At 42.7% G+C, this 121896-nt stretch overlaps 1 protein-coding gene across 1 annotated transcript; it reads right to left on the bottom strand.

Annotated features, from left to right (window-relative positions):
* Positions 1-15488: 15488 nt before the first annotated feature.
* TMEM207 (transmembrane protein 207) lies at positions 15489-56612 on the bottom strand. The gene is made up of 5 exons (XM_082248842.1): positions 56392-56612; positions 33345-33379; positions 33216-33260; positions 16029-16165; positions 15489-15750 (listed from the first exon to the last, which is right to left on the bottom strand). The coding sequence occupies exons 1-5, from the start codon at positions 56461-56463 to the stop codon at positions 15593-15595; spliced, it is 447 nt and encodes a 148-aa protein (XP_082104968.1). The 5' UTR covers positions 56464-56612; the 3' UTR covers positions 15489-15592.
* Between the last annotated feature and the right edge of the window lie 65284 nt (positions 56613-121896).

The following is a 121896-nucleotide window of genomic DNA, read 5'->3' as shown; positions in this document are numbered from 1 at the left end:
ATTCTTTCTGAGAAGCTGTCTGAGGTACCAGTCATTATACGAGCAGTATCAGGGATAAGAATATACAGCGGTGATCGAAAGTTTGGGCACCCCAGGTAAAAATTTGTAATTATGTACATAAAGAAGCCAAGGAAAGATGGAAAAATTTCCAAAAGGCATCAAATTACAGATTAGATAATATGTCAACAAAAGAAAGATTTTATTTCCATCATTTACACTTTCAAAATAACAGAAAAGAAAAAAATGGTGTCTGCAAAAGTTTGGGCACCCTGCAGAGTTAATATCTTGTGCTGCCCCCCTTTGGCAAGTATTACAGCTTGTAAATGCTTTTTGTAGCCAGCCAAGAGTCTTTCAATTCTTGTTTAAGGTATCTTTGCCCATTCTTCCTTACAAAAGTTTTCCAGTTCTTTGAGATTTCTGGGCTGTCTGTCACTCTTTTAAGGTCTATCCATAGATTTTCAATTATGTAGAGGTCAGGAGATTGTGAAGGCCATGGCAAAACCTTCAGTTTACGCCTCTTGATGTAATCCCCCGTGGATTTTGAGGTGTGTTTAGGATCATTATCCATTTGTAGAAGCCATCCTCTCTTTAACTTCAGCTGTTTCACAGATGGCATGAAGTTACCACCCAAAATTTGCTAAAATTTTATTGAATCCATTTTTCCTTCTACTCGTGAGATGTTCCCTGTGCCATTGGCTGCAATATAACCCCAAAGCATGATTTATCCACCCCCATGCTTAACAGTTGGACAGAGGTTCTTTTCATTAAATTCTGTGCCCCTTCTTCTCCAAACGTACCTTTGCTCATTCCAGCCAAAAATTTCAATTTTAACCTCATCGGTTCACAGAACTTGTTTCCAAAATGCATCAGGGTTGTCTATATGTTCATTTGCAAAGTTCAAACGCTGATTTTTGTGGTTAGGACGTAGAAGAGGTTTTCTTCTGATGACTCTTCCATGAAGACCATATTTGTACAAGTATCTCTTTATAGTGGAATAGTGTACCACAACTCCAGTGTCTGCCAGATCTTTCTGGAGGGATCGTGCAGTCAAACATGGGTTTTGAATTGTTTTTCTCACAATCCTGCGAGCTGTTCTGTCTGATATTTTTCTTGGTCTTCCAGATTTTGCTTTAACTTCCACTGTTCCTGATGACTGCCATTTCCTAATTACATTCCGAACAGAGGATGTTGACATCTGAAAACGCTTTGCTATCTTCATATAGCCTTCTCCAGCTTTGTGAGCGTCAACTATTTTCAGTTTCAGTTTTCTAGACAACTGCTTAGAAGATCCCATGGTGCTGATTGTTGGGGCAAGGTCAGATGAGTCTGGGCATTTAAAACCTTTGAGATTGACATCACCTGGTCTTCCCAGATGATGATTGAGAACAATCCATGACACTGGCAGGTCTCAGCCTTGCAAAGGGGGCAGTGCATGCTATAAATTCTGCAGGGTGCCCAAACTTTTGCAGACTCCATTTTTTTGTTTTCTGTAATTTTGAAAGTGTCATATTATAAGAAAGTCGAATCTGTAATTTGATGCCTTTTGGAGATTTTTCCATCTTTCCTTTGCTTCTTTATGCACATTAATACAAATTTTTACCTGGGGTGCCCAAACTTTCGATCACCACTGTATATCAATAACATCTTCCCACGCGCAAGAATAATATTAAAATAATCGATTCATAGTCCCTGTCTTAGGTAAATACAGCGGCATAAAAGGCCTTTTATGTTCGTTGAATGCCTAATTGCTACAGTCTGTCCCTGCTCCACACAGCAACCTCTCCCTACACTGACAAAACAGTTTTGTGGACCTATTAGCTTGCGATTTGTGTCACTATACAGTCTGTCCCTGCTCCACACAGCAACCTCCAGCCACAGAATACAAAGTTCTTTGCTGTCAGTTGAACGCTTGTTGGCTAATTTTTGGGGCCTGTACTGGTCGACACTTACTTCTGTATCCTGTGAATGCCTAATGTACCTCCAGCCACAGAATACAAAGTTCTTTGCTGTCAAGTGAACACCTGTTGGCTAATTTTTGGGGCCTGTACTGGCCGACACTTACTTCTGTATCCTGTGTATGCCTAATGTACCTCCAGCCACAGAATACAAAGTTCTTTGCTGTCAGGTGACCGCCTGTGGGCTAACTTTTGGGGCCTGTACTGGCCGACACTTACTTTTTTATCCTGTGAATGCCTAATTTTTCAGACTGGAATTGAAAATCAATGGGTCTGTAAACGTTCCGCTAAATTGTGGAACGGATGCGGACCCATTTTACAGACATGTGAATGGACCCTATATGTATTTTACATGTATTTACCGGCTACTGCCAGTTCTGGCTGATTTAGAAAAAATATATATTTTTGTTTTGCTGAAAAAAAAATAATATTTTTTTGGCAACTTTTCCAATAGCAATACTTCTGGTATGTCAGTGTCCATGCTGTGGGACTATGTGTGCACAGCTAGTAAGTATTTTGTGGCTGCAAATATGACCTGGAGGTTTTTCATGTTTGCCTGCCTTTAAAATGAACCGTCCCGGCAGATGTTCACCCATCACTATTTGGTAATAATCCCTACTTACCTACCAACCTTCTTACCAGGCAAAAACCCTTGGCTACTAAGGCAATCCTATTTGATAGGTGGTTATCAGGTCTGTGTCCTGATTTCAGGACAATCACCTCCTTAGTTACAAAGTGAAATTACTTTCAGAGGGCTGCACATAGGATGATTTTCATCACACAACTGCTGAATTGTTGCAGAAGGACGATGAGGAGGATAGCTCCATGAACTATGAGCATGAGAGAAAAAGTTTAGCCACGTGGCAGTCCGGGAACATCAGACAGGGAGCAGTAAGAGGCACTGATGTTTTAGCAGCTGCAGTTTACTGCAAAGTGGGCTTCAAAGATGAGCTGCTGATGGCACCCCAGCCTGCAGCATGTCAGCTATGGTAAAAATACCAGCCATTTGGGTACAACATGCATGAAAAAACAGATGAATCTAACACAAAGCTCAGTGGGAGCAGCACCTCAATGAGACAAGTTGGCCGCAAAAGGCCTATACTGCTCCTCGTTTGCTTACTTTCCACATTTCCCCCATCACTTACGACTTTCTCCTGCTGCATCTGCTGAAAGATCTGTATCCTCTAATGACTCACAATGTTTTTAAGAGACTTAGGATATATCACATCAAGTGGGGAAGAGAGTCCTGGGGCCACTCTGAGGAGGGACAAACAAAGGCTTTAAACCTCTGCAGAATTCCCCTGGTGCAATGGTACTAGTCCAAGTGATGATAACACCAGCACAGCATGTTTAGATAAGCAGACAGGTCATTTTAATGTCATCAACAGAAAGCAGTAATATTTTGAGGCTGCTAGGGGCCTCTTCCTGAGGCAGCAGTGAGAAGAAGAAAAAAGGCCCATAGTGACCTTAAAACATCACTGCTATATCTTGGTGATATTAAGGCCCCTTTCACGCTTGTGTGACCTGAAAGTCACCCAACTTTGCTGCAATTTTCTTTTTTTCCACACGCTATTTTGCCACGATTTTGATGTAACTTTGACTGGACTTGAAGCAATGCCTTTGTAATCTTGAGGTTTATGAACCTCAAGTCGCATCAAAGTCAGACCAAAGTAGTGCAGGGACTACTTTGAAGTCTCTGCGACTTGAAGTCGCACAGATATGAACAGACTCATTGAAAATCATGGGGTACGACTTGCAGTCGTACATGTGTGAAAGGGGTCTAAAGTAAACTTATGCTTTGGCAGTGCCATCTGCCATTTTGCTGCTGGTGGGTAATGCTGGCAGGTACTGCTGGTGGGTTCTGCTGGCTGCTACTGCTGGTGGGTACTGCTGGCTGTTGCTGGTGGGTACTGCTGGCTGGAAGTGCTGGCTGATACTGCTGGCCGGTACTGCTGGTAGGTACCGCTGTCTGGTACTGCTGGTGGGTTCTGTTGGCTGGTACTGCTGGTGGTTACTGCTGGCTGGTGCTGGTGGATACTGCTGGCTTGTACTGTTGGCTAGCACTGCTGGTGGGTACTTCTGGCTGGTACTGCTGGTGGGTTCTGCTGGCTGGTACTACTGGTGAGTACTGCTGGCTTGTCCTGATGGGTACTGCTGGCTGGTACTGCTATTGGGTACTGCTGGCTGGTACGGCTGGTTGGTAGTGCTGGCTGGTACTGCTAGTGGGTTCTGCTGGCTGGTACTGCTGGTGAGTACTGCTGGCTGGTGCTGGTTAGTACTGCTGGGGCTGTTGGCCAGTACTGCTAGCTGCTACTGCTGGTGGGTACTTCTGGCTGGTACTGCTAGTGGGTTCTGCTGGCTGGTACTGCTGATGGGTACTGCTAGTGGGTACTGCTGGCTGGTAATGATGGGGGGTTCTCCTGGCTGGTACTCCTGGTTGGTACTGCTGGCTGGTACTACTGGTGGGTAATGCTGGCTGGTACTGTTGGTGGGTACTGCTGGCTGGTACTGCTGGTGGGTACTGTTGATGGGTATTGCTGGCTGGTTCCTGACCCACCATTCCTGGGCATCAGTGTGACAGGAGCCGGTGCTAGAGGAAGCATGTAGCTGCGGTAGAGAGCACAGCCGATGCTTCATGTATCGCTTCTGTCACAGGCGGAGTACATTTGGTATCACTCAGTCTGTAACAGGAGACGGCGCTATACAGGAAGCATCGGCTCTGCTTCCTCTAGTGCCGGCATCATTCTTCACACTGATACTTGTGGATAGCGGGTCGGGAACCTGCAATCTGGGCTTGCCGACCCGCCATCCCAGAGCAGGAGGTGGCGCCGGCATCCTCAAATTTAGAGGCTCTGAGTACATGGGGCAGGCCTAAAGGGGAACCAATTTTTCCTCTCCAACTCAGGATACACAGGCGGATGAGATCATTAAACGTTGTGTCGTCTTCAACAGCAAGGACTTGTGGCTATAGTCTCTTATATAATGCACTCTAAATTTCTGTTTCAAGATAAAACCTGCCTTGTCTTTTCTTATTATATTGTGGCCTAATCAAGCTGCTAATATACTGACAGCCACTGTACAATATTTAAGGCTATTATATCTCAGATAGTACACTAATTTCTATTTCCAAAAAACGCCTGCCTTGTCTACCACTCCTAAATTGTGGCTTAACCACTTGCCGACCAGCCGCCGTACTTATGCTCATCCATCCCACATCTGTGCTCATCCATGCCCTGTCAGTGCTCATCCATGCCACATCCATGCCATGTCAGTGCTCATCCCTGCCACATCAGTGCTCATCCGAGCCACATCAATGCCACGTCAGTGCTCATTCATGCCACATCCATGCCATGTCAGTGCTCATCCATGCCACATCAGTGCTCATCCGTGCCACATCAATGCCACATCAGTGCTCATCCGTGCCACATCAATGCTACGTCAGTGCTCATCCATACCACATACACGCCATGTCAGTGTTCATCCATGCCACATCAGTGCTCATTCGTGCCACATCAATGCCACGTCAGTGCTCATCCGTGCCACATCCATGCCATGTCAGTGCTCATCTGTGCCACATCCATGCCACGTCAGTGCCACATACGTGCCACATCAATGCCATGTCAGTGCTCATCTCTGCCACATCCATGCCACGTCAGTGCTCATCCATGCCACATCAGTGCCACATCCGTGCCACATCAATGTCACATCCGTGCCATGTCAGTGCTCATCTGTGCCACATCCATGCCACGTCAGGGTGCTCATCTGTGCCTCATCCATGCCACGTCAGTGCTCATCCTTGCCACATCCATGCCCCATCAGGGCTAATCCCTGCCACATCAGTGCTCATCAGTGCCACATCCATCCCACGTCAGTGCTCAACAGTGCCACATCCAGGCCACGTCAGTGCTCATCCATGCCACATCAGTGCTCATCAGTGCCACATCAATGCCACGTCAGTGCTCATCAGTGCCACATCCATGCCACATCAGTGCTCATAAGTGCCACATCCATGCCACGTCAGTGCTCATCCGGGCCACATCAGTGCCACTACAATGCTTATCAGTGCCCTACAGTGCCTCACAAAATTGTAATGGGAAGTCAGGAAATGACGATGCTCCCTGCATGTTGGGCCTCTGTATGTGGTCAGGCTGTGGAAAAGTGTCACATATGTGGTATCGCTATACTCAGAAGGAGTAGCAGAATGTTTTTTGGGGTGTCATTTTTGCCATGTATATGCTATGTGTTAGAAATATCTTAGAAATGGACAACTTTGTGTAAAAAAAAAAAAAAATGCGTTTTGGCTTTCTTTCCACATTTTCCAAAAACTTGTGGAAAAAAATGACATGTTCAAAAGACTCATTATGCCTCCTAGATTATGTGTTGGGGTGTTTCCTTTCCATAATGGGGTCATTATGTGGGCGTTTCCATTGTCCTCAGGTCCTGGTGCTCCAGGACCTTCAAAAGTGTGATAGGTCGTCAGAAAATTCTATGTGTAATATTTGCTCCTAGAACACCTGACGATGCTCCTTGGATGTTGCGCCTCTGTATGTGGTCAGGCTGTGGAAAAGTCTCACACATGTGGTATCGCTATACTCAGGAGGAGTAGCAGAATGTATTTTGGGGTGTAGTTGCAAGTATTCCTGTACAGTGTGTGAGAAATAACTTTGTAATATGACCATTTTGTGAAAAATACATTTCTTTTTTAAAAAATCTTCATTTTGCAAAGAATTGTGGGAAAAAATTACAACTTCAAGAAACTCACCATGCCTCTTACTAAATACCTTTGAATTTCTACTTTCCAAAAAGGGGTCATTTGGGGGGTATTTGTACTGTCCTTACTTGTTAGGGTCTCAAGAAATGAGATAGGCCGTCTGTACATCAGGTGTGATCAATTTTCAATGATTGGTACCATAGCTTGTAGACTCTATAACCTTCACAAAGACCAAAAAATGTATACTTATTTGGGTTATTTTTACTAAAGATATGTAGCAGCATAAATTGTGGCCAAAATGTATGAAGATAAATGACTAAATTTGCAAAATGTAAAACCGAAACGAAGAAAAGTGCATTTTTTTCACAAAATTTTCGGTCTTTTTTCATTTATAGCGCAAAAAATGAAAAACCCAATTATGATTAAATACCACCAAAAGAAAGCTCTGTTTGTGTGAAAAAAAGGATGAAAATTTCATATGGGGACAGTGTTGCGTGACTGAGTAATTGTCATTCAAAATGTGAGAGCACTGAAAGCTGAAAATTGGTCTGGTTAGGAAGGGGGTTTAAGTGCCCAGTGGGTAAGTGGTTAACTGTTAGTTAGGACTGTTTAAATCAAGTTTACAACTGGTAATAAAATCAACTAGCACAGTAGAGGTAGGGTTAATTATGGCAAACATAGTCCCACAGACCCCTCATAAACAATGACAACTAGGATTTTTCACTGCTGGAGTTATGTGAAAAGGTCATTTAAAGTGGTAGGCAGCATTTTAAAAATATGTTTCTATAAATTAGGTGTTATCCTAAAAAGAGTGCAAAAGAGGAAAATGCATTTCAAAGTATCATCCTTTAAATTTACCCTAGTTTCTGCTTTACAGTAAATTACTTTTTTTGCTTTGTTAAATGTCCCCCATGTCAGAGTCCAGCTACCCATGCCCTTTTTTGACAATAGTCTGCCTATTAGTTAAAAAAATGCCACAATTTAACAGCAGAATTCCCCTCTCATAGATTCAAGTGGGATTTGCCACAACACTGTAATCGCCAAATGGATTTGTGGAACTATGGGCAAACCGAACTTAAGCAATGTGGTCAGGATGACCAATGCAGGACCAGCAGCGAAAAGCACCAGCTCCCAAAGGAGTAAAGATTAAAGAGGAAGTAAAGTCTGCTATTTTTTCTTTTCTATTTTTTACCTGCAAAGTAAAGGCATAATGTGCTAGTACGCATCGCATACTCAGGACCGGTGCTAGACTATTTTGCGCCCTAGGCAAGACCAGCTACTTGCGCCCCCCCCCCCGAAAAAAAAAAAGGCATACAGGTACGGTACGTGATTTCGTGCTAAAGGGCCGCCCTGCTGCAGTATATGTGCGTTGGGTGGTCCAGAAGCGAATATATACAAAAGCAGCAGTCTTTTATTAAAATAATAATATTATATTATATATAATATTATATTTTCCTGCTCATATAATTTTTGGGAATGGCACACAAGACTGCTGCTTATATAATTTACTTCTGATATCACACACTGGTCCACCATCCATCCCAATTTCTTTTCTCATCTAGATTATCAATCCAGTAACCAATTTGACCCTACTATAATAAATATGTACATGATGCCATAATACTGTACACAGGGAATTCCGAAAAAGATTGCTGCAGCCTTTGTTAATTCTGTTTGTCTACAGCTTGAGCCAGGCAGAAATTATTACAGCGAACACTATCTGACTGCCACATTGTACCTTCTCTTCCAATTTTTTTCTTTGTTTGAGCCACACCATGTGGCGCAGACAGCCCGGGACTGTGCAGACTCCTCTAGTCTGCTGTGGGTGAGACTGGAATGGAGGAGGAAATTTTGTTAAATTAAGGTGGGAGGCGTGCCCGTGCTCAGCACCTCATTTGTTGGCACGACACCTGTCCTGGGCACACAGTGAGAGCCATGCTGCAGGGATTGGCAGGCAGCGGCGTTACTACCACCAATCCTATATGCACAGACATACAGATTGTGAGGCCTACACACTGCACAGGCTCAGCAGCAAAGCACAAAGTGAGTGACACTCAGAGACTCAGCACAGACACAGGACAAATTGACAGCACTATTCCGGCGAAGCCGCCACTGCCGCTAAGTATTTTGCTTATTCCAAATTCCCCTAGACAGAGCAAACATTTAATCCTTGCAGCGTGTGGGGTTAAGTTTACTTCCACAATGGATATTGTAAATACTTAAGGAAAGTAAGACTGTGCCTTGTCTTTGTAAAGCTGTAACTTATGGCAATGATCACTTAGATTTGCTAAGGAACTTTCAATGAGAGGTGCTACAGAAGCTATCCAAACACTTTGTAATTGTCAGACATTACATTACAATTATTGTCTATAGCACAGTTATCTAGTTATTTCTATGCATACTGCAATTTATTCTCTTTCCATAAGCTTCAGGCCACAGCCTATTCAATGAACTTTAATAGGGACAGAAGATTAGTCACTCTGTGCAAAAGATCAACTCAAATAGCACTCATTAGAAAGGATAATGTTTTAGTTGAGGCAATATCTCATGAAATCACATACTGGGTAATGTACCGAGTTAGTTCAGAGCTTGTACCCTTCCCATTAACTTGATAAAGCCAGGTAAATTATTTTGTCAGAGATGAGAGATAAATTGAAATTAAATTATTTGTCATAGGAGAAAGATGAATGATCATCATCATTTTTTCTCCAAACTTTTATACAACGTAGGTAATCCAGCTGAGTTTTTAAAAGAGAAACTTATAATTTTTGGGTTAACACTGTTGCACTGTGGTAATTCACAAAGAGTACCCTTTAAAGGGAACAGTGCATAAAATATTTACATTTGCTGTATGTGTAAATATTTTAAATTGGACTCACCAGTCCTGCCGCACGATTCTGTTTGAAACAGCAATCCAATCTTCACTCATCATGGTGAGCTTTGTCTTGGCGACCTTCAAGGTCTGGATCCCCTTGTTTTTAGAGGGGCCACAGCCTTGGACCTGTGCACGGAGTGCCTTTGGTATTACCAAGGGTCCAGATTCCAGGGTCCTGCGCCTAAAAAGGACCACATTACAGGCAAAACCTCGTAACTGCTTTCCGAGGCTCAGGTACCATCTTTTCAGTCTACTGACTTTTTTAGATGAAATAAACAATTGATAAATATGCATATATGCAAAAATACTATGCATTCCCTTTAAATGTAGACTATATACACTGTACAGTGTATTTTTTCAGTAGCACATGCTTTTGAAATACATTATATTTTGTCATTGCATTAAATATAGGAATTTGTAGTTAGGTACTAGAAATAACTCTCAGCAATATAGGCCACTCTCCACCATATAGACCACATAGGGAACGCATGCCAATGTCACACAGCTTCTCTGCACAGTTTTCCCAGTTCTGAACCTCATCACCCAAATACATGTGGCTCAAAATTGATTGGATCAAGGTCAGCAGGGTCCGGGACACTTGGCGGAGGGTGGGCAGGACTGAAGCATTCATTTCAATAAGTATATTATATGAAAGTGATAAGTGCATTCAAACCACACTTACCCTTTAAGAAACCAGCAAGAAAAGATGGACCTCACAGACTTGTGAAATCACAGCTCGCAGATCAGGTGATTCAGGCCGCACAGCGTGAGGTGAGCGGCGACCGCGGCCTGGACAGGGTTAACACAGGGCGCGGCCGCCGCTTACCTCCCGCTGTGCGGCTGTGCCTCCGTCACCCGTACTGATGCAGTGAGGCGAGCTGTGTATCACACACAGCTCAGCCTCGGCTCCGATCCTTCCACGCTGACGATCTCTCCTCCCTCCCTGCACTGACGCCAGAGGAGAGATTGTCAGCTCCTCCTCGCCCCGCCCCTTCTCCTCCTCCCGTCCCGAAGTTTAAAGAAAAAAAAAAAAGCTGCAGAGAGCGGAAGGTGAGGACTCTCTCCTTTAAAGAAAATGTAAGGGGGGGCTTTTTGTGGGGAGCTCTGTGTGAGGGGGTGTCTATGATGTAAGGAGGGGCTCTCTGATGTGGGGGGCTCCATGGGTGGTCTGATGTAAGGGGGGTCTGTGATGTAAGGGGGGCTCTCTGATGTGGGGGGCACCATGGGGGGTCTGATGTAAGGGGGGTCTGTGATGTAAGGGGGGCTCTCTGATGTGGGGGGCTCCATGGGGGGGTCTGATGTAAGGGGGGTCTGTGATGTAAGGGGGGGCTCTCTGATGTGGGGTGCTCCATGGGGGGTCTGATGTAAGGGGGGTCTGTGATGTAAGGGGGGCTCTCTGATGTGGGGGGCTCCATGGGGGGGTCTGATGTAAGGGGGGTCTGTGATGTAAGGGGGGCTCTCTGATGTGGGGGGCTCCATGGGGGGTCTGATGTAAGGGGGGTCTGTGATGTAAGGGGGGCTCTCTGATGTGGGGGGCTCCATGGGGGGGTCTGATGTAAGGGGGGTCTGTGATGTAAGGGGGGCTCTCTGATGTGGGGGGCTCCATGGGGGGGTCTGATGTAAGGGGGGTCTGTGATGTAAGGGGGGCTCTCTGATGTGGGGGGCACCATGGGGGGGTCTGATGTAAGGGGGGTCTGTGATGTAAGGAGGCTCTCTGATGTGGGGGGCTCCATGGGGGGGTCTGATGTAAGGGGGGTCTGTGATGTAAGGGGGGCTCTCTGATGTGGGGGGCTCCATGGGGGGGTCTGATGTAAGGGGGGTCTGTGATGTAAGGGGGGCTCTCTGATGTGGGGGGCTCCATGGGGGGGTCTGATGTAAGGGGGGTCTGTGATGTAAGGGGGGCTCTCTGATGTGGGGGGTTCCATGGGGGGTCTGATGTAAGGGGGCATTGTGTGGGGGGTCTGTGATGTAAGGGGGGGCTCTCTGATGTGGGAGGCTCTGTGTGGAGGGGGGGGCTCTGATGTAAGGGGGCTTTGTGTGGGGGGTCTGTGATGTAAGGGGGGGCTCTCTGATGTGGGGGGCTCCATGGGGGGGTCTGATGTAAGGGGGCTTTGTGTGGGGGTCTGTGATGTAAGGGGGGCTCTCTGATGTGGGGGGCTCTGTGTGGAGGGGGAACTCTGATGTAAGGGGGCTTTGTGTGGGGGTCTGTGATGTAAGGGGGGATCTCTGATGTGGGGGGCTCCACAGGGGGGGGGGTCTGATGTAAGGGGGCTTTGTGTGGTGGGTCTGTGATGTAAGGAGGGCTCTCTGATGTGGGGGTCTCTGATGTGTGTGTGGGGTCTCTGATGCGAGGGGGGCTTTGTGTGGGGGTCTTTGATGTGAGGGGGTCTCTGTGTGGGGGGGGTCTCTGATGTGTGTGTGGGGTCTCTGATGTGAGGGGGGCTTTGTGTGGAGGGGTCTCTGAAGTGAGGGGGGCTTTGTGAGGGGGGGGCTCTGTGTGGGGGGGCTCTCTGATGTAGGGGGCCTCTAAATTAAGGGGGGCTTTGTGTGGGGGTCTCTGATGTAAAAGGGGCACTGTGTGGGGGGGGTCTCTGATGTAAGGGGGGCTAAGTTATTAGTGATCATAAAAAAGGTGCAAGAAAATGCCACAGGATTAGCTCGCACAGGGCGCCTGAACACCTAAGGCCGGCCCTGATAGCAGTATATATATATATATATATATATATATATATACTTTAAAACAAATTGCTCATTTTTTGGCTGGGTAGCTTATATGAATGCTCAGATTATTATTTTTTTTTTCATGTGCACCTTATTTTTTGAAAAGGTAGTTTGAAACAGTTGCCAATATTTGTTTTGATCGTTAACCACTTGCCGACCGCCGCAAGTACATATACTGCGGCGGTCAGCCCCTCACAGGCAAAGTGACGTATGGGTACATCACTAGCCTGTGAGGCTCTGGGGAACGAGCGCGCGCGCCGCCGGAGGCGCGCTCCTGCTCGGTCACGGACCCCCCTGCGCGTGTGCCCGGCGGACCCGATGTCCGACGGGCACTCGCGGTCGTCCGTTAGAGCGGGAGAAAGGCAGGCGGCTGATGTAAACAAGCCGCCTGTCATTCTCCCCTGTGTAAGAACAGTGATCATACGGTTCTACTATGTAGGACCGTTGATCACTCTTCCTACACCTCAAGCCACAGCCAATCACAGTTAGAATCACGCCCCCAGGAACACACACAGCCCCTCCCTCTCAAATAAAGTTAACCCCTTCACTGCCAGTGTCATTTTACAGTAACAGTGCATATGTATAGCACTGATTACTGTAGTAATGTCACTGGTAACCCCAAAAGTGTCAAAAATGTCAGTCAAGGGTTCGATCTGTCCGCCGCAACATCGCAGTCCCGCAAAAAAATCGCAGTTTGCGACCATTACGCGTTAAAAAAAAAAAAACAACAAAAATTACAAAAATCTTTCCCTTAGTAAGTAAACACAATAACTTTTGCGCAAACCAATCAAAATACGCTTTTTGCGATTTTTTTTACCAAAAATATTTAGCATAAAACAAATTGGCCTAAAATGTTAAAAAATTGTGATTTTTACTTTTTTTGGGGGAATTTCATATAAAACAATGTGAAAAATATTGTTATTTTTGCAAAATTGACGCTCTTTTTTTGTTTATAGCGCATGATCAAAAAATCGCACAGGTGATCAAGTACCACCAAAAGAAAGCTCTGTTTGTGGGAAAAAAAGGACGTCAAATTTGTTTAGGTACAGCGTTGCACGACCGCGCAATTGTCCATTAAAGCAACGCAGTGCCGAATCGCAAAATAGGTCCTGGTCAGGAAGGGGGTAAAATCTTCCGGGGCTTAAGTGGTTAATAGCATCTAATACGGTCTAGCTCATTCATAATATTTGAAGAACAGCAAATCCATTAACCAACTTAGTCAAAAGGCAACTCTGATAGGTAAAATGTTATTATACCCAAAACCCAAGAACATAATACAATATATTGCAGCTGACCACTCCTTAGATGTGGTGACTACATTGAAGGGGTTCTAAAGGCTGAAGGTTATTTACCTTTATGCATTCTATGCATAAGAGTAAAAAACCTTCTCTGTACAGCAGCCCCCCAGCCCCCCTAAAACTTACCTGAGCTCCCTCTCGATCCAGCGATGTGCACGAGAGCATCAGCTCTCAAGGGACTCTCCCTCCTCAATGACTGAGACAGCAGCAAAAGGTATTGGCTTCCGCTGCCGTTAACCACCTCCAGTGAGCCAATGAGGAGAGTTAGAGGGTTGGGCTGAGCCACGACTCCATGTCTGAATGGGCATGTATAGCAGCAGCTTGGGAGTGTGCCTGCTTTGGGTGCCCCCATTGCAAGCTGCTTGCTCTGGGGGCACTCAACAGGAGGGAGCGGCAAGGAGCGCCAGCGGGGATCCGAGAAGAGGAAGATCAGAGCTGTTCTGTGCAAAACCGCTCTGTGCAAAAAAGTATAATATGTTTGTCATAAATATATAATTTTTTTTTAATTTTAGCCTTTAATATTACTTTCATTTTCTTTTTTCTGCCTTACTTTCCACTTGAAAATCATACCATTAGCACACTGCCTGTCCTAGGGTGACAACACGCACTGTACTATATCTATGGAGGTACAGCGTTATTAACCTAGGACAAGAAGTGTGTTAGGACTACAAAACAACATCCCCTTTCCTCATCTCTATAACATATCGGGAAGATGTTTTGTAGTCCACACAAGTAAACTGGACAGGACTGGCAGTGATTGAGAGAGCACAGCATAGATCAAAGGTCAGGGAGTTAGGACCACACTGAATCTTGTATGTTTCTACACTTTAGAAACAAAGCTTAGGGAATGTACTGAACATGTTTTTTATTTGCTCTGACATAAACTTCAAGATGTTTTTTTTTTCTCCGTAAAATTTGTTTTTTTACTGCCATACCTAACCATATAGCATAAACACTACCAACTTGTGTACTAGTACTTTATATTTTAATATTATGAGAAACCCGGTGCTATGGAGAGGCATGACTTTGTTTTCTTTGGGCACTTTCTCCTTCACAAATTATAGCTAACGCATTTCTAATTGCTTCATTACTTACACCTAAGTGATAATGGTGTAGATTGCACACCACAGTGTCATATCTTTTAAAATAATCAATATTAATAGTCAAGCTATGCTCATTAGTATGCAAGAATTAACCAATGACATTTATTACCATGCTTAGTTTTGACAATCTCATATAAAGAGCGGGAAGTTTTCGTGTGTGTGTGCGTGTGTGTTTAGATTGATAAACAGAAAGGAACAATCTGGTGCAGTGCAGCAAAATAGATTTTCTGTGTTTAAAATTACAATACACCAAGTAAGGACGATCAAAACTTTTATTCACGTTTACAGTTTGGCTAACAGCTAACTGTTTAAGTTTATTAATATCTTCTTACAGTTTATACTAAAATGTATTAATTATTTAATGCACAAATAAAATTCTCACCAACATTTCTGATATAATGCATGAAGGAGTATAAATGCTGAGATGATGTAATTACAAGTATAGAAATCATTTCTAAACCCTTTCCTAGTCTAAAGTGCAAGTGGGCCTTTTTCATAAAGGCAAAAGCTATGTGCAATGTGCAGAAACACAGAAGCCAAAATTTCTTGGCTGGCTAAAATCGAAGTTCTCTATCTGATGCTTGACTGAACAATCATTATTTAGATGATTTAAATGAGATGCCCAAAAAGTAAGGTCTGGTTGAGTAAAGTGAGGCAGTCAGTGAGCATTTAGCTGTTTCTCAATTAATTTGATATCCAAAATTAAATATCTGATATTAGCATTTTTTTACGCTCAACTTCCTGGGCCAACCTTTGCCTTTACTAACCCAGTTCCATTGAAAAAGATAAAAAAAAAAATCTGCGACCCTAGGGAAGGTGGAGACATGGGCTGACATCTCATCAAAGGTACGAGTCTTCTCATCCAGCTTCATTATTCCCTGCTTAGTGAACTTCTCCTTAGCTTCAGAAAGGTAATAAACTAGTTGTAGTCATAATTCCAGCTGGCCTTTATTTGTTGAAAACAGTTCTTCATAGGAAGGAGGGGCTCCAGACTCTAGCCCCCCAAGATTTACAGCACAAAATGTGGTCTCTGAAGTTTCATGTGAAGTCCATGCCTTAAAATTAGAATGCTGTGAAATTTCTTTTCCTACAAAAAAAAAAAAAAAGCTGCTTTTATTTTACTTTTAAACACATGATATGTAAAAGAATGTGTGCACCACCTACTGTACGTCAAGTGTAGTATTCATGGACTTTAACTGTGTTCTCATTAAATGTACTAGTTAATGCAATAATATACTCACTGCTGTAGTAAATATCATTTAAATATTTTCTTTGTCTCCAAAGCTTTTGTATAAAGATGTCTACCACCTTATAATACATTTGTTGGACACTTAAGGTCAATGTACAACTGTTGTTCATTATTACCCTGTAAGCAATCCAAGCCGCTTAATGTGACAACAGTAACCATGTTTCTGGAGAGTCTTCTTCTCTTTGTCTGACACTGGAGGCAACAGTCCACCAAACAACGGACCAACACAATCAGAAGCACAATCAGGAATACCCTGCAACATATACCACATACATATGAAACATACAAATATATGGACCATAAATCAGTTGTATGACTATATATGGATAACTTTCAAAGGCTTTCAAAAGTATTTAAAAAAGTAAAAGTAAAAAAAAGATATTTAAAACATTGGGCTTCAGAGGTATAACTAAATCAAATCGTTTGCAGTTTAATAATTCATTTTTGATGTTTTTCAGTGCTATAAAATTGTGACAATTGTATTATGAACACATCCAGAAATAAAAGGTTTGTCCTGGATAATCTTCACTTTTATAGATTTAGTTTTACTGTAGCCTGCAGTAAAATGACTTTATTGAACTAATTCGGTAAGCCAAATAAAAAAAGTGTAAATGCTAATAACCTAAAGCAGTGATGGCGAACCTTGGCACCCCAGATGTTTTGTAACTACATTTCCCATAATGCTCATGCACTCTGCAGTGTAGCTGAGCATCATGGGGAAATATAGTTCTAAAACATCTGGAGTGCCAAGGTTCGCCATCACTGACCTAAAGCAACCTAACCCTATAGCCTCTAATCAGAATGTTCCTTTCATTTCATTATTGCAAAATAAAATCAGATAATTTTGGTAAATATAACTACTGTTAAACTGCATACATCGTTACCATTCTGTTTTGCTGTGCTATGTGGAAGCAGAGTTACTAGACCAGCCATTCTCAACCAGGGTTCCATGGAATCCTTGGGTTCCTTCAGGAGTTACTAGGGATTCCTTGAGCTGTGACTTACCTCCCATCTCCTATGGTGCCTGAATAGTTCCATGCCAACACTACTTGACAGAGTCAGCAGCATGGCATCATTTTTTTTTCTTAGCCATCTGTTGGGCTGGGTTCACACTATTGCAAATTGGATGCAGGTTTCACATGTCTGGAGATTGTGACCGGCTCTTTATGGTGCCGGTTCACATTTCTCCGGAGCAGCTCTGGTACAAATTGCACAGGAGTCCTGTGTGTCTTCTGGTCTGTTTCAGGTTCGAATTCAGCCAAAAATTCTGATTGAAATCGGACCTGAAATGGTTAACAGGGACGCTCTGGACCCTTGATGCAAGCCGCTTCGTGCTGCAGTTTGAACCCAGCCTAAGGGTGGCATGCTGACCAACACTGAAAGGAGGCCATTCTTCCCGCTGATTACCAATTTAAGGGGCATTTTTCCACTGACCCCAAATAAATTTGTATTTTGCAGGAATTCCCTGAGGCCTGAAAATAAAGGTCATGGCTCTTCTGTGGTAAAGAGGTTGAGAAAGGCTGCCCTAGGCTGTGCTATATCTGCAAAGAAATGTTTGTACTCTCCACAGACATATGAAAGATATGACTCAGCTTGAAGACCCCTGAGAAATGTATTCAAGAATGCTGTACAGATCTTGGTGGAATAATCAGTTAGGTCAGTCATATAACAATAGGTAAGTCCTCAGAGGAAGAGCCAAGACAGGTAGCTAATCAGCCATTTTCCTAAGGAATTCAAAGAATGGGCTAATAAACCAGTTATATTTCAAAAGTACGGAAGTGAGAGGGAATCAATGTTTTAAAATAACTATACGTCAGTAAAATGTCAGATGATAAAAAGTAATGACAGCAAAAACTAATTGTGGGCTCCAGCATTGTAACATTTAGAGCCAGAATATAGAACAATTATTACTGAATGTAACTCCTGGGCTGATTGATTTGTGTATAGCTGTCACTTATTAAGCTGCTGGACACAATGATATCACGGTCACTTTGAAGATTAAAATATTCAGATAGCACACATAAAAGTATTTAATTTGTCTGGTAAAATTCCATGTTAGTTTACATGAAATTGTATGTCTAAGTATAACTCTTAGAATGTGGAAAGAAACACATATCATCTCAAATTCATTTAATTACATTTTAAATTGGTTCCCTTGGCCAATGGGTTACCTAGGGTAATCAATACCAATACCGGGATAAGTGTAATTTTTTCCAAAATCCAGTAAAATAGGAAAAAATTGTGTCAGCGCTTAATGGTATATATAGCTGCTAGCAATTAGTTCAGATATACAAAACACTATAGTAATAGTAACAAAGAAAAAATGCAGCGTTCAACGCAACATAAAGTAACTCAAAATGCCTGAAGTGCAATAATAGTGAGTGCAAATTTGAAAATATTCAAAAAGTCAGACATATAGAAAGTTCAAAATAAATCTTGTGAAAAAGTATCAGGTAATGTATATTAGGTGATCTCCCTCCTTTAGTGTTTCAATCACCCAATGCCATCTCCACCAATGCCAGAAAAACGCACCCACCAGATTTAGTTGCTGTCTAAATATTAAAACAGCAAAAATCGCATATGGCAAGATCCAGGTCATCAGAGGTTCGTAGTCATCACTAACTCCCACTTTCCACCTCTTTCCAAATCCAAGGACCTTCTTTTGGAATGTATCAGGGTATATGGATTATGATCAATTTTGGACTCACTGGTATTGCACTTCAGGTGTTTTGAGCTCTTTTATGTTGTGTTGTGTCGTTACAAATATTTTCACAAAATTACGAAATTCTCTGTGTGTGAAATGTCCCTGAAGTGGCGTGTCACGGCTATAGGGGATCCTTCGTGTCACCAGATGAATGTAGGCTATAAAGCAGGCTCAGGTGCTGAATCAATTGCCTAATGTTCAGGGTTGCCAACCATTTGTATTTCCATGAACAGATTTAAAGAAAAGGAAACTTATTTCTCCCGTCTGTAAAAGTCTGTGAAAATACAGAGGCTGTCAGTGCAAAATTGCATCCTCTCCAAGTGACCAAATGTGTCCAGGCATGAAGAAGACAGATGCTGCATGATCTGCTCTGCCTCCTGTCCTATCATCTGTGTCCACTCAGCCCTATACTAAATCCCCAGCATGCAATGGGATAGCACTGTACCTGTGAAAGAGGTTCTGTGGGAGCTGGGAGGAAGATTTGAAACAGTGGGCACAGCTGATCCTGGCTGCTAGCTGCTGCAGTCTGAGCCTTATGGGGACCAGGATGGGAGGGGCATAATTGGTGAGTGAGTGTTTTGTACACTGGGCACTCCCCGCTCTCTATTCTTCCCTTCCCCAGCCCACCCATTTCCTCTCTTTCTCCCCCCACCTCCCCTCTTTCTCTCCCGTCTCTCTCCTTTCTCTCCTCGCCCACCCTCTCTATTTCTCATTCCTCTCTCTCCTCTCCTCCCCATCCTTTCTCTCTCTCTCCTTCACCCCTCCCCTCTTACTCTCACTCCCCTCTGCACTCCCCCCCCCCCCCACACACACTCTCTTTCTTGCCCCATTATTTTTTTTTCTCCCTTAGCCCCCTCTCTCTCTCACCCTCCATTCTCTCCCCTACCACTCTATCTCTCTCCCTTACCCCTTTTCTCTCTCTCTCTCACACCCCCTCTCCTTTCACTCTCTCCCTCCCCTCTCTTTCTCTCCCAATCCTCTCTCTTCTCTCTCCTCTTATTTTCTCACTTAATTTATCCCCCCCCCTCTCTCCCCTTTCTCCCTCCCCCTCCTCTCTCTCCCACCTTCTCTCTCTATCTCTCCCACCCCCACCCCCCCCTTTATCATCCTGGCTTCTGCACTCTACCCACTGTGTTGTATGTTTCTTGCTCCTTACCCCTGCACGCTGTACATATTGTATGTTACATAGTGCTGACCAATATGTTCATTGTTTCAACTGTTGCTTGTTTTATTGTTCTTCTGTAGGATAGTCTCAGTCAGACAAAGTGATATTTTTTGGATGCAGAAAAGCATACAGTATATAATATAATTTATTTTTTCTTTTTCTTTGACCTGAGGTTTTTATGTATCCGTGAGAATGACAAAAACATTAAGGGTGCAAGGACTGTGGCATTTGTGTGCAATTTATACAGTGACTAGTTTGATGTCTTGTTTATTTATTCGTCTTTAAGGCTCTCCGAATGTTAGGCTCAACCTGACCATGACCACCATTTCCCACAGCGTGCTATACTAATACTATGTGCACTGCAGAACTTGTTTTCCTTCTCCATTCCAAGGTTCCCCAGGTCTTTCATAATCCTAGTCATGCTTGCATTTTGTCACGCTATTTTTGCTTTTTAACCACTTAAAAGGATAGTTTACTTTTTTTTTTTTTTAATCTTTTTATTGGTTTGTTTAAAACACAAACAACGAGAAAAAAAAAAAAAAAAAACCAACACGAACAGTTACAGGTGCATATGGTTCACCATACAGCGGATGCCTAAATATATAAATGAGAAGTGTCACCCACGCAGGGGTCGAATCAGGAAGCATCCCAATACATGGCAGAGTAATAAATGGATACCTGTGTCAGTATATGAGCCAGGGGGCTCTGATCAATGCCCAGGGGGTCCCCGGGACAGAACAGGAAACTTACAACTCAGAAAGGCCGCACTCACACAAGGCATTGGGGAGACGGCCACAAGGACTTTTCCAATCACTCATCGCAGTGGAGGAGTCGGATAGCCATTTAGCCCAAACCCTATCATGTTTTTTAGGGCAGCCCCTATGAGCGTAAGTATCCTGATAAAGAGGTATCACCAATTTTTTCCAGTGCAACACAGTGTTGGCCCACTGCTTCCAATGAAGTACTATTGTCTTTCAAGCATAAAACAATAGCAGGCCCAGAAGAGTGCGTTCAGCCACCCTTGGCACCAGGTCATCCAACAACCAGTGGCGGCCGGTCTATAGGGGGCGCAGGTGCGCCGCCCCCCCCCCCCCCCCAATCTGTGGCCCAATAAAAAAAAAAGAAGGAAAAAAAATAAAATACAATTTTCAGCCCACTAGGGGCGCCGGACTAACTGGTGGCTATGGGGGGGGGGTGAGGTTTTGCACCCCACTTGTGTGCAGCAGAGTCGCCGATTGGCGGCCTTCTGGGGGTCATCGGGGCGCAGAGCAATGCGCCCCCGACACTCCCCACTTTGCTGATGTCCTGGCTGTGATTGGTCCAGTCTCCAGCCTGGACCAATCACAGGAGGACATCCCGGGGGCGTGGCTAGCCGTCTGAGCAGATGGAAGCCTGAAACCGCAGCTCCGGTCCGGACCGTGACATCTAACAGCAGCTCTGCTCTAACCGAGTCCGACGGCACCGAAGGCACAAGTGTCCCTCCCTACACCGACCCAGGAGACCCACACTGCCCTCCGGGATAATGTCCAGGCGCAGGAAGCTCCACAAAGGGCCCCAGAAGCTCACCAGCTTCTTCCCCTTCAGACTCGAGCCTAGGGCAAGATGGCGCTGACGGCTCCCTCACACAGATAGATCGGCTCCTTTCCTCACAAGCAGGATGTCTTCAGTCAGCAGCAGCAGCACTCCTCCTTCAGCTGGATGGTGACTCCTCCTTTCCCCCTGCTACACCTACCACAGCCAGCCCAGCCCTGCTAAATCTAAACCCCGCAGAGAGGACACAGACCTCGGTCAGCATATTAACCTCCTCACTGCCACCTCAAACTCAACCTCCCCACATCCTTCAACACTTGACTCATTCCCTGCCACAGACCAGCCGCTATCTGAAATCACCATGTATGCTGGTCACTACATTGAAGGGGCATGTATGCTGGTCAGTGGCCACTGTGCATTGAATGGGGACATGCTGGACACTCTGCATTGGGGACATGTACACTGGTCACTGTCTGCATTGGAGGCACGCACGCTGATCTCTGCATTGGGGACATGTATCACTGCATTGGAGGCACGCACGCTGATCTCTGCATTGGGGACATGTATCGCTACATTGGAGGCACGCACGCTGATCTCTGCATTGGGGACATGTATCACTGCATTGGAGGCATGCACGCTGATCTCTGCATTGGGGACATGTATCACTGCATTGGAGGCACGCATGCTGATCTCTGCATTGGGGACATGTATCACTGCATTGGAGGCATGCACGCTGATCTCTGCATTGGGGACATGTATACTGGTCACTGCATTAGGGGCATGTATACTGGTCACTGTATTGGGGGCATGTACGCTGATCTCTGCATTGGGGGCAATGAACTGGTCACAACATTGGGGGCACGCACGCACGCTGATCTCTGCATTGGGGGCATCATGTATGCTGGTCACTGCGTTGAAATGGGGTCTGTACTGTGGGATTAGTGCTAGGGGGCCTGTACTGTGGGGTTTGTGCTAGGGGGTCTGTACTGTGGGGTTTGTGCTAGGGGGTCTGTACTGTGGGGTTTGTGCTAGGGGGTCTGTGCTGTTGGATTAGTGCTAGGGGGGTCTGTACTGTAGGGTTTGTGCTAGGGGGCCTGTACTGTGGGGTTTGTGCTAGGGGGGCTGTACTGTGGGGTTTGTGCTTGGGGGTCTGTACTGTGGTATTAGTGCTAGGGGCCTGTACTGTGGGGTTTGCGCTAGGGGGCCTGTACTGTGGGGTTTGTGCTAGGGGGCCTGCACTGTGGAGTTTGTGCTAGGGGGTCTGTACTGTGGGGTTTGTGCTAAGGGGCCTGTACTGTGGAGTTTTTGCTAGGGGGTCTGTACTGTGGGGTTTGTGCTAGGGGGCCTGTACTCTGGGGTTAGTGCTAGGGGGTCTGTACTGTGGGGTTTGTGCTAGGGTGTCTGTACTGTGGGATTAGTGCTAGGGGGCCTGTACTGTGGGGTTTGTGCTAGGGGGTCTGTACTGTGAGGTTTGTGCTAGGGGGTCTGTGCTGTTGGATTAGTGCTAGGGTGTCTGTACTGTGGGGTTTGTGCTAGGGGGCCTGTACTGTGGAGTTTGTGCTAGGGGGCCTGTACTGTGGGGTTTGTGCTAGGGGGTTTGCGCTTGAGGGGTTTGTGTGGGGTTTGTGCTAGGGGGTCTGTATTGTGGGGTTTGTGCCACTCTCAGTCAGTGTATCCCATAATAGGGTGTCTCTCACAGTATATCCCATAATAGGGCCCCTGCTCCCTATTATGGGATATACTAGTACTGATGGACCCCTTAATATGTGATATATTGGGAGAATTTGTTCACGCAAGCAAAATACAGGGGGCAAAATGGGTGGAGTCTATAAGGGGTGTGGCTTCTGAGAAATGGGATGGGTCAAAATGGAAGGGCGGGGTCTTGCGCCCCCCCCATCCTAAAACTTCACCAGCCGCCACTGCCAACAGCCCCAGAAGACACAACCTGGGGGATGGATCGACTGCAACCTGTGACACCTCAGTAATCACCCGGAGCACTGACGACCAGAACACGGAGAGATGTGGACAGGACCAGAAGATGTGTAGGAAATTGGCTCCCGACCACAGCTCCAGCACTTCGGGGAGAGAGAAGCATGAATCTTATAAAGACGATACTGGGTGAGGTAAGCATGGTGAGCTATCTTATACTGGATGAGTCTATCCTTGAGGGAAACAAGGATTTTAAAGGGAAGCTCCCACATATTTATCCAATTCTTCGAGTCCAAATCCGGAACATCCCGGACCCAGCGAGCACGCAGGCCAGAGAGCTCCGGAGAGGAGACCCGAAGGAGATGCGCATATAACACAGAAACAGCCCGCTCCGAACAGTCATAGAGCAGGACCCGTTCCAGATCCGGCTGTACCACCTGTGATCCCCCAGGGGAACTCAGACCTGAAGGCATGAGAGAACTGGAGATACCGAAACACATGGGTAGAGGGGACGTTGCAATTGGTGACAAAGTGCTCAAAGGAGGGACAGGAGAGATCTGTTGTTACATCAGAGATCTTTTTTACACTATACTTGGTCCAAGTCACAGGATCAGTGTGTCAAGGTGGGGTTATTCCACAAGGGTGTATTAGGGGAGATCGTGGTGCTCGGTTATTCCTCAAGCTGTAGGCCAAGTTTCCAAGCTCGGAGTACTGTTTGCATGGAGGTGGTCAATGCGTATGAAGCCCTAGGGCCCCGGAAAAGTAAGTGGGATAGCACTTCCACAGACCCGAGCACCGCAGCCTCCAACACCACCATGGAATTGGAGGTATCAGGTGCAAGCCACCAAACCGCAGCAACCAATTGAGATGCGAGAAAGTATTTGTGGCAATCTGGGAATGCTAGCCCCCCCCTGTGAAAGGGGGCGCATAAGGGTGGAAAATTTGTACCAAGGGGGATGCGGGCCCCACAAAAAGGAGGAGAACAATTTATTTAGAGCGGGAAAAAAATGTTTGCGGTATCCATTGGGGTGAGTTACGGAGCAGATACGTAAGTTTAGGTAACACTTTCATCTTAATGAGGTAAATACGACCCAAAAGAGAGAGTGGTAGGTTCTCCCATGCCTTTAGCCGAGCCCGGATCTGCGTGACCACCGGGTCTAGATTCAGCGAAATAAAGTCTGAGGCCTCCCCGGAGACACAAACCCCCAGGTACACAAAGCTGTCGGCCCACTGTAGCGAGACATCTGACAAGGCTGCTTGCCTGGCCCCCCAGTCGATCGCCAACAGTTGTGACTTAGTCCAGTTAACCCTCAGGCCCGTCACCCACGAGAAGGCCTCTAGGACTTGCAGGGCACCCCTAAGAGAGGAGTCAGCATCATTCAGAAATAGTAGGAGATCATCTGCATACAGGGCTACCCTCTCCTCCAGCCAGGCCACCCGCAACCCCTTAATGAGCGGGGAGACGCGAATCGCCTCCGCCACCGGTTCCATGGTGATGGCGAAGAGGGCTGGGGAGAGAGGGCAGCCCTGCCGCGTACCTCGAGACAACGCAAACCAGAGCGACAATCTCCCACCGAGAGGGACAGCGGCCACTGGTGACCTGTATATCATCTGCAACCACATGATAAAGAGCAGGGGAAAGACCATTCTCCAGAGGGTCTCCCACAGGAAGGGCCATTCAACTGAATCAAACGCCTTCTCAATATCAAGAGAGGCGACGACCCTAGTGCCCACGTTACTGTGTTGGGCCTGCAAATTTGTATACAGCCTGCGAAGATTAACGTCCGTAGACCTATGAGCCATGAAACCAGTTTGGTCTCGGTCAATCACAGAGGGGAGTAAGGGCTGGAGTCTGGAGGCAAGAAGCTTGGTGAGGATTTTAAGGTCATTGTTGAGAAGTGCTATATGTCTGTAGGAGGTGCATAGTTTTGGATCCTTACGGGATTTATGGATAAGGATAATGTGGGCTTCCACCATTGAAGGGGGAAGGGTGCCATCCTCAAGGCATTGAGTGTAGAGGGAGGCCAGCAGGGGGGCCAGGAGACCAGTAAGGGCCTTATAGAATTCCATAGGCAGGCCGTCTGGACCCGGAGCCTTACCCCCCAGGTATAGAGGCGATCACAGCAGAAACCTCCTCTGTAGTGATTTTGTGGACCAACCAGTCCCAGAGCTACCGGGTCCAGGAGGGAGTGCAAATCATCAGGGCAGAGGTCAGGGGGAACAGTAGTAGTATAGAGGCCACCATAATAATCCCGGAAGGTCTCCAGTATCGCCTCAGGGGAGGTTATGGCCCCCCCAGAGGGAGAGGTGAGCTCCGGAACCAGGGTCAGGGGTGCATCATGTTGTGACAGGAGAGCTAGAAGTCTGCCATTTTTGTCGCCCTGTTAAAAAAAATGTTGTCTCATCTGGTATAAGCACAGTCGTGTAACCTCAGATATGTGCAAGTGTAGATCCCGTTTGGCCGCCTGAAGCCCCTCAAAATTAGAAGTAGAGGGGTCAAGCGCATTGGAGACCGAGACACGGAGCTTGCTGGGGTAGAGAAGGCTGTACTTGATCCCTGAGCCGCTTGCGGATCTCTGTGAACTGACGGCACTTCCGCTGAACCTGTGGCGAATAGTCGGGGAAGAGCATGATCTTAGCATTCTCATAGCGGAGATCTTGCTTCGTCCGGGCCATCACCAGGATGCGGTCCCGGTCCCTGTAGTTGAGAAGACAGAGCAAGAAAGGCCGGGGAGGCGCCCCAGGGATCAGAGGGGCTTGGGGAACCCGATGGGCTTGTTCCACCACGAATGTAGGAGGCATTACCAGGAAGTCCAGCAATCCAGTCAGGAAGGTTTTCGCAAATTCGGCGGGTCTCCACATGCTCCGGCAGTCCCAGGATGCAGATGTTGTTACGCGGTTTTTGGTATCAAGCGCCTTGTCTTGGAGCGCTTTAACCTGCACCTGGAGGGCATGAAGCTCCCTGGAATCCACGCTGGTGGAATCCTCCAGTCAGGAAATACGGTCCTCCGCCTCCGAAACCCACGACCTAAATTTGTCCAGATCGTGCCTAATAAGGCTGATATCCATGGCCAGATAGTCAATTTTTACAGTTAGGGTGTCTCTGCAGGCCTTAATCGCTGCCAGCATGTCAGATTGAGATGGATCCTGACGACCCGCTCGGGCCCGCATCCATCTGGGTGCCTGCATACATGGTATGCTGACAAGGCCTCGTGTCCAAGATGGCTGCTGGTGTACCCGAAGGATGGAGAGAGGCGGCGGAGGAATTGGAGGAGCAGAACTTTCCGGGTGACAGCGGGAGAGCCCGCTGAGTGACGCCGTCTTCTTAGGACCCAGGGTGATGCAAAAGGGGGTGCCAGAGGAGGAAAGGGAAGCCCAGATAACAACTAGGATTAAGTCAGGATCGGAGCTCAAGCACTACACATCTTCTCAGCTTCACATCCCAGCCACGCCCAAGGATAGTTAACCTTTACAAAAACCTGCCTATGCAGGTAAAAGGATGTTTGTAGATTTTACTGCGGCAGGTAGCCCCTCCTGCGTGAACCGACGTAGTTCTACGTCGGTCGCGCGCCTGCAGCTAAGGGGCGAGCGCACGCCGCCTACGGCACACTCCCGCCCCCACTCGTCAGCAGGGACTCCGATGCATGGGGCAGGCAGCTCGGATTGCCGCCTGCCACCCACGATTGCTCCCTGCCGAGAGAGAAGAAAGGTCAGCTGTTGTAAACACAGCTGACTGTACTTTTCTGTGGAATGATCACAGAGCGCCTGTGATCCTTCTATCTTTCTGGCACATAGCTCCGTTGGAAATTATGAAGAATCATTTGATACACTTTCCAAATTTAAGTGCAGATACTTCATTATGAGGAAAAATCGGTATTATGACATGACCATGCCAAAGAATGGAGTGGCGAATAATGAATTGGTTGCCAATACCACTTCTGCAGGGGTTTCCCCACCACTCTCTGAAGCATAATTAGGCCCAGAAATTTCCAAAGGTCATCTTTGGTCACTGGTTCCCACTTTCTGCATCTTGCAAACCTCCGATGCATAGCGAATTGTTGGTCTTTGTACCGATTGGTCTCGGTAACAATTTTTTCAATAACCTCATCGGTCCAAAATAATTGGAGGTACGCCAAGGGGTTGTCATGGGGGTACTGCCTGATCTGTACCACAGTCAATAGGGCACCAAGTCCGCACATCGCTGAGTCACAGAATCGTCGCTGTCGTTGTCACTTTCCGTACCTGATGACAAATTTTCCCAAGAATCGCTATCGCTCAGCTCTTCAAGTAACTCAGTTTCGCTGTTGCTGTTTTCCAGTTCATCTAAAAGCGCCTTTGTACAAAAAGAACGCTTTTTGAAAGCCATGGTCGTTCTAAATTTTCCAGGCACAAAAAACTGGAAAAGCACAGGCAGGGCAATGGAAAAGTCAGCAGGTGAAATTCTGAGGTAAATTACTTGATACAGTGTAATCCGTTAGGATAATAACTTTGTATCAAGTTATTTATTTTATTTACTTTTTGAATTTGCTGCCGGTTCCACCCCCCTGCTTCGCAACGCTCACAGGAAAGGGAACCGGAAGATAGGTGCTGGCATAAAACACAGAGCGGGGAGAGAGTGTGAGGATGGCTGCAGGATGGCTGGGGAGGACAACGGGGGATCTCCACACTTGGGAATACCGCTAGGGAGGTTAAGGACCCAGCCTTTGTCTGACATTCATTGTTTACAAGTAAAAATTAGTATTTTTTTCCTAGAAAATGACTTAGAACGCCCAAACCTTCTATATTTTTTTTAGCAGAGATCCTAGAGAATAAAATGGAAGTCATTACAATTTTTTCTGTCATGCGGGTTTTTCGCATTGGTTTTTCAAAAGCAATTTTTTTGGGGAAAAATAAATTTTATTGAATTAAAAAACATAATATATATCAAAATTTTCTTTGTATAATATGAAAGATGATGTTACACCAAGTACTTGCTTTAAAATTGTACAGGCTCATGGAATGGCATTCAATTACGGTACCTAAAAATCTCCATAGGCAAAATTTCACATGTTTACATGGCCCAAGAACTGGACATGAACTCATGACGTCGCTCCGGTCCTCCAAGGGCATAGAGACGAGCGGTGGCCATCTTGTCATCAGTTATCTCTATAGTAAGACACTGCCAGCATCGGATGGTTCCTGGACTCAGCGATTGGTAACGTAAAGCCGGTAACCACCTGGAAGCGGCGGGGAGGGGGATTACCTCCCCCGCTGCTTCTAAAAGTGATCCTGCAGTAAATCCACGACAGGAACCACTTTTAGCTGAAGGCCCACCGCCTAAGGGAAAAGAAAATGGTTTATGGTAAAATGCAGTTGCTGCAGCCCTAACCCCAGTATTTAACGTCAAAGTAATGACAAATTTCCCAGTAAGGTGGTGGGCAAGTGGTTAATTGTAAATAAACTGGAAATGTAATGGGGTGTCTCAAAAACAGTTTCCATTCTACAAACAATATATAATATAGTATTGAAATGATTTATGTGACAGCGCAACACATTTCTAGTTTATTTGTTTTAGGATATTTTTTCGTATTTTGAATATTGCTGAGTGCAGCTGTCTGTTTTGGATATTTAAGGACTTGCTTTGGGGGGGCACCCCAATGCACCCTCCCCATGTTGAGGGCAAGTGGCCTGGTATGGTTCAGGAGGGGGGGGGCTTTTCATGTTTTTTTATCTGTATTGCGGGGAGCAGACAATACATTACAGCCGCGAGCAAGTTTAAATGAAATGTTTTCCTTAAGAAATGTCAGTATTGCTGCAGCAGGCTACATACATCGCACAAATGTAAAAACGATCATTTAAAAAAAAAAAAATTGCATTGTTACATGTCGCCCAGGGCAGTACTCAGACCCCCATACACTTTTTTTGGGCAATAACTTGCATTTAAGCCTTTAAAATTAGGACTTTACATTTTTCATGTTCGAGTCCCATAGACTTCAATGGAGTTCGCATGTTCTAACTAACTTTTCCCCTGTTCACGGTGAGAACCGAACTGGGGGGGTGTTTGGCTAATTACTACACCAAAGTAGTGCAGGCACCTTTTTAGAATTGCTAGGTCGCACCAATCTGAACGGGTGCCATTAAAAAGAATGGGCTGCCATGTCCAAAGTGTGAATAGAGCCTTAGGCCCGTACACACGCTACGAATTTCCGCCGTCCGGTCGTCCGTCTTTTGTCCACAGTGCGTGTCCGTTGGTTGGAATGTGCTCTAGACTGCACATGAATTTTGTCGTCTGACAGAATTCTACTACAGAAGTGATGTCATGTGTTGGATTGCTTTCTATGTGTTCTTTCATCTCTGAGCATGCCTAGTCTTGCTCATAAGATTTTTCCCCGTCTAAATCTGTACTAATGGGACGAAAATCGGACGTGTGTTGATGGAGGACAAAAATTTTAATGCCTGCACATCAGGATTTTGTCAGCCGAAAAGTTGGAGTCGGCTGTCGAAAGCACCATACTAACAATGCGAAAATCGGCAGATCGGTCGTCGGACGAAATTTCCCTTTCAAATTTCTTATCGTGTGTACAGGGCTTAAGTCTTCATGCCTGATTTATAGCAGCATTATACAACTCACATTGCAAGCCAGACTTGACAGATGAAGTCCAATCTTTATCAGTATTATTAAGCACACATTTAACTTTGCTCGTTCTCCTGGTGCTGGCATACAATACACTGCAAACTTTTTTGGTACTGAATAGTATGCATCTCTACCTTTTCCTATTTAAACTCAGTAGGAAAATTTGATATCCATGAAGCATGACAATGTGGACTATATGTCAAAATCTTTCAGTAAAAATGGTGCTTACTGAATTGACGAGCATTGCATTCACCTGGTTTTCAGCTACAAATACGTAAATAATAGGCTGTTGATTTTTTTTGCAGTGCAGCAAAGCAGAAACAAAACACTCAGTCAACGGTGAGCATAAAGACTCAGGAAATGTGCTGACACCAGATTGCCTGTACAAAGCTGCATTACCGATATGAGTAATCTAATATTATGTGAGTCCAATCTAATTTCCAGAGAAGCCTATAATTTAGTTTTACCTCTGAATATTCATTTCTAGTCATGACAATACTGATGTTTTGGGGAATAAGTATTATTAGATATTTTGATGAGTGTGTCTCTGCTTTCTAGTGCTTTTTTCTCATAAAGGTTTATTTGTTGAAAATCACGTTGTCTAGTATGTGTTTTTTTATCACCCACAAAACATTATATTTCCCCACAATCTGGATAAGAATTAAAATGGATTAAATAATAATAATGATGTTAAAATAAAAAGCTATAATAATTAATACCAATATAGGTGCTAATCAAAAAATGCTCAAAAGTATCAGTTTCTTTTGTGCAACCAATCATTATAAAGTGACTTGTGCAATTCCACAATCTGGCATTAGATTAAGTGCAAAAAACATGTCCAAACTTATATCCACCACAGTGGATTGTGTGTTTTATTGCTGGATGAATAAATAAGCACTAAAAATGCACTCTATTCACTTACTGATTGAATATGAATTGTAAATTGTAGAGATTTAAGTTAGATATCCTAGTGATATCAATTAAAAAGTATTCTTTTGGTGTAGGACAACGCAGATATTATTATAAATTAAGTAAAATACATGTCAGTTGCTTCTAAGCTATATAATAAATAAAAATCCCAAGCTACTTATAGCCACATCAAAATAGTCAACTAGTCTATCAAAAAAGTGTCCCATAAAAGCATATTTTATCCAGAAAATATTTAAAAAAATGGTAAATTGTAGATCTAAGTCATGCACCTTATACATAGGGATCTTTCAGGCAAAAACTACATTTAGATTGTTCTGTCACATTAGATCATATTATGCAATTTAAAAATAATACTATTCCTTTACTTTCTGAAAACTAAAAGAAAATATATAGAAGGCTTTTGCAAAGTGCTAATGTAAGAAATCACATGCTTTTAGTACCACTTACTGTAAGTTGTTCTTCATTCTGCATTTTATATTCGATTATTTAGCCATTGGGGGCATTAGTATGATCATTATTTAACAGCAGAAAACCAATGGTGTCATGTTTTAAACAAAGGAAAGGTCAGCTTACCCATTCATCAAAGGTTTACAGCCCTAAACTATCTCAGCCAATAATTAATTCCCATTTAGATTATTAGACATCTAGTATACCATAATCACACGTCCTCCCTTCCATCCTGTGCCCAAATGCAGGATAGGAATGATACCTCCTCATGATTCTCGCAACACTCTCCAGGTATCCACTCTCCGCATATCTCTGATTACACCTCATCTTCCTGCAACACAATTGCTGGACCTATGGGATTCTTACTATTTTGACCTAAAATATCTCTTTTCTCTCTTCCTTATCAATGATATAGATAACTGAGATATTCAAATATAGCTGTGAGTGTTTATAAGCAAAGAGAACTTAAAAACTGTATAAAAGCCTCCATGATTAGAATTATATAATAAACAAGGTGACAGGACCCAGTATTTAAGTAAATAGCCTAATTTGAATATGTGTGTGTCAGGGTTGGTAAGAGTGGGGAGTATTTTCTATATTTCTTAGGGTGACCCCCGGTCACTATTACAGGAAAGTCAGTAAACGCTAAACTCCCCACTACCACACCATTGCTAGAAATACAACTATTAGAGGTGTTATATTTTTTCATCTATTTCATTTTTCTGAATACTTTGTAGGAAATAAAATGTTACAGGAAACACTCTTTTCTAACTCATTCTCATTTTCTGTAATTTTTTTCATCTTTCTGACACTTTAACCACTTAAGCCCCGGAAGATTTTACCCCCTTCCTGACCAGGGGGTATTTTGCGATTCGGCACTGCGTGACTTTAATGGACAATTGCGCGGTCGTGCGATGCTGTACCTAAACGAATTTGACGTCCTTTTTTTCCCCACAAACAGAGCTTTCTTTTGGTGGTATTTGATCACCTGTTCAATTTTTTGATCATGCGCTATAAACAAAAAAAGAGCGTCAATTTTGCAAAAATAACAATATTTTTCACATTTTTTTATATGAAATTCCCCCCCAAAAAAATGTAAAAATCAAAATTTTTTAACATTTTTGGGCCAATTTGTTTAATGCTACATATGTTTGGTAAAAAAAATCGCAAAAAGCGTATTTTGATTGGTTTGCGCAAAAGTTATCGCGTTTACTAACAAAGGGAAAGATTTTTGTCATTTTTGTTGTTTTTTTTTAACGCGTAATGGCGGCGATCTGCGATTGTTTTGCAGTACTGCGACATTGCGGCAGACAGATCAGACCCTTGACTGACATTTTTGACACTTTTGGGGTTACCAGTGGCATTACTGCAGTAATCAGTGCTATACATATGCACTGTTACTGCAAAATTACACTGGTAGTGAATGGGTTAACTTTATTTGAGAGGGTGGGGCTGTGTGTGTCCCGAGGGGCGTGATTCTAAATGTGATTGGCTGTCTGTTGAGCTGTAGAAACAGTGATCAACGGTTCTACATAGTAGAACCGTGTGATCACAGTTTCTACACAGGGGAGAATGACAGGCGGCTTGTTTACACAAGCTGCCTGACTTTCTCCCTCTGCAGCGGCGATCGCAGAGTGACCGGCGGACATCGGGTCCGCCGGTCACACGCGCGGGGGGCCCGTGACCACGCGGGAGCGGGAGCGCGCCTCCGGTGGCGCACGCTCGCTCCCTAGACCCTCACAGGCTAGCGACGTAGACCTACGTCGCTTTGCCTGTGAGGGGCTGACTGCCGACGTAGATAGTCGTGCGGCAGTCGGCAAGTGGTTAATGACTTGTGTAACACATTTTCTGAGGAAGCCAAAAAAAAAATCTATTGTGGTAATTTTATTCTGTTGTATTTATAAACATTCCATTAAAGAGCAATGCAGGAAGTATAACCATATATACATTCAAGGTAATTTCCATTTATCATTATGTACACTTACCAAATATACCACAGATGGATGGGCTGTTCAATATAATTGACACATCTAAAATTCAAGAAAAAGAGATAGTGAATTGTATGGGAAAGACTTAGAAATAATGACAAACAGCATATAAAACATCAAACTTACATGTCAGATACATCACAAACACTGGAGCAGGATGGCTGCAAAATATAAAATGATTTATATATAAATACCTGTAAAATACTGTACTGTAGATACTGTATCTATATACACAAGACATGCATAATCTCCTGTATATGCACACAGGTGTACAAAGCCTTTGAATCTATTGGGGGTTTATCTATATTGAATTGCATTAATATTATGATTCTGCTTTATCCTGGTTCTCCTCCTACCTATCAAATCGCTCCTCTTAACTTCATCTTTCTGTAGGGGTCCACTAATGCTCTGTTTTTGGACCCCTTCTCGTTTCTATCTACACCTCCTCCCTTGGTCACTTGATAACCTCCCATGGCTTCCAATACCATCTATACGCCAGTTACACCAAAATCTACTCCTCACCTCACTCCTTCAATTTCCTCTCACATTACTAACTGACATATCAGTATGGGTGTTGTACCACTTGACTAAATGAAATATCCATTAAACCGAGCTGATGATATCACTCTGACACACCGCATCTCTGATCTCTGACGTAGGCTCTTTACCTTGTGACCAGCTGTGTCCAATCGCAGCTGGTCACATAGTAAATAGGAAGAGCCATTGATCGGCTTTCCTCAGTTCGTGCCTGACAGGCACGAGTAGAGGAGAGCCGATCTGCTGCTCTCCTGACAGGGGGGGGGGTCTGCACTAGTAATCGGAGCATTGATTACCAGTGCAGACCCTTGGGGGGGGGTGCAACTAGAAATACCAGGGATGCCCACCCATGACCCCAGGGATGCCCACCCGTGACCCCAGGGATGCCCACCATGGCCATCAGGGATGGCAATCAGGGCTCAGGGAGCCTGCCAATGCCCTCCACATCAGTGCTGCCCACCAGTGCCCTCCCCATCAGTGCTGCCCACCAGTGCCCATCATTGCCATCTATCAGTGCTGCCCACCAGTGCCCATTCTTGCCCACCAGTGCCGCCTATCAGTGCCCATCAGTGCCTCCCATCAGTGTCCATCAGTGCCGCCTATCAGTGCCACCTATCAGTGCCCATCAGTGCCATCTATCAGTGCCGTCTATCAGTGCCCATCAATGCCGTCTATCAGTGCCCATCAGTGCTGCATATCAGTGCTACCTATCAGTGCCACATATCAGTGCCCATCAGTGCGGCATATCAGTGCTGCCTATCAGTGCCGCCTATTAGTGCCACCCCATCAGTGCCTGCTCATCAGTGCCTGTCAGTGAGGCATCATCAGTGCAGGAAAAAACGTATCTATTTACAAAATTTTATAACATAAACAAAAAAACTTTTTTTTTTCAAACTTCTAGGGTCCTTTCACACGGCCGCTCCGTGTGTCCGCAAATCATCCCATCCGTTTGCGGATGATTTGCGGACATAATGTAAGTGAATGGCATTGCGGATGTCAGCAGAATACCATCCGCTGACATCCGATTTTCCTCCTTTCAGTTCTGTTCCGTTTTTTCAAATGGAACAGAACCCTATTTTTTCATCCGTGTAAAAAACGGAAAGGAAAGAAAATCGGATGTCAGCGGTGTCATCCGCTGACATCCGCAATGCCATATACTTACATTATGTTCGCATATCATCCACAAATGGATGGGATGATATGCGGGCACACGGAGCGGATGACACAAATGTCATCCGCTCCGTGAAAAAAAAAAAAAAAGTCCCGCAGCGGACTTAAGCAGCGGAGCGGCCGTGTGAAAGGACCCTTAGTTTTTTTTTTATTTGTTTAACAAAAAAGGAAAAACCTTGCGGTGATCAAATACCACCAAAAGAAAGCTCTATTTGAGGGAAAAAAATTACATAAATTTTGTTTAGGTACAGTGTTGCATGGCCGCGCAATTGTCATTCAAAATGCAACAGCGCTAAAAGCTATAAATTGGCCTGGGCGGGAAGGGGGAAAAGTGACCGGTATTGAAGTGGTTAATGAATTTTAGTGCACACAAACATAACATATAACCTATTTTTGGTAAAATATAAAATATGATGTTATACTGAGTAAATAGATACCTTACATGTCACACTTTAAAATTGCGTACGTCCGTAGAACAGGGCCAAACTACAGTACCTAAAAAATCTTCACAGGCAACACTTAAAAAACCTTTACAGGTTCAGAGTAGGGATGATCGAACGTTTGAAAAGTTCGGTTTGGCCAGAACATCCGAACTTCCCGAAAGTTCGGCCCGGATTTTAGAACCCCATTGAAATCAATGGGACCCGAACTTCGGTAATCAAAAAACACAATTTTTAAGCCCTAAAACCCAATAAATGTCCCTAAAAAGTCCCTAGGGTTCTGGGTCATGCCCCATTAACTATTAATCACACAAAAAAAGTTCTTAAAAATTGTCATTTTTGATAAAAAAGCCAATTATTGAAAAAAAAAGAGAGATTTTTTTATTTTGACTTTGGATTTAGTATCTGGGGGGTCTAAAAAGTGTACATGTGAAGTTTCAGCTCTGTAGCATGTCCAGAACCATGAAAAAAAAAAAAGATAATTTTTCAGTAGAACAGGGATGTGGGACCCTCCTTTTACACCTATATGATCTTTTTTTCTGGTTCTGGACATGCTACAGAGCTGAAACTTCACAGGTACACCTATTAGACCCCCCAGACACAAAATCACACAAAAAAAAGGTTATTAAAAATTGTCATTTTTGATAAAAAAGCCAATTATTGAAAAAATGTAAAAAAAAAAAAAGAGATTTTTTGATTTTTACTTTGGATTTCGTATCTGGGGGGTCTAAAAAGTGTACATGTGAAGTTTCAGCTCCATAGCATGTCCAGAACCATAAAAAAAAAAGATTGTTTGTATTAGAACACTTTCAGCTCAGGGGGTTAGCTTCTCTTCTCGGTTTTCACACCTTGCCGGTTTCAAAGCAGGCATTTTTTTGGGTTCTTTGCAGTCAGGAAAAACATCTGAACTTGTGTATAGTGGTACTGTGCACAAGTTCTGATGTTTTGCCTGCCTCCAAAAACTCCCAAAAAATGCCAGCAAAAACACACCTGGGCATTTATTTTTTGACGTTAGCGTTTTTTTTTGCATTTTTTGGGGTTCTTTTGAGGCAGGCAAAACATCTGAACTTGTGTATAGTGTTATATATACACACATAATTATATGTATATAGACACCTAGCCATATATAGGTGTGATAGTAGCAGAAATATATTACTGTAAATGATTTCATTAGCGCAAGCATATATTTCTGCTACTATCACACCTATATATGTCTAGGGGTATATATACAGACATATATGTGTATATATACCCCCTATACACATGTTCAGATGTCATGTCTGACATCAAACATGTCCTCAAAAAAGCACTGGCAGTGGCAGCCCCTGCAGCATGAAAAATGCTTGGCTGGTGAGAAGCCATATTCCTGTCCCGAAGCAACTCAGAGAAATGATCATTTCTCTATAGCGGTCACCCTGCTATGGAAGGGTTTTGTTACCCTTCCATAGCAGTCACTGTCAGTTAACCCTACACTACACTACGGTCCCCTTACACTTAACACTTTCCCTGCAGAAACTAAATTTTTGAAGCTAACTTAAGTGTAAAGGAGCACTCTAACTACACTAGATATCCCTTTCCTCACACTAAAAATAGCTAAATGACACTTTGTAACACATTAGAACAGAACAGCATTCCACTCTCTTCCATGTCCCGTACAAGAATGCTAGGAATTTGGCGGGGGCGATCTTATATACTGGGGGGCGTATTCACTAATGATTGGTCTAGGGACCCCCTAGTCACTCCAATCACATTCCTAGCATTCTCCTGCCCCCTCAATTGGCTTTTGCTAATGGTTCTAGTCCAATCATGGGCTTTTAAAGCCCATTTCCTGAAGCACTGCATTTTGGTCAGTTCTGGTTGCCGAATTCCAAACTTTTTGGGCAAAAAGTTCTAAATTCGGCCGAACCTCGAACACCCAATGTTCGGGCCGAACCGATGGTGGATCCGAACCGTTCGATCATCCCTAGTTCAGAGTTACACAGGAGGTCTGGTGCTTAAACTATTGCTCTTGCTATAACGTTCGCGCTGATACCTAAAATGTGTGGTACGAATACTGTTTACATATGTGTGACCTACATGTGTGTTTGCATTTGCGCGCAAGCATGGGGAGGCAAGGGCAAATTTTATTTATTTATATTTTTTTTTACATTTTTACACTGTCCCTTTACATTTTTTTAATCACTTTTATTGCTAGCACAAGGAATGTAAACATCCCTGGTGCTAGCAATAAGCTGTGACATGTACCTTTTACTGAGAGATCTGGGGTTTATTAGACTCCAGATCTCTCCCCTGCCCTTGAAAGCATCAGATCCCTCCAAGATTGGTTTGATCGGATGCTTTCCCAAGTCAAAGATGGCTTTGTTTATATCCAGAGAAACAGGGGGGTGACAAAATATTTATTGCTTTCGGTTTCTTTTACCATAGAGATGATGGGGGTTATTCCGGTCCTGGTTCAGCCCTATTGTAAACTGAGTCCTAGACTCCATGGTGGGACAGGAGAGCCTGGGAATAGAGAGGGGCAGGGGGCATCCCTCCCACCATTTGTAAAAGCAATACAGTAGCTAATTAGTTGCTAGGATTGCCTTTGCATCACAGAGCATCACTGTCTGAAAATAAAGATATCTGGATGATGCATTTAGCTGCAGGCATCATTCCGGTATCTCTACTCAAAGTCAAGGATGTCATACAACTTTCTATGGATGGGAAGTGGGTAAATATACACACATGCAAGTGTTGAGTTTGCCTACATGGGGATGTACAGGTGTTCTGTGCATTTCCATGTAAAAGCAGTACCATTCATGTCAACTTGGACATATCAGCTTTACAGACACCTAGACTTTCTGCGTTCAGGGACATGCATGTACATGGCTGTCAGATTGAGAGCAGTGGCTTCCCAATTGACAGGAATGGGTCTCCCTGCATGGGGTGCAAGGAACACATGTGCATCCCCATGTGGGCAAACACGGCGCTCATACCGGCATATGCTTAAAGTAGAACTATAGGCAAAACTTTTTTTTCCTTTTGAATAGAGTAAAGGAGGGTTATACAGTATCTCACAAAAGTGAGTACACCCCTCACATTTTTGTAAAGATTTTATTATATCTTTTCATGTGAAAACACTGAAGAAATGAAACTTTCCTACAATATAAAGTAGTGAGTGTACAGCTTGTATAACAGTTTAAATTTGCTGTCCTCTCAAAATAACTCAACACACAGCCATTATTGTCTAAACCGCTGGCAACAAAAGTGAGTACACCCCTAAGTTAAAATGTCCAAATTGGGCCCAAAGTGTCAATATTTTGTGTGGCCACCATTATTTTCCAGCACTTCTTTAACCTTCTTGGGCATTAAGTTCACCAGAGCTTCACAGGTTGCCACTGGAGTCCTCTTCCACTCCTCCATGATGACATACCTGGCGAATGTTAGAGACCTTGCGCTCCTCCACCTTCCATTTGAGGATGCCCCACAGATGCTCAATAGGGTTTAGGTCTGGAACCTTGCTTGGCCAGTCCATCACCTTTACCCTCAGCTTCTTTGGCAAGGCAGTGGTCGTCTTGGAGGCATGTTTGGGGTCGTTATTATGTTGTAATACTGCCCTGCGGCCCAGTCTCTGAAGGGACAACTGATGTAAAATGATCTGTTTTTTTCTTTGAAAAAATGTGACTGAACTGATGAAACAAACGGCAACAGCACATGCTATTCACATTACACTCCCTGTTGTGGAAAAATTGCCCAATAAAATTGGACAAACTGTCTGATGATTGGTCCTCCAACACATAGAAACATAGAAACATAGAATGTGTCGGCAGATAAGAACCATTTGGCCCATCTAGTCTGCCCAATATATCTGAATCCTATGAATAGTCCCTGGCCCTATCTTATATGAAGGATAGCCTTATGCCTATCCCATGCATGCTTAAACTCCTTCACTGTATTTGCAGCTACCACTTCTGCAGGAAGGTTATTCCATGCATCCACTACTCTCTCAGTAAAGTAATACTTCCTCATATTACTTTTAAACCTTTGCCCCTCTAATTTAAAACTGTGTCCTCTTGTGGTAGTTTTTCTTCTTTTAAATATGCTCTCCTCCTTTACCGAGTTGATTCCCTTTATGTATTTAAAAGTTTCTATCATATCCCCTCTGTCTCTTCTTTCTTCCAAGCTATACATGTTAAGGTCCTTTAACCTTTCCTGGTAAGTTTTTTCCTGCAATCCATGTACTAGTTTAGTAGCTCTTCTCTGAACTCTCTCTAGAGTATCTATATCCTTCTGGAGATATGGCCTCCAGTACTGCGCACAATACTCCAAGTGAGGTCTCACCAGTGTTCTGTACAGCGGCATAAGCACTTCTCTCTTTCTACTGCTTATACCTCTCCCTATACATCCAAGCATTCTGCTGGCATTTCGTGCTGCTCTATTACATTGTCCTCCCACCTTTAAGTCTTCTGAAATAATTACTCCTAAATCCCTTTCCTCAGATACTGAGGTCAGGACTGTGTCAAATATTCTATATTCTGCCCTTGGGTTTTTACGCCCCAGGTGCATTATCTTTCACTTATCCACATTAAATTTCAGTTGCCAGAGTTCTGACCATTCTTCTAGTTTTCCGTGGGAAAGAATATTCTGTAATGTCTTGAAGGGATCAGTTAATGTTTCTATCCAAGAAAATAACTACAAAATACTTACAAAATGGTACCGTACCCCTTCATTGCTTAGCAAATTTAATAAACGTATCCCAGATGTATGTTGGAGATGCAAACAACCTCAGGCTGACATGCTGCATATATGGTGGTCATGCCCACAGATACGGCCTTTTTGGAATGTGGTCAAAGAATATATACTCAAAATCACATCACAGGATCTACAATTACATCCAGCTCAATTTCTGCTTCATTATCACCCCAATTCTCCACCCAGATATTTCAAGTCTCTTTCCATGATCATGATAAACGCTGCCAAACTTTGCATACCGAGGCTATGGGGCACCTCTAAAACCCCATCCCTTTTATCTTGGCTTACTCAAATTGATAAAATATCAATGATGGAAGAGCTCATATCCACAGTACATGATTCCCCAAACAGATACACAAAAATCTAGAAAGATTGGATAATATTCAAATACTCGCAAGAGTACAACAATATCACCAACAGGAATGAGGATTAGACGATAGAATACATCAGATTACCTTTCACATACTACCACCGCTCATACCAGGTGATCTTCCCCCCTTTACCTCTTACCTTTGGACTCCCCTCCCCCCCTTCCCAATCCTCTCTTTTTCTTTTCACCCTCTTCTCTCTTTCTTCCTTTCTTGGTCCTTATGCAGGCCATAGGGACCTCCCTCTCCCCCGATCAACAGCCTATCATTAGGATTATAAAGATTAATCCCCTGTTACATCAATAAAATTGGTATATAAACAACCATATTTATCTAATGACACTGGCTTTACTCTACTTTCAATGTAACCATCTACGGGATAATTATCCCACATTCATATTTTGTTTCATGTTACTTACTAATTAAACGTTTGCATCTTTTCTTAGGTCATACTATACGTATTTAACAATTCACAATATTGTTGTTTCTACCGATTAATGTTGATTGGTCCCCTGATCCTATGTTATTCTGTTACATTGCATTCAATGTTTGACTGAATAATTGGTGTTTGTATACTGAATTATTCTTCAATAAACTTTTTGGGGAAAAAAAAATGAAACAAACAGAACGCTTGTGTGAAAGGACCCAAAGTCAATCACGTACATCTACATGATTTGGCGGCAAGTAGTTATTTTATACACAGTGATGTCATCACTGGGTTTCTGTGCTTCTCTCTCCAATGCAGGTAGATCATGGCTGGTGGGAGGTGCTGGCAGGGAACCATAAATAACTTCCTGAAAACATCCTAGCTGCCAGCCCCAGCACTCCTCTCAAGAGCCCTGACGCAATGATGAAAATATCAAAATGCCTTGATTGGTGTATGTATGTGCAAGAATAAAGGTAAGGCTGAAGTTCAGCACTAACCACTTCCCGCGAATCGACATAGTGGTTGTACCGGGATGATGCCTGCAGCTAGAGCCATCAACCCGGCCTTTATCCCAGCGAGCGGGAGGGGATGCCACTCTCCTGCCACCTTCTGTGGCTCTGCCCGGGTCTCCCATCCCACCGGCTGGTTGGAGTCCCGAACAATGCCAAATTCAGCTTTGATCGGGTCTCCGATGTAGTAATCCGGAGGCTACATGATGACGTCACAGCCAGGTTACTCGGCGGCTAAAGGTGCCAAATTTAAAAACTGTCAGTATTCAAAAATGCCAATTTCAGAATTTTGAATACATTGAAGTGCAGTTGAGGGGTCTAGGGTCTTTTAGACCCCCCAATCCTTCCATAAAGAGTACCTGTCACTAGGGATGTTTACATTGCTTGTGACAGCAATAAAAATGATCAGTTTTTATTTTTTTTAAAAAACTATGCTAAAATTAAAAAATGTAATAAAATAAATAGGAGAAAAAAATAAAAAAAATGTTAAAGCACCCCCCGTCGCCAAGAGCTCACTCCCGAAAGAAAACGCCTACACAAGTTGTGCCCCCAAAGGAAAGCGGTATTCAAACCCCACATGTGAGGTATCGCCGTGATCGCCAGAGTGAGAGCAATAATTCTAAAAGAGATCTACTCTGTAACTCTAAACTGGTAGCCGTAAAAAATTTTTAAAACATCGCCTATGGAGATTTTTATGTAGCATAGTTTGTTGCCATTCCACGGGTGTTTGCAGTTTTAAACCGTTACATGTTAGCTATCTATTTACTGGGCGTGACATCATCTTTCACAATATACAAAAAAAATGGATTAACTTTACTGTTTAGTTTTTTTTTTTAAATGCAGTGAAATTAATTTTTTCCAAACAAATGGTGTTTGAAAGACCGCTGCGCAAAAATATTGCAACAACGCCCTTTTTATTTTCCAGAGTCTTTTCTAAAATATATATATATATATATATATATATATATATATATATATATATATATATATGTATGTATATATATATATATATATATATGTATATATATAATGTTTGGTGGTTCTAAGTCATTTTCTAGCTTAAAAATACAGATTTTAACTTGTAAGCAACATGTGTCAGAAATGGGCTCGGTCCAGAAGTGGTTAATATCTCTTTCCTAATGATAGACAATGCGACACATTGTTTATACGCTGATATTTAAATACCGCTAGTGGACAAATCAATGATCTTTTAGTAGCTCTGTCATTATATAAAGCAGATAAAAGATCATTATCTATTTTAAAGTTAAACAGTTTAAAACAACACAAGAACTGAACAACTGATTGAATCAAATAAGCTAAATTCATTTTAGGATGGACATTGCACATTGCGAAAACCTCAAGCACGCTGCTGCTAATTTATAGTCATTGTACGCTTCCAAACATTTTTGTTATTGTAACTAGGTAATAATGTAGTTATATTCACTGTGTTGTTGTTTGTCTTACCTTGTAATGATGGGCTCACATGTTCTGGTTGTAGTGTCATGGACAATCGATTCCCCTAGCTTGTCCCTATTTTCCACCAAGCTTGTTCCTATTTACCAAAGAGACAAGCATCTTTTTTTACAATCTAAGCCGCACCATCCCAAATGTGGGAGTACTACTGTGAAGAAAGGCTTGGTGAGCTCTCTTTTAACCACCTCTGGACCGGACGTTTTTACCCCCTTACCAGGCAATTTTTTAGCAATTTAGCAATGCGTTACTTTAACGGACAATTGCGTGGTCGTGCAATGGTGTACCCATATAAAATAGAGCTTTCTTTTTGTGGTATTTGACCACCTGTGTACATTTTATTTTTTGCGCTATAAACCAAAGAATAGCAACAATTCTGAAAAAAAATATATTTTTTTCACATTCTGCTATATAACATTCCCAATAAAAAAAATTTAAAAATCAAAATTTTTTCATCCTTTTAGGCCAATTTGTATTCTGCTACATATTTTTGGTAAAAAGAAAAATCTCAATAAGCGTATTTTTATTGGTTTGTGCAAAAGTTATCGCGTCTACAAACTAGGGGAAAGATTTATGTAATTTATATTTATTTTTTTACTAGTAAATGCGGCGATCAGTGGTTTTTAGAGGGACTGCGACATTGTGGCGGACAAATCGGACCCCTAACTGACATTTTTGAAATTTTTGGGGGGACCAGTGACATTACTACAGTAATCAGTGCTAAAAATATTCACTGTTACTGTAATAATGACACTGGCAGGGAAGGGGTTAACTCAGGGGTGATCAAAGGGTTAAGCGTGAGCTGAGGGGGATGGGCTTGTGGAATCCACACAGAGACCTGTGATCCTAAATAGGAGGATCACAGGCGCTCTGTGCTGATTCCTGAGAGAACAAGGTTTTGCTGTGTTTACAACAGCAGAAAGCTGTTCTCTCTCCACGGGTAATGATCGTGGGTGGCGGCCCCATGAATCAGCTTCCCCGCTCGCTAATGGGGGCACGTGCGCGCCTCCAGGAATGCTCCCGCGGATTGCTGTACAGGTAATCCGATTCGCACAGCCGAGCCAGCCTGCTGCAGTATATCTGCAGCAGGAGGTTGCCAAGTGGTTAAAGTGCAAATATTATTATTATCATACAGGATTTATATAGTGCCAACAGTTTGCGCAGCACTTTAAAATGTGAGAGAAGACAATACAGTTACAATACCATTCAATACAGGAGGAATTTCAGAGATCGCCTATAAGCTAATAGAATAGGAGATAATCGGACAGATAAGGGTAAGGAGTTCCATAGGATTGGAGAGGCTCTGGAAAAGTCCTGGAGGCGAGCATGGGAGGAGGTGACGAGGGAGCTAGAGAGCAGGAGGTTTTGAGAGGAACAAAGAGAGCGATTAGGTTGGTATTTTGAGACTAGGCTAATGATGTAGCTGGGGGCTAAGCTGTGGATTGCTTTGTATGATGTTGTAACTAAGTATTTTGAATTTAATTCATTGGGTGAGCGGAAGCCAGTGGAGGACTTGACAGGGAGAGAGGAGCAGCAGACACTGAGCGATTGGTAAGGTGGATGAGTCTGGCGGCAGCATTCATGATGGATTGAAGGGGGGATAGCCTGTGTAGAGGTAAGCTAATGAGAAGGAAATTGCAGTAGTCGAGGCGCGAGATGACCAAGGGGTGAACTAGGAGCTTTGTTGTGTCTTGGGTTAGAAAGGGGTGTATTTTGGAGATGTTGCGGAGGTTGAGGCGGCAAGATGTGGAGGAGAGTTCAGAGTCCAGGACAACACCTAAGACCTTGGCATTCGGGATTGGCTGATAGTAATGCCATCGATATTGACAGAGATTTTTGTACTTACATATCGTTTGTATTTACACATATTCTCCTATTCATGATATTGACAGAGAGATCAGGGGAAGGGGCACGTAGTGGAGGAAAAATTATAAGCTCGGTTTTGGATGGATTGAGTTTGAGGAAGTGATGTGACATCCAGACCGATATATCTGATAATAAATTAGTGATACGTGAGGAGACTGAGGAAGAGAGCTGAGGGGTGGATAGATAGATTTGGGTATGGTCAGTGTAGAGATGGTATTGGAAGAGATGGTATTGGAAGCCATCTCCCCAGAGAGGAGGTGTAGATTGAAAATAGGAGGAGTCCAAGAACAGAGCCTTGGGGGACCCCAACAGAGAAGGGAACGTAGAGGAGGAAGTAGAATTGTACATAACGCTAATGGTGCGGTTGGATAAGTAGGAAGATAACCAGTGAAGAGTACAGTCACGGAGACCAAAGGCATGGAGTTTTTTGAGGAGGAGGGGATGGTCAACCGTATCAAAGGCAGCAGAAAGGTCCAGGAGAAGGAGTATAGAATAGAGTCCATTGGTTTTGGCCGTTAGTAGATCGTTCGTCAGTTTTAGGAGAGCAGTTTCAGTCTAGCGTTGAGGCCGAAATCCAGACTGAACAGGATCAAGGAGGCTATTCTCGGCAAGGTGGTCTCACAGTCGGTTGTAGACTAGACGTTCGAGGAGTTTGGATGAAAAGGGGAGCAAGGAAATAGGGCGTAGGTTGTTAAGATCGGTTGGGTCCAGTGAGGGCTTTTTAAGTATGGGACTGACTAGTGCATGTCTTAGAGAGTTGGGGAAGATGCCAGAAGAGAGGGAGAGATTGAAGATGTGGGTTAGAGAGTGTAGAATAGTGCCAGAAGGTGAACGTAGCATTTGCGAGGGAACAGGATCCAGAGGGCAAGTGGTTAAGTGGACGTTAGCAAGTAGTTTAGCAACCTCATCTATAGTGGTGGGGTTGAATGAGGGAAGTAGTGATCGCACCTGTGGGCATGAAGCATAAGGCATGGAAGGTATCTGAACAGCAATGATCTCCTTACGAATTGTATCAATCTTCTTTTTAAAGTGGTAGGCAATCTCCTGGGCAGTGAGTGAGTCGGTGGGAGGGGGTAGTGGAGGACGGAGTAGAGAATTAAAGGTAGCGAAGAGTTGCCGGGGCGGGATGACAAGCTGATAATGAGAGTAATAAAATAGGTCTGTTTGGCAGTGTGTAGACTGGAACTGTATTTTTGGAGGGCAGATTTATATTGGTTGAAATCCTTCTGAGACCTAGTCTTACGCCATAGGTGCTCAAGAACATGGCTATACTTTTTCAGACTTCTAGTGTTATCTGTTTGCCAAGGTTGAAGGGGTCGGGGGCCTGATTCGGTGTGTAGTGAGGGGGGCCAGTGTGTCCAGGGAGGCTAAGAGTGAAGCGTTGTAGACAGAAGTGGCTAGGTTGGTGCAGGACAGGGGTGCGATTTTGTCATAGCGGTGGTCGGTAGCAGAGTAGAGAAGAGAAGAGAAGGGTTGAGATGACGTAGGTTTTTGCGGGTAACTGTAAGGTAGCTGGAGGAAGAGGAGGTGGAGGAGAGGGAGAGAGTGAAACTAATAAGGTAAACTAAACTGTGTCTGAACGCCACAGGCTGAAAATGCTATTTGACCAATTTTTTGTTGTAGCACTACTCCCTTGGGAGCTGCTGGTTACGGTTCCCCTGAGTTACCATTAGCAACAGCATGACAGTTCAACATTTTCCCAAGTTTTTTTAGCTCAGTCAGGAAACAGTCCAGTAGCTTTGGTTTTTGTGTTTTTATTGAGAACTTGGATGGGAGAAGGGAATGAGTGGGATACTCCAACTTTTATAACCATGCACAATTAGCTGGGACGACTGATTAATGCTGGTTAACACTGAGTAACGCTAAGTAGCACTGTATAACGCTAGTCACGGCTAGGCCGCTTCTTCACCTTGTCATAAGTAGTTAAATAGAATTGAGAGAACTTCCTGAGCCAAACTTCAGGGCCCTTCCTGGCACCTCTTTGTTCCTATTCTTCAGGGTCAACTACACGGCACCCCCTTTACTGTTACACTTCCTGTGTGAGCTAGCTCCTTGATCCCCTGACTTCTCTGGAGTAGTTCCCTCTCCTAGGCAGGCCCTGTGGCAAATGCCTGAGTACTCACAACACTGTTTTTCCTGAGAGACTCTGCCACCAGCTCCACTGTCAGCACTCTGGATCCTCTGCAGCTCACCTCCACACCTGCCTGAACCACTTTCCTCACACTTGCAGGAGGAGAGACCAGCCATCAGCCTCCTCCTGGGACTCTGCTTCCCGATAAAGACGGCCTGTCACATGCCCCCCTCTGCCTTTATGAGCAATCCCAATCTAATTTCTTCCAACATTTTGACCAAAATGTATTCTGCTACATGTCTAAAAACGATTATACTTTGGTAATACTATACACTGTCATTGTACTAATGGCTCTGGCTGGGAAGGGGTTAATATTTTGGGCAATTAAGGGGTTAAACGTGTGCCTAACAAGTGTTAATTTATATAATGTGTGCTGCTTTTTACTTAAGATCTCTTTGTTTCTTATCCCTGCTTTGCAAATCTCAGAGTTGATTGTCAACACAGGGCTCTGGGCTGTGATTGGACCCAGCCATTCAGCAGGTCCTGTGCCCTAAACCCTGAAACGGGCAGCGACATACCAGTACATCGATGTGCCTCTAAGGGTCACCCATCTGCAGTACTTTGCGGGTAGGCAGTCTACAAGTAGGTAAAAATGATTGTGCTGAGTTTAGGGTTATGTCTATGAGACTGTTGCTTGAGTCACAGCAGTTAAAACATATTTTATGGCTACTGAAGGATTGTGGTAAATGTGTGTCATGTTTACAGTGAGTAAATACATGCCATACTGCATCATGGACTTCCTAGAGGATACCCTAGAGCAGGGGTCTTCAAACTATGGCCCTCCAGCTGTTTAGGAATTATAATTCCCATCATGTCTAGTCATGTCTGTGAATGTCAGAGTTTTACAATGCCTCATGCGATGTGTAGTCCCACAACAGCTGGAGGCCCGTAGTTTGAAGGTCCCTGCCCTAGGGTGTTCCAGGTATTTCACATGCCTAGGTATGCCCCTGGGTATTTATGATTAGATTGCAATTTGGACAGTTTTCATAAACTAGAGTCCTGTAGACATGGATTACCTTAACCACTTCTCTACCACAGCAATGTATTAATTTTTTTTGCACACGTTTGAATCTGTTGAATCTGCATTTTCTTGCTAGGAAAATTACCCTGACCCCCCCCCCCCCAAAAAAAAAAAAAAATATGTATTTTCTGAAAGCGGAGATCCTGTGGAAAAACATGGTAGCAATTTTTTTTTTTTTTCATGTGCATGATATCTGCACATATTTTCAAGATAAACGCACTAAAATTAGTTTTGGTGCACACAAACACAATATTATAACTTTTTTTGGCAAACAATATAAAAGATGAGGTGGCATCGAGTAAATAGATAATCAATAGGCCTTAAACTTGCATGTATCCATGAAATGGCAAAAATAAAGTCCACAGGCAACACTTTAAGAGCATTTACAAAATGAAAATCTTTATCGATTTCAGGTTCATTCATCACAGAAGAGATCAAGGAATAGATATTTTCCAATCTCCCACTTGACATCCTGAAGCCCTTTACTTTGGACCCTATTTATAAAGTCACTGTGAATCTAAGAAGACTCACAAGCTTTACCACTTTACATAAGGTGTTGCAAATTGGCAAATAAAATGATGAAAATTATTAGGTACTGGCAATGTTTTGGGAATGATAGCAAACAAGTTGTTAATAACTGTCTCCTAATTGATAAATAATAATTTCTCTATACTAGTTTATCTCCTGTCTCTACCAAATGACCAGAGTAAGCCCCAGTTCACACTGTTGCAGTGTAGGAAACTGTATGTGATTCGGACTGCAATTATTTGCAGTGCGATTTGAGCAATTCATTTTGGATGACTCAAATCGCACGGCATCTGCACCTAAAGCATTCATCGATCAATCTGTGTTCCTCTCCTGTAGCATGTCTGCAGTCTGTGACAACTTTCTGTAACATTACATTTACTAAATATTGTGTGCTGCCTCTTTGGTAATAAACTCACATGTATGGCCTCCTATATCAAGCAAGTTGTCCAACAATGTTTCAGATAGATGATGATGATAACAGTGACAGTTGCCTCCACTCAGCATTTTTCTCACATTTTTACCATTTTAAAAAAAAAAAAGTTTTTTTTAAATGTTGTTGTTTAAACTGAAACTAATCTACATTATTTTTTTTTTTTTTTTTATATTGCATTATAAGTGCCAGTTCACACTAGTGCCATGCCAGACATTGCATGCGATTTGCACTGCATTGCTGCGCAGATCACATGTGATGTCTGTGCGATGCGATTTCAGCCATACAAAATGTATGGCTGAAAGTGCATCACATTTGTTCCAAAATGGTGTAGGACCCTTTTTTTGGTTCGCACTGGAATCAGAGCGCATGGGTGTTCACACCTATGTGATCCAATTCCTGCACCATTTTACAGTTTTCTCTGCGATCTGCGAACCAATCTGGGGGTGTCATTAACTTTACATTGACACCCCCAGCGATTCGCAGTTCTCAGTGTTAACCACTGTGCGATTCTGGTGCGATGCGGGAACCGCCACTGATTCACAGGGTTTCCCGCATCACACCAGTGTGAACCTGGACTAAACCATAAATGATGGATACAATTATAAAGGTGGATATTTTGGGCTTGTGAAAATATCATGCCATCCCCCCCAGGAACTATGTCCTGCAGTCTGATGAGACCAAGACTTATTTGGTACAGATGGTTATAAGCGTGTGTGGCGGCAACCAGGTGAGGAGTACAAAGACAAGTGTGTCTTGCCTATAGTCAAGCATGGTGGTGGGAGTGTCATGGTCTGGGGCTGCATGATTGCTGCCGGCACTGGGGAACAGTTCATTGAGGGAATCATGAATGCCAACATGTACTGTGACATACTGAAGCAGAGCATGATCCCCTCCCTTCAGAGACTGGGCCGCAGGGCAGTATTCCAACATGATAATGACCCCAAACACACCTCTAAGACGACCACTGCCTTGCTAAAGAAGCTGAGGGTAACGGTGATGGACTTGCCAAGCATCTCTCCAGACCTAAACCATATTGAGCATCTGTGGGGCATCCTCAAACGGAAGGTGGAGGAACACAAGGTCTCTAACATCCACCAGCTCCGTGATGTCATCACGGAGGAATGGAAGAGGACTCCAGTGGCAACCTGTGAAGTTCTGGTGAACTCCATGCCCAGGAGGGTTAAGGCAGTGCTGGAAAATAATGGGGGCCACTCAAAATATTAACACTTTGGGCCCAATTTGGACATTTTCACAGGGGTGTACTTACTTTTGTTGCCAGTGGTTTAGACATTAATGGCTGTGTGTTAAGTTATTTTGAGGGGACAGCAAATTTACACTGTTATACAAGCTGTACACTCACTACTTTACATTGTACCAAAGTGTCATTTCTTCAGTGTTGTCACATGAAAAGATATAATAAAATATTAACAAAAATGTGAGAGGTGTACTCACTTTTGTGAGATACTGTTTATCTTACAGTATAAAGCCCCGTACACACGATCAGATTATCGAACGATCTGTCGTCCATTTTTTGTGGCATGCTAGTCTGATGTGGAAAGTGAAGAGGTTATTTTCATACGAATTATCCCGTACGACAGAATTCTACTTCAGAAGTGATGTCATGTGATGGATTGCTTTGTATGTGTTCTTTCGTCTCTGAGCATGCCTAGAGATTTTTTTCCTTCGAAATCTGTACTAATGAGATGAAAATCGAACGTTGTATTACAGATGACAAAAATTTTATAGCCTGCACATCAGGATTTTGTCAGCCGAAAAGTCAGAGTTGGCTGTCGAAAGCACCATACTAACAATCTGAAAATCGGCAGATCGGTCATTGGACGAATTTTCCCTACAGATTTTCTTATCGCGTGTACGGGCCTTAACCTTTATTTGCAGCTCACGACATTTGGTCTACCACATCACACCACATTAAATAGAAAGCTTTCTTGTCTACTATGTTTCACTGACTGCGGGTCTCACTTTAATCAATATCTGAATAGTGAAGTATCTCTCCTTGGGGCCACCAAACCAACATTTCTTATTAGTAATGGCCCAAGGGGCAAATTAATATCTCCTTTATTTTTGTGTGGCTTTATAAGGCAATTCAAAATGGCAATAGGTTTGTGCTCTTTCCTAATTATAAGTGTGTAATAAGCCTTCTGATATTATTTGTAAAATATTGTCCATAACATTATTTCTAGTAGTAAAGGTCCAATTGAAGATCACCCACACCCCCATGTGACAGCATCGTGTTGTAACAGGATCCAAACCGGTTACGAATCACACTGTCATTTATTCCAGGGGCAGGGCCGGGTCACCCGAGCGGCTGACGCATGACATGACGAGGTCTTATTTTGGGTGTAGTCTCCCTGTTCAAGCGCCATCTTGCTTCAATGAAAGGAGGGGTGATCTAACTGCATTTTGAGTAAGGGCCCACAAGAACATCTGCGTGTGATCCAAGCACAGCGAGTGATCCGAGCACAGCGAGGGGAGCTGTGTGTGTGTGTGTGTGTGTGTGTGTGTGGAGGAGGAGCGGAGGAGGAGCCATGAGCCGCACATGCGGGGAAGCCACACTAGGAAGCCAGGGGCCAGGTGCAGGAGCCTCGGAGGGGCACCGGGGAGACAGAGCGGGGACATAGCAGCAGCGGCAGGGAAAAGGACCTGACCTGACAGGATCCAGAGACAGGACCCAGAGACAGGGGACGTAAGTAGGAAACAGCTGATCAGCTGGTAGGGGGGAGGGCTGGTGGGGGACTATAAGTACAAAACTACAAGCAATACAGGTTACTAAGGGGCTACTATATACTAAGAGGGATAGCTGTGGATCGATCTGCACTGGGCTGATCTATCTGCTCTGCTCACTCTAAAACTGCTCTGCGACTGACTGACTGCTCTGCGAATGACTGACTGACTGTGCTCTGTGAGTGACTGACTGTGCTCAGTGACTGACTGACTGTGCTCTGCGACCGACTGTCTGTGCCCCTTGACTGACTGTGCCCCTTGACTGACTGTAGTCTGCAACTGATAGTGCTCTGTGACTGACTGACTGCTCTGCGACTGACTGTGACCGACGTGCCCAGCCACCGACCGAGCTCTGCGACTGACTGACCGCGCTCTGCAACTGAGTACCCGGGAGGGCTGGTAAGTATCTTAGCGACTGGTGAGTATCTTAGCGACTGGTGAGTATCTTAATGACTGGTGAGTACCCCAGGTTTAGTACCAGATAGGGGTAGAGTAGGTAAGGAATAGTAGGTTGTTACTAATTATCCCCATAGAGTAGAGGGTAATAATGTCCGACAGGATTGGGGATGCCACTCATGCACTTCTTGCTGCATGTATGAGTTCCTTGATGAACCAATCAAGGGCGAATACTGCTGTGCAAGATGTGTGCGGCTCGTTTCTTTGGAAGCCCAGATCCTGAATCTAGAAAATATAGTTGCAACACTGCGTAGCGTCAACAACCTGGAAAGGAGCTTGGACATTACCCATCAGGCGCTGGCAGGGGCCAGCATAGAGGTGGAAGGAGTAGAGGAGACGCAGGCATCAGAGGTAGGCAGTTGGGTGACCTTTAGGAAGGGTAGAGGGATGAGTGTCAGGGAGGCCAGTACTGAGTTGGTACACCCTAACAAATTTGCCAAGTTGCAGGTTGAGGGGGATATCAGCTCAGGGGTGGCAGTGCTGGAGCAGGTGCCCTCCCCCAGCTGCCAGGGGAGTGTCAGCTCCAGGAAAAAGGGGGGCTGAGATTCAGGAAAGGTTAGACAGGCTGTGGTAGTGGGGGTCTCAATCATCAAGAGGACAGAGAGGGAAATCTGTCGAAACTATTAATGTAGCCGAACAGTATGTTGTTTACCGGGCGCTCGAGTTCGGCACATCACGGATCGGGTAGACAGATTATTGGGCGGGGCTGGGGATGACCCAGCGGTCATGGTGCATGTGGGCACTAATGACCAAGTAAGAGGAAGGTGGAGGATCCTAAAGAACGATTTCAGGGACTTAGGGAATAGATTGAGGAATAGGACCTCCAAGGTGGTTTTCTCTGAAATACTGCCGGTACCTCAAGCCACACAGGAGAGGCAGAAGGAGATTAGGGAACTTAACAAGTGGCTGAGGAATTGGTGTAGGAAGGAGGGGTTTGGGTTCATGGAGAACTGGGCTGACTTCTCAGTTGGCTACCGGCTCTTTAGTAAGGATGGGCTGCACCTTAATGGGGATGGTACAGCTCTTTTGGGGAGAAAGATGGCCACCAAGTTGGATGGGCTTTTAAACTAGGAGGGGGGGGAGGGCTCAGAAGTAGAGTCAGTCAAGAGGGAACAAAGGATAGAAGGCAGTATTAGAGTCAGCAGCGACAGTGGTTCCATAACGTCAATGGGGGGGTCTGTGCGGGAAAACCTCAGACCGAACAGGAATAAAAATAATCACCATTCACTATCAACTTACACAAAACTGAGAGGGGTATATGCAAATGCCAGGAGCCTAGCTAATAAAATGGATGAGTTGGAAATTTTAGTACATGAGGAGGACATAGACCTTGTGGGAATAACGAAAACTTGGTTCGACCCCTCACATGACTGGCTGGTCAATATCCAAGGGTATTCTGTGTACCGGAAGGACAGGGTAGGAAAAAGAGGGGGAGGGGTATGTCTCTATATCAAGAACAATGTAACGGTGATAGAAAGGAGTGATATTACGGAAGGGATGAGTATGGAGTTAGAATCCGTATGGGTAGAACTCCACAGGGAACAAGAAAAGAGAAAAGTAATTGTGGGGGTTTGCTATAGGCCACCCAACCAAAGGGAGGAGGTAGAGCTGGAATTTATATCACTATTGGGAAAAGTGGCAAAACTGGGATCAGTCATCGTATTGGGGGACTTTAATTATCCCAACATTGACTGGGAAGAGGGGACTACACACTCACAGAAGGCCCGTCTATTCATGGAAACCTTACAGGATAACTACATGTCTCAGTTGGTGGATTTTCCTACTAGAGGAAATGCAGTCCTGGATCTATTGATCACTAATGACCCAGACCTAATCTCAGAGGTAGGAGTCCAGGACAACCTGGGCTCTAGCGATCACAGGATGATCACATTTAGCATAAATAACAATATAACAAGGCAAGTGGGGAACTTAAGAACCCTAAACTTCAGAAGGGCAAACTTTCCAAAATTGTGCTCCATGATGGAAAGGGTAAACTGGGACCAATCCCTAGGAACACTGACCACGGAGGAAAAATGGGATTGCTTTAGGAACATATTAAACAAATGCATCTCGCAGTGCATTCCTATGGGAAATAAATTTAGAAGAGACAAAGTCAAACCTGGCTGGCTAAACCGTAATGTTAAAAAACGTATTAAGGGAAAAAAATTGGCCTTTAAGAAATATAAATCAGAGGGCACAGTATCGGCTTTCAAGCAATACAAGGAGGCAAATAAGAAATGTAAATACGAAATCAAAATGGCTAAAATCAGCTTTGAGAGACAAATAGCGGAGGATACTAAAAAGAACCCAAAGAAATTCTTTAAATATATCAATAGCAAAAAAACTAGGGCAGAGCATATTGCACACATAATTAACGATGATGGGAGGATGGTTACAGAGGACACTGAAAAGGGAACCGTGCTGAACGCCTTTTTCTCGTCAGTCTTTACTCAGGAAAAGGAGGGGTACACTGACCATGACTGTGTGGTTAGTAGTAATACACAGGACTTGCAACTATGGCTAACAGAGGGTGAAATTAGGGAAAGGCTTGATAAAATTAACACAAATAAATCACCAGGCCCGGATGGAGTACTCAAAGAACTTGGTAAGACTATATCTAGACCACTGTTCCTGATCTTTGCTGACAGTATTATGACAGGAAATGTACCAGGGGATTGGAGGAAAGCTAACGTGATACCGATATTCAAAAAAGGGTAGAGGCATGTCCCGGAAATTATAGGCCTGTCTGTCTGACATCGATAGTATGTAAAGTTCTGGAGGGGATGATAAGGGACTATATCGTAGAGTTTGCTAAAGACAACAACATCATCAGCAGTAACCAGCATGGGTTTACAAATGGGCGTTCTTGTCAAACCAATCTCTTAACATTCTACGAGGAGGTGAGCTGTGAGCTAGATAGGGGGAGACCAGTGGATGTGGTGTACCTGGATTTCGCTAAGGCGTTTGATACAGTTCCCCACAAGCGCTTAATTTATAAAATAAGGTCTGCAGGCATCGACCGCATGGTCTGCTCTTGGATACGGAACTGGCTAAAAGGGCATGTCCAAAGGGTGGTAATAAATAGCGCATACTCAGACTGGTCTGAGGTGGTAAGTGGGGTCCCCCAAGGCTCAGTCCTGGGACCAACCCTGTTCAATTTATTCATAAACAGCATTGAGGGCGGGATCAGTAGCTCTATATCAGTTTTTGCAGATGACACAAAATTGGGCAGGGCAATAACTGCACAGCATTAAGCAGATATCCTACAGAATGACCTGGACAAAATAACAGAGTGGGCAACGACATGGCAAATGAGGTTTAATGAGAAGTGTAAGGATCTGGGAGTCCTGGTAGAGGATAGACTAAGCAATAACATGCAATGTCAAGCGGCAGCTGCCAAAGTCGGCAGAATATTAGCATGCATAAAGAAAGGGATGTATTCTAGAGATAAAACTATAATCCTACCACTTTATAAAACTCTGGTCCGACTACATCTGGAGATCTCTGTCCAGTTCTGGTCGCCGGTCCTCAGGAGGGAGGGATGTGTTGGAGCTGGAGAAAGTCCAGAGAAGGTCAACTAAACTAATTAGGGGATTGGAGGACCTTAATTATGAAGAGCGTCTGCAATCGCTTGATTTATTCTCCTGGAGAAAAGACGCCTGAGAGGGGACATGGTAGCAATCTATAAATATCTCAATGGTGATCTCAGCATAGAAAAAAAGCTATTCAGTCGGAAGGATTGCATGAGGACTAGAGGGCATACAATGCGATTAGAGGAGAAGCATTTTAACCTCAGGCAACGAGGGGGGTTCTTTACTGTTAGGGCTACAAGATTGTGGAATTTTCTACCACAAGAGGTGGTTTCTGCGGGAAGTATGGTGGCTTTAAAAAGACTCTTAGACGTACATCTCAAGAATCAGAACATTCAGGGGTATGCGAGATGATTATGGCCACACACACACCTACACAGGTTGAACTGGATGGACTATTGTCTTTATTCAACCTCACCTACTATGTAACTATGTAACTATGTAACAGTAGCAGGTATTAATTATTATTATTATTTATTTATTTAAAATAAATTCATTAAGAAAAGCATTCAATTATACATCCTAAAAAGCCTGACTTACTGAGGCATTCACATCCAACAAACTATCAGCTACATATTAAATACTTCTTTTTGCCCTCTATGATCAGCAGTCATGGACGGTTAGAAAGCATAAATTAGATTACATGCAATTAAACATTACATCAAGAAGTAATGCATATTTATACACCTTATATGATTTAACTAAATGAATGTAAAAAGCAATGCATATGTATATACACTGCATGTAATGTTACCTGAGGAAAAGCAAAATAGACCGCTCCAGTAAAAAGGTTCAGGAAAAAGGAGCAAGCTGTTTTAAACTTCATTATGAATGTGAAAAATCCTATTTAGATTTGCGCTGGCAGCTTGAACGCCAGTCTCCTGTGCTTTTGAAGTTTTCTCTTCTGGCAGCTGAATTCATTAAGGAGTTTTTCCTGTGTGACCAACTGATTATGGGCTGCAGAATGTGGTGCTTTAAAGGTGTTAACAGTGAAATGAACATTTGTTTCACGTCATTAGACACCATTGCAACACAAACTCTCCACATATAGTTCCCTACATTCAGGAGTCAAATTCTACTTGTATCCAGTACATCTATATATATATATATATATATATATATATATATATATATATATACATATATATATATATATATATATATATATATATATATATATATATACATATATATATATATATATAAATATATATATATATATATATATATATATATGGACAAAATATAGCATTAAGTAAGAACAAAAGTCACTTCAACTAGCAAAAAAGAAAAATCACTTTTGGATTCTGTTTGGTGAAAGAAAAGGACAAAATTGTTTTAAAATGAAAAGATGTTAAATCATTAAGTAAAATCATTAGCACTTTTACTCATGTTCCTTTCAGTAAGTAAGGCCCCTTTTTTGCAGACAAGGAGCTTATAGACTTGGCAGCACATGTTAAAAAAGCTAAGCTTTGAAGGCTCGCACTGAATCGGGGAAGTTGGCTTTTTTCCTCTGTAGTGCTATTGGGAATGGAAACTCAAAAAATATTAATGAGTATTGATCTTCAGCTAACCAATAGCTACATTGCAAATGTAGCCAACTTACCTGGCATGTTCATCTCCCTGGGTGAATTTTGTCTCAGGGTGTATAAAAAAAGATGAGTGTCAGTCGCTTTTGTTAATGTTTCTGTAGTGTTCTTACACTAGTAATTGGAGCACAGAAATGAGGGTGGGGGGAGCTCAGGAAGCCTGATGGCTTCTACATAGACACAGTCTGCCTAAATTTTCTGGGTCCCTCTCTTACAGACCTATGCCAGCTTGACACTTACAATTTCGCTCCTTAACATCTGAGTTTCTAGTGGTAGCTTCGTCTTTAAGTTTTAACCACTTGCCGACCGGCGCACGACTATTTACTGCGGCAGTCAGCCGCTCCTGGGCAAACCGACGTAGGGCTACAGGAGCCTGTAGGGGGCGAGCGCACGCCGCCGGAGGCGTGCTCCCGCCCCCACTCGTTCACAGTGATCCGCGTGCCTGTGACCGGCGGCTCTGATGTCCGCCGGTCACTCGCGATCTCCCGCAGGAGAGGGAAAAAGGCAGACGGCTGATGTAAACACAGCCGTCTGTTATTCTCCCTGATGTACAGTAAGTGCAGAGACTATAGGATCCTGCTATGTAGGATCTTATGTCTCTGTGGTTACATCACAAGCCACGCCCCCCCACGGTTAGAATGACGCCCCTAGGGATACATTTAACCCACTGATCACCAATAAAGTTAACCCCTTCCCTGTCAGTGTCATTTTTACAGTAACAGTGCATATTTATAGCACTGATTACTCTAGTAATTTCACTGGTACACCCAAAAGTGTCAAAAATGTCAGTCAGGGGTCTGATCTGTCCGTCGCAATTTCGCAGTCCTGCAAAAAAAGAAACGCAGATCACCGCCATTACTAGTTTAAAAAAAAAACAATAAAAATGACATAAATCTTTCCTGTAGTTAGTAAACGCAATAACTTTTGCGCAAACCAATCCAAAAATGCTTATTGCGATTTTTTTTACCAAAAATATGTAGTAAAAAACAAATTGGCCTAAAATGTTAAAACATTTTGATTTTTAAATTTTTTTTTTTTGAGAATTTCATATAAAGAAATGTGAAAAATATTGTTATTTTTTCAAAATTGTAGCTCTTTTTTTGTTTATAGCGCAAAAAAGAAAAATCGCACAGGTGATCAAATACCACCAAAAGAAAGCTCTGTTTGTGGGAAAAAAAGGACATCAATTTCATTTGGGTACAGCGTCGCATGACCGTGCAATTGTACGTACAAGTCACGCAGTGCCAAATCGCAAAATAGGGCCTGGTCTTTGAGCAGCCAAATCCTCCGGGGCTTAAGTGGTTAAGGCAGGACAGGACTTTTCATCAACTCCATTGCGGGGCACACCTAGTTGGCTTCCTCTAGACCCAAAGTAGAATATCCATGGCAGCCAGTATCTTCAAGGGTTTCTTTCAGGAAACAAGATCCTGTACCATTTTCAAATCCTAAAATATTCTATGCACATCAAATCTGGGTGTTTTTTTATGTGTTTTTATGCATTAATGGTGTGAATGAGGCCTAAAGCATTACTAAAATCACTGATCCTTACCAAAAATGACAAAAAAAAATCTTTGGAATATGCCCCACAGAGCAGTGCCTAGACCTCCATGTCATATGTTTGACAACCTATAGATAATGGTCATTACTGTTTTGTTTTTTTTGTTTTTTAACATTCAGCTCCCATTGACTTAAAACAAAGCAAACTTTAGTAATGTTCTATAAGTCCATCTCAAAACAAACCTAGGTATGTTTGGCTCGTCCCTAGGTATGTTATGTAACAAGTTTATATATAGTACTAAGCAGATATTGTCAGTGTCTCATTTTTATGGGATCAGCCATATAAATTGTTTTCCTAGAAAAGTTTACCAATGATTTGCTGCATGAAATACTATTTACTTTTTATAGTGCGAGCTCTTCAGCCTATAATCATGTTATAGCAATCATTTTTTGCAGAGATGGGAAACTTTAGAAAGCCCTAATTTATCCCTTTTTTTTTTTTTTTTTACAAATCACTACAATGCAAATCTAATAAGTAATACTAATAAGTAAAAATAATAACTAATAATGAAAAATACTAATAAGTAATTTAACCTCTGGGGAAGATACATTCTGAAGAAATATTCTAATTTTGCTCATCCTTCCTGAGTTGAATCTAATTTATTTTATTTTCTAGTGTTTATTCAACAAGCTTTCTTTTACCTAACATGTAAACCAAAAAATATTATATTCTATATAAAAGGGCCTGGTATAGATTTTGGGGGGACCCCATGCCACTTTATTTTTAAATTTTGTCATAGGGTTCCCCTTAACCACTTAAATACAGGGCACTTTCACCCCCTTCCTGCCTAGACCAATTTTCAGCTTTCAGTGCTCATTGGCATCTATGGGAAATAATGGTCAACATGGCATGGCACTGCTCCCTGTCTTTAACATCTACGTCTATAGGAAATCTTGGTCAGCTTGGCATGGCACTGCTCACAAACTATAAATGACAGGGAGCTACAAGAGTGGACCCAGGACTACAACATATCTATACATTTTAAAAGTGGGGTATGCCTGTACACTACACTGACTGCACTAAATTAACTCAACACACTATCCAATAACTACCTGCCTAACCTCTATTATCGTGGCCCCTGAGCCATGATTGGCTAAAGGCACCCTGCCTTTGGCCAATCATGGCTCTGACAGGACATTGTGCTGTGATTGGCCAAAGGATAAAGGTCAGGTGCATGCTTTGGCCAATCACAAGCACTTAATGCACTCCAATCGTGCAAACTCATCGGTGGGCGAACTTGCTGCTGAGCACCCCGGGTGTTGGTGTGTTTGGCGAACATACGAACATACGATGTTCGAGTTGAACTTCCGTTCGACTTAAACATGAAGCCCATCTCTTTGGGAGATCAGGAAAAGGGGAGAGAAGACACACAAATCCTCCTTCAAAAAAAACAGTTTGCAAATGCAAATGCAAAAATGTTTGCAAATGCAAAAACATTGATTGTGCTACACATGTTATATATCACAGTGCATTTTGGAATGACAGCAATAATTATAGGCCCATCATTCATGATAACCTCTTATCTGATGACCTGTAGGGGCTTTTAAATCAGCGCCGATGGAATATTTAGGGTGCCAAAGTTTGTTCCCCTTTTATAGGCATACGCAATTTTAAGGCTTGACATACCGAGTGTCTATTTACTCGATGCAACCTCAGCTTTTATATTTTATTTTAAAAATTGCATAATATATTGTGTTTGTGTGCCCTGAAATTAATTTTAGTGTATTTGTTTACTGAAATTTTGTGTTTCATAAACTGTTGCACTAATACTGTACGACATAAAAATTTGGAAATACCACTATTTCATTCTCTAGGGTGTCTGCATTCAGAAAATATATGTTTGGAGGGTTACATAATCTTCAAACCTAAAATGATTTTTAAACGTGTGCAAAAAAATGCAAAAACAGGTCTGGCAACGAATGGATTAACCGGACCTTGTCACCAGAAAATGCAGGTAAAGTCACAGAAAAATCAAGTATTTTAAATTTTTTCTTGCAGCTTTTTCCCAGAAAATGCAGGTAAAGTCACAGAAAAATCAAGTAATTTAAATGCTTTCTTGCAGCTTTTTCCCTTTACGTAAACTATTTTTATTCACTTGCCATCTGCCTCTGAACTTGTCAGAAAATAGAATTAGTTCAGAAGCAGCCAATTCCCTTGTACTGCCTGCCTACTTGCATGACATAGTCCAATCCTCTTCTGGTAGAATATAAATTCTCTATGCTGACCCAGTTACTCTGCGCCTCACTTCACTACATCATTTTTATATGTAGCTACTAAGGGAGGAGCAAAGGGAAATATTACTTAAGTAACAGATCAGGTTATGTTGACATCACAGCCAAGAGGTTTTTAAATACGTTTAATGCTATATAATCTTTTGGGAAGACTGCTTTTGAAATGGTTGGTCTGGTTACTGTGACTCTAAAACTGTAAGGTTTACCATTGCCAGTATCTGAGGACTTACATCTGATCCTCATAAGTATGCAACTTGTATTTGATATCTACACGCTGGAGGTTTTATTCAATTCTGTCTGCAAATACTTCATGGAAAGTTGTACAAACAGTGAGAAATAAATCAATTAATGTAAACTGAGTCAAATATGCAAAGCCTCACCAGCATACCAAAATCTATTCTTCAAAGAGCTTATGTAGAGTGCTCATTTTGAGAAAGAGTGGACATTAGTTTAAACATAATCACTCTGGTGGACATGGTTTTGCATAATATATGACATAATAAATGACTGGAACCCTGAACACTTCCTCAGTCTGAGGTTATGGTCATTAACTCAACAATCAAATTTAGATCCAAGTGCAGTATTTCAGAAAAATGAACCCAATCAAATAAAGATATGTTTTGATTATAATTTGAATAGCTTTAATGGAAAATACTGTATATTTTTAGGGCTATGACATCTGACCTTGATATTTTGATATAGTTGGTCACCTGCTTTCCATTCAGAGGCAGCTTAACACTTCAATAAGGCACAGATGTTCCATCCAATATAATTTTTCTTTGTATAAGTGTAGTAGAGATTATATTTTTCTAATTTGTTTAAAGTGTAGGAAGACAATGATTTTGCCAAGCCTTGTCTCTGCAAAGAACTAACACTGACTAGGGGAACATGTAAGAAATGGGAGGATTTAGCTAGGACTAAACTAACTGGCACTAAACAGGAGGAAAATACATAGGGAGATACCAGGCCCCATGAGTAAACATGTTGTAGTGGCCCTTAAGCACCAATAGATGTCAGCAATAATAAGGAGGAATGCCCAGAATGCAAGCAAGGGTGTGCACTGTCCATCCGCAGCAGCTTTATGCATCCCCTAGAGCAGTGGTCCTCAACTCCGGTACTCAGGGCCCACTAACAGGCAGACTAGAGTACTGCAATCACTGAGCAGCAAATGATATCACCTGGGATGTATTTCAGTTATCTTGCAAACCTGGCCTGTTAGTGGGCCCTGTAGGCCATGGTTGAGGACCACTGCCCTAGGGTTTTACAAATAGGGCTGCCTGTGCCTTCCAGCCGCACCTAAATGCTGGAGCTGAAGTCTCAATGCACTAGGGCTAATCTCAGTTTTTTTTTTTTTTCTTATTCTGAGGTATGGACCATTTTGACCTTTAGGGTTTATGTCAAGGGGCATTCTTATCAAATGCTACATTTTCCATTCAAATGGAAAAATGCAGCATTTGACAGGAAAAGCTGTGTATGACCTGCTTTTTCTGAGGTTTAAAGGCACCCTAAAAAGACACGCTACCTTCAAAGGAACATAGCCCAATGCAAACCAGGTCAAAAGCAGCCTTTGAACTGTCATATGTATTGCTCCTTCAAAGCCAATGGGATTTTGATGACCTGCTTTTGAAATGCCTTGCAAATGTATTTATACAGTATAGCGCTATCCATTTACACAATTTATGCAGTTTACACATGTATATTGTACATTCACATCAGTCCCTTCCCTTGAGGAACTTACAATCTTAGGTCCCTAACTCACATACATACATGCACATATAGTTAGAAGCTCACCAGGTTTTTTTGCATGATCAACAGGCATTGTACTGGCAGTGTTTTAAAAAGAAACAAAACACGGTGTGTATTATGAAGAAACATACTGCAATTTTACATTTTGCCCAAATGTATACCTTAAACAAGAACTTTGACCAGTCATTATGGGAATAAACTCCCGGTTTTATGCCCATTCTCATTTCTGTAGTTTTCCAGATTTTTACATTGTATAGTGTACATTAAAGATGGGCCAAATACCCCCCAGTTTGGTTTGCGCCAGAACTTTCGAACATTGCAAAAGTTCGGAGCTGCACGACAAACCCCATTAAAGTCTATGGGACCTGAACTGGAAAAATCAAGCACCCAATTTGAAGGATTATATGCAAGTTATTGGGCATAAAAAGGGTATGGGGTCCAGGTAATGCCCTGGGGGACATTTATAAATGAAAAAATAGTTTGTAAAAAAAATCATTTTTAAAGAGGTTGTACACCCGTTCAAAAAATTTTTTTTTTTCTTACAACCTGCAAGAGAAAGACATAATGAGCTAGTATGCATCGCATACTAGCTCATTATGAAATACTTACCTTAGAACGAGCCCCCGCCGTGCCGCTCTCTTACCTGTATGACGAGCGACATGTTCAGTCGCCCGTCTTCCGGGATCGCGGCATCCGGCCATCTGATTGGCCGGAGCCGCGGTGACGTCACTCCCGCGCACGCGCGCGGGAGCCGACGGTCACGGCACGGGGCTCTGAAGGAACGGCATGATCAGCCGTTCCTTCAGAGCGCATGCGCCAGTGACGTCACTGGCTGCATTAAAGGTAAATATCTCCTAAACCGTACATGTTTAGGAGATATTTACAGTACCTATAGGTAAGCCTTATCATAGGCTTACCTATAGGTACAACTTCCTGAGGAGGGTTTACTTCCTCTTTAAATGAGCAGTGATTTACCGATGCTTCAAGTGAAACAATGAAGATGGAAAAAACCTTTAAATCTAGTGCCTGGGGTGGTCCGCTTAGTCTGTCTGTAAAGTGCCGCATCTGTGCATCTGTGGGCTAGAAGTGCTGATTTTTACTTTAAAACCTAACTCAAGGTTTACTATGATTTTAAATAGCTTGGTAGGTTCAAGCTGGACAAAACAAAATATTTCCTTTACTAACTGATGTGCCTGATGGGAGCACAGTATAAACTCTTTGTAGCATCAGCTACATACAGTATCAGCATTGGGTTCTGGAAGTAGGAAGGGGACTTCCCATCCTGTTCCTTGAACAAGATTTAGTTATGACTTCATCTGCCTATCTCTCCACCTCATAGAATCACAGGAAGCTGTGTACTTATTTATAAATTACAAGGCTTGTTATATATGACTGAGCAGCACTCAGTCCAACTCAATTTTGTTCCTGGATAAGGATGGAAATCCCCATACAGCTGCTGCAATATGGCACTGTATACTGTATGTAGCTAATGCTCTATACAGTGTATACAGCGCTCCCTGTTAGGCATTGCTGTTAATGAAAGGAAATTGTTTCTTTGGGCCAACTTGGCCCAAAACAACCTACCTCAAGTCATAGTAAACCTGGAGTTAGGCTTTAAGCAAGTTTTTAGCAGTCTTCAGCATTTATTGAAGCTTGTTAAAAAAAAACACTGAAGACTGCTAGCAGCTTGTTTAAAGTGACAATCAAATATATAATTATAGGCAGCGCCATCTACCTCCTCTTCTTCCTTATTAAAGTGACAATCAGCACTTCTATTATGATCTGTGTTTAACATCCCTATACGGACTGTATTTTCTTGGTGAAATCGATCAGCAACTAATCAGAGTAATTGTTTACTGTGACTACTTTCTAAAAAGATAAAAATGTTTAATTGAAATAATTATACCACAGTTTGAAATTGTATCCTTAAAAGTACAGGCAGAATTAAAAAGGCATGAAGATCCACTTAAAAGCAAAAATGGTAAAATAATGTGCATTAGGGGATAAAAATGTCCAGGTATTCTTCTTTTCAATTACTTTTATTCTCTTTTATTTCCCATTTACAGTATATGTAATGAGAGAACAGGGCATACATGTGACCAAAAAGAATCCGGCTTCATGTTTGATTGATGGCAAGAGTCTTCTAGGAGAAGACTGCTGTATTATTGCAAGGGAAGAAAAGCTGGGAATGAAGCTGGCTGTGGTAGCAATGTGCAGTGCTTACTTTGAGAATGTTCAGTGGAGCTTCTATTTAACAGAGTTGATGTGTACTCTACTTTCAAATGAGACCGATGAAACAGCAAAGAGAATTGATCATCACTGTTGAGTGTGCTCCCCTGGAGTCAGAGGAGAAAGTGCTGGTAAGTTAAATCCCCTGGAGAATGAGGTGAACTTCCCAGTGCCATTGCACCTTTCAAGAAATCCTGGCAATTAGCCTGTTAAGGGTGTTATATATTAATATATAAGTGTTACGCGGTGAAATAACAAACAAATCAATATTAAAAGAAATAAATATCAACATAGACAAAAAAATATGCTTCAATAAAGTGCATGTGAAAATATCATAAATCACATTTCAATGTCAATATAAAAAAGTGATTAAAAAAAAACTCCAAAAGTGAAATGTTCATTCAAAGAAAGTCCCAAAGTGGATACAAATTCAAACAACATGATATGGTGAAAGATCTTGAACAGAGAGTAATGGAGCCTTCACAAAAAGTTCTTCCACCAAGGAAGAGAAGATAAAATCCACCAGACACCACGGTATGTACACATGAACCTCACAGAATGCATTCCGGTAGCAGAATAGTCAAAAGCACTTGTAAATAGGCCCAGACTGGAATGCCATTAGGATACCAAAGCACCTCCAAACTCACTCCCACACCTTTACCACAACTAGCAGCCTCGGACATTCTCATCTCATCTATAAGGTTGGGTTCACACTGTTGCGAATTGGATGCAGGTTTCCCCGCATCCAATTCGCATGACAGGAGACTGTGCCTGGCTCTCAATAAAGCCATTTCACACAGCTCTGTGTCAGCTGTGCATCTTCTGGCCCATTTCTGGTTTGAATTCAGTCAAAAATTCGGACCCAATTCGGACCTGAAATGGTGCATGGGGATGCACCAGACCCCCTGTTGTGAGCCGTTCCGAAATCAATGTGAACCCAGCCTTACTCATTTTATGACATTGCCTGCAGAGATGGTGTCCTCGTTACTCGGACAACTCCTGCATCTTTTGGTGTCACGAAGACTGTTACCCTGTTTTTTTACTGGCTGCCTCACTGTTCAGCTGTGATCAGAATGTGGACAGAATGGGAACCATTTAAAGACATTTAAAGGCTAACTCCACCTTTAGCAACATGTTACACCTATATTTAGAGTAACATGTTTCTAAACAGCCTTCCCACCCCCAAAGCTTTCCCCCTTATAACGACATGCAGTGGTTCTTCTCCCCAGCAGCAGCTATCATATTTGAAATTGGCAGAGTACCACACGACCTTGTTATTCATTCACAGAGATCTGTAATGAACTACAAGTCCTTTCTGCCACCAGGACAGATGTACTTGTGGTTCTTAATGAAATACAAGTGTGGTTATCACCACACTCCTAGTCCATTGACATTCCCTCCAGCTCTCTAACCAAATTCCTATATGAAAGTCAGAGAGCTGGAGGAAGAGTATACAGGAGTCTGACATTGCACCTGTGATCCACATGTGTAAAAAAAAAAAAATGCATGCACGTTTTTTTCCTACATTTATTTTTATGTTTTTTTAAATAAAGGTGAACTCAGCCTTTAAAGATTGAGTAACTGAGTTGTGTTTTCTGTTGAGGGCTGCAAGAAACACGTCAATGTATTTTTGTTAGTACCTCTCCAAGTGAAACCACGCTTCATATTCCATAGTGTGCTCCAGGTGCTGCTACTACATCATTTTTATCAGAATATCCTACAAATTCATATATCAGTTGTGACTGCAGGAAACACTTGCCAACAAATCTTACATTTGTGTGAGTTTATTCTTTAGCATTCCATCTCCAATCACTCTCAAATACATCAAGTGGATACCATATTACATTCACATAACTGATTACTTAGCACAAATTCAATTATGAAGTTGTGAATCTGTGTAAAAAAAAAGGTTGTTCAAAAAGGTCTGGAAGTGCAGGAATTGTTGAAATCTTCCATTTGGTACACTGCGTAAAGTCAGCTTGAAAAAAATTATTCACAAAAATATTTAATTGAATAACATTAATTCATTTTATCAACTCAAACATTTAATGAGTACCATGTAAAAAAATTGCATAATAGTAAATCTAAAAATCAGATTTTAGGCAAAATAGATAACATAAAAGAAAATAAGGAGAACGATTTATTGAAAATTCACTAAGCTAAGATTACCTGAACTTAATATGAGTGAATAAGCGGTTTCATATATTCAAAAGCCCAAGATTATTAGATACATTTTCCTAGAGGAATGTACTTGAATTCATTATTTTTAGATAAAAAGATAAAAGACCGCTCCTCGGGACAGACAATCAGATTGTAGCCAAATCAAAACCTTCTCCATCCTTTGCTAAATAATAAGCACCCATTCAGTGCTTGTTACAAATGTAGTACATGTTGCTGGGTGTTGGTAAACCTGCAGTGAAAGCTTGTGAATCCTATGCAGAGACTGGGTAGGAATTCAACTGAATTTTTTAATAATATTACTTAAAGAATAAGGAGATGTTCTTTAATGCTTTTTAACCATCACTTTGAGAATAATCTTTCAGAAATTATCCAACAATCCTCTGCACCCTCCATACATTAAAATTATTTTCAATAATCATGAAACCTTGTATGCTGGGCTTGGAAACAGAATTGGCCTGAATAGCGCGGACAGCCAAAAGTACAACTGCAACTTTCAGCTAAGACACTGAACTTTGCATATCAATCCACCTGATATGCAGGAGTTTAGAGACATTATCTCCTGCATAGTTGCCAGCATTAGAAAATAGATAGAAGGGAAGCCTTTAAGAGATTAAGAAGAAAAATTTGGTGTGCATAGTGTACTACCCACCAAAAAACAGGGGCATGGCCAATAAAGTAGGTGATTCCATTACGCTGTATGTCTTGTAATTTGGGAGTAAAATAAGCCCCCATCATTGGTATAATTAAGAAAAAACTGTAGCCCCAGCATTGGTGTAAGTGACTGCAATAATCCCCACTAAATTGGTCATCAGTGGTAGTAATGTTAAACCTCCTCACATTGGTGGTCAGTGGCAGGCTGTAATAACCCCTCCCCCTGGTTGCCAGTAGGGAAAAAAGTGCATAACTGGAGATATCAACCAGATCAACAGCGTGGTCCCAACTGCACACCCTGGGGCAGTTTGTTAATAAATGGCTGTAGCTGGAGGCTCTGTCTAGCCCATAAAGTGGGCTATGGGTACACTTGGAACTCCACAATTTCCTTTATGTCTACAGGACTACAGGGATGGGTCCTGAATACGTGACATATCTCCCCGTTATTTGGGTTTTAATCAAGAAGTAATAGGTGAGTAAAAGGATCAGCAGGAAGGATTTAATTGTAGGAAACTCCACAGAGTACAGGTGAAGTAGGGGAAGTTTTAGAGTGAGGCGTGTCTGGAGGAACAGCCTGACTGATGACTTTCTCTCTGTTGTAAAACACCAGGAAAAAGCCTTGGGACTGTAATACCCGTCTTGTGGGTACAAACCTTTAGTTGGTAAGACACTGTTTTGTTTTTATGCTAAAGGTCATCAGACTTTCAAATGTTTCAGCTGAAGGAAATATATTTTCATTTGCTACTGGTAGCACTGTTTGTTTTGCCTTTTGGGGAAAAAAAAAAGACTTTTGTGATTATGCACTGGTGAAAACTGCACTAGTGATACTTGACCACCTACCCTTTAAGGCTGGGTTCACACCTATGCAAATTGAATGCAGGTTTCTCCACATCCAATTTGCATGACAGGAGAGTGTGCCTGGCTTTCAATAGAGCCAGTTCACACATCTCCGAGGCGGCCATGGTTTTCACCTAAAAAGGGTCCTGTACATCTTTGGCTCAGAATCAGGTGTGAATTCAGGCAGAAATTAGGACCTGATTCGCACCTGAATTGGTGTACAGGGATGCACCCCACCCCCCTGCTTTGAGCCACGGCCACAGTAAGTGTGAACCCAGCCTAAAACAGAGAATTAGTATTTAAATTTGTGCAGTAGTTGAATAAGGGACCTAAAAATTATTTTTGCACATGGGCCCTTTGGTGATCATGTTTGCCACTCTCTCCTAGACATGGAGAAAAGTGCTGCCATCTAACCATCAGGCTTGTCCATACAGCTAATGTTCTATAAAACTGTTTTACTTGGTGGTTTTTAAAGTGTTACACAAAACCTTAGTTATACACAACAGAATATTACATAGACATTTATTCCAGATACCATCACCTACCACCCTACACATGAAATGCCTCACTGAGTACAGCTATGCAGAATTGACACATAAGGTGTGGTCTAGAATTAGTTTGGCCCTAATTAGAAGTTATACATTTACAACAACTAAAAAAACATGTTCAGAGTGTTAACGATTTATGTATGAAACAAGCACATTTCAGGTAAATGCTCTTGTTCAATGCACTGCCCTTAATTTACCGGTGTTATTCCCAAACATGTCCATGATTATAGTGGAAATTTTAGTCATAGTTTTGAAAGAAATAAGCAGACATGGGCTAAGTGCAAGTACTAACTAAAGTATGCTAACATATAAGATGATGATTGTTGTATATTATGTTTAATGCAGGAAGTTTAGATTCAAGACATTAGAGCAGGGGTCTTCAAACTATGGCCCTCCAGTTGTTCAGGAACTGCAATTCCCATCATGCCTAGTCATAAGAAGTTTTACAATGCCTCATGGGATGTATAGTTCCGCAACAGCTGGAGGGCTGTAGTTTGAGGATCCCTGCATTAGAGGGCTACAACTATTTCTATGGTAAACAAAATAAATTGGTGCTAATTGGAAAGGAAATCACTGCTTCTAATGACAGCAGCTACAGTTTGGTAACCATAAATGAGTTGACTTTTTGAAACAATCTCTTAACGAAAACTACTGAGTTGGTCAACCTATTAAGGGAAAAGCAACAGGTTTACCTAAAGCAAAACTTTAATTGCCCCTACCTTTTCTACTCTACTCCATTGCCCACTTTCTTGTTATGCTGGGTTAAATCCAAAATACACACTTACCTGCCCAGCGAAAGCAGCCTTGTCCTGCAGCAATCCACTGTTCAGCTGTTTGTGTCCCATGCCCTCTTTTTGGTCCTTTTCAGCCAGCTGTTTTTTCTGGAATTGGGCAGCCTGTCCCACAATGATGCAACAGCTAGGCCCCCACTATTCTGTAAGTGTGCTCCCACAGCTGCTGCTTATATGAAAGAAGAAGTTGAATCTAAGTTGGTTTGCTTCAAATTCACTAAGCACTAAAAACTCTCTCCATGCCAAATGAAAGCACTTGAGGCTTGTGATTGTCCATTTGGGAACTTAGGGATGAGTGAACTGAGTAAAGTTTGGTTTGCAGGAAGTTTGACAAAGCCCAGTCAGAAGACCACCGGACCAGGGATCTTGAGTAATCTCTGACTAAATAAAATAACGCCAATATTTGGTCAATGATATCACCCAGGATCCCTGGCCAGTTTGTTCACAAACAGAAGTTGTCTGAGGATCTGTCATTTTGCAGCCATAGTTAGGCAGGGCAAGAAAGTTGGGTGGTGGGTCATCATGGCGGCAGAACAGGGCCATAAAGCACTGGGTCATTGTGACAACACTGACACTGGAATTTTTAACAAAGGTGTGGTGTTTATATTTGATTTTCACATTATACAATATAGGGATCATTAATGAGGGGTACAGATGTACCTGGGGGGTCTAGATACCTAGGGGTCTCTTATTATAAACAGGGCTTGCAGATTCTGATAAGTTCCCCTTCCATGCAAATACCAACAACTCTTTTAAAGGACAGCATGTAGGGATGAGGCCTTGCAGGGGGCATGGGTTTTTTGCTGCCACTTGGGTTCCCTCCTAAATTCACACCAGATTCTTATGTAGACATGCAGCCAGCATGCCCAGGAAAGAAAAACATGTGAGTCCCTCTTTCTAAATCATAATAGACCCATGCCTTCAACATTGGGTACCTTGCAAGGTGGGTATGAAAGCCTCACCCTTTTGCAAAGCACCTCATTTCCATGTTGAGGGTCAAGGGCTTTATCCCCTCAGCCTGTCACCCAAGAGGAATGTGAAGGTTTGCAATAGAACAAGTAGAAACACATATACGGTACATGTTTAACAAAAACCAGTGCAAATCCAACATTAATCACAATGTTCCCTGATGTAGATCCTCATCAGTTAGAGTTGACCCACTAACTGACAATATTTCCCAGTCACCTGATGATGTTATCTGAGTGCTACGATGACCTGGCATTGAAGTTGGCCAGTTGCACCACCCCCACCAAATGACACATCCCCTGCTGGCTACTGTATGTACACAAACCAGCTAGGATCTGTCACTTAGTTGCAGTAACAGTAGGAGGTGATATGCACACACGCTCACTTCCTTCCCATTCCTGGCCACACAGGGTTTTTGTTTCTGCATTTACAAAAGGGAAGAGGGGCGGCATGGGATTCCCCAAAAAAAATAATTCCAGGCCCTTATCCAGGCATGCAGCCTGGGTGGCCAAGAAAGAGAAGGCAGCAAGCACATCAGCCTATATGTCGTCAACATCGGAAGAGCGCTTGAGGGTAAAAAAGTCTCATTCTCCAGTCTTGTCCAGGAAAAAGAATGTGGGGTTTGTGGGGGTATCTTTATCTGAAAACCCCCTTTATGAAATGGGGCCCCCCAGATATTATGACCAGCTGCTAAAACAAACTTCTGATGTTGCCTTTCAACAAGAAAGTGTCACCACAAGACAGTGTCCCCGCCACTAGTTCCATTGCAATTTAAAGATCCCCAGCCAGCTTCTGTTTGTAAACAAATCAGCCAGGGATCATGGCTGACGTCATTAACCAAATACGGTTATGATGGGTCATATTTGATTAATGACATTTTCCATTATCCTTGGCAGGTCTATCTACTAAAAGAAGTTTCATATTCAGGATGACAAACTGGCCTTATTTGAACAGTTGTTTGGCAGTTCTACCCTAACCTGATCACCCCTACTTGAATTCGGTGCTGCATTTTGGGAGGAAGATGGGAAAGTCGAAATCCCCCATACCCAGAAGTACAGAGCATTTAAATTTTACTCTAGAAGACAAACACAGCCACAAGGAAGTGAAAGGATGGTAAGAATGGGCAGTGGGTTTGAGGGAGGGTACACAAAAAGTATGCAAGAAACCCTTTGTAAGAGAAACAAATTGTCTGCCATTGCTAACATCTTATGCCGAAAAATGTTTTTTTATTTCTATTTTTTTTTTTTTTGGTAAAGCATAGGAAGTTTAAAATCTGTCCTATTTGTTTACTATATACTTGCCTATCCTGGTCTTTGCAGGGATGGTGTTAGGGGCAAACTGGGCAATTATCCATAACTCTACCCACTTTAAGGTCCCAGCAGGCAAAGAGCTGCAAATGCATATGGGGCCCTGCCTTTGCCCAGGAAATACACTGGATTGACAGGGAGTTATTTTTTACAGTAATGCTAAGGCGGAACTAGCCAAAATATATAGGGGATCACTTTTTTATATTTTGCTTCACAATTGAAATCATATCTTCATTTTTTTGTTATGTCAGCACTGTTCAGTGAGCCAGAATGATGATGCATCCAGGTCCATGACAGCCAGGCCTCAGAGAAAGTGGATTGAGTGATGCTAGCCATCAGTGGTGAAAGAAGAATTATTGTGTGTGTGTGTGTGGGGGGGGGGGTAGTCTCAGATTAAATGGATAAAGGGGAGTATTGCTGCAAAAATAGCTTTTTCATTTTAAGTGTAGTGTTCATCCCCTGGTCCCAGTGTCAAGGAATGACCAAGCAGCACCGCGCTCTCCAACACCAAAGCTAAAGGGTGGATATTTATTGCAACAATGCACAATAATTCAACAAACAAAGAATAGAAAATGACAATAAACACTTCAAAGAGTATGTGAAACAGTTGCAAAATAACATAAACTGTGCATTTAATAATAAACAAGCAGACCAGTGACTGACCACCTATCCCTATGCTACATGAAGTCCTGTCTAAGCAGCAATGGTAGGACTAAGTCTTTGGCTATACCTCCCCAACTGGTCAGTGCTTTGAGGCTCAAATCCAGCATTGGAAGGCTCCAAATAAAGTCCCTCTGAATCTGGATGTAGGTGTCTGAATGGTGTCCCCAGTAATCAATACTGTTCCTTTAGGTAAGGTGTGGTAGAGTATGGCCAGCAGCCTCTCCCCAACTCCTAGGGTGAAGACCTAATTTCTCCCACTCTCTGTCTGGGGCTTAGCAATGTCAGCCTCAGTGACACCCTCTCCACTGTTAGACAGCAATACCAAGCTTGAATGTGGCATTCCCACAAACCAGGAGATGTTCAATATTCATCCTCTCTGTGTCCCTGACACTGTGGCAATATGACCCAGGAGCAGCCTTCCACATTTTGTGTGTGCTCCAACATGTTATCTCTAAGACTGCCCTAAATTCTGGAATAGTCCTTCCTTTTTCTCCCAAGAGAGCTCTGATAATGCTGGGATATGTAGTCCCAAAGCCGCAATCAGTCACAAAGGCACAATCCACCAGGGGTCTATATTCTCTACAAGTCATAGTTGATCTCTAAGGCTCTGTCCCAGAGTTCACAGGAGCTTCGTTTCCTTTTCCTCTGTTTTCCCTGGGTGATGGGCAAGGCTTTCCTCCAGATCTTGCTGTGGCTGCATACAGTCCTGAAAATGACCAGTGCTCTTTCTCTCTCTCTGTCTTCCCTCTCTCCTCTTCTCCTCACTGGCAGTCCATATGAAGGAGAACAGTTGCAGCACTGGCTATATGTGAACTTCTGTAGTTTGTGTGACACTGCAGTGACATGCATCTGTAGTTAGGGGAATGCCTCAAACTGAGGCTAAACAAATATTGCTGGCCTCTAATTTTTTACATTAGAGAAAAAATTGAGTCCTTTGATGCATTTTATGGTGTCAACCATCGGAGTGTACAATATATATATTTAGAATATTTAAAGTGTTACTAAACCCACAAAAGTTAAATCAGTGTGTATATGCAGTAAAGCATGCTTGTTATACTCACTGTGGAACCTAAGGGTTTAATCCTCCTCATTGTATAAAAAAGCAGTTTGATCCTGCATTCTCAGATTCTGCCCTTCTTCCACACTCCCCAATTTATCTGCTGATATAACAGAGCCTTGGGGACACTCTGCACATGCTCAGGTTGGTGTGAATTGCTAGTGAGGAATTTTTTTCTTGGGAGGGTACATGTAATCAGCACATGGCCAATCAGCACAATCCAGACAGAACTACACGGGTCCTGCAGTCTCATAGGACAGTCAAAGTAGGATGAAAACTCCTCCTACAAGCTTTAACCAGACACTGATAGAAGTCACAAGACTGCTATATACTGCTGATGAGAAAAGGTATTTATCTGTATATACACTTTACTAAAATAATTGCATTCCCATGTTCTGTGTACTGTGGGTGCCCAGATATAGTGAATGAAGGGTCCCGTGTTTAGTAACACTTTAAGATCCATATTAAATATTCTCTTTTCCTCTTTGCTTTACCTACTGGTCAGGCAGATTTACTGAGCTCCCTGTTAGCTTGTCAATTAAGCTGTATGTACATTTCTTTCTGAGATCAATTTAGGAATTTTATTATCTTTTAGCATTTTCTGTAGTAAAGCAATTTTAATACTCTTCAGGAAAATGTGTTGCTGAGCTAATATTATGAAAATGGATCCATTACAATTCAGACTCTAGACATGTGTATGAATCGATATGACAGATATATGAAATTGCATTGGTTGCCACTAGCTATCTTTAAGAAAAACGTTTCTTTCTTTCCATGGCTCACTTCCACTCAGGAAGAATGTTTGGACTAGATGCTAGAGGCGGCACATATACTGTAAATGATAACATCTATTACCCACAGCCAAAGAGGAAAAGAAAAAAAAATGTAAACAGACTAAATTTTACTGATGCCACTTGTATATTCATAGTCAGGTGCACTTTGAAAAATTCATTAGAAACAATTCACCAAAGCAGAACTTTTCAGAGTGATAGTTCTGGAAAATATAAGTATGTGGTTCATTTAACAGATGCACAGTAACATCCAATAACACACAGTGAAGAAAGTTTCTGTTTATAAAGTGTGTGTGTGTGATTGAGAGATTGAGAAAGAGTCTGCTCTGGAGAACCTACCATATGAACAGAAGGAACCTGCTCTGGAAAGGATGGCACATGGGGTGAGAAAGAGCCTGCCAGATGGAGGAGAAAAAGAGACTGCCATGTAGAGAAGGAAAAATAGCCTGCCATGTGCCGAGAGAAAAACAGCCTGCCGTAAAAAAACTGCCATGTGCAGAGAGAGAGTCTACCATGTGCAGAGAGGGGGAAAAAGCTTGTCCTAGAGAGACTGCTATGTGCAGAGAGAGAAAAGAGCTTTGCTCTAGAGTGACTGCTTTGTGCAGAGAGAGAGAAAAAGAGCCGTGTTCTAGAGAGACTGCTATGTGCAGAGAGAGAAAGAGAGGCTTGTTCTAGAGTGATTGCTTCGTGCAGAGAGACTCGAGAGAGAAAGACTCTGTTCTAGAGAGACTGCCATATGCAGAGATAGAGAGTGCCATGTGCAGAGAGAGAAAAACAGCCTGCTCTAGATTGACTGCTATGCGCAGAGAGAGAAAAAGAGCCTGCTCTAGAGAGTGCTATGTGCAGAGAGAGAGATACTGCCATGTGCAGAGAGAGAAAAAGAGTCTGCTCTAGAGTGACTACTATGCACAGAGAGAGAAAGACTGCCATGCTCAGAGAGAGAAAAAGAGCCTGCTCTAGAGCAAGCTATGTGCAGAGGGAAAGAGACTGTCATTTGCAGAGAGAGAAAAAGAGCCTGCTCTAGTATTACTGCTATGTGCACAGAGAGAGACTGCCATGTGCAGAGAGAGAAAAAGATCCTGCTCTGGAAAGATTGCTATGTCCAGAGAGAGACTGCCTTGTGCAAAGAGAGAAAAAAAGTCTGCTCTAGAGCGACTTCTATGTGCAGAGAGAGAGACTTCCATGTGCAGAGAGAGCAAAAGAGCCTGCTGTAATGTGACTGCTATGTGCAGCGAAAGAGAGCCTGCCATGGGCAGAGAGCGAAAAAGAGCCTGCTATAGAGTGACTGCTATGCACAGAGAGAGAAAAAGAGTCTTCTTTAGAGAGACTGCCATATGTAGAGATAGCGAGACTGCCAGGTGCAGAGAGAGAAAAAGAACCTGCTCTAGAGTGACTGCTATGTGCAGAGAGAGAGAGACTGCCATGTGCAGAGAGAGAAAAAGAGCCTACTCTAGTGCTACTGCTATGTCCAGAGAGAGAAACAGCCACATGCCGAGAGAGAAAAAGAGTCTTCTCTAGAGAGACTGGTATGTGCAGAGAGAGAGACTGCCGTGTGCCGTGTGCAGAGAGAGAAAAATAGTCTTATTTAGAGAGACTGCCATATGCAGAGATAGTGAGATTGCCATGTGCAGAAAAAAGAGCCTGCTCTAGAGTGACTGCTATGTGCAAAGAGAGAGAGAGACTGTCATGTGCAGGGAGAGAAAAAGAGTCTGCTCTAGAGAGACTGCTATGTCCAGAGAGAGAGAGTCTTCCATGTGCAGAAAGAGGAACAGAGCCTGCTCTAGAGTTACTGCTATGTGCCGAGAGACTGTCATGTGCAGAGAGAGAAAAAGAGCCTGCTCTAGAGAGTGCTATGTGCAGAGAGAGAGACTGTCATGTGCAGTGAGAGAAAAAGAGCCTGCTCTAGTGTTACTGCTATGTGCCAAGAGACTGTCATGTGCAGAGAGAGAAAAAGAGCCTGCTCTGGAGTAACTGCTATGTGCAGACAGAGAGACTGTGATGTGCAGAGAGAGAAAAAGAGGCTACTCTAGTGTTACTGCCATGTGCAGAGAGAAAAAAGGAGTCTTCTCTAGAGAGACTGCTATGAGCAGAGAGAAAGACTTCCATGTGGAGAGAGAGGAAAAGAGCCTGCTGTAGTGTGACTGCTATGTGCAGCGAGAGAGCCTGCCATGTGCAGAGAGACAAAAAGAGCCTACTCTAGAGATACTGCTATGTGCAGAGAGAGAGATTGCCATGTGCAGAGAGAGAAAAAGAGTCTTCTTTAGAGAGACTGCCATATGCAGAGATATAGAGTGCCTTGTGCAGAGGGAAAAAAGAGCCTACTCTAGAGTGACTGCTATGTGCAGAGAGATAGAGAGATGAGATAGAGAGAGACTTCCATGTGCAGAGAGAGAAAAAGAGCCTGCTCTAGGGAGTAATATGTGCACAGAGAGAGACTGCCATTTGCAGAGCAAGAAAAAGAGCCTGCTCTGGAGAGAGTGCCATATGCAGGGAGAGAGAGAGACAGACTGCCATGTGCAGAGAGAGAAATAGAGTCTGTTCTAGAGTGACTGTTATGTGCAGAGAGAGAGAGACTGCATTGTGCAGAGAGAGAAAAAGAACCTGCTCTAGAGAGACTTCCACGTCCAGAGAGAGAGACTGCCATGTGCAAAAAGAGAAAGAGAGTCTGCTTTAGAGAGACTGGTATGTGCAGAGAAAATCTGTCATTTGCAGAAAGAGAAAAAGAGCCTGCTCTAAAGAGACTGAAATGTGCAGAGTGAGAAAAGGGGCCTGCAATGCGTAGAGAGAAAAAAAGAACCCTCTCTGGAGAGCACCCTAACAACCAGATGCTGTCACATTTAGCAGCAGTAGTAACATCGGTGTTAAATGTAGCTCTTTATGATGTAGCGGAGGTACATTGGGTGGGAGAACATCCCACTTCGTTCAGATGTTCACTGAATGCCGAACAGGCTAAATTCAGACTGAATTCAGGTTTGATACAAACCCAAAGATGATCCCTGTTCCCTGTGTATCAAGTCATACTCAACCATACCTCACCACATGTTCAGATCTGGAGGGCAGTTGCAGCTTGGCTTTACTCTCTCTTTTCCAGAAGTCCTCAAGGGTTTCTCCTAAGAAAGTTGATCTCTGAATCCTTCCATGTGCCTGGGCCCAAGACCTAGGGAAGATTAACCTTTAAGCCACCATCTTCACAGAGCAAAAGTCCAAGATGAGACAGAACAGTAAGTGACTCAGATATTTTATTGTTCTCCCAGCATATCTCAGCAGGGTTCCCTTAGCCCACTGACTGGTCAGGCTATTACATATCCGTAATACAGAATCATATTTCTCTAGCACAGTACTTCTCAACCTTTTTTCAGTCAAGGCACACTTTAAAATTCTGCACAATCTCATGGCACCCCATTCTAAAATATAAAAAACAAAACTAAGTTTTACTTATTGCAGCAGCATCTACACACCTGGGCCACCCAACCTTAGAGGGGATTTATTCCTCCACCTTTGCACACTAGTACTTGCTAGTATTGCAGCATTTATCCTCTCCCTCACCTTCTCTGCTAACACGACCCCAGTGCTGACAGAGAGGGGCAATCATGGATGCTGTACAAGTTCCTGATGTCCATTCCTATCATATGATGTCATTGTTAGGGTGACAGTGGCTGGACTGCATGGTGCCCAAAGTTATAATGCTGCACAATAAAAGCTATGGCTTTGGGTAACAAAAAGGCTGCCTTGCTGGCAATTTGTTAGACAATTTGTGGCAATTTTTAGGCAGTTTTGCCAAGGCACACCTGAAGAACCCAAAAGGCCCACCATGGTGCCAAAACACCCTGGTTGAAAAAGGCTGCTCTGGAGCAAGCTGAGACAACATGTGGCAGAAAAAATATGCTCAGTGCTTAAAGAAACGATCCTGTGCTGGAAGAGTTAGGCTGACTACAGCCAGGTGCTGGCTACAAAATCCACAAAAAAATGCAAAAAAGAATTTAGTAGAAATACTATATCCTTACACATATTAAACTTTTAATTGTTAAAGTGGTAGTAAACTCTCATACTTCTACCCAAAAACACACATGATAAAATTGATTAAGCTACTTTAAATCAAAGCGCCACATAGGAAAAATATATGAAGGCTTCTTACTTGTAAAACATTGTATTTGATAAAGCTCCTTTGCAGCCGCCATGCTGACTTCTGTCTTCCATGTTCAATACGGTTCTTACTTCCGCCCTTACTTCCTTTCCATGTCGCTAATCTTGCGTGTGCCCAGTACTTATCAAGATAAGTGTTTGCTGCCGGGTTAAGGCCCAGCTTGTGAATGGGAAACAGTCTCGCGTTATCTCAGAGCTGACGCCAGGCAAAGGAAACGAAGCCTCGGCATGTAAACACATTTTTTCCAGCAAGAAGAGCCTGCTGGAAAAATGTGACTAACTGCGCATGCTCAGATTACATCTGTAGCACCCTCCTAGGTAGGTGCTAGAGAGTGAGTATAGTTTTTGGCTCTGTCTGCCTATCAGAGGAGTAGCAGGTAAATTCTATATTGCACTCTACTTAACATAAAGAGGGATCTGTGAGTTAGGTCTGCTCAGTGTGCCCAGTGTGTGATTCATTTGGTCTGAGGAAGTGTCCCCACTGTGCCCAATGGGGAGGCACATTGGACAGCGGAGGAAACCTGGCCAATGAGGACACAGGCTTTTGATACAGTCCCGGGGATTGGCACAGACTGTTGTCTTGGTGCATTGTGGGGTATAAAAAGCCAGGGGCATGTGTGCACAAGGTCTTTGGTGGGAAGCTTAGTCCCAAAAGGAGGGTGGCGGCTGCCTCCTCTTCTGAAGTAGTTGGTGTGTGGTCACAGGTAGTGGAGCTGAGCCCAGAAGTCCAGGAGAACAGACTGGAGGAGTTGAGGCACTGCGAGAATCTGGAAAGCATTATCGTGAGTACAGAGGATCTTGCCTAAGGGTCTGCCCAGGAAGGGGACCACTCCGGAGTAGTGTAGTCAGTGAAAGTCAGCTGGTGGAGGAAAGGGGGTAATAGATAGTGCTCTGAAGAAAAATACCAGAAGGAACATTTACCTCAGATTCATCCAGTGGCAGGATGAAGTAGCGGCCTGGCCGCATTCTCAAGTTAGAAGTCCTCAGAATTGTGAATAGTTCAAGAGTTTGAGTATCCGACTCATCCCTTCTCCCACCCCAATATAAAATAAAAACAACAAAAACATCAACCCCTAGACTGATCATTGACTGAACCGAACATAAAGTGTTAAGATTTCTGCAAGCAGTTGCTACGGGTAGCCCAGGGGAATCCAAAAGTGTTAAAAACCAGCAACCCCCAAGGGGGCAGTGCTACATGTCATTGATTAGAAAAGGACAGATCACACAGAAAGGGATACGGTAGGAAGCGTTTTACACAGAGCAACAAATTCACTAGGTCAGAAAGCTTATTATGGTGGAAATAGCACAGGATGGGTTTACTACCACTTTAATTTACTTTAAAAAGACGTAATTGCCAGTTTTATATCATTAAAAAATGAGTTATAAACCAGAATCCCCATTTGGTAAGCAGAACTGAGAAACAGAAACGCAGAATACATTTCTGTCAGTTTGAATACTGTCTGTGACCTTGTTCTCTTCTTCATTTCGCATTGTCACATTCAACAAAGTACAAAGCATTTTACAAACCAAACCACAAAGGCATTCTGTGCACACAACCACAAATGTAATTAATTTTGTAAAACAATGAGCAGAAGTATTGTTTTTATTTTATTTTCAACCTGCACAAAATAACAAAGCACAGTAATTTATAAGACAGCCTCAAGGATTACAAATTGAACCCTACGCACTCATTAATTCACCAATATCCATGGCTTGATGGGACCTTCTTCTAGTATCGCCTACATTGTGATGCCCAGTGAAATCAGAACCTGCAATTTGATGCCCAGCAACAACAGAACATGGGGGGAATCATACATAATAAAGTAAAGCACTGCAAAACTAACATGCCCTCTAAAGAAAACCTATACCACTCTAAAGAGCATAAAAAAATATGTAAATTACTTACCCCTAATAATATTCGGAAGCACAAAATACAAAAAGACACATGTTACGGCACCCCGGACACAAAAGGGTTAAAACCATTTAGGAGATCTTCCCCTCCCAGAGCTACAGGCACAGCTACTTGCAGGACACCAAACTCCCGAACTGGAAACCAAGGAATGATGCAAACAGTGTAGCTGGAACCTTATGAATGCTGCATACAGCTGAATAGGAAAAACCATATGAAGGGTTTACACTCCTAGCAGTCAAACTGGAACAGCATACAATAAATCCCCCCAATAACGAAACAAGGCTCCGCGTTGAGGTTAAAACAGGAACAACATTTATTGGAAGAACACAGCACACTTTTATACAGAATTTGGAACATCCTTCCCCCAACAACCGCTTTCCCAATGGTCAATTACACAGTACCTGCAGTTCCCCATAAGGTCCTCTCCAGCCATGCAAATGAGGGCTTGAAAATGAGTCAGCAGTGATTGGTCAGATAGCTTGACCAGAAGGACTGCCATGTGCAAGGAGACAGAAGCCCCAGGGGGCAATCAATGTACACAATAGTCAGACACAGAACAATGGTTCCTTAACGAGCCCTCAATACACATTACTCTGAGTGTCAATACATCCCTTAGCAGACAACAGGTGAGGTCATTAGCACACCTGACAATAGGTGAATGGAAAGCCACCTCAGACCAAAAGCAACATTGTTTAGACAGCCCATCTCCACATTGAACTTCCTGGAATGACCACATTAGGAGTGCACTTCCTGTGCCTTACAGTTTACAGGAATAAGGTTTAGCTTCCAGGATAGAGGCAAGACTCCATTAGCCACATGGTTAAAGAAACACAAAAAGACAGAAAAATGCATAACTCCCAGTCTACTGAACAGAACCCCCACATTCAACCCATCCCCAGATAGCCTGGATCTGAGCGCTCAACATATCCAAACAGCGCTCAGATGCCACAAACACAGTCAAATCGCCATGGGGTTTACGTTTAGCATGGGCTGATGAGAGGGTCCATAGTCACATTGCAGGAGGCGAGCAACCAGGCTTCTCCAATGCCCAGTGGCGAGATTGGTCTCGTCACAACACATAAGCATGAATTTAAAAACACTTTAAATTGTATAAACTTTAAATCCTCATTCAACAGCTGTTATTAAATCAAAGTTTAACCACTAGAGATACATTCGCACTTTGCAAGTTGTTTGCCCCTGTGCAAATGGCAGCAGCAGAAGTCAACTGACTCCCGCTGCTGTGTTGAGAGGCTAGTTGACGGCCACTAAGCCTGTACACTTTAATGACAGGTTGTGAGTGGCCACAGCTATTTATGGCTGTTCGCACAGCCAACAATTAACTTCTTTGATGGCTTCTGAACACATTTTGTGCACCTTGAATAGTTGCGCCCACCAACAACCTGTAATAAAACTGTACAGACTTAGCGGCCTCAGCTAGCTGCTCAACACAGCAACAGGAATAAGTAGATTCCTGTTGCTGACATTCACACTGGGGCAAACCACCTATGTGAATGTAGTCTGAGGAAAACATTGAGAGTCCTGGGCTATGACCTGGGTCAGTGCAATATACAATAAATTCACAATTACATACATAAAAGCATAAACATGTCCATAAGAAGCAAACTGCAGCAATATCATGCAAGTAGCATAGTAGGTATATAGCAGTGATCCCCAAGTATATCAGCGATCTGTCAGAAAATTAAGTGGTGCCTAACAGGAAAGGTGATAAAATGGTCCATAACCAGAAGTGGAAGACTTTACGCATATCGCAGCATGCCATGCTTGATCAGGAGTGGTAGGAAACCAGTTAGGAGTAGGGTTCAAATACTTTATTGTGTCTGCACCTCCTTTCATTCGCCACACGAAAATGCATGGAATTTGGTAGAAGTGACACAGCAGGAGTGAAGCAATTAGAAGGGGTTCCAAGAGGCAATTTCCTAAGCTCTTGTTTACATTTTTAAAAAGAAAATGACAGTTCTGCTTTAAATGATAACACTGTAATACCCAGGCAAAGTTTGGTCAGGTTCTTCACTTTTATTTAGCAAGGCAGCAAACATACACAGTTTCAGTGCAGGAGGGCTTTGTACAGCAAATACATAACATAAAACAAACAAAACATCTGCTCATCTAAACCACTAAAAAAACAGTTTCTGACTAAATGGGCCCTTCCTAACAGAATCCCCAAAATTAACAGGTAGCACTTATACCTTTGTTAGTATTCTGCTTTGTTGGCATTCAGCCATTTCACTCAGCAGCAGGCTCCTACAGAGCAAGAAGGAGAGATCTAAGCATCAGTAATTTCAGGTGTCTCTCTCTCTTCATGGACAGCTAAGACTAAAAAATTAGGTCTGACTACCAGATAATTTGTGGAGCTAGGAATGGAGGCACTATTCCATTCAAAGCTCTGCAAAGCCTCCAGGCTCCAGAATAGAACTTGTTGATTCAAAGAAAGCAAAATGTTTGTATTCCCCACATCAGTCATAACCCCTGGAGCCTTTCACCATGTACTGTATGTGAGAAACCTAGGTCACACATACACATGGTTTACAATCCTCTCAACAAGTGCCTCACATACTCTCCCACTCTGCTCAGACCTATGGGAAGGAGAACATTTTGCCAAAATATAGTTGATACCTGACTGTCCATCAGCATTTCCTTCCTGGTCTCTAGCCTGTGTTCTACTCAAAATTGAAAGCCAGAAACCCTCTTGTGACCCTTGTATTGTTCACATTTGAGACATACATTGTAGAGAAGAATGGTCTGTAATTAATCAGAACCATTTTTCCAAAAGGTAATACCTCACTGACTCCAGTGCCCACTTTATGCCAGGCATCTTTTCTACTTTTCATTAGTTCTTCTCTGTAGGTGTTTCTAGCTGAGATATGTGACTGGATGCTCTTCTCTATTAACTTCTTGGGACACAACTGCTGCCAGACCAACATAAGAGGAATTGTTATGTACAAGAAATTATTGACCAAAGTTGGGGTGATTAACACTGGTGTTTACACAATATTACCTTCAGCTTCTGAAAAGCCATCTCTACCTCTTCTTTGCCATTCATCATAGTGGATATGGCTTCTTTGGAATGAGCTATACATTGAGCTGTTATAGTAACAAGTTTAAGCACAATCCTCTGGTACTATTCTGTAATGTCTAGAAAGGCTGTAGCCCGTTTTTTTGACTATGGCTAGGGCCAACTTTTAATGACTTTAGTCTCTCCATTAGAGGTTTTATGACCCAGTGCCCAATGCTGTAACTCAAATACCTGGCTTTTTCCAGGTCTGTCATACACTTTTTGAATTTGCTGTTAACCTTTGTCCTACATATGTAATCTCGAAATGCCTGGACCTACTGTAGTTGTGAATCATAACTTTTGAAAAAATTACAACATTATCTAGATATGATGAAATATACTGAAAGCTTTGTTGGGCTAAAAATGAAGTCCATCATTCTTTGGAATGAGGCCCCATGTAAGTAAAAAGGAGGACCAGATGTTCATATGGACCATCTGGCATTGCTAAAATTGTTTTTTCCTTGCCCTGGCTTCTAAGCGAATCTGCTAATATCCTTTAGTAAGGTTAAAGTTAGCAATGTACTTGCCGAAACTCAATCTTTTAATAAACTTATTTACCGGGTGCATGTCATAAACAATAAATGTAGATATTTAATTCCTGAAGCTGTTATCCCAGAATGCCTTCCTCTTTAGAGATGGGCAGTATGAGACTTAACCACTCACTGTTAGATTCCTCTATAACCCAAGCGCCAATGTTTTCTCTTTTGAAATGCCTTTTTTTCTGAACTTCAGGTACTAAAATCCTAATATTATTTTGACATGTTAGTCCAGCCAAGTAATTCTAGAAACATCTCTCAATTTTTCTGTAAGATTTCTCTGACCTCCTGAATCTAAGTTTCAGACAGGGTTTCTGACTTCCTAACCTCTGGTATACCTTTTGCTAGTGATACTTTAAGATTGTCTTCTGCTGAGGGAGCCTCCCAGTATTTTGTTAGGTTAACATGGTATATTTGGAGAGGTTTTCAGGTGGTATAACTGATTTTCTCTTCAATCTAACAGGAGCTTTTTCACTTTGCCACAACTGTACTATCTAAAGCAGGCACTGCCACCATCTTAGCCTGCATTTGTGGAACTTCCCTTACTGAAACCATTAGGTATGATAACAAGAAATCTTAGTAATCTACATTCTTATCAACTACTTTTGCATACTTTATAGCAGGTATAGCGGACTTCAAAGTATGTGGTTTGGGTGCATTCATTTTAAATAGTTGGCAAGATTTACGATACTCCTCAACTGCTTTCTAATTAGTGAACCAAAAAAAAGATGCTCAATCCTCTGTTCTGTATTTTTCTATGTCTAAAGGGGTAATCTTTGAGGTTTTTATAATGAAGTGATTGGTGTATTTTATTGGGGTAATGCCTACACACCTAGATATATTTATTCATTTAATCTAATTACAGTAAGTAGCGATGGTTACCAACATAGTGTTCATCCTTTTCTATCGACATTAAGAGAATTTGTGAACATTTCGCTCCATACCTTTTCTATCTTGGATTGTTTAATACTATCCACAGCAGTGGAATCTTTGATGGGAGCTAATTTCTGGTGCCCTTATAGAACCAAGGTACGGTTGGCTTGTTGTAACTATTTGTGGTTATGTGGTCTCTATTTCATACCTCAAAGACATGTTCCTTATTAGAAAGTCCAGCTCTAAGTCTGTATTTATATTCCCGGTTTGTATTTCAGAAATTTCTGCCTCATCATCTTATTTTCTTAAGAATCGGCTCATGTTTTGTAGCATGCGCCTTTCAGATACTTCTATGTAGACCATTCTTCAAAAGATTCTATGTGGATTTATTTGTTTTCAAGCATACTTATTATTATTATATACTACCCTCTTTGGCTATGGTGCTGTTTATATTGTTGCTGGACAAGCACAACTCTTTATCCTTTTCTTTGATATATTGTTGTCCCCAGTTTCTCCTTTTTCATTTTTAGTGGTCCCCTGCTTATGTGCCCCAACACTCACCCCAGTGTATCCTCATGCTGTGGATTTTGCCATGTTTTTTGCAGCTGTTTTTAGTGAATTTTATGTGGCTATTATTTTTTTTTCTTTTTTATTTCCTGTTTATGTTATAAATAAGAATAATGTGGAATATTGCTATTTATTTATTTCCTCTTGTATACATTTAGATGTTCAGTCCTCCAGCTTTTCCATCCTGCTGATGAAGCAGTTCTTCCAACAAAACATGTAGAGGACTCTTGGGTACCACCTATCCCATCTAGATACCTGGAGCAATGGCCCATAAAGTTCTATAACATAATACATTTGAACATAGTCCTATAAATAACTAAGGGGGATCTATGCAACTGCAGAGGAGATAAAATATACTGTAGTTTTAAACCTTATATTCATGCTTTTTTATTCAATGTTATTTTTTCATAAATAGCATTTCTTTGTGTGTGTGTGTTTTTTTTTTTTTTTTACATGATATGTATAGTCTTTGGGTATCAAGAAAGTCCACCTATTTCCTTTATATTTTTGATCTACCCGAAAATGACCATGGTACATTGATGAGAAAGGCACATTTGCAAACTATCACACAACTATCACACAAGCCCCAAATTCCCCAATCCAGACACAAATAACAACCCCAAAACAACATGCACACTCTAATCTCCCCCTACTGCTACCAGATGTTAAGGAATCACACCCTAGAGTGACTTAGCAAGGCCTTGGCAACCCTGAACCTGGCTAGGATTTCTCGCTTAGGTTTAGTATACTCCACTGCATCCTGAGGTTGTAAGTCAACATCGAATGTTTTAGGTTCCCTGTTAAAAAGGGTGCTAGCCCACTGTTTCTTGGTTAAGTTCTCATGTTCAGTGACTTTCCCAAGAATGCAGAGGTAGGCTTCAACACCCTTTAGGGACAACTTCTGCAAATCTCTTTATACCAGCTTTCAAGGTGAACCACCATCTACCTCGCTAACAGGGCCTGTATCTGCTGGTGTAGAGACAGGTTCACTTGCTGATGTCCCTCTAAGAAGGCCTGGTGGTCTAAAAACTATCTGCTACATATGCTGGATGGTAAGCATTCCAATTATTGCTGGTTAGAATTGACAGAACTTGTTGTTTTATCATCGCCTCCATTTTGTTAATAAATAGGTTTTGTCTCTGTAAGGCACTGCCACATGAAACCACCCAATTGTAAGGTGGTAGAACTGGTTTCAGTAGTGGTAAACTATGCAAAAGACACTCAGAATCAGGCAGGGTTGTCCTGCAAGGCAGCAAACACAGTTTCAATGCAGAAGGCTTTGTTCTGTAATGTTCCGGTACCTTTGGTACCCTAAATTACACTTTCCACAAGTGTATGCGCCCCACCATTTACTTTTGGAAAGGTGCGCATACACCTTTAAGACTGGAGCTGTCATCACCCAGCGCCGGACTAGATGGCTATTTAAAGCGCCGGTTCTCACTCACATGTGTTCGTTCAAACACCCTTACCTGGATGCTAACCTTGCTTGAAGCTTCCATGCTTGCAAGCTCACCTCGCTGACGGAACCTCGCTGCGCTGATCCCTGTATCCCACTACTGGATCATCCGCCTCTCCTGAACCACCCTTCGGCTGTATCGCTAATAGTGCTAAGTACCCCGCAGGGGAATTCTCTATAAACTTATACTAAGCTTATCTATCTAGCTCTGCATAGTAAAGACTGTTTATCACATCTGCATAACTAGATTGCTAGCTCTTGAGGCTACTGCTATTTTCCTGCACTGGGTTGATCACTCTTGTATGTCCACCTGCTACTCTGTCATCTGCTACCATACATGACTGCTAAACCTTCCTGCATCCATCTGCTACTGTCTCACCTTCAAGTGTCTATCACCTACCACCTTCACTCAACCTATCCCTCAAACCCTCATCATTGTGTTACCACATACATAAAGTCACACTAGGAACCAGCTTGCTAATTGTGTGTATTTACTGGCTGAAATAAGACCTTCCACACATGATGAGTCATTGAGGTTGGGAATGGTATCTCAGCATATCTCTTACATGACTACTGACGTGGAACTATTTCTGCAGCTGAAAATCCACACCATATAAGAAACGCAGAAGCGTTACAGATTGAACGAACCCAAAAATGGATTCAGCAGAAATAACCACTCAGGTGACACAATTAAAACAGCAAGTATCTGCGTTAATACACGCACTTGCTGAATTAAAAGAAGACAATCAGGCTCTGTCGCAGCAGGTAATTAGACTGACACAACTTACCTCTGCTCAGTCCCCTGAACCCAAGATAAATCCCCCTTTGGTATTTACAGGCGATCGCAAAAAATTTTGCGAATTTAAAAACGCATGTGAGTTACTTTTTTTGCTAAAACCTCGTACCTACCTTACTGATCACCTTAAGGTTTTTACTATTATTTCTTACCTATCAAACGATCCTCGAGCCTGGGCAGATTCTCTTTTTGAGAAAAACGACCAGCTTCTCAACTCCTATGCCTTGTTCCTGGCAGAGCTCACTAGCCTATATGATGACCCCAATAGGCAGAGTACTGCTGATCTTCAGTTAAGATCCTTGAAACAAGGAAGGAGGCCTGTAGAAGACTTTGTCGCAGAGTTCAAGAGATGGACCCTTGATTCAGAATGGAATGATGCATCTCTGAAAACCCAATTTAGGCTTGGCCTATCAGAAGCCGTTAAGGACGAGCTCGCCCGAGCGGATCTGCCAAAAACCCTGGATGCACTAATACAACTCAGTATTACCATAGATAGAAGACTACGAGAAAGAAAGGCTGAAAAGATGGGAATGCCATTATCCGTTTCCTCTCGGAGTCTGGCCGTTCCTATGGAGGTAGGAACCATACGCCCAAAAGACGAAATGAAAATCTCTGCTTGTACTGTGCATCCCCGGATCACAAGATAAACGTCTGTCCCCTAGTCAACAAAAAGAAGGGTGAGTGTTCACATGTCTCCCTAGGAGGATTGACAACTTCATTCACTAACCCCTACATTTCTGTTTTTTTGACATTACAGTGGGACCAGAACAGGATTACTACTAAGGCCATGATTGACACAGGATCTTGTGGAAATTATATGGATATATGTTTTGCTGCTTTAAATAAAATTCCTATTATTTCTAAACTCAAACCTGTCTCAGTAAGTCTTATTATCGGTGTTCCGTTATCCTCTGGTCCGATCACCGATCAGACACAAGCACTTCTAGTCACTATTAACGAGTCTCATAGGGAGACTTCTACCTTCGATTTAATACCTTCACCCCACTTTCCCATTGTGTTGGGACTTCCCTGGTTACACACACACCAACCAACCATAGATTGGAAGAAACGGTCCTTGACCTTCCCTTCTTGTTATTGCGAGGATACGTGTAACCTCCCGTTTTCCGGGAAGATTCTGTCTGTGGTGACAGATGAGATTGCACCACTATGTTATCAGGATCTTTCTGAGGTTTTTCTTGAGAAAAATGCTCAAACATTACCTCCTCATCGAGACTATGATTGTAGCATTGATCTACTCCCAAATAGCAAATTGCCGTTCGGTCATGTTTATCCTCTTTCACAGGATGAACTTGCCCATCTCAAAACCTATTTGGATGAGAACTTGGAAAAAGGTTTTATTAGACCTTCCACTTCTTCTACAGCAGCAGGACTCTTTTTTGTTCACAAAGATTCAAGTCTCAGACCTATCATCGACTACAGGAAATTGAATGCCATCACAATAAAAGATCGCTATCCTCTACCGCTTATCCCTGAGCTCATTGAGCAGGTGCGTGGAGCTACCTATTTTTCAAAATTAGACCTGAAAGGAGCATACAATCTCATTCGAATCCGTGATGGACACGAGTGGAAGACTGCATTCAGAACTAGATACGGATTGTTCTAATATCTTGTGATGCCATTCGGCCTATGCAATGCCCCTGCAGTTTTCCAACGATTTATAAACAATATTTTTAAAGACTTACTAGATGTCTGTGTTGTGGTATATCTGGACGATATACTTATATATTCACGGACCCTGTCTGAACACATAAGACATGTAAGACTTGTATTATCGAGATTGCTTGCACATAATCTTTATGTGAAGCTGAAGAAATGCTTGTTCCATAAAGATGAGGTACTCTTTCTAGGCTACATCATATCCAAAACAGGAATCGAGATGGACATGAGTAAAATATCCTGCATTCAGGATTGGCCTACACCAACTACACGCAAGGCGCTACAGCGATTCCTGGGATTTTCAAATTTCTACAGGAAGTTCATAAAAAAACTTTACTGCTATTGTGAGACCCCTCACACAGCTCACTAGCATAAAAATACCATTTAAATGGTCAGAAGAAGCAAATAAGGCTTTCCACTTGTTAAAGACAAGGTTTACTTCCGCTCCCATATTACGCCATCCAGACCCATCCCTCCAATACATTCTGGAGGTAGATGCGTCAAACATGGCAGTAGGAGCAATACTCTCCCAACGACCTACCCACACTTCACCACTTCATCCAGTCGTTTTTTTTTCTAAATCCCTGAGCAGTCCCGAGATAAATTACCCCGTGGGTGAAAAGGAACTGCTTGCTATAAAATTGGCTCTGGAGAATTGGCGACATTTACTCGAAGGCACCCAATTACCAATAATTATATACACGGACCATAAAAACCTCCAATATCTTCAGACTAGCAAAACTCTCTCCCATCGACAGGTACGATGGTCACTATTCTTTCTAAGGTTTAACTTCCTAGTGACCTACACACCTGCAGATAAGAACAAAAAGGCGGATGCACTATCACGACTAACTGAAGAAAACTACTTTGAAATCCCTTCCGTTCCTATAATACCTCACAAACGCATTATTGGAGTTGTCCGTTCCTTAAAGGAAGAGGTTCTGCATGGTATAAGTTTGGATTCACCCCCACCACAACTAAATACTGATGCAGAAGGCTTCCTCTACTACAACGACAAACTTTACATACCACCTACCCTACGCACCAAGATCTTGGAATTATCGCATGATGTGCCTATGGCAGGACATATGGGTATGACAAAGACTTTCAATTTGATTTCTCGACAATTCTGGTGGCCTGACATGAAAACATCTATACAAAAATTTGTCTCTTCATGCAATGTCTGTGCCAGGTCCAAAATTGACACTACGAGACCATCCGGTCTACTATGCAGTCTACCAATACCCCAAACTCCATGGGAGGTTTTGTCATTGGACTTCATCGTAGAATTGCCTCCTTCCAAAGGATTTAATACCATCTTGGTGTCAGTGGACCATCTGACAAAGATGGCACATTTCATTGCTATTCGCAGACTACCTTCGTCCAAACAAACGGCAGAACTCCTGATGAAACATGTCTTCAGATTACATGGTATCCCAAAAACTCTTCTGTCTGACCGTGGATCCCAATTTATTTCTAAATTCTGGCAAGAACTATGTCACATACTACGGATTGAGCGGAAGCTCACCTCTCCTTACCATCCGCAGACCAACGGACAGACTGAAAGACTCAACCAATGCATCGAGCAGTATTTACGTTGTTACACTTCTTACCAACAGGATGATTGGTTGGATCTTCTCCCCCTGGCAGAATTTGCCTACAACAATGCAACTCACAGTACAACCAAGCAGAGTCCGTTCTACTTGAACTATGGGTTCCATCCCTCTATTCTCCCTCCACGCATCCTTCCTTCAAATAACCCAGTAGCCTCAGACTATCTTACCCAAATAAAGGATTCTCTGGGTTTACTAAATACTACCATTGCACACGCTCACAGTCAACAAAAGAAGTACTATGATCTTCGTAGAAGACCTTCTCCACAGTATACTATCGGGGACCTCGTTTGGCTCTCAACAAAAAACTTGAGACTGAAGATCCCTAGCAAAAAGCTTGGACCTCTGTTCTTGGGACCTTTCCCAATCAAGAAACTTATTGGAAAAGCTGCAGTGCAGCTTACATTGCCAATGGACCTAAAAATCCATCCCATTTTCCATGTGTCGCTACTAAAACCCCATGTTCCGGACCAAGGAATAAGGCCTAATATTCCACCTCCCCCTCCTGTACAAGTTGAAGGTGGAGAAGAATACGAGATAAAAGAGATTCTGGATTCTCGTATCTACAGAAGAAGACTTCAGTACTTGGTTAGATGGAAGAACTATGGGCCCCAAGACGACACCTGGCTAAACACCTCTGACATACATGCCCCTAGATTAATCCGCAATTTTCATGCGAGATACCCAGACAAACCAGCTCCAGAGGCCTTCAGGAGCAGGCCTTAAGGGGGGGTATTGTAATGTTCCGGTACCTTTGGTACCCTAAATTACACTTTCCACAAGTGTATGCGCCCCACCATTTACTTTTGGAAAGGTGCGCATACACCTTTAAGACTGGAGCTGTCATCACCCAGCGCCGGACTAGATGGCTATTTAAAGCGCCGGTTCTCACTCACATGTGTTCGTTCAAACACCCTTACCTGGATGCTAACCTTGCTTGAAGCTTCCATGCTTGCAAGCTCACCTCGCTGACGGAACCTCGCTGCGCTGATCCCTGTATCCCGCTACTGGATCATCCGCCTCTCCTGAACCACCCTTCGGCTGTATCGCTAATAGTGCTAAGTACCCCGCAGGGGAATTCTCTATAAACTTATACTAAGCTTACACTATCTAGCTCTGCATAGTAAAGACTGTTTATCACATCTGCATAACTAGATTGCTAGCTCTTGAGGCTACTGCTACTTTCCTGCACTGGGTTGATCACTCTTGTATGTCTACCTGCTACTCTGTCATCTGCTACCATACATGACTGCTAAACCTTCCTGCATCCATCTGCTACTGTCTCACCTTCAAGTGTCTATCACCTACCACCTTCACTCAACCTATCCCTCAAACCCTCATCATTGTGTTACCACATACATAAAGTCACACTAGGAACCAGCTTGCTAATTGTGTGTATTTACTGGCTGAAATAAGACCTTCCACACATGATGAGTCATTGAGGTTGGGAATAGTATCTCAGCATATCTCTTACATGACTACTGACGTGGAACTATTTCTGCAGCTGAAAATCCACACCATATAAGAAACGCAGAAGCAAATCATAAAACAAAACAAAAAACATCTGCCCATCAAAGCTACTAACAAAACTCGACCGCTTCTTCACTAATAGGATCCCAAAAACACACAAGTTGTACCATTTTAGTGTTCCATCAAAATTCAACCTTTTCACCCAACAACAGGTTCCCACAGCAGAGAGAGCTAAAGAGAGAGACTTGACCATCAGTCAACACACATCAATAAATACCTGTTGACAGCTAACACTAATTATCTAAATCGGGTGGACTTAGGAATGGAGCTTTATCCCATTTAAAATATGTTTAACCCTGCAGGCTCCAGAGACCAGAACAGATCTTTTTAAGGTTCTGAGAAAACAAAAATTTTGTTTTCTCCACATCAGCCATCAACCCTGGAGCTCCTACCCCAGTGAAACCTAGGTGACACTCTAAACACATACTGTGCAGCACATCATCCACAATCCCACATGCCAGTGCTATACATATATGTAGGCAATTAAGCAGCCTTGGAGGAGGGGTGATATAACTGGGTTGCCAAACAGAATTTTAAATCCTTTGGCAGATAAAAACAGTAAATATATATGTATTTTGAACTGTTTCAAGCTGTTTTAAGTTGTATGTTAAATGTTTGTGAGTTTTCCATATTTTCTATCTCTGCGGATATTTAAGTTTGTTATTTTGTTTAGCATTCTTTACCATTTTGTTCACAAGTAATGTCAAATTCTTACCTGAAAGCAGGTAACTGCCATTATACATTTTTTAAAGATTTTGTATATTTTATAAAGGAGGAATGGTGTTATTGGCCATAACCATAGATATCTATAGATTTTAAAAAGTGACAGATTGACTAATGGCAATGATGGTCTAACCTTTGGAAGAGCCTAGAAACAAGAAAACTAACCTGTGCACATAGAGGCTCAGTTGGGGCAGTTTATGAAAAAAGCTCCATTTACCAGTTTATTGAGGACTGGGATTTTCACGCACAACCATCTAAACAGTTTACAGAGAATGGACGGAAAAAGAAATACACACACTCCTAGGACAGCCAGTAAATGTGTTTCACATGTCATTGCCCATTTATTACTTGCATTCATTATTTGCAATAAAGATATTATTATTATTATTATTATACAAGATTTATATAGCGCCAACAGTTTTTGCAGCGCTTCACAACATGAGGGCAGACAGTACAGTTACAATACTCTAGGAATCTAGAGGGCCCTGCTCGTTAGAGCTTACAATCTAGGGGGGGGGGGGGTCAAGTGATACAAAAAGTAATAAATGTGGGGAAGAACTGATGGAGAAAATAAAAATACAGTTGTTAGCTGTGGGCAGGATAGGCTTCTCTGAAGAGGAGGGTTTTCAGTGATCGCCTAAAAGCAAACAGAGTAGGAGATATTGGGACAGATTGGGGTAGGGAGTTTCATAGGATGGGAGAGGCTCTGGAAAAGTCCTGGAGGTAAGCATGGGAGGAGGTGATGAGGGAGCTAGAGAGCAGGAGGTCTTGGGAGGAACAAAGAAAATGATTAGGTTGTTATTTTGAGACTAGGCTAGTGATGTAGTGGGGGGCAGAGTTTTAAATGGCTTTCTAATTTGTTGTTAGTATTTTGAATTTAATTAGTTGAGTGAGCGGAAGCCAATGGAGGGATTGACAGAGGAGTAGCAGACACTGAGAAGTTGGTAAGGTTAATGAGCCTGGCGGCAGCATTCATAATGGACAGAAGGGCATATAGCCTATTTAAAGGTAAACTAATGAGAAGGGAATTGCAGTAGTCGAGGCGAGAGATGACCAGGCAGTGAACTAGGAGCTTTGTGGTGTCATTGATTAAAAACCTTAGTTAATCTATGCCACAAAGAATTACGGCAGTTTACAAGGCAAAAGGGGGTCCAACCCAGTACTAGCAATGTGTACCTAATAAAGTGGCCGGTGAGTGTAGCTGGTATGGTGAACTGGTATCTCTAAGAATACGGGCCCCACCCTTATCTACATTTAATCTCAAAAACAAAAATGGACATACAAAGATGGCAAGATTTATGGACAGTTTGATGACTAAAGATGCAAAGACTAGCGCTTATGAACATATTGTCAGAGTGTATTCGAAAAACACTTACAGACTCATTAGTATTGCACACATATAACTAGACAGATACTGACAAAAGATGGTCACATACAGTACTGAGAAACAAAGCAATTGTCACTGCTGGATAGACTGATTTCCATTAATGGATAATTTGGCAGTGACACAGACTGAAAGATGAACAGACAAACCAGATAAATGTTTGGCAAAGGTAAAGTAATTGATTGGCATTAAGAGAAACTCTGGCAAGGTTGACTGTCTGGCACTAACAGCCTTAAAACTCACAAAGCTTTGCACAAGCCTAAGGCATTTTATTTTCAGCCTTATGACTATCATTTTTTAATCTCATTCGACTTAACTGAAAATAACTGTCACTTTTAAAATTAAGTGTCCTTATCCTTGTGTGTTAAATTTGTGTATTCAGCCTTTATTCTAATTGAAGGACAGTCTGATTGGTTACACAGATTGATTAGTATTGATGGATGAGATCAACATTGACACAGATATTAGGACAGGCCTAAACTGATAGCTCCTCTACCAGGAGAATTGTGTTGATGAGGGAATCGAGCAATCTTCTTTCCTGCAACCCATCGTATCATCATCTATGGCTAACTTAACCTGACCAATAACATATAGACATATTGTCAGGGCACCAACAGCAGGGGAAGGGCTCTAGAACCCAGAATCTCTACCAGCACTTCACGTGGGCCTTTTTAACAAAGCCTGCCAGTGATTTTAGTTGCTGGTTGATCTTCGGCTCCTCCAGTGTGTTATCTTCGTGATATTCCTGTTCCTGTGTCTCCTGTTACCAACCCAGCTTGTCTTTGACCTGTCTCCTGCTTGCTTCCTGTGTTCAACCTTGGCTATCCACCTGATCATGTCCTCTCTGATACCAACCTGGCTCCTGATCTCGGCTATCCACCTGATCATGTCTGCTCTGATACCCACCAGGCTCCTGACCTAGGCTTCCTTGTGACCACGCTCCTGTCTCAGCATTATCCGAGTCCTGCAACACCTCACGGGCGCCACCTGTCTGCTGATTCTACACCAGCACACCAGCTGTACTCTGGAACCTCCTGCACACAGTTCAGCAGGTGACCCGTGATACTTTGGGCCTGACCTCTCCTGTTTTAATCCTCAGTGGGGGGTCTGGAACTTAGCCGCAAGGGAAGCCCTCTCTCTCCATTGCCTCCAGCACCAGGCACGTGATAGTATCAATCAGCCAAGATGTCCGAGGCTGAGAGAGGTGCTTCTGCATTGGAGGCCCTATGTCAGCAGATGATGTCTCTTACAGAAGCAGTCCACCGCTTACAAGATGGCTTCTTTCAGCTGGAAGGACGCCTTCACTCCTTCACTACCTTCATGACTCCTGCAGATCCTAACCAAACTACTAGCTCCACTGCCTCTGCTCCAATAGCCAGTTTTTCTGCTACAGCCACACCTGCTGTGGGATTCCCTCTTCTGGAGCCCAGAATCCCCACTCCTGAGCGCTTTTTAGGTGACCGACAGAAATTCAAGGCCTTAAAAAATGCCTGTGAACTTTACTTTGCCCTGCAACCAAGGACATTTTATTTTAAAACCGTCAAGGTGGGTTTCATCATCACACTTTTGTCAGATGAGCCATAATCCTGGGCTATGCCTACCCTATATGACAAGCCACAGTGGACTGCAACTGCCGAGTCTGCCCTTAATGCTCTAGTACAAGGCAGACAACCTGTGGAGGATTATATTGTGGAGTTTCGCAAGTGATCAGCTGATACTGGGTGGAATGATGCTACCCTAAAATACCAGTTTTGCCAAGGCTTATCCGAGACTCTTAGGGATGAGTTGGCTAGGATTGAGGCTCCCGAAACATTAGAGAATCTCATCCAATACTCTATCTGAATAGACCGATGGCTGTGGGAGCGACGGTCCAAAAGTACTCAGACCATTCAGCCCACATGGGTAATGCCAAAGGGTCCAGGACCAACACTCCCAGTCTCTGTTTCCCAGTTCATTATTACTTCTGATGGGGAACCCATGCAATTTGGTCTACTCTGCCCTGCTTTAACCCCTGAAGATAGAGCACACAAACGACAAGGTAACTTGTGTCTCTACTGTGGAGCTTCGGGCCACTTCCTTCACAGTTGTCCTGTTCGCCCAAGTAAGTCCAGCCTTCCATACCCCTCATACCTCCAGTTATCTGGGACTGTATCCAGTCATATATTCTCCCCATCTCTCTGCCTGTGGCTGAAAAGGAAGTCAAGCTGTGGGCGATCATTGACTCTGGAGCCTGTAGTTGCTTCTTGGACATCAACCTCGCCAAGAACTGCACATACCCCTGAAACTAAAGCAACAAAGACTTGATGTACATTTAGTAGATGGCACTGCTCCCAGCTCTGGACCTGTCACTCAGGAGACTATCCCTGTTCTTGCCACCACAGATGCAGGCTATGAGGAATAACTCCTCTTTGACGTCGTCAGGTCGCCATCCTAGAGATACCCTGGCTGCGGGCCCACAACCCAAAAATTTACTGGCCCAAGGGAAAAATCATCTTCTCATTTTCCTACTGTCACCAACACTGTGGCATCCCCATGCCTGTCAACCCCTCTCTCAGACCATCCATTCAATAAAGGGACCTTAAAAAAATTACAGATAAGAACAGATACCTACTCCCTCTCATTCCTGAGTTCTTCCAAAGGTTCAGAACAGCCCGGGTTTTCACAAAGTTGGACATCGTCTCAGGGGGTGCAATTTACCTCCAGGTTTTGGAGAGCCCTTTGTAAAGCCCTGGAAGTGGAACTATGCCTATCATCTGCCTACCATCCCAAAAGTAATGGGCAAACAGGATGCACAAACCAAACCCTGGAGCAATACCTCTTCTTCTTTTTAATTTTTTCCCAAGATGACTGGGCATCCCAGCTGCCACTGGCAGAACTTGCCTATAATAACTCTGTCCATTCAGCTGCGAACCAGTCCCCATTCTGGGCCAATTATGGATTCCACTCTGCTGCCCTACCTGAAACTTTGCCTGAAACTACTGTTCCCACCTTGCAGGACAGACTTGTTTTCAAACAAAACAATTATCAGGTCCTCCTAGAGTCCATACAGAAAGCCTAAGTGGATTACAAAAAAACACTTTGATAGGAAATGGAAGGGGAATCCTTCCTTCAAGGTAGGAGACAAAGTGTGACTGTGTACTGCCAACCTGAAATTGGCCTGCTCATCGCGGAAGCTAGAGCCAAGGTATATTGGCCCCTTTTGGATATTCTGCCTGATTTATAAAGGATCCATCCAGTCTTTCACACCTCCTTGCTTAAACCAGCTGTTCCAGATCAATTTCCAGGGAGAGCAGAGCCACCTCCACCACCAGTGACTATTAAGGAGGAGACAGAATTCAAGGTAGAATCAATCCTGGACTGCAGGAATCGAGGGGGACAAATGCAATTCCTAATTAAATGTAAAGGGTATCCACCCGAAGAAAGCTCCTGGGAACCCAAAGCCAATGTACATGCCCCCAGACTCCTCCGAGAGTTTCAGGCCAAATACCTAGAGAAAATTGCCCAAATGGGAATCCAGAGGCTGCCCGTCAGGGAAGAGGAGGCACTGTCAGGGCACCAACAGAAGGAGAAGGGCTCTAGGACCCAGCATCTCTACCAGAACTTCACCTGGGCCTTTATAAGGAAGCCTGCCAGTGAATTTAGTCACTGGTTGATTTTCGGCTCCTCCAGTGTGTTATCTCTGTGATATTCCTGTGTCTCTTGTTACCAACCCAGCTTCTGCTTGACCTGTCTTCTGATTGCTTCCTGTGTTCAACCTCGGCTATCCACCTGACCAGGTCTACTCTGATACCAAGAGCAAATGACTCCTGCGCTTGAGGGGTGGCCTTGTGGCTGGTATCCTGAAAATGTGATTCAGGTTGAATTGTAGTAAATTCAGGCTGTGCTGCCACTCTCAACGGGTCATGGTAACCCAAAGCAGATACTAGAAAAGAGAAATGGACAGAGGGCGCACCAGCCTAGCGCATTATCTTTAAAACAATTTATTGTAATAGACATGTATACACATTATACTCACAAAACGATTATGAAACATGGGCAATAAGCAATTAGGGACCACCAGTGGTCTCTACTGGGCATCCTCAGCTGCCGCAGGCAGATAAAGGGGGAACACCCCAAAACGCGTAAGCGTTTTTTTGGAGGTCTACATCCTTCCACGGCCTGCGGCAGCTGAGGATGCCCAGTAGAGACCCCTGGTGGTCCCTCATTGCTTATAAATATCTATAAATCATTGATAAAAAAAATCTATAAATTGTTTTAAAGATAATGCGCTACTCTGATACCCACCTGGCTCCTGACCTAGGCTTCCTTCTTACCACGTTTCAGTCTCAGCGTTATCCGAGTCCTGCATCACCTCAGGGGTGCCACTGATCTGCTGATTCTACACAAGCACACCAGCTGTGCTCTGGAATGTCCTGCACACAGTCCAGCAGATGACCCGTGCTACTTTGAGCCTCACCTCTCCTGTTTTCACCATCAGGGGGGTCTGGAACTTAGCCGCAAGGAAAGCCCTCTCTCTCCATTGACCTCCAGCACCAGGTACATGATACATATGTAAGTAAAGAGACTAAGGGTAGCCATAAATAGTCAAATCATTCCTCCAATTCTACAGGCTAATGCTTTGTATGGTCCAGCAATTTTGGTCCAACACAGGGAAAAATGTAAATTACTAATGATTCCCAGATCATACATTAAGACCAAATCTTTCTATTGTACATTTTTACACACTTTGCCAAAGGGTTATGTGCAGATATGCTTAGGCACTATAAAATCAGATTTAATGTTTACAGTTCCATAGCGTCGGCAGTCTTACTATAAAAAGTATATAAATGTGGTAGTATCGCACTGCTACCTATTGATAGAAATGAGAAAATTATAGGGTGCAGTTGCTGCAATCACTAAATGTGTCCCCACATCCGCAATAAATCAATATTAAAATGTGTGATCATGCTGCCCATAAATCAAGGTAAAAATAATAACTAGAAAGTGCCAAAAAATTACTAAATAGGTAAATGTTTCATATATTTAAAATGCCAGTGCAAAAGAAATCCACAAACAAACATACAATGCAAAAAAAATGTTATGAAGTGGGTTCTGTGCGGTGTGTTGAGCTTAATAACCCAGGTACTGCAATATTGGAGTCTGTTTTTCTGTTTGTTGCCTATGATTTATGTGTGAGCTGTGTGGAGCCATCTTGGAGAGGGAATTCCATTGTTCCTAAAGGAACCCGAACACCAGAGTTTGGTCCATCAGATTAATCTACGTTAATGCCTTGTTGACCCTTAGGGGTCTATAATGGAGGTGAGCTTGCACTTCACCTGGTGAAAGGAGCACGAGTGGAAAGTTGTCATTACACTGTGGTGACATCCCTATAAAGCACCTTATCAAATAGAGACTCTTTTGATTGCACAAGCCTATAAGAAGCTTTATTATTTATTTGTTGAAAAAATACTAGTGCGCTATCTTGAAATTAAAAAATGTCAGATAAATATCTGCAATTAATGTGTTTTGTGGAAAAAACATTAATAAATTGGAACAATAACACAAAGTGATACTGTGTAACCATGCATAGAGCAAAAAAGTGAAACAATTTCATATAACCATAATAAAATCCTTAAGGAAGAGTCCCATGTGTAAATAATGAAAAGAAAAAACAGTCCCAAACATGTGAAGATCTGCAAGTGTGTTGTTCAAAAAACTCCTCCAAGTGCTCTGTGAACAACCTCCGTGCTGATTAGTAAGTAATGGCCGCTTACCAAATACTAGTGGAGCACGTAACAATGCTCCACTGAATTAGCATCAATCCATAGGCAACTCCCGATGCATACCAGCAATCCGACCACTTATGGTTGTGCCTCACCAAAGCAATCTCAATCAATGGATGGCTCTCAGCTTTTTCCCCTTTTTTATAAGTGGTCACAATCCCTCTGTTCTCAGCTGCATAGAAAGTAAAAGGAGACCATTCACCTTTTTTGCGTTATATATTTGTTTATAGATTTAATTTGCACTGGCACTTTATATATATATGAAACACTTACCTATTTAGTCATTTTTTGCCACTTTCTAGTTATTATTTTTATCTTGATTTAGAGGCTGCGCGATCACACTTTTTTAAATATTGACTTACTATAAAACGGTGAACCATTTTCATTTTTCAAATAATGTTTGTTAATCCTATATATTAAGGACGGTAATAGCATAAAGGCTTAGAATATATTGAAAGAAATCTTACCTTTAAGGCTGGTGATCCAGTGAAAACTGGCTTCCGCTTATCTAAATACTTAAAAAGAGAAAGAGATGAGAAAGAGAGATCAGAAATTCTTGCCTTGTAAGCCTAGTTTATTTAAAGCCGACAAACATAGACTAGAAACTTTCAAACATGCCAAATCCTTAAAACCTGTGTCCTACAACTAATCTTCTGCTAATAGATGTAACTGAAATTATACAGATGTAAAATATAATAAACTGTCGGCATTGTCTGGAGATTATGTTCTGCTACCATCATTTGATATCAGAAAGTAACTATAGCAGTACTGGACAAAACTTGTCGCAAGGTCCCAAAGGTGACTGGAAAAATTCTCCTAGTGCCTAAGACATCCTGGCCATAAACTTCCACCCCAGAACTGGACTGCATACAAGACTGATGTTGGTTAAGAGAACTGCATACATCAGATCAAATAGTGACAATTTTCAATGTGATACTTACATTTCACAGTCTCCCTATGTATTAGTGGCCTTTTAAAGACATTTTCCTAAATATCAGTTAAGCAACCATTTTTAAACTTTCCTATCTTTGATAGTTATTTACATTTTCCCTTGTCCATAGAGACCCATAAGATCTCTTTGATCATTTGCACATTAACCAGTAACAAATACCTTATATATGAATGTCTTCTTCAGCTACTGTCAATTCATGTAACATTTTTCAACAATAATCATCTACAAAGAAAATATTTTCTAATTCATTGGAAAATCCTTTTGACCAATCAGTCATTAGTGATTGCTACTGTTTTGAAACCTTATGAATGTTGTTCATGCTTAGACATGGGCAATTTGTTTCAGTCTGAATGCAAATTCTGATGAATATTTGGTTATTCTTAAATGCGGATGTGTTCGGCGGGGCAAATTCATGCTCAGGCAGAACCATTCAGCCATCCCTATTTGACAGAAGTCGGTGGTTAGTACAGAAAGCAGTACACACGGACTGAAAGACAGCCGGTACTGGCCTAAATCTTAGACCTTGATGGATAGAAATACAAACCCTTGGTCAGCTACAGTCACCAAATACTGTATGTATTTCAGCTGTCTGTTTAGCTTTTTGCCTGAGGTTTAGCTTTGAAAACATTACTGCTTCGTGTGTATAAAAATGCAATGTACACATCTTAGAGAGGTTTCACCCTGCCGCACTGCAGTTTGGCAGCAGTGCAGGTGCAGTGCAGTTTACCTGTGGTTTTCATGAGGTTTAACTGAGGTTTCCCTTTGACTTCTATTAAATTTAGCTTTTTTGTGTGTTTTCTGAAAGCACATCAAACATACTGCATGCTGCTTTCAGAAAATGTACCAAAAATTTGCGATCTAATAGAAGCCTATGGGAAACTGTGAGTATCCCGCGTGAAAGCCACGGTTACACTGCATTGCACTGCCACCAAACCATACCTGGACAGTGTGATAATGTCCTTATAGTTCTAAATTCTGCTGGACTACTATTGGTCATTTAAAGAACTATAATGATTTAAAAAGTTCTATTTAAAAAGTTGTCCTTTTGCCAAACCACTGTAGAATAGGAAAATGAGAGATAATTCCATCTAGAGCTCAATATTATAATTAACGTGTAACAAAATGAATCATGTCCTCAAAGATTATTTAATTTGAATCCAGATGATATTCAATGCTGATGAGAGGGACTCGTGCTTTATTGTAATTACCTGTGTTTACCATGTACTTAATAACCTTCTGGAATTAGAGACTGCTGTTCTGTCAACTACTAAAATAGAGGATATGCTGAAGGACTGGAGGCTCAGGCATTACTGAAGCTGAACAGATTCTGGTCTGGTGATAATAATAATAATAATAATAATAATAATAATAATAATAATAATAATAATAATAATAAAAAATTAATAAGATTTTTACATCATCGTTTTTAATCCAGATATCTAACAATCACAATCTCTTATCTCATCTTATCTATAACAAAATCCTTCTATCCCATGACCTTGTTATCAGTTCATATTCATAATACATCTACCAATAGCTCAGCCTCTACCTACCCCAATTTTTCTACTTTTATAAATACAAAAACAACCCCAAAAAACAGCGTTTTTTTTTTTTCTCGATTGTTGAAATTACATGCTCATACTGTATGTTTTTGTCGTACAGCCTTATCTCAAACCCTTAATAAAAAGCTGCCTGCTTCTGCTCTGCCTTCTGCCTTTTTCTGCCTGCCTGGTGGTGCTTGCCTGTGCCTCAGTCTGTCTGCTGTCACCCAGAGTACCCACAACAAGTTGCCAAGAAGAATCCTTAAATTCAGTAAGTATAGCGGGCCATATAAATGCATTGACAATGGATGGAGCAGTCTAATGGGAGCCAAAATAATGCATGTAATTGATCAGTACTATTGGGGAAATAATGAATGAATGCAATGGTCAGTGGATGGCGTGGTCTACTGGGGGCAATTAGGAATACATGCAATGGAGCAGTCTACTGAGGGCAATAAATTAATGCCATGTTCAATGGATGGAGCAGTATATTCTCTGGGAGCAAAAGGAATACATTCAATGGAGTAGTACTTCTTGGGGCAAGAATGGATCAATGCAATGGAGCTGTCCACTCTGGGGCAATATGAATGAATGCAATGGAATGAAGCCATCTCTGAGGGCAATAACTGCAATGGAGAACTTACAGCTAAAGTATCATGTTTGGTTTTTCTTCTCCCTCTTTGTGCCCTTAGGTTGGTTCTCCTGAACCCACAATCACGCCACTGCTATTGACCAGCCTGTTCCACCACTGCCACCAGCGTGCTGCCTGCTGCCCTCCTTGGATCAAGTGAACTGCACCAAACACAAGGTCAGCTGTCTGCCTACTACAAGCACAAGTGCCCCCTGCCTACTTCAACTCCTGAAGCTTCATTATACAGCTATATAAAACAGTAAACAGATACACAATTTGTTGTGGTGTGTTTCTTCAATAAATTATCTGCTATAGTCTCATGTTTGGTTTTTTTCGTCTTCTTCTTCTCCCTCTTTGTGCTGCTAGGTTCTCCTAGACCCACAATCATATCACTGATATTGACCAGCCACTGGCAGTGCCTCTGGCTCACTCTGATTGGAACTCTGTCCTCTTGTATGTCTATTTTGGGTGTCTACTTTGTTTCTATGTGTTGGCGACTGTCAAGGAGGTCACAGCAATCTGATTATTTTTTTTGTCTTAGAAAACAGTTAACAATATATTGAGAAGCCAGCTGTATGGCTTCACAGCCACCACCATCAGATTAGACAACATGATATTCTCTGGGGCAGTTTGAACAAATGCAATGCAATGGAGCAGTCTCTGAGGACAATGACTGCAATTGCAGCCCAGCTGTAAAAGCCTAGTGTGCAACACAGACAAAATGCATTTTCTTATTTTTTTCTCTTTTTTTTCAGACACCCACCTCCAAGATTTAAAACCAATGTTCACATGTGATTCATCTCCAATTACAGCTAATATGTTTTCATAATATGTTTTCACTAAGCTCCAAAAGATCTGTTTTCATTAACAGCTGAAGCTTTCCTGACTTTCATCACACAGGCATCTGCAGCACACAAGGCAGTAGGTTATACCTAGAAGTTACCAAAATTTAGGAGGACTCAGGGCTGGTTTGGCCAGAGCTTTCCCACAGAAGTGTGAAAAGATTTTAAAGGCTGTCTGATTTCAGTTTAAAGTTTGACACATTTAAAGCTGCTGTTGGTGGGTGTGTGTTTTAGGTTACAATGAATGCAGTGCAGTTCCACTTTACAAATGGACCATATGGAAGGGGCACCACCACTTGCCAAAAAAACTTAAGAAATGTAGGCATTGTTTCTTCTCCGGCTCATGGCTAACAGATCTGCAGTCCAAATACTGATTATAAGCAGATAATGAATCAAAACAAAATGCAAAATGTATGTGGTGCAAAAAAATTGTTCAGCATAACACAGGGGGAAGTTTGTGATGCCAGTAGTCATGCCAAATGTTACAAACACAAGACTATTGCAGCAACCATTCAAGCCAACTCTGGAATTGTTAAACTTGCTAAAAAAAAGCACATAATCAGAAGTGCTGGCTCATAAAAGAAAAACTTGTTTAATGGAGTTGAAAATAGTTAATTTTATTTCACAAAATGCTATGTTAGATGATCTTATCCATAGCTTGGTTGACTGGTTTCCAGACTCCAAAATAGCAAAATTCCTTTAAAAATTTCCATTATTGGCAAGTACAATAAAGAGTTTTTGTGCCAAACACTTTCATGTTGTCACTTTCATTATTGATTGGCGAAACTACAGACATATCAACAACCACAAAATTATCTATTGTGGGTCATTTATTTAGATGAAGTAAAACTCAGTATCAGTTCTACGGCCTTGGCTTACTGAAGCTACTATTTTGAACAGATTAAACAATGTTTTCTGGAAGATGGTATCATCCTTAAAAACGTTATGGCCCTTTGAACAGATGATGCAAGTGTAATGGTTGGTTCAAGAAACTCAGTACTATCCCACTTCAAAGCAGGTTAGCCTTTCATTTTTTCACATTCATTCTATCTGCCATATTGGTGCCTTGTGTGCTGCAGATGCCTGCAAAGCTATACCTAAAACTGTTGAGCAAATTTACAAAGACATACCTAGTTACAAATCTTTACAGTTATATCATACATTTCAGGAATTTCCTAAGGCAGATTGTTAAAAGATTTTACAGCTTTGTTCTACAAGATGTCTTTCTATGCTTGACTGTGTCAACCGCATTCTCAATCAATATGATGAACTGTGCAGTTATTTTCAGTCAAGTGATGATTATTATAATTGCCACATGATAATACAAAACTGTATTATCCTTCAGGACAAACTGAAAGTTCCAAAATCTAGCAAAATTTGTAAAAGCTATGCTTTCCCTTCCCCATGGGAAACTGTTGATGCTATAGAAATCCTGTATAATAATAATAATAATAATAATGGGACAGCTGATGTGGAATGTGCTTTTTCATCTGTTAAGTTATTGAAAACTGATTTTGGGAATAGACATGTGCAGAACAGAAAAATTGGTTTTGTTTCGGATGAATTCATTATGTTACTAATTTTGAAAGGATACTAGGAAAATATTGGACTTTAAAGGCACGTACCATAAAAATAAACAATTTATTAACCTACATTAAAACAGTTTCTTACACATAGTACAAAAATGTATTGCCCTTTTTAAATTTTGGCGTGGAGTTGCCCTTAAAATCTATACCAGATCCAAAGGGCCTGGTATGAATTTTATGGGGGGGGGGGGGCCCAACGCAGTTCTTTTTTTAAGTTCTGTCATAGGGTTCCCCTAACCACTTAAATACAGGGCACTTTCACCCCCTTCCTGCCCAGGCCGATTTTCAGCTTTCAGTGCTCATTGGCATCTATGGGAAATATTGGTCAGCTTGACATGGCACTGCTCCTGGTCTTTAACATAGGCATCTATGGGAAATCTTGGTCAGCTTGACATGGTACTGCTTCCTGTCTTTAACATTGGCATCTATGGGAAATCTTGGTCAGCTTGACAAGGCACTGCTCCCAAACCATAAGTGACAGGAACACCAAAATTGGGAGCACCGAGAGGGGACCGAGGACTACAACATATCCATACATTTTAAAAATGGGGTATGCCTGTACACTACACTGACTGCACTAAACTGTCTGAACACACTATCCACTAACTACCTGCCTAATCTCTATTGTCACACACTATACACGGCTGCCGTGTAAGCAGCAGCCTTATATAGTGTGGGGCATGGACTTAGCCCTTTCTAATAATCAGCCAATGGCACTCTGCCTTTGGCCAATCATGGCAGTGACAGTATATTGTGCTGTGATTTGCCAAAGCATACAGGTCAGGTGCATGCAGTGGCCAAGCATCATCAATCAATGCACTGCAGGAGCGCAGTGGATTATGGGGCGCTTATCGGCAGGTGAACTTCCCTTCCCGTCAAGTGCCCCATTTGTTTGTGTGTTCAGTGAACACACGAACAGCTGATGTTCGAGTCAAACTTACATTCGACTCGAACACACAGCCCATCCCTAATTACATTATGAATAGAAACTTCTAGTTCCCAATTTTATCTGAATAGATGTATCAAAGCTCCTGAAGAAGCGACTATATGGTGGCGAAACATGTTGAGCAGAACATATGAGCAGAAAGACTCCAAGATACATATGAGGACAAGTGGTATCCCCAACCTTGAGGGTTTACTTATGCGGAGGCATTGAGTTCTGTTTAAACAGCAATATAGATGGTATCAAATCCTCTAGGGGAGCCACATGTAGTTCAATACAATTTTAGATGTACTGTTTGTTTATTAATTTTGTACTATGTGTAAGAACCGTTTTAATGTAGATTAATAAATTGTTTATTTTTCTGGTACATGCCCTTAAAGTCTATTATTTTTCAAGTATTCTTTCAAACATTTTCCAGGATGTGGCACATGTTAAATAGAAGTGCCTTATAGCCACCAGGGGCACTATATTCATTTACGTCCATGTTACTAGTTTTGTTTAGTTGATTTGTTGCATGATTCTTTTAGTTTTGTTTAGTTTTAATCTTGCTTTGTTTAATAATGTTCTAATGAATTCCAAATTTTCGGAATGATTCTAATTCGGATCTATCGAAAAATGATTGACTGATTTGAATTCTGTGTGAAGAATAACTGGTTGTTAAGGAGCGGGCCAGAAAGCCAGCCTCCGCATCTTTATCAACTGATTACTCATCAGTTTCCCCACTGAGAGCTAAAATGTAAACGAAAGAATGCAGGCAATAGAAAATTCTGAAAAAAACAGCGTGGGGTCCCCAACCCAATCCATACCAGGCTCTTCGGGGCTGGCATGGATTTTAAGGGAAACCCCACACCAAAATTAAAAAAAACCCGGTCAGGTCCCCCAAAATTCATACCAGATCCTTATCTAAGCATGCAGCCCGGCAGGCCAGGAAAGGGGGGGGAATGTGCGAGCGCCCCCCTTCTGAACCATACCAGGCTACATGCCCTCAACTTTGCTTTGTTGCCCTCAACATTGCTTTGGGGCAGTGGGGGTCTCTGCACCCCCATCCCAAAGCAACTTGTCCTCATGTTGATGGGGACAAGGGCCTCTTCCCCACACACTTGGGCGTTGGTTGTGGGGATCTGCAGGAGGGGGCTTATCGGAATCTGGAAGCCCCCTGCCCCCTTGTTAAAGCCCCCAGATACTGTCTCCTCCCCTATGTGAATGAGTATGGAGTGCATAATACCCCTACCCAAATAAAAAAAAGCCCCCCCATTGCAGATCCATAGTCAAGGGCCAGAAGGGCCTGGTATGGATGAGGGGGGGGGGGGGGACCCACGCTGTTTTTTTTTTTCTGATTTTTCTATTGCCGAAATGCTTTTGTTTACATTTCAGCTCCCAACAGGGAAGCCCGCTAACAGCTGATGAGCCATTAGTTGTTAAGGATGCTTCCTGGCCTGCTCCTTAACAGCCAGCTATTCTTCACACAGAATTCAAATCAGTTGATAATTTTTCGACGAATCTGAATTCTAATTGTTCCGAAAATTAGGAATTTGTTAGAAAAAGAATAAACAAAGTGAAATTAAATGGATTTCAACTAAATGTGTTACTTTTTCATTTGGAGATTCGGATACATTTGAATCTCTGAATAACTAAAAATGTTTCCGAATTTACAGTATAATCAAACCAAAATGAATTGCACATGTCTGCTTAGGAACAAATTTTCAGTTACAATGTTGGAAAGACTGCTGTCAGTAAAGTGTGGTCCAGGAAGAATTACTAAACAAATCCTTGAACATGTTGATACCACAATATATGACCACTAGGTATCGCCTAATGTATCTAGGTATCACATATTCTTCCACTGATAACCCGTATAAGGACAAAGATGAGGTGCTGGTGGTGTAGGAATACCACTGACTGCAGAAACATGTACATTTGCAGTGACAGTCACATAAGGAATCAAAGAGTGTTTAAAAAAAAAAAAATAATATATTTCTACTGTAATTTGAAACACAGAAAATTACAGTTTGAGCTATGAAAACATTAGGATTACAGCCATTCAAGGCCTAAGTGTTTGTCTATGTATCTTTTGCCTACAAAGGCTAATTTTGTTTTTTTTTTGCTTCGGTTGTTGGAAGCGGAGCAGTCACCATGGAAGCAGTAAACGAAAAAGCGCCCATCTTCTAGCCAGCTGCCATGATACATGAGTAAGGATCGGCTTCAGGCTACATGTCTCTGCCAAGAAACCATGCCCGTTGACACATTTCATCCCATTCACAGGGTCCAACCATGTTAGCGGCCGTAGTTTCTTAGCAGAGACATGGAGGCTGAGGCCGATCCTTACTCACATGTCAATGTGGCTGGCTGGCAGAGCGGCACTTTTTTTTGTTTGCTGCACATATCGCTTTGGATGGGCATATACAGCCTGCACCCTTTTACCTGTGGATCATGGATACAGTATCCCTGGCTCTAAACAGCTTTCCAGGCATAGCTTAATGTCACCATGGGAGGTTCACCCTTTTCTCTTTTGCCTATTGTCAAAGTAGCAGAAAGTGACCAATTTCTCCAAAATTTGCACTTGTCAGTGGGCGGGTGAACCTGGTGGCTACCTGGGATTTCCCCTCTCTGTGGTGGCTATGGAACTAAAATTGAAGTAGAGTCGCTCCAATTGAACACAGGTGCCAAAACCCCTTGGTTATTTGCGAAGTGGTGTGACTCTCCCATCGTTTGGTGAAAAATTAATGCAACACTGGATGGAAATAAATCTTGTGACATTGCAGAAGCTTATCGAAACAATTCCACAGCGAATGCATGCCTTAATCAAAGCTAAAGGCAGTCCAACAAAATATTAGAGTGTGTGACCTTTTTTTTTGGTGGCGACTTTTTTTTGGGCCGGGCAGTGTATAATAAAAAATAGATCTTGTGTTTCCATGCTTCTTAACAGGATTAAATTGTTTAAATGCACATTAATCAGAAGCAGAATCCTTTACTAACAGAGAGAGGGTTGCAGTCTCATCTATGGCACTAGGCCATTGCTGACACAGAAAGATTTTCAAGAATTATTTGGGGGCAGGAGGAGTATACATCTTTCTCAGCCTAAAGGGGTTAACATCAGCATAGTGTTTTGAATAGCATACGGAAGAAAAATAGGGCTATGTTTTCAGCATGTATCATTTTTTTTTTTGCAGGTTTACAATGCAGTACACAGTAGTGTAAGCATCCCTTTTCATTACCGCTTTGTGACTGCCTCAGCAACGGTCTAGCCAGCTGCAGCCTGGAAATAATCACAATAATTACATTGTTCCTTTCTTCTTTTGAAAACTAAAAAAACAATGTAGGAACTCTATGGGAGAATATCTGCCTCTATAGCCAACTCCCACGTCGCTGTTTGTGCATCAGGAAAAAAAAAAAAAAAAGAAGAGAACTATGAGTTAAATTATTACTACTGCTAATGGCTATGCTTTTATAAGTATGATTATTCCAAAATACTGCAACACGAGGAATAAGATATAGACAGAACAAAGTGCAGACTAATTTGAGTCCAGAATCATTTATGCTAACAGAATAGAACTCGATGAAATGGCACCGTAATAAATGTGTAAAAACAATTGCTCATAGAGGATATTTTCTGGCTGTGGCAAGTTTTTTTTTTTTGTGAAGACATTATTTTAATCTACAAGTAATACGTTTCATTTTGTTGTAAATGTCATAGAGTTTTAATGTTCACCATTTCGAATTGGAAATGATGTAATTTTCATTTCAAGGCAGTGGAAATAATTAGGTCTGCATATAAAATCGGCCCCTGAAAACACTTTTGAGGTTGTTGTTATTAGTACTACTTGTCTTTTATACAGGAATCATGTAGAAAGGAAGGCTCTTAGCAGCTATTCTTGACTACTTCTTTTGACAATACCAGTTGCTTGGTTGTCATGCTGATCTGATGACTTTGGTCCATTTTAACTCACTGCTTTGGAATAAGTATATACTATTCAGACTTTACTCTCTTTCTCGATCTGCAGTATATGCTAGCTCTGCATCAATGTCTCAGAGTATTGAAGCCAGGCAACTAGTATTTTCAGGAGGAGATGAGAAATAGCAGTCACTGTATTTTTTACAGCATAGTTTTCTTTAAGATAATGTTCACACCAGCCCACCTATGTTGCGAATCACTGATGAGGGTGTCAGTGCACCAAAATAATACAGCATGACCCAAATTTCCATGCACTGACATTTGTTACAACCCATTAATTTTTAATATGTAGGTTAACCCCTTTCTTCCAAGCGGCAGCATCTCTTTAATAGGGTTTTTTATGCCCAGGGGGGCAGGAAGGACTGCCCAATCACATCACCACTGGCTGTCACAGTGATCAAATGACTGGAATAGGTCCTTCCAGCTCTTGATCTTTCCTAGAGACACAGTGAACGCTTCCACAGCACAATAACTTCTGCTGCCCATGGATGCACATGTGCAACATGTGGGTGCTAAAGCCCACCTTCTATGTCACCGCACATATGCGTTATGAGGGTGGCAAGAGGGTATTTTAACATATTTCTGAGTTTATACATTTCTCATATTCTAATGCCGCGCCACCCCTCAATTACATAAATATCTGGTAAGTATCAAAATTCCACATGACCAATAATTATATCAACATATTTAAATTTATTATAAAAAGAACTCCTGACAAAGGAAAGACTGAGTATTCAAAATACACAAAATAGTGAAAATAAATAAATCAATAAATCAGTGTCTTCCCAGAGTGTATAAGATCTAAGTAAATATAAAGCAATGCCAATGTAATTCTACTCCCTTTGGCTGACACTCACCTTCTAAACAGGACCTAGTGTAGCCACCCTGTATTTTCTGTGTCAATATTTTTATTAAAGTTTAGAGTAACGAGAAAAGACATTGTTGGGTAGCACACAGTAGTACAAAAAAAAAAAACTGACAACATAAACAGTACATAATAAAATAAAAAAATAAATAAATTTGGCGACAATAGTAGATAAAAGATTGTAAGGATTTCGCTAAGAACCCATAAACAATTCAAAAGTAGGTGACAAACTACAGTAATGTAATCGACCAAGTATAACCTCTATAGTACCAGTCAGTAAAGTTGTGTCTCTATCCAGACACCAAAGGAAAAATCTCCTGAGGTAGTTTCTCATGAGCAAAACCTTACAATTAACCTTAGAACAAGGATAAAGGCCAACTGTCGGGCCAACAATATCCACTTGCCAACCGGGCCATAGCCGAATGACGGCTACAGTGCGGTCGGCTAGTCCTGGGAGGGCATCCAGGGACGTCCTCCCAGAATCGTGCTTTCTGCATCATGAAAAATGGTAAATGGCCAATGTCAGCGGCCCTTTACCATGTGATCGCTCCGTCCAATGACAGAGTGATCAGTTTTCAACAAATCAGCGCATGTCTGGTTCAGTTCTCTTCTCGCGCACTGTACACAGCGATCGGTGCAGCGTGCAAGGAGAGGAGAAAGACTGCAGAACCGCTCACCCCTGCCTAATCCATGGCTCATTCATGCCTCAATTGTGCCTCAGACGTGCCCCAACTATGCCTCAATCATGCCCATATGCGCATCATTAGTGCCTTAATCATGCTCATCCATGCCTCAATCATGCCAATCTGTGCCAAAACCATGCCCATCTGTGCCTCAATCATGCCAATTTGAGCCTCATCTGTGCCTCAATCATTTCAATTTGTGCCTCATCCGTGCCCCCAAAGATGCCCATCCATGCCTCAATAATGCCTCATTCATGCCAATCTCGGCCTCATCCATGCCTCATTTATGCCCTACCGTGCAACATCAATGCCTCATCTGTGCCCACCCATGCCACATCAGTGTGCCACATTAGTGATCATCTGTGCTACATCCGTGCTCATTCGTGTCACATCCATGCCACATCAGTGCTCATCTGTGCCACATCCATGCTACATCAGTGCTCATCTGTGGCACATCCATGCCAAATCAGTGCTCACCCGTGCCACATCCATGCCAAATCAGTGCTCATATGTGCCACATCAGTGCTCATCCGTGCCAAATCAGTGCTCATCCGTGCCACATCAGTGCTCATCTGTGCTCATCCATGCCACATCAGTGCTTATCCGTGCCAGATCAATGTTCATCCATGCCATATCCAAGACACATCAGTGCTCATCTGTGCCACATCCATGCCACATCAGTGCTCATCTGTGCCACATCAGTGCTCATCCGTGCCACATCTATGCCACCCAAGTGCTTATCTGTGCCACATCCATGCCACCCAAGTGCTTATATGTGCCACAACCATGCCATATCAGTGCTCATCTGCGCCACATCCATGCCACATCAGTGCTCATCCGTGGCACATCCATGCCACATCAGTGCTCATCCGTGCCACATCCATGACACCTCAGTGCTCATCCATGCCAAATCAGTGCTCATCTGTGTCACATCAGTGCTCATCTGTGCCAAATCAGTGCTCATCTGTGCCACATCCATGCCACATCAGTGCTCATCTGTGCCAAATCAATGCTCATCCATGCCACATCAGTACTCATCTGTGCCACATCCATGCCACATCAGTGCTCATCTGTGCCTCATCCATGCCACATGAATGCTCAACCGTGCCACATCAGTGTCACTACAGTGCCCTACAAAAGTGTAATGGGTAGTCAGGAAATTAGATTTGCAATTTTTTGTCCCTAGAGAACCTGATGGTGCCTCCTGAATGTCGGGCCTCTCTATGTGGCCAGGCTGTGTAAAAGTCTCACACATGTGATATCGCCATATTTAGGAGGAGTAGCAGAATGTAATTTGGGGTCTAAATTTTGCTATGTACATGCTATGTGTTAGAAATATCTTATAAATTGACAACTTTGTGTAAAAAAAAAAAAGGTTTTCATTTTCTTTCCACATTTCCCAAAAACTTGTGGAAAAAAATGACACACTCAAAAGTCTCATAATGCCTCCTAGATTATTTGTTGGGGTGTTTGCTTTCCAAAATGGGGTCATTTTGTGGGAATTTCCATTGTCCTGGTTTGTAGTTACATAGTTAGTGAGGTTGAAAAAAGACATCAGTCCATCCAGTTCAACCTATGATGTGTGTGTGTTTTTGCTGTTAACCGTACATAGTATACCCCTGTATGTTGTGGTCTTTAAGGTGCCCATCTAATAGTTTTTTGAAACTATCGATGCTCCCTGCTGATACGACTGTTTGCAGAAGAGAATTCCACATCCTTACTGCTCTGACAGTAAAGAACCCCCTACGTACTTTAAGGTTAAACCGCCTTTCCTCTAGTTTTAGTGCGTGGTCACGAGTCTTATTGTATTCCCTTTCTCTGAATAGTTTGTTCCTTATGCTAGGGTCGCCAGTACAGTATTTGTACATTGATTTCATATCCCCCCTCAATCGTCTGTTCTCCAGAGAGAATAAGTTCAGTGCTTGTAGTCTTTCCTCATAGCTGATGTCCTCCATTTCCCTAATTATTTTTGTTGCCCTTCTCTGGACTCTTTCCAGTTTCAGCACATTCTTCCTGGGGACCGGTGCCCAGAACAGGACAGCATACTCCAGATGTGGCCGGACCAGAGTCTTGAAGAGAGGGAGAATAATCTCTTTATTTCTGGAGTGAATCCCCTTTTTTATACATCCCATTATTCTGTTGGCTGGTGTTCCAGGGCCTTCAAAAGTGTGATAGGTAGTCAGGAAATTATATTTGTAATTTATGCTCCTCGAACGCCTGGAGGTGCTACTTGGATGTTGGGCCTCTCTATATGGCCAGGATGTGTAAAAGTCTCACACATGTGGTATCGTCATACTCAAGAGGAGTAGCAGAATGTATTTTGGGATGCAGTTGCGAGCCTGCCTATACAGTGTTTGAGAAATAACTTGGTAATATGACAAATTTGTGAAAACAAAAAAAATAAATATTCATTTTGCAAAGAATTGTGGGAAAAAATTACAACTTCAAAAAAAACTCACCATGCCTCTTACTAAATACATTGGAATGTTTACTTTCCAAAAAGGGGTATTTTGGGGGGAATTTATACTTTCCTGGCTTGTTAGTGTCTCAAAAAATGAGATAGGCCGGCTGTACATCAGGTGTGATCAATTTTCAATGATTGGCACCATAGCGTGTAGACTCTATAACCTTCACAAAGACCAAATATTATATACTTATTTGGGCTATTTTCACCAAAGATATGTAGCAGTATAACTTTTGGCCAAAATTTATGAAGAAAAATTACTAAATTTGCAAAATTTTAAAATCGAAACAAAGAAAAATGCATTTTTTCAAAATTTTTGTTCTTTTTTTATCTATAGCGCAAAAAAAAAAAAAAAAAAAACAGTGATGATTGAATTCCATCTAAAGTAAGCTCTATTTATGTAAAAAAAAAAAAAAGAAAAAAATTCATATGGGAACAGTGTTGCATGACACAATTACATGAGTAATTGTCATTCAAAATGTGAGAGCACGGGGGGGCGGAGCCGGCAGCCGGAGCGGATGGACGCCTGATCACGCCGCTCTGCTACAACGGGACTGATTAAGCCTTCCTAAGCGATCACTCAGCTTTTCCATCCGGTCGGTTACCCCGTTAAAGGTGCCTGGAATCGGTATGGCCTCCACCGGGAAGCGCAAACAGCGTGACAAGCCCAAAAAACTGACTGAATTCTTCAGCCCTGCATCGGGCCGCCTCAACCAAAATGGCGCCGGCGCGAGGTCCGGCACTCCCGCCGCGAGCAAGGGAGGATCAAGCCACTCCACTACGGCAACCCTGGACACTGGTGAGTCCTCAACAGACCCTACTACACAGCCTTTCTCTCCCTTTACAAGCCCTCTCAAGCAGCGGAGACGGCTGACGGGAGATAGTGAGGACAGGGAGCAGGATGGCCCTGATATGGAGGAGGGGGAGGATATGGAACAGACCGTTTCATATGGCCAGCAACTTGATGCTTATCCCACCACTGGACAGGCTATTACAGATACGGCAATGAAGGACATGATGAGGACACTGAGGGGGGCTCTACAGCAGGACATGGCAGCTTTCATGAGGGCTACTAAGAGGGAAATAGCTTCTTTGGGAGACAGGGTGAACTATACAGAGAATAAGCTGTGTGAATTCACTGGAGCTCATAATGACTTAGTGGATGCCCACTTTGAACTGGAAGACGAGCTCAAAAATCTTAAACTGAAGGTAGCTGATCTGGAGGATAGAGCACGCAGAAATAACATTAAATTCCGGGGGATCCCAGAATCAGTGAAGCCAGCGGAGCTCACCCCCTTCCTGCAACAACTTATGCAAGCTGCTCTACCCACGCTTAGCCCTGCGGACCTTCTCATTGATAGGGCTCACAGATTACCGAAGCCGTCTCATATCCCTGATGCGGTCCCTAGGGATGTGATTGCCCGCATTCATTTTTTTCATGTAAAGGACCAATTAATGCGCTTCTCCAGGCAACATCCTGCTCTCCCAGACCCGTACGCAGGTATCTCTCTGTTCACTGACCTATCTCAGGCTACCCTCTCAGCCAGACACAATTTGGTTCCTATAACCAAGATACTTAGGAATCACAAAATCCTGTACAAGTGGGGTTTTCCTGCTAAAATCACAGTTACAGTTAACAACATGTCCCACACTATCTCATCACTACCCAAGGGTCTGGAACTTCTCCGGAAGTGGGGATATCTTCCTCAGGATGAAGACAGGAATGCAGTCCCACCCCAGGGACACCCACGTCACGCATCCACCTCCCAGACAGCAACTACTTGAACCTACTACATGCCATCCAGGCATCATCAACCTTTTCAAATCCACCAGCCGATCGGATAACAGCGCACCCGTTGTGCGGTTCATATGACTTGGTTTCCCCCTATGTCTGTGTGCGGGATTGCCCGCACCCTTGTTGGAACTCTTGTGTTTTGCCTAACTACTTGTTTCTTTTTTTTTGATTATTTTGCACTACTCCAGGTTCTGTGTTTCCCGTGTGAATTCCTGACACTCTCCATGTCTACCTGGCCTTGGATGGGCTGCATTGGCGCCCAATGTTCCTTTTTCTTCCCTACCCTTCTTTTCCCTTCTGCCACCAGGAGCTATACTCGCTTTGTCTCTCGCAGCAATGGTCGTTAGAGTGATGTCCCTCAATGTCAGGGGTCTCAACAGCCCTTACAAGAGAAGAAGCCTCTGGAAAACGGCATTACAGCAACACTGTGACGTTCTCTGCGTACAGGAAACACATTTTGCAGGTACTAAAGCCCCTTTATGCTCTCACCCTAAATTCCCTCACGTCTTCACGGCTAATGACTCTGGCAAGAAGAATGGAGTCCTTGTGGCTTTTAAGGACACATTGTCATTTAAATTGTTACATAGAGCGGAAGCTCCCCACGGCAGGGCTCTCCTGCTGATGGTTGAAATTAACGACACGTTGTACACTATTGTGAACATTTATGCACCCAATCGGCATCCACTGAAATTCCTACGTAAAACTTTCTTGTGGGCAAAAAAACAAGCTAAAGGGCGTCTGTTGTTTTGCGGGGATTTTAATGTTATTATGAATGCAGATTTGGATTGCTCCTCAGTGGGGCGTAGACGCAGACCAATTTTAGGCCCTCTTTGTGTAGAGGAGGAATTGTACGATCCATGGAGGTGTCTGCGAACCACTGAGAGAGACTATTCATTTTTCTCAGCTGTTCATGGTAGCTATTCTAGAATAGATCTATTTTTGACGGACAAGTACCTTTTACAGCAGGTTGTCGGAGCAGACATCCATTCTATCACATGGTCGGACCATGCCCCTATCACTATGGATATAATGGATGGTTCTAACAGACGCCATGCTCCCATTTGGCGCAATGATACCTTTGTGTTAGCTCACCCGGAGTACAGTGCAGAAGTTAAGGCTAAGATTGATGAATACTTTATAATTAACGCTAACGGTACAACAGCCCCTGAGGTGGTCTGGTGTGCCCACAAGGCGGTGGCTAGGGGTCTCTTAATTCAGCAGACGGCTAGAGATAGGAAGAAAAGAACAGCACATATTACAGATTTGCAATCTAAAATTGCAGAATTGGAGAGAATTCACAAGGCTGGGGGAGCTACTTCCCCCGACATTGTGACCGACCTCACAAACTTAAGGAACGACCTGCGGACTACCCTGTTACGTGATCATGACATTTTCTTTAAGAGGTTGAAATTGACTTGGTACTCCCAAAGCAATAGAGCAAGTAAACTTCTGGCATCTCAGCTCAGGAAGAAGCGCCTTAAATCTAATATCCCCCTGATAAAACATCATAATACGGGCAAAGTGTTCAAAAACCCTAAGGACGTAGCCAACGTATTTAGAGATTATTATAGTTCCTTGTATAACCTTAAGGACGACCCAGACACGTACGCTCCTTCTGTCCAAGACATTGACAAATTTCTGTCCTCACTCTCTCTGCCCTCAATAGATGACGCCTCACTGGAAATCTTGAATAGACCCATCACCGAGGACGAAATTCATAAAGTAATTAACTCCCTTCCACTACACAAATCTCCAGGCCCGGACGGATTTTCAGCAGAATATTACAAATTAATGGCCCCTGTAATTGTTCCCCATCTAGTCCCCCTTTTCAACTCGGCCCCGGTGACTGGCAATTTCCCGAATGAAATGCTCCAGGCTACAATTGTGACTATACCTAAACCAGGAAAAACGACGGATACCCCCCTTAACTTTAGGCCCATATCACTTTTGAATGTAGACCTGAAAATTTATGCAAAAGTCATAGCTAATAGACTCCTTTTATGCACACCCTATCTGCTGGGATTAGACCAAGTGGGATTCGTGAAGGGCAGGCAGGCGACAGACGGCACCCGTCGAATGATCGACCTTTTATCGTATACTGAGGAACGTTCCACTCCAACGGTCTTTTTGGCATTAGATGCTGAAAAGGCCTTTGATAGGGTCCATTGGGGCTACCTGTCCAGGACTCTCACTAAGTTTGGGCTTCATGGATTTATACACCCTCTACACTAAGCCCTCGGCGAGAGTACTCACAGATGGCATTCTATCAGATACATTCGACCTGACCAATGGCACGCGTCAGGGGTGTCCCCTCTCCCCAATCATCTTTTCCTTGGCAATAGAACCTCTTGCAGAGGCTATTAGATCCAATGTTTATATTAAAGGTATAACAATTGGCCAGACTGAACACAAATTGGGACTCTTTGCCGACGATATAATTCTGACCCTGACTGAGCCGACTGAGTCGTTGCGTAAACTTCAATCTATTATCCAATTGTTCGGTCAAATATCGTATTATAAGGTTAACACTGCTAAATGCTGCGCCCTTCCTATCTCTATCCCGTCTGCTGACCTCACCACCCTTGCCAGGTTGTTTCCATGTAACTGGGAGGCACCCTCGATAACTTACCTGGGCATCCAACTCACCTCACCGGTTGCGAAGCTATATGAATGTAATATGTTGCCGCTATTGGATCGTGTTGAAGAGGAATTCTCCCAGATCAGGAAGGTCCACCTTTCCTGGCTAGGCAGAATTGCAGCGTATAAAATGCAAGTACTTCCGAAGATACTGTACTTTTTTAGGACGCTCCCCATCCCTATCCCCCAATTGTTCTTCAACAAACTGGCTTCTCAATTGAGAAAATTTATCTGGGATGGGAGACCGCCTAGAATAGCTCTATCCACTCTATATAAACCCCATAATTTGGGGGGAGTGGGTCTTCCTGATGCGCAGGCTTACTACCGTGCTGCAGTCTTGACACAGGCCCGCTATTGGTTTGTGCACCAGGAAGATAATCTATGGAATCAGATAGAGAGACAAATTTCTCCGGGTCAAAATCTACATGCCTTAATATTTGCAGCCACCTTACTTCATAAACTAAAAATTCCCCCTTACCCCACCATTCAAGCTACCCTACAAACGTGGTCTCAACTCCTTGCGCAGGACTTTAGAGATGAGGAATGCGTAACCCTTGATACTCCACTAGCAATGTATGATTTACTACTACCGGAGGTATCGACCTTGCACTGGAGAAATCGAGGCTTCCATTTCTCCGCTCACTCGCCCCAAATCTGCTCCTCCATGGACGCGCTGACTAAACTCCAAATTAAGGCTTACAATAAAGTTCACAAATCAAAGATTCCCCCAATACCGGTGAAGCTTTGGGAATTTATGCTCGCAAAGTCTCCCTCTAATATTAAAGGTATCTCCTTGTGTTATAAGTTTTGCAAATATCACCCTCCACTTCGCAAGTCCCCCACTATCCTCAAGTGGGAGGATGAGCTAGGCCAGTCCTTCTCTGAGGTTCAGTGGTTGAAAGCATTGCAGATCAGTCGCTCCTCTTCGGCGTGTGTGGACCACTGGGATAACTCCCTGAAACTCTTACACAGATATTATATGACACCTGCCAGGCTTCACGCTATGGACAAGAAATGTTCTCCCCTTTGTTGGAGAGAATGCCAACACCCAGGAAACATCTTACATGTTTTCTGGGGCTGCCCGGTGGTCCAACCACTCTGGATGGAAGTTTATGATTGGGCTTCTCACCTGCTAGGACTGCCCTGTGCAATGTCCCCGGCCTTAGCATTGCTGGGAATAGGTCTGGATTCCTTTCTCCCTGGTCCTCGGAGGGTGATGGCTCATATTATGTTTGCCACGAGAATCGCGATAGCAGCCAAGTGGAGGACTAAGGACCCCCCGCTCCTGTCAGCTATCAAACACAGAGTTGCCATTCAGTTTGAAATGGAAAGAATGCTCGCTTTCAAAAATAGGAAAGTGGCCACATTCCAAAAACAGTGGCAATCATGGATTGCTCATTCCCCTGACATGATGTAAAAAATAAAATTATTTTTGTTTCTTGATGTTCATGCAATATCCCTTTTTGCATGGTGTAGTGCTCTGGTGGCAGCCCCCCCCCCTTCTTTCCCCTCCCCCCTCCCATTATTATTCTCCACTGTTACCACATCCCACATTTGTTTCTTTGATTTGTTACTCCATCATTAAGGATGCTCATAATTAACATCCTATGGGACTCAGAGGAGGGAGTCATACATGGGTGGTGGCGACACCTATGTTAGGAGGTTTTTGTCAGATGGGGGTGGTACCCTCACAGTTTGTGCCCAATCGGGGTGATGGTCCGTCTACCATATAATGTATTCCTATCCCTTCTATGACCCTAATCTTAGAAGAACTCACTTTATATGTTTCCAGTTTATACTTTTATAATGGTTTGTGCATGTCTATATTATTGAGTCATCTATATGATCCTTTTCTCTTTTGACTTGTACTATGTTGGCCATACATGTGCACAGTTTAATATCCTCTGCATTTTGTTATTGTTCATGTATACTATTTCCTCAATAAAAATTTATTTAAAAAAAAAAAAAAATGTGAGAGCACGAAAAGCTGAAAATTGGTCTTGTTGGGAAGGGGGTATAAGTGCACAGTGGGCAAATGGTTATAAAACTAAAAAAATTAAAATATAAAGTACGAGAAGAGAGGAAAAAGAAAAAGAAACAGGGAGCGAAGAAAAACAAGGCAAAAGAAAGAAAAGAGTGAGATCCTGTCCGTCCAGAATCCCATCCAGCCATCAAACC

The sequence above is a fragment of the Pelophylax lessonae genome (genome assembly GCF_965119305.1).
Source record: "Pelophylax lessonae genome assembly, chromosome: 3".
Classification (NCBI taxonomy): domain Eukaryota; kingdom Metazoa; phylum Chordata; class Amphibia; order Anura; family Ranidae; genus Pelophylax; species Pelophylax lessonae.
Note: the sequence above shows the minus strand (reverse complement) of the source record. Positions and strands in the feature narration are given on the sequence as shown.

What these genes read in the sequence shown, in the direction of transcription:
- TMEM207 (XM_082248842.1), bottom strand. Translation starts at nt 56,463, where the DNA reads ATGAAGTTTAAAACAGCTTGCTCCTTTTTCCTGAACCTTTTTACTGGA. An exon ending in TCTATTTTGCTTTTCCTCAG is followed by an intron (nt 33,380 to 56,391) that starts GTAACATTACAT and finishes TATATTTTGCAG; the next exon opens with CCATCCTGCTCCAGTGTTTG. An exon ending in ATCCATCTGTGGTATATTTG is followed by an intron (nt 16,166 to 33,215) that starts GTAAGTGTACAT and finishes TATATGTTGCAG; the next exon opens with GGTATTCCTGATTGTGCTTC.